General features: G+C 45.1%; 1 long non-coding RNA gene across 1 annotated transcript; it reads right to left on the reverse strand.

Moving 5' to 3' along the window:
• Window positions 1-55,936: 55,936 nt before the first annotated feature.
• Window positions 55,937-113,223, reverse strand: LOC122793202. Its single transcript, XR_006363451.1, has 2 exons — window positions 113,039-113,223; window positions 55,937-56,560 (listed from the first exon to the last, which is right to left on the reverse strand). It is a non-coding gene; the product is annotated as an uncharacterized LOC122793202 (long non-coding RNA).
• Between the last annotated feature and the right edge of the window lie 26,350 nt (window positions 113,224-139,573).

Genomic DNA, 139,573 nt, shown 5'->3' on the forward strand with positions numbered 1-139,573 from the left:
CTCATCGAATATGTAAGCCGCTTAGCAAGCCTACACATTAAGCAACACCTCTTCATGGCCAGTAAAAGATTGGTTGCATAAAATCTTACCATAACCATAGAAGTCTTTCTCTTCCATGTTGCAGTATTCTCACATGTGGGATCCTCTGCCTCAGGTGACCCGAACGTCCGGCTCATCTACCAAACCTTAAGTCTGGTTGCTGTCTGGTGAGTGGGACATCACACACAGGACCATAAACTGTGGGCCACAAATGTGACGTCCACATGCACAGTCCTCAGAACTTCTCTGCTGCAGACGGACGTTCAGGTCGCCTGAGGCGGAGGATCCCAAATGTGAGAATAGTGAACATGAGAATAGAAGAACATCCTGCTTGAAGTGCAGAGAGCCTCAAGCAAACAATATAAACAGCAGGTTGTAAATACACTAAACCTCAGTAAATGAGTATGCACAGACAGCACGACACAACACAAGGCAAGGTCATCCTGAAGTACATAATTATGAGGCAGGGGAAGCTTAATGAGTAATGTTTGTGCATATGCATATGTATATGTGCATATATGTATTAATGTTTAATCAGTGCTGTTTGTACATTAATATATATATATATATATATATATATATATATATATATATGTATTAATGTACAAACAGCACTGATTAAACATTATTGATAATACAAGTGATCCTGTTCCCTTACGGCCACATCTACATAATAAAAAGTAAATGTTGGCAAAAGGATGTGAAAGGGACACAGCTACAGTGTAACAAAGGCAGTAAATGTGATACATGCAAAAATTAATTTAAATTGCAGAGGTGAGAGAACAGTTGGCAAGGAAAATACATACGTAGGAGATACTGCTTGCAGTGCACATCAGTTGTGTCTCCAGAAAGTTCTGTGTTGTAACAAACATTATGATCTTGGCCCCACCCACCTAACATGTAAAAAAAAAAATGTACTCAACTCTCAAACTGTTACCCTATGCACTTCAGAAAGGGATGTTTTATTGTCAGTTGTTGGCATTTGTAACATAAAGTCTGTTTTAAAGTTAAAACTGTCTTAGCAAATCATGTGTTGTCTAGCAATGTACATCATTATACAATAGTTTAGACAGTTGTAAAAAATGATGCATTGTTTCCAGTATACATTTTCTGAGACATGCTCAGAAAAAAAATATAGTCACAGGAGTACATTGAGAATGCCTAGTTACACCAGTGTTGCAGATGTATGGAGCTACTCTGTCATTGTGATGTATACTGTGCAAATAATCAAAGGAAATAATTTACATCTGCATGATTGATGTTAGAACATACATGCAGGTTAAAGAACTGTAACCCTTTCATTGTCTTATGTGTATGCCAGAAAAAATAATGACATTCTAATGACAATGTGTACACTCCTGTAACAACTTGGATGTAAGGAGAAAAATCACAGACACCTGCAAAATCATTGCAATAATAGTATTAATCCCAGGAAAAAGCATTTGTGGTAGCAACTTGCATGTTGTGAATGACAGAAAGTGTGACTGTTCATGCATGCTGTGCATCTATGTAGTGCAATCCAGTAGTACATGACACATATACAGAACTGTCCCTTTGACTAGCATATCAACAGAATACTGTTCTGCTATCCATAATTACAATTGTCTAGCTATAGCAGATGCGAGATATACATAGCTGCAAAATGAGGGGTGTGGTCATGTGACATATACTAACATATGGAAACCTATCAGTTCCACAACAACACACTTAACCGACGACCGGATCACCAAGACAAGATCGCAGACAGAACACATCCCAGACAATGGTGAGTAGTGGGAAATGGGATGTATTCTCATTTCCGCAATGTGGTGTGATCTCGGAGTTGGTATATTTATGTAGGAGGGGTGTGGGGGGGTTATACACATTTATTTTTGTTTTTAACTGTATTGCGGACGTGGGAATACATTCCTTTCCATAATACATATACTTATCATTGGCGGGGATATGTTGTGTTGGCGATCTTGTCTCTGTGATCCAGTCATCGGTTATGTGTGTTTTCGTGGATCTGACATGGATCCACTAACATACACACATAAATCAAGGTAAAACTTGTGTGTACTCAGCCCCTTGAGAACAGGGTTGCGTGTGTAGGAATATCAGTATATTAGTATTCATAGGATGTGTGTGTGTGTGTGTGTGTGTGTGTATAATACAAATGGACAGGCAGCCCAGACAAGATTCAGGCCAAACTTATGTCATCATCATCAACCCCCTTGCTCACATGTTCTACATAGAGTTGGTGTGTTGTGTCAACTGTTGCCATCTCTCTGTCTATTCAATGCCACTCTCCTTCCTCCTTCGACACTCATGCCTGACTGCCGCAGGTCTTTTCTCACACAATCCATCCACCTCCTTCTGGATGCTCTTGTTTCCTCCTGCCTTCTTCCTGTCTGACCCAAGTCTTTTTCACTAGATTGTCTTCTGCTTTTCTGCACATATGCCACAACCACTGTAGTCTCTTCTCTCTGACCTTTTCTGCCATTGGAGCTACTTTGCCTTCTGCTCTTATGTCCCCATTTCTTTGTCTATTCCACAGTGTATATCCAAAACACCCATGTCAAATACTTCATCTTCATCACTTCTAGCTTCTTCAACTGCTCTGTCTTTACTGCCCAGGTTTCTGTATCATACAGTAGTATTGGTTGCACCACTGTGTTCAATACCTTATTTTTCAGCTTTTTGGCATTCTTCTGTCATACCTATAATATATCTCACACTCTGCGCCAGCTGGTTGAAACTGGTCTGATTTTAGCTTTGACCTCCTCATTCAGACTTCTCTTTTAAGCCACCCCTCTCAGATACTTGAAGCTGTTAACCTGTTCCACTATTTTCCCTGCTATCTCAATTCTCAGTTTCATCTGAACTCCATTTGCTGCCATTACAACTGTTTTATCTGCACTCAGTTTCATCCCATGTACCTTCAGTTTTGCATTCCGTTCCCCTATCCTTTGCTGAAATTCTTGTTCAGAGTCTGCCTGTAATGCCACATCATCTGCATACAGCAGCTTTGTTGTTCTGTCCCCTCTGACCTGTTTGCTTATGTAGTCCATCGCCAGTATGAACAGCATTTGGCTCAGAGATGAACCTTGCTGCTCACCCACTCCCACTGGGAACCCCTGTATAAGACCAAACATTGCTTGTACTTGAGTCACTGGGTTCTTGTACATAGCTTGCACTAATTCTACCGATGTTTCTAGGACTTCAAACCACCGCAGCAGTGCCCAAATCATCTTTCTTAGGACCTTGTCATATGCTTTCTCCAAGACTATATTTCCACATTTGTAGCCTATTCTCAACTATCTGCCTCACTACAAACATCGGGGCAGTTGTGCTCCATCCTGATCTGAATCCAAACTTCTCATCTCCCATCTTACCTTCTACTACTCTGCTACCCTTTCCAGAACTTTCATGCAAAGTGATTGAAGTTTAATGCCTCTGTATTGCCCACAGTTGTGAATGCCTCCTTTGTTCTTGAACACTATTATTGGTACTCTTATTTGCCAGTCATATAGGATACACTTTTCTCTCCATAGTAATAGGAGTATCCTCAGGAGCAATTTCTCCCCTATCTCACCAGCCTTTGCCATGTCTGCTGTGGCCTCATATGAGCCTGCTGCTTTCCCTGACTTCATTTCGTTAGTGCTGTTCTTACTTCTTCTATGGTGGGCTCCTCTTCTCTCATCATAGGCTGTGTTTGAGGTAGTACGTCTTCTGTGGGGTTTTCTTCTTTCATAAGCTGCTGAAAGTGCTCTTTCCATCTCCCTTTGATGTCCTGAGGACTGGTGAACAGGTTGTTGCTGGCATCCCCTATGAAGGGTGTCTGTTCCTTCTGCCTTTGTTTTGTAACCTGATATAGTTTCTTTGTGGCCTCTACTGACTTACTTTCCAGAAGCTGGTTGAGTGCCTCTGATGCCTTGTTCTTTGCTATTGCAACTCCTTCCTTAGCTTCTTTGTTAGCCAACGAGTATTCCTTCCTAGCCTGGTCCATCTTTTCTATTTCCCACTTTTTTCCTGCACTCCTTCTTTCTTTTGATGATTCCTTGGAATTCTTCTTCCTACCACCACCTTTCCTTATATTCCTTACTTCCATACTCAGCTCAGCCACATAACTGTTCTATAGTCCTCACACATGCTGTTTTGAGGCACTGCCGTTCTCCTTCATCTCCCCCTCTTTCCTCTTCTTCTTCTTAATGTGCTAGATTCCTGAGTAACTCCTTGAACTTTTGCACTTTCCAGTCAACTTCCAAGTCTTCAACCTGGTCTCTGTTGACCTTAGAGATTTTTCTGACCACTGTTAGCAGCTGATTGTTGCAACCAGTGGTTTATGCTGTAGGCCAGTGGGGATGGCTTTGCAATCTCTGATTCTACCCCAGAGCACTTTTCTTACTATGAGGAAGTTTACATGAGTTGCATGTTGGCCACTTTTGTATGTGATCTTGTGACTATCTCCCTTTCTGAACCATGTGTTGACTACTATCAAGCTATTTTTCAGACAGAAGTCTAGAATTGCCTCTCCTCCTTTTGCCTGTTGCTCCACCCACGTGGACCAAGGCAGTCCTCACATCCTATTCTGTCTGTCCTGATATGTGCATTCAGGTCAACCATAATTAACAGCACTTCATGTTGTCCTGCTTTATCTAGCAGGTCCTCTAACTGCTGTCTGAATACACTCTTTTCCTCATTATCACAACCCCGCTGAGGCTGAGATTATGAATTTTGTCCTATCATTAGGGCTGGAGTCTGATTGCCATGAGTCTGTCACAAATTCTGATGGTATCACTCACTATTTTCTGAAGCCTCTCCTTCACCACAATTCCCACACCATTACTAGTCTGCCCTCCTCCTCCTCCTCCTGAGTAACAGATTCTGGATCCCAAGCCAAGCAGCTTTGTTCACCTATACCCATATTTTTCACCACTGAGTGGCTAGCCCTGCCACAGTGCACAGTCTGTGATCAGTGTTCTCCTACCATGAGGATACTGCGCACCACAGTAGATGCCCAAAGAGGTTGGTCTATACAACTCCTCCCCCTATAGGGCACCATGTAGACTCTGTGCTGCAGTTCACATCTCCATTCTTTGATGAGTTTGAGATGGAAACGTATTTCAGAGGTGGAAGACACAGGGAGAACAGGCAAACTCCAAACAGACATTGCTCAGGATCGTACCATGTACATGAGAAATGAAGACCTTAATCATTACACCAACTGGTCTTACATATTAGCATTATTCTATAACATCAGCTGCATGAAAATGCATTAAATGTCAGGTTATAATTAACGGAGTATGGTGTACTTGTGGGACTGTAATCAGTTATATAACATATATCCTTCCTGTAACAACTGCCACACCATACATGTTGAAATACAAATGTCTATCAAAGTACACTTGCGAATGTAGTGTATCATCATGTACTTGACATTTAGTCCTGAACTGATCCTTATTAAACTCATTAGTAATACCTGTATGACAGTTCAGTAACATAAAATCACAACCAAGTGAAACATTAACATGTATTAGAAAGTGACCTGTTAAACATTTAACATTTCACATACACCATTTGTACACTGGCCTGTGACAAATGTTGTTATCCTCCCCATGTAGGGCAATAACTCGATTGTGTGTGTGGGCATTGGCAAAGCCAACCTTACGGAGGCTAATTCTATTTCTTTTTTTTTTTTTTTGACAAAGAACAAATTACAAAAACTATATCATAACACTGAGCACTTAATGTTCTTTGTGTATGAACTAAAAAAGGATTTTGATAATCATATACCCAATACAAATAATTCTTAGGGATCAAAAAGATGAAGCAATGTTACTGTTCACACAAGTGTGATTTAGCCACATATTTTTTGTTAGGTAAGCCACTTTTATCTACCCATATTGTTTTGCACATATACATTCCCAGGTTTCAACCAGTGCCTCTCTGGGTACCCATGCTACAGAAGTCAGTATTAACTGCATGTGCCACAGGACAGCTCACACCATAAGCATCACAGAACACCTCTTTTGATTGGCATGAAATCCTCAGTGTCGAAAGGTCTTTGTTAGAACTAAAAAGGACAGAAATAAGTTGATGCAATGTATGTATTGCTGTGTCATGTCACTACACTCACATTATGTTGTCCTTTTCTGGAGTTGAACAGCTGCCTATACAAGTCCACAGTCTACAGAACTGTGTGTGCCACAAAGTCTTACCACAACTTGTCAGACAAAACATTTTTGAAGGTATGACATCATAGTGGTGCAAATCATTTGTTTGGGCTAGAAGTAATGCAGCAGCCCTCTCCCATTGTAATTTCATATATTACAGCTGTGGTGGACATCACTCATCCCTAGCACTAGAGTCACACAAACTCATACTACTCAGTTACTGCGGGTTTTGAACACAAAAGATACAGGATATTGTACCAGCTGCATGCGCCATAGGCAAAACCTTATTACAACAGTGAGACAGAGTATCTGAAATCTTATCACAGTGCTGCAAAGCATGTGTGTGGCTTTAATCTGACAGAAAGTGTTGTGATTTGTTGGTTTGCCTCAAAATCTTGCACGACTGTATGTGTATTGGATAATCCAGTCATCCCTGTAACTGTAGAAGCACAAACATGAAAAATACTTAGAGAAAGTAAGGCATGAGTTTCAGTTTGGCAAAATTTAGTCTGAAGAACATTGTATCATTTCCTGAAACCACAGGAGAAGGCTTACTACAAGTGTGAGATAAATCACATTTCAGCAAATGGGTTCATCAGTGTTTAACAATGTCTGGGCTAAAAGGGACAGAAAGTAGTGAAAAAGCCTTCTCCAATATGCATCCACACATCAGATACATGAGTGACACCACTCCTACCTACAAGTACATTCACACACACACAGACATAACACAATCTATAGATTGATGTTTGGATTTGAACCAACTACGTACCTAAGATCACAAGCTAGAGAACATTGCATGAATCTCAATTGCCACACAAGACATTGGATTAAAGCTGTGACATAGTGCACATTTGACAGGATGACAACACCATTGTTTTGCTAAGGTGATGTGTGTGCTGAAAGGGAATGAAAATGGTGAGGAGCCTACTTCTACTGTAAAACTACACGTCAGCTCTATGGGTGAAGCCATTCCTAACTAGAACTAGAGAGAGACAAACACACAACCAGAGTAGTCAGTCACTGCTGGATTCAAACTTCATACCTATCTATTTAAACAAGCTAGAGAATATAGTATCAATTACAAGTGCCACAGGAGATTTCTTAATGCAAGTGTGAGACAGAGCACATTTGAAAGAATGACTTACTTCATCAGTGTGTAGCAGAACAATTACTTGTGTTAAAAGCAGTAGAAATTGATGGGAATCCCTATTCTAGTGCAAATGTCTCTCCTGTGTATACACATGAACTGTATTGCTGAAGCCATATCAACCTGACACTAAGTGCACGGATGGACACACACACCATAGTTCCTCATTGCTGGATTAGAACTACATACCTATCTAGTTACACAATCTAAAGTACAGAGTATAAACCACAAGCACCACAAAATTCATCTTATTTTAAGTGTGAGCTACAGCACATTTGAAAGGATGACCTCATTATTGTATAGCAGAACCATTGCTAGTATTAAAAGTATTAGAAATTGATGTGGGAGCATTCTCCCACTGTAAATGTTTCTCTTAAGTGGAAGTATCCCCATCAGATGTGTGGGTAAAGCAAGACCTACCTATCCCTACAGACACACACAGACTAATGCTAATTAGTCACTGCTGTATTCAAACACTTACCTAAGTAAACAATCTAAAGTATATTGTATCAACCCTAAGCGCCACAGGAGAAGTCCGACTTTAAATGTGAGATTTTAAGGATTAACAGATCAGTGTGTTGCACAGGGAAGATCGTGTGTATATGTTGTACCTTTAAGAAGCATTTCCAAGGACAGCACATGCATATAAATAACAAGCACCTGCTAGCTTCAGTGCCATTTTGAGTGAAGCTAGAGAGTGAGCATGTAAGAGTGTAATAGCTAGTTTGTTTATAAGTTTATCTAAGTTAAAGTTACTAAGCCTCAATCCTGATGTGTTTGTACATAATAAAGCTTCTTGAACATAACCCACGAATGCTCGTCTGTTTCATCCTGACTGAACGAGCAACAGTGTGCATTACAGATTTAGGTGAAAAAGAATGTTTTAACAAGCAGAAAAAAACAAAAATGTGATGATCACAAATAATTACATACTGCTCAGTTAACTTATCAATCCTATCATACATGTACATTGCAGTAGTGTGAGTGACATGTAGCTGTTTCACATTTCACAGTATGCTGAACTGATGGTCATACTTGTGAAACAGTGCATTGACTGACTGTTCAGCTCAGGATGATTGTATAAATTAATAATTATTTGGTGTGTAATTTTCAGTATTCCCTCATGACTGGACAATGTGCAGTGCAAATTAAAAACATGCCAGTCAAACATATGAAAGTACAGTACTTAATATCTCTCAGCAAGTGTGTGTGCAAATGTCCCACATCATTGTACATCACTTGTAAGTCTAATGTTCATAGGTGTGTACTAGGCTAACAACTACTACGGCCTTTTTAAGTCTAGACATGCATCCCAAATTAGTAAAAAAAATCTGTTACCCTTGATAAGTGTAATCAGGGACTTGAGAGATGAAACATTTACCAACAGGGACCTGGAAGACAAACCATTTGCAACCTGTGTGTGTCCATTAGAGACAGGTGCCAAACCAGGAATTACTTTGCTGTTCTCTATCCAATTGTCCAAGTTGCACGTGAATTGGGTTAGGGAGGAACTCTGCTTCACATGGATAAAGGGCCTATTCCAAAGAAGAGGAAGTCTCTAGAATACATACCTGTCTCTCCAGCAGGTCCAATTTATATCACAGGCAAGGTTTAATTCTTTAGAATGGGTAATTCTAGTGCTGTTTGTTTTGCGGTTATGCAGGAGGTCCATCAGAGTCTGTTCTGACAATGTCTTGTTTGCCAGGTGTAGATCACCCCTCAACAGCTTGCAGGAGACATAATACAGGGATAGGGCCTTGAAGTGATCTGCAAAGGATATGTTAATTACACCCTGTATTCACTTAGCGAGGAAAAGGGATGTGCCCTGTGTGGGACTTATACCCATAATCCTGAGAGCAAGAGTCTCATGCTCCACTGACTGAGACTCTTCCCAATTCTTTCTAAGCTCCTCTGATTGATTCTTATAGTTATCATGGAATATTGTATATGCTGCACTAATTATTCTTTTTTTAACAGCAGCTTCTGTTCTAGATTCTACTAAAAACTCTACCAGTGCTGGTCTTTCACTTAAGATCTCCCTATTTTTTCTCTTTGTCTATACTCTGATATCAATCCTTTGATAGGGGAGGCAATCTCTAGCCGGGAATCAAAATTAATTATTGGCCTCTTCCCATGCTATTACCTTTCCCTAATTATTTTCCAGTACCTTGTTTCCTTTGCCAAAAGATAATAAAACTGTCATCCAGGGAGTTAGTTGAAGATGAAGATGCGAGTGTATCAAACACCTTTCTTGTGCTAATAAGCCGATTCTGTGAGGAAGCTTGTGGTAATTGCTCTTGGCAACTTTCAAAAGAAGGGAGAACCACTTTTGTCTAGGCCAAAAGGGGATCACAACAATTATTCTGAGACCATTCTGAAGTTTAAGAACCAACACTGCTATTAGAGAAAAGGGTGAACAGGCATACAGAAACATTCACATCCATGGGATTGATAAGGTGTCTTCCAGGCTTTGTACAGAAAGCCTTTAAGCAGAATTTCTTTAACAGTCAGTTGCAAATGGAGGCACACAGAACTACTTTAGGAGTTCACCATAGTTGGATCAATTAACAGAAAACCTCCAGGTTCATCTTCAACTTGTGGGGGTCTGGCTGGTCCTGTTCAACTTGTCTGCATAATTTTGCTCTAATGGAATGTAAGTAGCCACTAGGAATAGATTGTACTAAGCTGCTAAATCTCAGGCTATCACAGCTAGTCTGTAAAGGGGGTAGAATCCGTTTCTCCTTTGCTTGTTTATGTATCACATTACTGTGCTGTTGTCTAATAGCCAGTAGAGGGCCTGGAACTCGAAGATGATTTAGAGTTGACATTTGTGTGGCTCAGACTGTCCTGCTTGTTCTATAGACCCTGAACTCTCTCTCCCCTTGAACACAGCTCACCAAGCAAAGCAAGGCATTTATGGTTACAGATTGAGTAAGGTCTAGAAAAGACCCGGGTTGAAAGATAACTGACTCGTCCACCAGAATAATTCTTACAAATCCCAGCACTGGAATCTAAAATTATATGGGCTAATTATACTGGGTTCGAACTGAATTGAACCACCACTGAATTTTTCTCATGATGAGTCTGGCCAAATGAATCAGGATAATTACAGAGGCCATGAAACCCAAATCCCTGAGATATTCTCTGGCAGATGGCCAAAGATTGGCTGGAGAATATCAAACTGTTTCTTGTAAAACTATACTTTATTGCAAGGTAGAAAAAAACATGAAGGATGGATCCAGGCAATATCTCAGGAACACTGCCCAATGAGACAGAAACTTGACTGAGAAAAAAGATTATGGCCTAAGTCAAAGATTCTGGACTAGTTGTAAAAGAACCTGCAAAAATTAAGCAGTCGCCCAAATATGGGAAAATGTGAACACCCTACTTGCAATGGGTTATCATCAGAGCAAAGTACTTTATATACAACCTTGGAGCTCTAGACAAATCAAAGGGTAAGGCAGAGAACTGATAATGTAAACCACAAACAGAACATTTAGGACTAAAATCTTTGTGAACTGAAATGTGATATCAGCCATCTTTTGAATCCAGAATCAATAAAAGGTGAAATAAGAGGTATGAGACTGTAGGGAGAGACATCATTCTGAATTTTGGAATGTTCATTTGAAGGTTTAGAAAAGAAAGATTTAGTACAGGTATCCAAATTCCTTCTTTAGCACCAGAAAAAATCTGGAATATAATCCTTTCACTGTTTGATTTGGAGTCAGAAATTCTATGACCCTCCAGAGAAAGCATTTACTCTAGGACAGGATGAAATGGAGGTTTGGTCAGATGGATGTGAGCAAATCCCCTAAAAGGATGATGGGAATTTGTCAATTGTAGCCTTTTTGAATGGTTCTCAGAATCCTTGAGTCTGAAATTATGTGGTGCTATAGAGAGAAGTGAAGACTTACACTTACTTTCAGTTTTACTGAAATGTCAGGCTGGAAAGGGGGAAAGACATGAAGGGGCATGCTTTTTTTAGATTGTCCTTGGTTTTGAGAGAATCCTGTATTTTTGAGCTTTCCTGTCATTGTTTTCTGACAGTTTAAAAACCTCAGCAAGGCACAGGCAACATTTTTTTTATACAAGGATCCTGAATTGGAATGAAAAATTCTATTTTTGGAATGGAGGGTAGAAAAAGCTGAGTGATACCCCCATCCCCTGAATTAACTTTCCTCTTTCATAAAATCTTAAAATGGACCTCAGCAGAGGATGAAATGAATTGTGCCTCTATCTGAGAAAGCATTCAGGATCTCAGCTCGGACATCCTCTCATAAACTTTGGGAATGCAGCCAGGTAAACCTTCTCATCACTGCTCCATAGTAGCAGCTGCTCTAGACACAGCATCAGCAGTATCATAAGAACATTTTAAAGAGTGGTTACATGAGAGACAGAGAATATTGAGTTCAAAGATGTCTTAGTCTTTGAGGAACAGATAAAATAAATTAATTTCACATTATCAAAGGAAGACAGCAGAAACTTGGCCATACAAACCTGACAATTCACTATTCTGAAGACTAAGGTGGAAGAATAAACTTACTTCTCAGATCTATCACAAGCTTTTCCACCTTTGTTAGAATGAATATGGTTAGCAGCCAAAAGTTTATGGTATAAGATCTGGGGTTAGAAAAGTGAAATTTGTGGGTCTGAGGAACCTAACATTAGTTATCAGATGTTTTGGGGATAGGAGGTTGACTATCAGGAAAACTACTGGCTGCCAAGAAAGCATCCTTAATACTAGCAAGACAAGAACAGATGTAGGAGGAGGAAAATCAACCTGTAATTTTGTTCTCACTGAAATGCTTCCTTCATTCTGACAACAGCATCCAAAAAGGTAACTCTTCCAAGGAACTTTCTTCAGAATCTGACTGCCCTCTTATGTGACATAGGCATCTGAGAAACGATCTTAACTCCTGTCCCTCAGAATTAGAATCAGATTCTGAGGGGGAAGAAAATGGTCTTTAAAATTCTGGGAAGGCTCAGACATTAAAGATTGAAAGGCTTGAATTAAGTCCTTAGTAAAACCCATCCAATTTCCCTGTCCATCCTCTAAAACAGAAGAGTGAACTTTTTTTTTCTCATCTTGGTAGACCCAAGAAAATGACAGACCTGTAGTCAAGTCCCTTCAATGGTAATCATGCTTTTCAGGGTAGCTTTGTCATAGATCATCATCCACTCCCTCCTCAGACACCAAGTGTGGTTTTCCTTTGCAACAAGACATCCAAGCAGCCACAAAGGAAGTCTCCCAGTCCCCAGTAGATTCTCAAGGGGCAATACCAGATGGATTAAGAGAAATCAATGAGGTACCTGAATTGGCCAAAGAGTCATCCATCTGTGGCTAAGGTAAAGGTGAATTTCCTGTTTCCCATCCAACTGTCCAAATTATATTTGAATTGGATTAGGCAAGAACTCTGCTTCACATGGATGGGTAGCCTGCTCCAGAGAAGGGTTAGTCTCTAGGATACATACCTATCTCTACAACAGGTCCTATTTACATCACAGGCAAGGCTTAAGTCCTTAGAACTGGTAATTCTGGTGCTGTTTGTTTTGCAGATATGCAAGAGGTCCATCACAGTTGGGTCTGACAATGTATTGTATGCCAGACATAGATATCCCCTCAACAGCCTGTAGGAGACATAATACAGGGAATGGGCTTTGAGGCAGTCTTCAAAGGACATATTACTTATTCCCTGCATTTTCTTTTGTGAGGAACCTCTGTGGACATTCCAATTGCTGGTTGTGCTTTTAGGTACATACCAAAGGGGGCACTGTACTCAATGACAGTCTGAATACACTGGAACAATTACCTCCTTGGACTCGGATGCCTTACCTTTAAGTTGCACAACATAGATTGACATCCTCACTAGTGTAGACACATGATGGTTAAAAGTTAGATTACTGCCTATGTGCGTTCCCATGTCTCCAACTACTGGGTTGGCTCTTAAGTGTGTGCTGTCAATATGATAGTTACCAGGGGTAGATGACTTCCTGATGGATACTATTATGCATTTCTTGGCATTTAGCTTTAGTCCATGGCTCTGAGACAAATTGTGTCAACCTTTCTTGCAGAATATCAGTGTCAGTGGGGGAATTCTATTACTTCTCCTAATTTGCAATCATCGGCAAATTTGGTGAGTCAGAAACCCATTGACCTTGACTTCATAGAAGTAGATATCAAAAAGGAGGGGCCCAAGGACCAATCCCTGAAGGACTTCACTTGTGACTAGTCTCCATGTAGTGGTGGACTCTACAATTCTAAATTCCTATGTCCTGTCTGTGAGCCAGCTGGCTACCCACTGGGTGATACAAGGGTTTATATCTAACCTCTTGAGACTGTCAACACTACCTTGGTGGGGTACTATGTCAAATGCCTTGACCGGGTCAAGATGTACAGTGTGAATCATTTTACCTTCATCGATTGCTTTGGAGACGGAAGTCCACCAGGTTGGATAGGAACAACCTGCCCTTGACAAAGCTGAATTGGGCTGGGTCCAGTGGCAAGAGGCACTTATGGGTCTGTAGTTTCCAGGGTCTGTAGATGGCCCACCTTTGTGCAGAGGGATGACTGTTGCTGTTCATTTGTTATGGATAAATCCTGTTTGGAGGTAACAGTTAAACAGAGATTTCAGAAGGCCTGATAGGTCATGTTTCATCCTATTGGCCTTAAGATAAAGTACTGAGAACCTGTTCCCCTTGTGGCTGTAGAAGGAGTTATATTTGCTAGTATTTCTTGAAAGGAGATTTAAGGGGAGAATAGAGTAAAGTTACAGCTGAATTTGTCTGCCAGCAGCTTTGCTACATCTTCTGGCTAGTATAGGTGGCTCCATTAACAATGAGCTCTGCACACAATTGTGTTCTACCTTTGAGGTTGCAGGCATAACTAAAGAATGCCTTGGGGCTGTTATTGGTCTGAGAGGCTACATTTCTCTCAAATTTGGCTTTGGTAGACTTTGTCCTCTGGATTGTTTATTTTGATGAAAGCACTTTTATCCTGCTGGCTGCTACACCACCTATTTTTTGCCATGATTTTCATTCTTCTGTTATACATCCTATGGATGATGTGATTCCACCAGGGTGGCTTTTTTTTTTTGAGTAAGTTCTGTATTTATTCCTGCTGAGTATTGCTGCCTCGAAGCAGCTATCAAAATGCATGTATAGGGCTTCTATGAAGAGTTGTACATTGGCAGTCATGATCACAGGGTTTATGAGGGCTTGAAATTTTGCCAGGTTATCACATAATAGTAGAGAGTTAGAATAGTTTTTGAAGATGCCACTGTTAGCTGGGCTTTTCTATTTCATGTTTACTTCAAAGGAGACCATTTTGTGGTCTGATCCTACCAGGGAGGTGTGCAGCACACTCTCATATTAGTAAGGACCAGATCCAGTTTGTTTGTACCCCTGGTCAGCATACTGACAATCTGGTCCTGGGAGACTGTTTACAAAGACCAGCAATCTCTATGCCTACAACTTTGGTCATACGATTCCCAGTTAATAATGGGGTAAAGTCACCCATAGATATTGTATTGTGTTGGATATGAAGGTTAAGATTAAATACATATTACAAGTTTCCTGGATCATGGTGAAGTTGATGTGCACAGTCCTGTATGACCAGGTATATTTATTTTTGATGTAAACAGACACATCCTCACCTGTTTGCATATAAATCCAAAAACAAATCGACCGATCCACAACAGATCTGAAGATAAAAAGTAGATTTAATGAAATTTCAACATGCACACACTTTCCGCTCTTCTATGTTTGGGACTTCATTAGAATCCCTGTCTGTGTAGTACCTAATCAATGTGTGAAAGGCACTACAGCCTTGCACTGCCAGTGTGCTCTGCATGGCTATAAACCATGTCTCATTGACAGCACAATGTTAGCATTCTCTAGGGTGAGGACAGCTTGTAAGGAGTGGAGTTTCTTGTTTAGACCCCTAGCATTGAGCAGCAACACCTTTAGACTTCCTTGCTTTTGATTTGCTATGTCAGAAGTACTATCAGTTTGGCATTGCCTAAAAGAGGCATTATTAGGGAGGACAAAGTTTTAGTTAATATTCAAAAGCCTAGAGAGGAGAGATGTAGACCATCCATGGCAAAGCAGTATGGTCTGTTGACTATCTCCATCCATGCTGACAAATACTGCAACCCCTTAGAAAGGCACCAGAAACTAAGACAAATTATTAAAGTCAGTCACCATCTGCTCATATTGCGCCATCATCCTTGGAGAAGGTAAAATGCTACTCGGAGCTAGGCTCATAAGGGCCTGGAACACACTGAGAGCTCCATGTAGTCCACGGAGGTACATCTCTGCTCATTTACACCCACATGGACTACGAGTTATATTGGTACTTATGCATGCATAATGTGGGAGACCCTGACCCCTGATAAGCAATTGACTGATATTCTCCTTACTCAGCCTGGTGAGTGGAACATCAGTGTCTCTCACAATGGAGTCTCTAATGACCAGAATATTGACTTGCCATATGAGCTTAGAAGTAGAAGCTCCAGAGATGAGGCTGCATATGTTGTTGTGGGCATTGTTTTGAAACAATATATTCAGGGCTGCCGAGTATTTGCTATGTGTACTTCATCTAGTTCATCTTATGGGTTTAGGAAGGTTACATTTAAGTGCCTCAGCATATGTGGGTCTATGTATCTACATTGAACTATGTGTTACGGGTGCAGTGTGTGTACTACTGATAAAAGCACTCCTAATGTCAATCAGGTTATGTGAGAGCTTTGCCCAACTGGGACACTTTAAATACATCTCACACATCTTCTCAGTTTGAGAATTAGCTGGTTGTCAGCAATGTGTACAACAAATCAGCCTATTTTACTGATGGAACAACTAGAGACAAGGACAATTACTCAGTATGAAGTTTAACAGTTAATGATACTGCCTGCACAGATGAAATAAACAACCCTCACTTCTTTAAATACAAACATTTATATTCAGACTACCTTGGATTTTTTTCTTCACTGTTCAAAGGAAAATATCCATACAGTCCATATTTGCATAGGTTAATGCTGTATTAAGGAAAATGTCTTACAATAACGTTCCATCTGTACTGTTGATCTTTGTTCATTCATTACTGATGGGTTATCGGTTCCGTCCTCGAAACAGAGCCGGCCAAAAACTCTCGAGCCACGGTCCTACCCAGAATGCTCTGCTCCGTTACCTCAGATCAAGTTTGCAAGTTGATAGATAAAAGTATAGGCTACCTCTGGTCATAACAGACCTAGAAGAAAGGAGTACATGAGATCAACCAAGAACTGCCGGATGGGGGATGGAGGGTGGGAAGCAATGAATGAACGAAGATCAACAACACAGATGGAACGTTATGGTAAGACATAACTTCTTTATCTGATGTTGTTAATCTTTTTTCATTCCTTACTGATGGGACAGAGTCCCCAGCTGCCTGTATCCCTGGGTGGCACTCATGGAAGGACATTCCTGAGCACCATGGAGCCAAAGGAAGCTCTACCTCTAGCGGCCAACTCCAATTTGTAATGAAGAATAAAGGTATAAGGTTTGGCCCAAGTTGCAGCTGAAAAAATATCATTGAGGGAAGCCTTAGCATGGAAAGCTGCTGAAGTTGACATAGATCTTGTAGAATGAGCTTTCACTCTATGAGGCAAGGTGAGATTGTTTTTGTTGTAGATAAAGGTAATACAATTTCTCAACCATGAAGCCAATGTAACTTTTGATACAGGATGATCCAGATAAAATCGTATTTGCCTATGAACATCCAAGGAGTGCAGGCAATAGTCTTCCCTTATTAGAATGGTTAGGAAAGAACACTGGGAGGTCAATAAATTGGTTGATAGATTGCTCTGACACCACTTTTGGCAAAAAGGTAGAATTAGTTCTCAGTGATACCCTGTTCTTATGGAAGGTAAGATAGGGAGGTTTGATGCACAAGGCCTGAAGTTCTGACAATCTCCTGGCCAATGTGATTGCAATCAAAAACAAGGTTTTCCAAGAGAGAGATTTTACATCACATGAGGATGCAGGTTCAAAGGGGGAGCTGTTAGAGCTTGCAGAACCAAAGCCAAATCCCAAGGTTCTACCGGTTCTCTAAAGGGAGGTTTTAGGTGGATAACCCCTTTTAAGAAAGTCTTACAGAGTCTGTGTGACATAAGTGAAGAATCTTGAAAACCAATATGGAAATTTGAGATGGCAGCTAAATGTACACGGATAGTAGAGGCAGACACCCTAGAGTGGAAAAGATATAAGTAATCCAATACCACAGAGACTGGGGCTAACAAGGGGTCTAATTGTTTATTTGCTGCCCATAGAGAGAACCTTTTCCATTTAAGATAGATTAGTCTGGTGGACGACTTATGAGATGCAAAAGAATACTGCGCACAGGGGACATGAGGTTTTTATGCCTGGCAATCATTGGAAGTGGAGAAACCTAGCTGTCAGTTTCAGGGCTGTTAGATTGGGGTGAATCAGACCCTGTGGATGGGAGATCAACGTCAGGGATGGATTGAGGATCCACAGTTGATATTAGCTGTTGAGGCCAGAGGAAGGAAAACCAGACCTGTCAAGGCCAATATGGAGCAATGAGGATCACTTTGCTCTTCAACTGTCATTCTTTCTTCAGAAATTGGGGGAAGAGGAGAATAAACATAAAGAAGACACAAGGGCCAAGCATAGACTAGAGCATCCCTTGGTGACTGTCCCCGAGGGGGGATTAGGGCAAAGTAGTTGCTGCACTTGTGGTTGGTTGGGGAGGCAAATAGGTTGCAGCAAGGCTGGCCCCAGCAGTTGAATTTTGCCGCTATCAGAAGATTGAGGGACCACTCGTGAGGTTGTAGAATGCACCTACTCAATTTGTCCACTATCATGTCGGAGCTCCCGGGAATGTGCATTGCAATTAGAAAGTGGTTGTAAGCTATCATCCATTGCAATATTCTCAAAGCCTCTCAGCCTAACGGGTAAGATCTGGTGCCCCCTTATTTGTTGATGTACTAGACCACTGACATGTTGTCTGATTGGATCGCAATAGTCCGTGATGGAAGGATGGAGTGAAATGTTGCAATGCTAGAAGCACCACCCTCAGTTCCAGGTGCATTGGACAGGGTTTCCCTGACATAGCCCCCACCCCATCAGGGAGGTGTCCATGGTCACCATGGCTATCGGTTGATGGGGTTGAAAGGGTGGGACCATTGTTGGGGGTTTTGAGACATCCACCAGAGTAAATCTTGCTTGCATCTCTGAGTTACACTTACCTGAAAGGACAAAGGATGTTGTAGAGGGTACCACTGAGTAAGAAGTAGCCACTGAAGGAGCCTCATGTGGAATCTGGCTAAAGGAACAATGGTAATCAAGGTTGCCACTGACCCCAATAGCTGGAGTACAGATCGAGTGGGAGATTTGTGGTGACAAAGCAGTGGTTGAACTTGTCTTATTCTTGAAGCCTATGCTCTGGAAGGGATGCTGTGAAATTTCTCATGTCCAACAGTACCCCTATAAATTCCAAAGACTGAGTTGAGGTTGTGTTGGATTTCTCCCAGTTTATAGCGATTCCCAGGCTTTGAGATGTTAAGATAGTATACTGCAGGGCTTCTTCCAGTAGACACTTGGTGGGGGTGGTAAGGAGCCAGTCGTATAGATATGGAAATGCCTGGAATCCTTGAAGTCGCAAGTGAGCGATAACCACTGCCATTTATTTTGTGAACACACTGGGGGGCTGTAGAGAGACCGAAGGGCAGGACTCGAAATTGGTAATGACTGGCTTCTATGCGGAAGCAGAGGTATCTTAAGTGTTTGCCCATTTTTATGTGGTAATACGCATCTTGAAGATCTACAGAGCACATCCAATCATCTTCTTCCAAGAGGAAGGATGGACTGAACCGTGACCATCCAGAATTTCTCTGTTTTTACAAATTTGTTTAGTGTACTGAGATCCAGAATTGGTCTCTAGTCCCCTGTCTTTTTTTGGCACTAAAAAGAACCTTGAGTAAAAACCAGATCCTATCTGGTCTGGTGGGACTGTCTGGATGACTCTTTTTTTTGTAGCAGCTTTTGGATTTCATGTACTGCTGCTTCCCTTTGACTGGGTGGAACATCGGGTAATACTTTTGATGAGATTGGGCAAAGATGGAAGGGAATGTGATACCCTCTGGATATTACCCATTGTACCCAAGAGTCTGTGGTTATATTTTGCCAGGCAGAGTGGTACAAAGAGAAACAACCCCCGACTGCTTCCAGAGGTGAGCACTCGGGCAACGCTTCAGGAGCGCTGATAGGGTTGGCCAGAGAAGGAATCTCTGGAACCTCAGTTTCGCGGACCTCCTCTGCCCCAAAAGGGGAGTCTTCCATTGGAATTTCCCCCTCTGCCTCAAGGGGAGAACTTTGTGCCACATCTTTCCACTCCTCTGATTTCTAAAGTAGAATCGATGAGGAGTGGAGTGTCTGACACCAACGGCAGACAGGGTCTTGCCATTCTGTTCGCACCTTGCCAGCATATCTGACTTTAGGGCCAAACAAAGAAGCGGCTTCTATGGGGACATTCATGAAGGAAGCCTTAAAGAAGTCTGCAAAGGCGCATCCAGGCATGTTGTCTGACGACTATATCCGCGCCTGCCACTCTAGCTGCCCCTTCCATTGCGTGAGAAATAAGACACATGGAAGAGTTGTAAATGGACTCTAGGGTGGCTATCTGAGAAGCCATGTTGTCACAGACCTCGTCAGAAACAGCTCCTGCCAAGGTTTCAGAGAGCTGGTTTATAAGATCTCACTGAAGCCTGGAAAATGTGCCAAATAATTCAAGACTTTATGGCGAAGGTCGAGAAGCAAACGCACACTCCCCTAATCTGTCAACCACCTGGGAACTCTGTTGGGCAAATGGACAGTTTGGCTCTCTTCTGCCAAATCCTTCTTAGTTGCAGCTGCCACCACCATAGCATCTACTGGAAGACCTCGTGACCAATGTGGGTGCTCAGCTGGGGGCGATATTTTATCTCGTCTCCTAGATATCGCTTCCAGGGTGTCAGGAGCCTTCCATGTGCACTGAACAATGAGCTGGACGAGCTCATTGGCAGGCGGGGTGACCCAGGAGGTAGGGAACCAGGCATGAAAAGTCTGCAGGAATATGGATTCCTCAGAGGAAGGATTAGAGGGTTTCCAGTCACCCCTCTAAGGATCTCGAGGATGTCACCAAAGGACACCTCAGAGGGTGACCATGGGGACCCTTCCCCATCATCAAAATCTGTATCTTCAGTCAATGACTCCTCAGTGGATTCCATGTGCTTTCTCTTACATGACACTTTGCGGGGTACTTCCTCAGTGGGAGGTTCTGGGGAAAACTGCAAAGAGGGGTTAATGTAGGTAAGTAGTTAATGTAATCCTTAAACACTCCAAGACCTCAGATAATTTATTCAAATTAATAAAAACTACAGCTTTACTCCACTCCCTTGTTAATTCAAAAATATGAGCTCCTGAACTCTCTGGAACAGAGGACTGATGACCTAAGTTTGATTTGTAGCTTGGGCCCTACAACAGCTGAGCAGAGGGTGAAAGGGAGTGGCTAACATTGCCTCACTGATCCATGGAGTTCCTCAATAGACATCACCCATAAAAGAAACTTTCATAATTCTGCCAGATGGCTTGTGGTTCAAACTGGTGGTGATATGCTCAGATGGCACAGATTTCCATGTCTTAATGATTCAAACTATGGTAGCCACCAGGAGACACAAGTTATGGACTTCATCACAATGGACCAGATTGCTCCTGAGGAAGGGAAAGTTGACTCATTAGCGGGCAACAGGAGAGAAACTAAAAACACAAAACTTTATGGAGTTAGACAAGGTTGTCCATCGTTACCTACAGTTTCACCCGTTCACAGCAAATCCTTTATTAGGTCAATAAATGCTTGATCTTGTTTACAAATATTTTGTATTTGTAGATGATCTTTTACTTAGTGCTAATCATCAAAATTCTATTTAGGCTTTTCTTATGTTGGATAAATATATGGCATCCATTACAAGATACATTAACCATGAAAACAAATTGTAATGGTTTTACAAATATTAAATATAACTTTATTGCTTTTAATAAGGCTCAACTTCTACATTAAGACACATTAGAAAGATATGTGCCAGTCAAGTGGACATCAAGTGGTTTAAACATACAAAAAAAACATTTAGTCAATCGCAACATTACCTTGTTTCTTTTGGGGTATTTTTAAAATAAGAAAAATTGTATTAGAGTCTCTTCTATAAAATACATTTTTTCCTCCCAAAAGTAGCTGGTAGTCTAAGCTTTGTAGTACTTGGAAAATTTTCTACAGTGGAGGAATAATTGTAGAATTCTACACAATATTCTCTTGGCAGGCTCTCATTGTATGCGTGTACATGTTCTGGTCCCAGAAGAATACATTAGCACAATTCTGGGTAAACAGCTTAGTCTCCCACTATTTGCCTTCTCCCAGTTATTATAGACTAAATGGTACACTCAACAGATGAATAATTTCATCAAAGCTGTGTAAAGAAACTCTCGTGTTAGTTATTGCTCTGGAGTAAATTAAAATATATTTAGGATATCAGTACTCCTGCTCAAAAGAGTGGTAATTCACTGGGTGTTAATGGGATGAGAAAGCAGAACTTGCAGCTCAAAGTCTGTTAACCTCAGAGGTTTGGATGTTTGTGCATTATTAGTTAAATATAAGACTTGCTTCCTGGCATACCAGACCAGGGTCATTGTCTAAATTTCATTAGTACTGCAAATCAGATAAGGAGTTAAGATGCTAGTTTTAAAGTGGAACCAAGGTTTTTTTTTTGTCCCTTTCAGGACAGTTTTCACCAGCCCAGACCCCAATGGCCCACATCCATGCCGGGTCTTCTATCTCATCTCCTACCCTCCCCAGACTTCCACCAGTATCACTGGGGCAGGTCATGGATCCTTAAGGGCATCTTGGGGGGCTGAGGCAGTGCTGCTTCCTTTCTGGGGGAGAAGTTTCTTTTTGATGCCCTACACACTCCCTTCCCCCAATTCCTACATTCTGATTCAGATGGCAACTTCCCTCTTTGGACCAAGCCTCCCATAAGGGAGCATCAAGGAACACCCTCCCACCTAGGTCAGGCACCTCCATCCCAGCCCTGACACTCCATCATTCACTAAAGCAGCTAACTCAACCAAATTCAACTGAACCATAGTTAGGGCTTTATCCTTCTATACCACTCCTAAACACATTCTTTTCAGGTAGATTCATACAGTTGTAGCGCTCTAATGAGAAAAGTGATAATTTGAAAATACTATCAAACAAATCTTTCTTACGGCTTGCCTGTATTCTGAAAAGATGAGAAGTGCTTACTCAGTCTTTTGTTGGGATAATTGTGAGCAAATGGGGACTTGGCTTGAAAACTTATTCATATTGGTTGAAACAATACGAAAAGTATTATGGGGCCACAGGTTCCATTGGATCACATAACTATTAGGAAAACTTATTCAGGACATATTTAAGCAAAATTAGTTCTCATGTATTAACTAATAAGGTCTTAAGAGGTGTAGGTCTTATTAAAATCAAGGCATTCTTGAAGAGTTTCCTTTGTGGTAGTTACTCTAATACGCAGATATAAAGACTAAATGCAGCAGTTTTTTTTTTCTTTTTTCAACTTGGTTCCATTCATTTAGTTTCAAATCCCTTCTCAAAAATCATAAAAACACATTGAAAAAATGATTGTCAGTAGATACATGAAGATAAAAGGATGATACTGCTAGATACATGAAGATAAGAGGATGATACTGCTGCCCAGTAATTAACTGTGTAGGTGACCAGCATAGCTTCCATTCTGGGAGTTAGCTTACTTACACAGATGAGTCTATGTGCATGCTTTTGGGAGTGCAGATGGTAAGATTGTACATACACTGAAGATAAATTATTGCAAGCCACTGATTGTTCTGTACTGTACAACTCTGGTTAAGTTATAGGACAATCTACAGATATCCTAAAATTGTGGTGGTGGGGGGACTGACAGACAAATCCTAAAGCCACTTCATTTCAAAGGATTTAGTTACTTAAGATTTTGCAAACTGAACTCCAATCAGTACATCATTCTACAGGTGACTACAGCTACTATGACAATCATACACCCCATCAAAGGAAATGCAACCTTTCTGACAGGTAACAATTGGGACACCTTGACAGCTAATGAGGACTACTTGTCCAGGTAACAGATCAAGTTCTTAACCATTACATCTGAGTGATGTGCATCTGCAGTTAACTCCTGACGCATCTAGGCATCAAATATTGCTTGTTTACATTTGCATCAATAATTCGAAAACCATGTTATGTACAAGGTTTTAAAAGATTTCATCTTAAAACTTACACAACAGCAAACTGTTAATATTTGACATCTGTCTAGTGCAGGTAAATAGATATTAACTGTTTTATATTTATCTAGATATAAATGTTCACATTTTTCTAAATATCTCAAGTGAAAGAACTCCCTAGCCTCATATGAAAGCTCTCAGCTAGGAGTAAAATGCTGCTGGCAGTGTAACTTGAATGGTTGCTGAGATATTGTAAGTGGTTTACAAAATATGACAACTGTAACAGTTAATGTGTTTACTGTGACTTATAAAATACAGTTCAAGACCTAGAACCTAAAGAATACTACCACTATAAAAATAGTGTGCGATGAAGAGTGCGCCATTTATACTTTCATAATCCCTATGATTCCAGAGATATGAACATTTCTTTGAAATGTGAGATTTGATTCTATAAAAAAGCTTAGGCTCCACCCATTGGAAATTACAGTGCAAATTTCCTGAGCTCCATTAGAGTGAATGAGTTAAAGCAAAAATGCAGATTAGAAAGTGTGCAGTTCAGCTCTGTAGGTGCAAGCGTATTCTGCAGCATCCCAACTCTTTTAATAATATGTTGAACTAGGTTATAAAATAACGGAAATGTGATGTTAATTTGCAGCAGCATGCACACACAGGAAAGCACAGTTGTGTACACTTACCATAAATGTAGATGGAATGTATTCACTGTTGCAGTCATCACACTTGGGTTATCTGCCTGCAAGTAGCCCTCAGTCGGCCTAAATAACAGTGCCTTGGGATTTGTGTCTGATGCTGTTGCCTCATCCACGATGTCAGGGGTATAAAACATGCAGCAGACGCCATTACATCAGTTTTTCTTGCCCCAGATGTCAGGAGCCCCCAAAATAGGAAGCAATCAAATGGTGTGGAACACCAGTAAAAAGTAAATACCACTTCCATAAGATATGGCTACAAAAGGATAGGTAGAAAGTAGAAAGACATGGGGCTGGAGGAAGGGTAACCAGGACTGTAACAGTGAATACACTCGAACATCTACATTTATGGCAAGTGTACACAACTGTACAATGTTCATGTTTCACTGTTGCAGTCATCACACACGGGTTGATTCCCAAAGCGGAGGAAGGGTGGAGGCAGTCAAGAAGTAGTAGGGCTGGCTAGCAGGCCTTGTAAGACTGCTGAGGCAAATCCAGCTCTGGATTTGGAAAAGATAGGTAAGTGGTATTGCTTGGTGAAGGTGTGTACAGAACTCCAGGTTGCAGCTTCCAGGATGTCCCTGGTAGGGACTCCTTGAGAAAACCTGTAGAGGTTGAGGTAGCCCTAGTGGAATGAGGACTGATCCCCTGTGGGGTAGGTTTTCCATGGTGTTTGTAGCAGAAATGGATGCAGTGTGCTATCTATTTAGAAATGGTTTGTTTCAAAATGGCCTTGCCCTCTGCTCCTGTAGCAAAGCTGACCAGCAGCTGGTCAGATTTTCTGAAAGGCTTAGTCCTGTCAAGGTAGAACCGAAGCTGTCTGCACGTCCAAGGAGTGCAGGATCCTTTCCCCTTTATTCAGAGGATTAGGAAAAAAGGTTGGCAAATGGATGGATTGGTTTAAAGCCACACTGGATACCACCTTGGGCATAAAAGATGGGTTAGTCCTGAGGGAAACCCTGTCCGTATGGAAGATACTGAAGGGTTCCACAGCCATAAGGGCCTGTAACTCAGACACTCTTCTTGCTGAAGTGATGCCTAGCAGTAAGACTGTTTTCCAAGAGTGGAATTTTAACTCTGGTGTAGCAGCAGGCTCAAAAGGGGGAAAGCGTGAGCTTCTCTAGTACAAAGTTAAGGTCCCAGGCAGGAGTGGGAGCTCTCCTTGGGGGGTCTTAAATTGTTAGCTCCTCTCAGGAACTGTTTGATCAGAGGGTGAGAGAAGAGGGATGGGCTCAGTGTTGTAATGAGCTGAGATAGTACAGACATGAATCTTAATTGATGAAAAGGAGAGGCCTTTGTGGAGCAGCTCTGCTAGGTAATTAGGATTTGAGGCAAAGAGGGCACAGCTGTGTCCTTCCCTTGAGACTGGCTCCAAGAACAGTCTACTCCACCTTTCTGAATAGGATTTCCTAGTACTGGACCTCCTGGCCTCAAGGATAACATCCAGCACCTGTTTGCTGAGGGTTGCTGGCGATGTATTCAGGGAATAAGCCATGCTGCCAGGTTCAGGGTTTGCAGTGGAGGATGCAAAATCTGTACCTCCTGCTGGGACAGCAGAGAAGGGGTCTACTGTAGGTGCCAGGGTGGCACTGCTGTCAGACTGCGTAGAAGTGGGTACCGGTGCTGACGTGGCCAGTCTGGTGCAATAAGGATTGTCCTTGGCCTGTCCCGTTTGATCTTTAGTACCTTTGGAAGAAAGGGCAGAGGGGGAAAAGGCATATATTGAGAGGTTTTCCCACGTGAAGGATAGGGCATCCACTTTCCAAGCTTGGCTGTGGGGAATTCTGGTGCAAAATACATTTAGTTGATGGTTTTGGGGGATGCAAAGAGGTTCACCTCTGATGTCCCCCACCTGTGTATTAAAAGTTTGAATGAGGTTTGGTTCAAGTTTCCACTCGTATGGGTCCATTAGATTTCTGCTCAAGTCTGCCAGTGAATTTTGTTTGCCTGCTAGGAATTGAGCTTGCATGTGCACTTGGTTGCTTAGGGCTGTGTTCCAGAGTCATGGCTAATCTGCAGAGTGGGTAGGAGTGAGTTCCTCCCTGCTTATGTACCACATTAACTGTGGTGTTGTCTGTCTATCAGGAGATGTCCTGGCAGGATAAGGTATTTATAGGCTGTCAGTGCATTCTGTACAGCTAACATTTCTTTTTGATTGATATGCAGGTGAATTTGTCCTGGGCTCCATTTGCCTTGAATGCATTTTCCTGCCATGTGAGCCCCCCATGCATAGTCTGATGCATCTGCTGTCAGAGTTTGGACGGCGAGGGGTTGTGAGAAAGGGAACCCTTGTTGTGGTTGCAAGCCTCTGCCCACCAAAGGAACTCTGTCCTTAGGTAAGGAATGATAGGAACCACTGCTTCCAGGTCCTAGGAATGTTGACACCAGAGACCAAGTACCATTGGAGTTTCCTCGTTTGCAGTCTTGCATATGGAATGAGTAGAATACATGAGGCCATGAACCCTAGGGCTTGCAGTATTTTTCTTGCAGATAGCTGGGTTTGGGTGGCCAGTAGTTTGAAATAAGTCAAATGAACCTGCTTTTCTGGAGTGAGGAATGCCATCTGGGAAGTTGTGTTCAAGCTTGCTCCCAGGAATACAATCTTTTGGCTGGGTACCAGATTTGATTTCTTTTCATTGATGGTATACCCCAGAAAAGTTAGAGGAGTCTCTTTACAAACGTCAGGTGCTGAAGTAGCAATTCCTGACTGTCCACCTGAATCAGGCAATCATCCAAATGTGGGTAAATTTAATATTTCTCTGCCTGCAGTAAGCAATGGCTGGAGCCAGGCACTTTGTGAATACCCTGGGTGCAGTAGATAAGCCAAAGGGAAGTGCAGAGAAAGTACAGTTTTGTACCTACCATAAATGTAGATGTCCGAACTGGATAGCATCTGCAGTCATAACAAATGGGTTGTCCTGTCGTCAGGCAGCCCTTCGGTCGGTCGGATTCCAAAGTCTGGGTCCAGCTTCGGCTGATGTCGCACTTCACCCGACGTCATCTCTGCTGGTCTTTGGGTATAAAGGCATCAGCCGACGCCATTTTCCTCAGTGTTTCTTGCCCCAGATGCCAGTTGGAAGGCTAAATTTTGGATAAATGCCAATGTTTCCAAAAGGATAGAAGGCAAACACAAAAAATAAGCATGTATGTACATATATACAAACAAATACACCATAAGAGACCCCCCCCCCCCAGCTAGCTATTAGGAGGGTACATACCCTAGGAGTACCACAGAGGGGAAGGAGGGAGGGTAATCCTGACTGCAGATGCTATCCAGTTCGGACATCTACATTTATGGTAGATACAAAACTGTACTATGTCCTTCATGGATGCATCTGCAGTCATAACAAATGGGTAGAATACCATAGCCAACTAGGGGAGGAGGAAGAAAAATTATGGTGTGGTTAGGATCCCTTGCAGTACAGCAGTGGCAAACCCTGCTCGGGATCTAGAATACAGAGGTAAATTATAATGCTTGGCAAATGTATGCACGGAGGTCCAAGTAGCCGCCTCAATAATGTCCTTGGTTGCCACTCCTCGTAAGAAAGCTGTGGTAGTGGCTGTAGCCCTTGTAGAATGAGGCCTTATGTTCTGTGGAATTGGTTTTCCATGGTAGGAGTAACAGAATCGTATGCAATTTCCTATCCATTTGGAGATTGTCTGTTTGGAAATTGCTTTTCCTTCCCTTCCTGTTGCATAGGCTACAAAAAGCTGGTCAGTTTTTCTGTTACTTTTGGTTCTGTCCAGGTAGTAGCGTAGCTGTCTATGTACATCCAAGGTATGCAGCATTCTTTCCCCTCTGTTTTGTGGATTGGGGAAGAAGGTAGGTAGGTGGATTGCCTGGTTTAAAGAGACTCTGGATACCACCTTAGGCATAAATGTAGGATTAGTTCTCATGGACACCCTATCTTGATGGAAGATTAGGAAGGGTTGTACTGCCATTAAGGCCTGAAGTTCAGAAACCCTCCTTGCTGAGGTAATTGCCAGTAGGAAAGCAGTTTTCCATGACAGGTGCTGTAGATCTGCTGTTGCTGCTGGTTCAAACAGAGGGAGTGTCAACTTTTCTAGCACAAAGTTCAAGTCCCATGCTGGTAATGGTGGTTTCTCCTAGGAGGTTTTACATTCTTGATCCCTCTGAGGAACTGCCTGAGTAGAGGATGTGAAAAGACAGGTGGATCAAAGCTGTATTCTGCTGAAATAGCTGATGCATGTATCTTGATGGAGGAATAGGACAGGCCTGTATGTAGAAGCTCTGCCAAATACTCCAGAATGTTAGCAATATCTATACTCGACACATCTTTTCCTCTTTCAGCACTCCAAATGACAAACCTTTTCCATTTTCCTGCATAGTTCCTTCTTGTTGAAGGTCTGCGGGCTTCAAGGATAATGTCTTTAACCCTTTGGGAAAGATCTGGATTAGTTGCAGCTATGTGATGTTCCAGGCAGTCAGTTGCAAAGTTTTTAGGTTTGGATGCATGATGCTGTAGTTGTTCTGAGTTAACATCAAAGGCATCAGGGGTATTGTCCACATTTTCTCCCAAGACATGCTCCTCAGCAATGGGTACCAGTGTTGTCTTGGCCAGTTCGGAGCTATCAGGATTATCCTTGGACGTTCCTCCTTGATTTTTAGTAATACCCTGTGTATCTAGGGAAGAGGTGGAAATGCATATGCTGTCAGACCTTTCCAGCTGAAGGAGAGCGAATCCACCTTCCATGCAAGTGGGTGGAATGTCCTTGTGCAGAATTTTTTGAGCTGGTGATTGAGAGGGGAAGTGAATAGATCTATTTGTGGCATTCCCCATTTCTTTATGATGGTCTTGAAGATGTCCGGGTGTAGCATCCATTCGTGAGCATCCGAGGTGGTTCTGCTTAACATGTCTGCTAGAGTGTTCTCCTTTCCGGTACAAATATTGCCTGTAACTGGATGTTGTAGCTGAGTGCCAGATTCCAAAGGTCCAAAGTCATTCTGCATAGGGGGTATGAATGAGTGCCTCCCTGCTTGTTGATGTACCACATGACTGTGGTGTTGTCTGTCCTTATCATCAAATGTCCTTCTTTGAGGAATGGTCTGAATTTTTGGATTGCCAGTTTTACTGCCAGCATTTCTTTTGGTTTATGTGCAGGTGCAGCTGGTCCTGAGTCCACAATCCTTGCACGCATTTGTCCAGCATGTGCCCCCATCCTAGGTCTGAGGCGCCTGTTGTGATGGTTTGGCTTGTTCGAAAGTTGTGGAAGGGTAGGCCTGGGTTTGACTGGCATGCTTGAGCCCACCATAGGAACTCCTGTTTTAGGCATGGGATTAGTGGTATTTCTGCTTCTAGACTGTGCCTGTGTTGGGACCATAAATTCTTTAGGTACCACTGTAGTTTTCTCATATGCAGTCTGGCATGTGGGACCAAGATTATGCATGATGCCATGAAGCCCAAGGCCTGCAGAACTTTTCTTGCTGTTAGTTTGTTCTGTTTTGTTAATGCCAAGAAGTAAAGAGGGAGTTCTTTTGTTTTTCTGCAGTTAGGAATGCCATTTGTTTTACTGTGTCCAATTCAGCCCAAGAATGTTCTTGTTTGGGATGGTATCAGCCTTGACTTTTGTAAATTGACTGTGTATCCCAGGGCTTGTAGCAAGTAAATGACCCTTTGTAAATCTGTTGTCAGCTTGCTTTTGTTGTCCGCTTGTAGCAGGCAGTCGTCCAGGTATGGATAAATTTGGATTCCCTGTAGTCTGCAGTGGGCGATTACTGATGCCAGGCATTTTGTGAATACTCTGGGCGCAGTAGATAAGCCAAAGGGCAATGCTGAGAATTGATAATGCTCTGATCCTGCAAGAAATCTGAGGTATCTTCTGCAATTTGGTCGAATGGGGACGTGCAGGTATGCCTCCTTGAGATCTAGAGTTACCAGCCAACACTCCTTGCCCAGCATGGGAAGAAGTTGCTGTAGGGTCAGCATTTTGAATTTTGGGACAATGATGTATGTGTTTAAGATGGACAGGTCGAGAATAGGTCTCCAGCTTTTTTCTTTTCTTGGTACTAGGAAGAGTCTGGAGTAGAATCCTTTGCCCTGTTCTGTTATTGGTACTCTTTCCACAGCTCTCATCTTTGTTAATTGCATTATCTGTTGTAGAGCTTCTATTTTTTGATTTGGAGGCAGGTTTGGCATTCCTCTTTTTGGTAAGGTGTGGAAGTGGAACCGGTAGCCTTGGTCTATGGTTTGCAAAATCCACTTGTCTTTTGTGATATAGTGCCAATTTGGCTAACTTTCCGCCTAATGGTGCTGCTATTTGCTCCCTGGTAGGCGGAGTTAGAGCCAAGTCACTGTGATTGTCCTGTTGCAGTGGTAGTGGTCGTGTCTGTGCCTCTGTTATTACCTTGCCACTGTCGTCCTCTGTAGGCACCTCCTCTGGATTGATTTCTGCCTCTGGAGCGTCTATTCCTGCCCCTTTGGGATCTTGTGGAGTCAGGAAAGGACCAATTTTTGGCAGGCCAGTTCCTGCTAAACCTTGGGGGCTGAACCTGTAAGAAATCTTTAACTGTTTGTACAGATTTTGCCTTTTCTTCCATTTTCTTCATTACCTCCTGGGCAGGTGTACCAAATAAACTGGCCTTATCCATAGGAGCATCTAATAGCTTAGCTTTAACATGATCCGGTAAGACCTGCTCTTTCAACCATGCATGTCTTCTTATCACTGTGCCAGTCATGGCTGATCTAAATGAAGCCTCCAGTGCATCATAGCCACATTTTAAGGAATGGTTACTAACCTGTTGTATGTTATTCACCATTTCTAATACATATTTCTTATCTATAGATTCATCAGAGGTAAGTTTTTTAGTTAACTGATCAAGCATAAACTCTTGGAATTGGATCATGTGAAACTGACAGTTTAAAGCTCTAGCTGAGAGAGTAGCAGAAGTGTAAACTTTTTTACCCCATCTGTCTAAAGACCTGGCTTCCCTTTCTGAAGGAATAGGGGTTTTTGCTGTGGTCGAGGCTACTGCCTTAGGCCCCAGGGAAATAGTTTCGGGGTCTGCCAGTGGGGCCTTGTATAGGTGGTGATGAGTGTCTGGTACCCTGTAAAATCTATCAGGTTTGGCAGGGGCTGGAGGTAAAGAATCAGGAGCAGTGCAGACATCATTAAATGCATCATCCACAACAGGCAAAACAGGAGGAATAGCTAAGGGCCTATGTTGTGGTAAGTGCAGAAAAGTCCTAAGCCTTTTTCTTGAATCTGAGAAATCTTGTCCCTGCCATTGGAATTGCTCTCTCATGGCATGTAAGGTTTCCCCAAAGGAAAATTCCTCTGGTGGAGAGGCAACTGGAATGGATTCTTCCGCATCAGAGTCTTCATAAGTAGAGAAAGGATCCTCTGGCTGTTCTGTAATGTCAGAGTCATCCGCAGAATCATCAGAGGACACTGGCTCGGGGGGCTCTGTTCTAGGTCTCTTTCTGGGGCTGAGAGGCCCTGTCTGGGTGAGATTGGGATCCCCTAATTAAGGATATTAAATCTTCTGCCAGAGTAAGCATTTGTGAACTGGAAGTGGGCCTGTGTGAGGGAGGTTTAACAGGCACTGACTTAGCAGATTTGGCTGCTTTAGCCCTGGCAAAGGCCTTGATAGACATGGCTGCAGGGGGTCTAGCAGCACCACGTGCTGGGGTAGAGACATCCAAAGGGATGGTGTCTGAACTCACTAGAAGCCACAGTTGTAGGCAAAATTTCTGAGGCCGATTCAGGTAAAGTAGCAGGAGCCTCAGTAGTAGTCATGGATTCGGCTGAAGATTGACCAGTTTTCTCGGTTTCGGCTGAAACAGAGACACTCGCGGCTTGCTTAACCGTGGTTTCGGCCGAAACCGCGGACCGCGAAAGTGTCAGTCTTTTCTTCGCTTTTTAACAATTTGGGTAGTCGGAGGATCCGACGGCATAATGTACGCAAAGTCTGAGCCGAAAAACTGTTCAGCAAACTCCGACCGGCCTTAGCGTTGCCGGTTGAAGGAAGCACAGGCGAACAGGCTGCTACGTCGTGGTCTGGGCCTAAGCAAGGCAGACAGTAAGAGTGGAAATCTTTATGAGGTATTTGTTTCCCACAAGTTAAACAGTTATTGACTTTTTCTGACATCGGCTGAGGCAAGAAAGAGTCCCCAACGGGGTACTTAGCTTTTTAGAAGTCTTCGAAGTAGTATTCGGTAGTAGTAATCTCTGGATCTGACCGACCGGCACTTGCGAACAGCTTCTGCTTTGGGCGCCACGCGGCAAGAAAGACTGAGGAAAATGGCGTCAGCTGATGCCTTTATACCCGAAGACCAGCAGAGATGACGTCGGGTGAAGTGCGACATCAGCCGAAGCCGGACCCAGACTTTGGAATCCGGCCGACCGAAGGGCTGCCTGACAACAGGGCAACCCATTTGTTATGACTGCAGATGCATCCATGAAGGACATCTGATAGTGCACACAGCCTGCCCTGAAACATAGATATTTCCTGCAAGATTCCCTTATGGGGATGTGCAGATAAGCTTCTTTTAAGTCTAGAGTGACTAGCCAAGAGTCCTTGGCTAGCATAGGAAGGAGCTACTGGAGTGTAAGCATTTTGAAATTTGGTACCACCAGGAAGGTGTTTAGGGTTGATGGATCCAGAATAGTTCTCTTTCCTGGGCACCAGGAACAGTCTGGAGTAGAAACCCTGTCCCCTTTGCTCTGTTGGCACAGGTTGAATAGCCCTGATACTGAGAAGAGAAAGTACTTGCTTTTAGCCCTCTGTCCACTGGTTTGGAGGAAGGTCTGGCAATCCGCTTGAGAGTGTGGAAATAAAACCTGCACCCCTGGGATACAATGTTTAAGACCCATCGGTCCTGGGTAGTATACTCCCAGTTTTTTGCATGCAGGGCGAGTTTTCCTCCTAGGGTTGCAAGTGCTTAGGCATGGCTGGGAAGGGTAAGGACAAGTTGTGAACTTTTTCCATACAGGGGTGGCTTACCACTCCCAGTTTTTGAGGAAGGAGCACTCCATTGTTTAGATCTGTACATACCCCGAAACTGTATGTGGTCTGTTGCCCCTGGGTTTGGGCTGAGAAGGGACTGGAAAGGACCAATTAGGCCAATGCCTACTGAATCTAGGTGGCTGTACCTGTAGGAAATCTAACAATTTTCATGGATTTAGCTTTTTCTTCAATCTTAAGAAATTCTTCTGCTTTAGAACCACTTTTGGTTTAATGCAGCATCAAGAAATTTGCCTTGACATGGTCTGGCAAGATTTGTTCCTTCAGCCAAGCATGCCTTCTCAGAACAGACCCAGTGACAGCAGCCTTGCAAGATGCTAAGGGCATCAAAACTACACTGCAAAGTATGTTTACCAACTTGGTTTGCAGAGTGCATAGTCTTCTAACTCCTGATTTTCTGCACAGTCAGGAATCAACAGCATTTTTTTGTTTAATTAGATCAATAATATGCGGCTGGTAAGTCAACATGTGAAACTGGCAATTTAAAGCCCTGATGGCAAGAGTTGCAGAGGTATATACCTTCTTACCCCATCTGTCTAGAGCCCAAGAATACCTGTCCGAAGGGGTAGGGTTTTTGGCTGTAGAAGCCTTAACACCTTTAGGTCCCTGTGAAATGGTCCCTGGATCCAGAGTGGGATTTTTAAAGAGAAATTTGTGAAAGTCAGGTACTCTGTAGTATCTGTCAGGCTTTCTAGGAGAGGGTGATAAAGTATCAGGGGTAAGGCTGGATTCCATGAAGACATCTACAATATCCAGGACAGGGGGGGGGGGGGGGAGAGCTAGAGGCCTATTCCGAGGCAAGTCAAAAATTCCCAGAGTCTCTTTTTGGACTGTGGGTAGTCCTGGAATTCCCAGCAGAAATGCTCTCTTAGGGTATATGCAAGGTTTCACTGAAAGAAAGGTCCACTGGGGGGAGGCTGAGGGAAATGACTCCAATGCATCTGAGTCCTCATAGGTAGAAAAGAGCATGTCCTGTAATCACAGGGGTCAGAGTCATCAGACTCACGGTCTGAAGAATCAGAAGGAAAATCAATTTTGTCTTTTTATAGGGGGAAGGCTGGCTTCCCCTAATTAAAGTAATAAGGTCTTCAGCCATTCTAAGCATTTGTTTCTGTGGCATGGGAGCTTGAGAATGTGCTTTGGTCATCTGTTTCCTAGGCGTAATGCGAACTCTGGGTCTGAGAAATTCGGTAGATTTAGTCATAAACAAAGCAGTCTGTTTACTACAATCAGAAGGTCTGACTATCTTCAGAAGCTGGTGCCTGCACAACGGCTCCGGACCCATCCAAAGTAGAGACATCTGCAGGTTCCATAATCGAAGCATCATCTCGTGGCACACCAGACTCCGAATGGGTCTCAGTAGAGGCCTGCGAATCTGTAGAAGTGGGTAATAGGGGCTGCGAAAGTGCCTCACTGAGTACCAGCGGACTGGCGACTAGCTTAACGGAAACGTAGTCAGCAGTTTTGGCCCTATGCGGTCTCTGTCTATCTTTGCGTTTTTTTCGAAAGGTTGGTAGTCGGATGGCTTACCGATGCAATTTCAGAATACAGAGAAAGTACAGTTGTGTACCTACCATAAATGTAGATGTTAGAGTGTATTCACTGTTGCAATCATTACAATTGCGTTATCCTGCTGGCAGGCTACCCGCAGTCGGCCTGAATTCCAAAGTCTAGGTCCGGCATCGGTTGCTGTCACCTCCTCCCCGACAGTGCGCCAGGGGTATAAAAGATGCAGCTGCCATTTTCTTCAGTTTTTCTTGGCCCAGATGTCAGGTGTCCCAAAAAGGGTAGGATAAAAATGTCTATAAAGCACACATGCATCAAGTAACAAGTTTCCTTCATCAACAAGCAAATACACCACATAGGATGTATAGAATAGAGAAGTACAGATATGGTCCAGCAAAGAAAAGGGGGATGGTGGGTGGGTAACCTGGACTGCAACAGTGAATACACTCCAACATCTGCATTTATGGTAGGTACACAACTGTACTATGTTCATAGTGTTTCACTGTTGCAGTCATTACAATTGGGTTGAATCCCAAAGCTAAGGTTGGGAGGCTGGAACTAAATCGAATTAGGAGCGGCTATGAGGACCTGCAGGACTGCAGTGGCAAAGCCTGCCCTGGATTTGGAGTAGAGTGGTAAGTGGTAGTGCTTCGTAAAAGTGTGCACTGAACTCCAGGTTGCAGCCTCTAAAATGTCTTTGGTTGGCACTCCTCTGAGGAAGGCTGCTGAAGTGGCTGCTGCTCTGGTTGAATGTGGTCTAATGCCCTTAGGCACTGATTTGCCATGTTGAGAATAGCATAAACGAATACAGTAACCTATCCACTTGGAAATAGTCTGCTTTAAGATGGCCTTTCCTTGTGATCCTGCAGCATATGCTACCAGTAATTGCTCAGTCTGTCTGAAAGCTTTGGTTCTGTCCAAGTAGAAGCGCAGTTGTCTGTGTATGTCCAAAGAACGCACCCTTATTCTGTGGGTTTGGATAAAAGGTAGGCAAATGAATAGCTTGGCTGAGGGCCACATTGGGCACTACCTTTAGCATAAATGTGGGGTTTGTCCTTAGAGAAACCCTATCTGGATGGAAAATGATAAAAGGTTCCACAGCCATGAGTGCCTGTAGCTCTGAGACTCGCCTTGCAGAGGTTATTGCTAGGAGCAGAGCTGTTTTCCATGATAAATTTTATATCAGCTGTAGCGGCTGGCTCAAATGGAGGCAGAGAGAGTTTTTCCAAGACATAATTGAGGTCCCATGCAGGTATTGGTGATGATCTTGGAGGCAAAGTTTTTTGGCTCCTCTGACGTACCTGCCTTAATAAAGGATGATAAAAAATAGGTGGCTCTGTATTGTAATGAGCTGAAATGGCAGAGGCATGAATCTTAATTGATGAAAAGGATAGGCCTTTGTCCAGCATCTCAGTTAAGTATTGTAAAATCTGAGGGATATTTGGAATAATCATGTTAATTCCTTGTGCCTGGTTCCAAGCACAGAATCTCTTCCATTTTTCTGCATAAGATTTTCTGGGCCTCCTGGCCTCCAAGATAACATCCATCACCGCTTTAGAGAGAGGTGTGTTTTGAAAAGCTACATTATCCGCCATGCTGCCAGATTTAAGGTCCTGAGTTGGCATTGCAGGATCTGATCATTTTGTTGGGTCAGCAAGTGAGGAATTTGAGGTAATGTCCATGCTGGGCATTGAGTCAAGTTCCTTAGGATTGGGTACCAGTGCTGGCGAGGCCAGTCTAGGGTAATCTGAATCCTTTTTTGCTTCTCTTGTCTGACGTTTAGGAGTACCTTGGGGAGGAGAGGCAGTGGGGGAAAGGCATATACTGTTAAAGTTTTTCCAGCTGAAAGATAGAGCATCCACTTTCCATGCTTGCTTGTGATAAGTCCTTGTAAAGAATCTCTGTAGTTGGCAGTTGAGAGTGGAGGCAAATAGATCTATGTCCAGTCATCCCCAATTCCTTGTCATCACGTTGAAGACTTGGGGATCCAATTTCCACTTGGGAGATCCATGAGGTTTCTGCTTAGTTCGTCTGACAGAGTATTTATCCTTCCTGGCAGGAATTGTGCATGCAGATGTACCTGGCAAGTCAATGCTGTGCCCCACAAAGTCATGGCTAGTCTGCAAAGGGGGTAGGAATGTGTGCCTCCCTGCTTATGTACCACATGACTGTAGTATTGTCCGTCCTTATCAGTAGTTGACCTGGATGAAGTAGGTCCTTAAAGGCTGTCAGGGCATTTTGAGCAGCTAGCATCTTTCTGATTGATATGTAGATGCATTTGGATTGCGGACCATGAGCCCTGAATACATCTTCCTGCCATGTGGGCCCCCCAGGCATAAGCCGATGCATCTGTTGTCAATGTCTATCTGGCTGGAGGTATGGTGAATGGCTGCCCCTTGTTGTGGTGACGGGCCTTTGCCCACCATCGAAACTCCTGTTGCAGGCAGGGAATGAGTGTAATTATTGTTTCCAGGCTGGGGCAATGTTGAGTCCAAACACTTTTTAGATACCATTTAGTTTCCTCATATGCAATCTTGCATATGGAATTAGCAGAATGCAGGACGCCATGAAGCCGAAAGCCTGCAGAATTATTCTTGCAGTTAACTGGGTGTTTGTTGCCAACTTTTTGAAATAAGTAGTCAGTTGCCTTTGTCTGGCGTGAGATAAGCCATCTGGGCAGTTGTATTTAAGCTTGCACCCAGGAATATTATCTCTTGAGAGGGTACAAGTTTTGATTTATTTTCGTTTACTGTGTAGCCTAGGCATGCTAATCTTTTTACAAACTCCAGATGCTGTAGTAGTATGTCCTTGTTCTCTGCTTGAATAAGGCAGTCATCCAAGTAAGGATATATTTGTATTACTCTGTCTGCAAAATGCAATTACTGGTGCCAGGCATTTTGTGAAGGGCAGTGCAGAGAATTGGTAGTGCATTGAGCCAGCTATGAATCTGAGGTATCTTCTGCATGATTGTCTGATTGGAACATGCAGGTATGCCAAGTTGCAAGCCAAGCCTTCTTGCCCAGCATGGGCAGAAGCTGCTGCAGTCTCAACATTTTGAATTTTGGAATATCCAGGTATGTGTTTAGAATAGATAGGTCCAGTATTGGCCTTCAGGCTTTGTCCTTTCTGGGCACCAAGAATAGTCTTGAGTAAAATCCTTGTCCCTGCTCTTGCTGTGGTACTTGCTGAATAGCCCTCATGTCCATGAGGGATGAAACTTGTTTTTGTGCCTCTGCCCATTGATGTTTTGGCAGGTCCAGCATACCGTTTGCCCTTGGCAGGGTGTGAAAGTGGAACCCGTAACCTTGTGACATTATGTTCAAAACCCATTTGTCCTGGGTGATTAGGTGCCAGTTTTGAGAAAAAAGTGCTAGTTTTCACCCTAAAGGAGCTGCCAGAAGATAAGTGCTTGGCACTGGCAGGGGGAAGTCATCGAGACTGCTTTCTGTATGGCTGTGATTTGTCTTCTCCGCTTTTGGAGGTAGAAGCACCCCATTGTTTAGACCTGTATGAGCCTTGGGGCTGGGATCTGCCTCTAGGGCATCTGTATCTGCCTCTTTGTGGCCTGACACTGGAAAGGACCAATTCTTTGTAGGCCAGTGTCTGCTAAATCTTGGAGGCTGTACCTGTACGAAATCCTTGACTGTTTGCATAGATTTAGCTTTGTCCTCCATTTTCTTCAACACCTCCTCTGCTTTAACACCAAACAAGGTATCGTGCTGTAATGGAGCATCTAATAATTTTGCTTTAACATGATCAGGCAGATTCTGTTCCTTTAACCAAGCATGCCTCCTAATGACAGAACCCATAACAGCGGCTCTGCAGGAGGCCTCCAAAGAATCAAAACCACATTGTAAAGTATGCTTTCCAACTTGTTCAGCTGCATGCAATAAATCCTGCATTTCTTTATTTTCTACACATTCAGAATGTCAACATTTTCTGTTTAAGCAGTGACAATGTATTGCTGATATTTAAGCATGTGAAACTGACAATTTAAAGCCCTTATAGCCAAGGTAGCAGAAGTGTAAATCTTTTCTCCCCATCTGTCCAGTGCCCTGGAATCCCTGTCAGAGGGGGTAGGGTTTTTTTTGCAGTGGAAGCCTTTACCCCCTTGGGACCCTGAGAGATGGTTTCTGGGTCAGCAGCAGGGTTTGTAAAAATATATTTGTGGGAGTCTGGAACCCTGTAGTATCTGTCTGGCTTAACAGGAGCTGGAAGTAAGGAGTCAGACTGGACTCAAAGTACATCTACAATGTCTAGCACAGGTGGAACAGCCAGGGGCCTGTGCTGAGGCAGTAAAAGAAAGTCTCTGAGCCTTTTCTTACATTCTGAATAATCTTGGCTCTCCAAGTGGAAATGCTCCCTCATGGTATGCAGCGTTTCCCCTAAAAGAATAATCCTCAGGAGGAGAAGCTGAGGGGATAGATTCTTCAGCATCAGAATCCTCATAAGGAGGAAGAGAGTATTCCTGATCAGAAGAGGAATCAGATGAAATGGAAACCTGATCTGAAGATTCATATTCTACCTCTTGCCTAGGCCTCTTGTCAGGAGGGGGATGAGAACCCCTGATCAAAGTAATTAGGTCTTCGGCCATTTTGAGCATCTGTTTTTTAGGCATGGAGGCATGTCCATGGGGCTGTTGTACTTGTCTTTAAAGCTGCTTTAGTCTTTGCCTTTGAAGCTGAAGTAGTTTCAACACAACTGTGTAGGCCTGAACACCCTCAGAAGCCGGTGCCTGCTCAGTGGCTCCGGACCCATCTGAGGGAATGTTTTCCGAAGGTCCAATACCTTGAGTTTCTGTAGGCCTGGTTGACTCCACGTGGGAGTCTGTATCAGCCTGTGGCTCTAAAGTAACAGTCGTCAGGGGCTGCAAAATCGCCTCACTGAGAACCGGCGACTGGCCTAGAAGAAGCCTCGTCGTTTTTGGACCTCGGATGCCTATCCTCTCCTTTTTCTTTGTGTTTTTTGTAAACTCCGGTAGTCGGCTGTTCCGACGGCATTATATAATTAAATCTTCTGCCAAAGTAATGAAATGCAAAATCGTACCGACACTTAATAGCGAGTTGGTTAAATCTAGCACAAAATCGACAACTAGCAATGTCGTGGTCGGCCTAGGAAAGGAATGCAGTAAGAATGAAAATCCTTATGAGGTATTTGCTTCCCACAAGAAATACAATTAACTTTTTCTGACATTGGTCTGGAGCTAGAAAAAGTTTCCCCAACAGGGTACTTAGCTTTTAATGAAGACTTCGGATCTGAAATTCGAACTTGAAAATCTCAGGAGTCGGCCAACTGGCACTTGCGAACTGCTTTTGCTTCGGGCACCACGCGGCAAGAAAGACTGAAGAAAATGGCGTCTGCTGCATCTTTCATACCCCTGGCGCACTGATGTCAGGGAGGAGGCGACAGCAACTGACGCCAGACCTAGACTTTGGAATTCAGGCTGACTGTGGATAGCCTGCCAGCAGGATAACCCAATTGTAATGACTGCACCGGTGAAACACTATGAACATAGAGAGCGAAAGAATTTAGAGACAAAGAAAGCCAGACGATGAATAGTTTGCGCGTTGAACAAGGCACAAAACCAACAGCAAGGGACATCGTGGTCTGGGCCTTAACAGGTGACCCAGTAAGAATGAAAATCTCGGGAGGTATTTGCTTTCCACAGGCAAGACGATTGTTAATTTTTCTGAGATCGGTTAGAGCAAGAAAAAAGGATCCTCAATGGGGTACTTAGCTTTAGAAGACTTTAGGTTTGAAACTCGAAAATTTCAGGTAGCTGCCGACCGGTACTTGCGAAAGTACAGTTGTGTACACTTACCATAAATGTAGATGTTAGAGTGTATTCACTGTTGCAGTCATTACATTTGGGTTATCTACTTGCAGGTAGCCCTCAGTCAGCCTGATTAACGAAGTCTTGGGTCCTGCGTCGGTTGCTGTCCCTTCTTCCATGGCAGCAGGTCGTCAGGGACATGCAGCAGACGCCATTACATTAGTTTTTCTTGACCCAGATGTCAGGTGCCCCCCCCAATGGGAAGCAATTAAATATAAAAGTACAAAGATGTACCTCCAACAAAAAAGCAAATACACCAGAAAGGCTTTTAAGCATAGTAAAGGAAAGTAGAGGTACAGTCAAAAGAAGTTAGGGGGCTGGAGGGAGGGTAACCAGGACTGCAACAGTGAATACACTAACATCTACATTTATGGTAAGTGTACACAACTGTATTATGTTCATGTTTCACTGTTGCAGTCATTACATTTGGGTAGATTCCCAAAGCTATGGTTGGGGAGGAGGAATTTAGATAGCATTAGGGCCAGCTATAAGGCCCTGCAAGACTGCAGTGGCAGCACCAGCTATGGATTTAGAGAAAATTAGCAAATGATAACGTTCGGTGAAAGTATGTACAAGAACTCCAGGTAGCTTCTAGGATGTCCCTGGTAGGGACGCCTCTGAGAAAGGCTGTGGAGGAAGATGCGGCCCTGGTGGAGTGAGGTCTGATCCCCCTGGGGACAGGATTTCCATGGTGCTTATAGCAGAAATGCATGCAATGGCTTATCCATTTAGAAATGGTTTGCTTTGAAATAGCCTTCCCCTCTGCCCCTGCAGCAAATGCCACCAGCAGTTGTTCAGATTTCCTTTGAGATTTAGTCCTGTCCAAGTAGAATCTAAATTGTCTATGCACATCTAAGGAATGCAGTATCTGTTCCCCTTTATTCTGTGGATGGGAAAGAAGGTCGGCAAATGAATGGACTGATTAAGAGCCACACTGGATACCACCTTCGGCATGAAAGATGGATTGGTTCTGAGGGACACCCTGTCCGCATTAAAGATGATGAAAGGCTCCACTACCATAAGGGCCTGTAATTCAGATACCCTTCTAGCTGAAGTGATTGCTAAAAGGAAAGCGGTTTTCCAAGAAAGAAAATTTAAGTCTGCAGTAGCAGCTGGCTCGAAAGGAGGTAGAGTGAGTTTCTCCAAGACAAAGTTAAGGTCTCAGGCTGGGGTTGGAGCTCTCCTGGATGGTCTCAAATATTTGGCCCCTCTGAGGAACTGCTTGAATAGTGGATGAGAGAAGAGGGGAGGTTCTGTATTATAGTGAGCTGAAATGGCTGAGGCGTGGATTTTAATGGAAGAAAAAGACAGGCCCTTGTGAAGCATCTCAGTTAGGTATTGTAAATTCTGAGGTAAATTGGGCACTGCTGTGCTCATCCCTTGAGATTGGTTCCAGGCACAGAATCTTTTCCATTTTTTAGCATAAGATTTTCTAGTACTAGGCCGCCTTGCCTCAAACTATATCCCTCACAGGTTTGCTGAGGGATGGTAAAGGAGAGATTAAGCAATTAGCCAGGCTGCAAGTTTCAGTGTTAGAAGCTGAGGATGCAGAATCTTTCTCCTGCTGAGACAGCAGGGATGGAGGCTGAGGCAGGTGCCATGGAGACAACAGTGACACACTGCGCAGGAGGGGGTACACCAGTGTTGGTGAGGCCAGTCTGGAACAATCAAAATCATCCTTGGTTTGTCCTGTTTGATTTTTAGTAGTACTTTGTAGAGCAGAGGCAGAGGGGAGAAGGCATAGACAGATAGGTTTTTCCATCTAAAGGACAGAGCATCCACTTTCCAGGCTTGTTTGTGTGGAGTCCTTGTGCAAAATTTGTCCAATCGGTGGTTTGGGGAGATGCAAACAGGTCTATATCTGGGCTCCCCCATTTGCTTGTCAACATGTTGAAAATTAGAAGTTATGTACCTACCATAATGTTCCATGTTAGTTGTCTTCTCTCGCCTTCTTTCTTGCTGGATGGGTTCGGAGCCGATCCTCGGCTCGACTTCACTTGCTTTAGCTTGAGAACTCCTTTTACCAGCTCGAGGCAACCCTATATCCCATGATGCAAGGCGGAACTACCTCGGATCTTGTTTGGTAGCTAACCTACCCTGCTAAAGACTATCCTAACAATTAGGAACACAAGTTCCTAATAGAAGTCCTCATATGAAGGCTCAGGAGGAAAACAACCTAATAGGAACTCTTCAAGATCTGTCCAGGCCAGGGGAAGGAGGGAGGGGCAAGAAAGAAGGCGAGAAGACAACTAACATGGAACGTTATGGTAGGTACATAACTTCTAAATGTTAAGTTGTCAATCTCGCTTCATTCTTGCTGGATGGGACAGCGTCCTAGCACCTGTATCCCGGGTGGCTCAATGGAGCAGACTCTTGAGAACTGTGGAACCAAAACTGGCCCTATCTCTGGAGGCCAAGTCCAACTTGTAATGAGACAAAGGTATGAGGCGTAGCCCAAGTAGCTGCTGCACAAATGGTATCAATGGGTAGTCTATCCTGAAAAGCTGCAGAAGTGGATAGACTCCTGGTTGAGTGTGCTTTTGGTTTAGAAGATAGCCGTTTGCCTCTGAGAGAGTACACATAGGAAATGGTGGAAGTCAACCATCTGGATAAGGTCACTTTAGAAACTGGAAGACCTATCCTGTTTTCTGCATAGGAGACAAATAATTGGTCCGATTTTCTGAATTGTTTAGTTCTATGCAAATAGTACCTGAGCTGACGATGGACATCCAAAAAATGCAGTTTCTGTTCAGCTCTGTCGGAATAGTTTGGGAAAAAGACTGGTAGAGCTATAGATTGGTTAATATTGGTTTGAGACACGACTTTGGGGAGAAAGGAAGGGTTAGTTCTTAATGATACCCTGTCCTTATGAAAACCAAATAAGGAACGAATGCAGAGAGCTTGAATCTCGAAACCCTTCTTGCAGAAGTGACAGCCAGTAAAAATATAGTTTTCCAGGTCAATAACTTCAAAGAACATGAAGCAGACGGTTCAAGGGAGGTAGTATCAAGGATGCCAACATTAAGTTTAGATCCCATTGCGGAGGAGGATGCTTTATAGGTGGTTTTAGGAGAAAAACTCCTCTCAGAAAGGCCTTGCATAATCTACTTAGACATAATGTTATTGTCATGCAAGCCAACATGATACTTGGAAATAGCAGCCAGTTGTACTTTGACTGTAGATGACGAGGATCCTGAATGAAAAACCTCCGCCAGGAAATCTAAAACAGAATGTACAGGAGCAGTAAAGGGATCAATATTTCTGGAATTTGCCCAAATAGAAAACGCCGCCACTTGCTAGCATAAACAGTCCTAGTGGACGACTTCAAAGAAGACACTAAAATGTCTCTGAGTCAGAAATCATCGGTAGCCTGGCTAGGAAGGAAGTGGAGCAACCAAGCAGTGAGGTTGAGAGAATGAATGGCCCGGTGCTGCTGACCCGACTGGTGGATCAAGAGATCCGAACTGGGTCCAGATGCCAGGGCTGCACCAGAAGGTGACGATGCAGAGACGGAAACCAAATTTGTCGAGGCCAATATGGGGCAATGAGGATCAACTTGGCTCTCAAACGGTGGCTTTCTGAATGACTTGTGGAATCAAGGGAAAGGGAGGAAAAGCGACAGAAGTCCCGGGCCAATCCTGGGTTAGAGAGTCTCTCAGGGGTTGGCCTGGAAGGAAAGAGAGTGAAAAATCGGGCACTTGTTGTTTTGAGGAGTAGCAAAAAGATCGCAACAAGGAGTGCCCCACTTCAGAAATATCTGATCCACTACAGATTGATTGAGAGACCACTCGTGAGGCATCAGAATGGATCTGCTCAGCCTGTCCGCCAATAGGTTGGACCTGCCGGGGATGTGCGTTGCTATCAGAAACCGCTGAGAAGAGATCGCCCATTGCCAAAGTCTGAGAGCTTCTTGACATAACGGATAGGACCTGGTCCCGCCCTGTTTGTTGATGTACCAGACCACGGACATGTTGTCCGTTTGTACTGCAATAGTCCCCGTGGGAAGAAAGTCGTTGAGGGCTTGCAACATTAAAAGCACTGCTCTCATCTCCAGGACATTTATGTGCAGATGGTATTCTATGGGTTGCCACGTCCCGTGGACCATCCTGCCCTGATAATGCCCCCCCACCCGATCAGAGAGCCATCCATAGTGACTGTGGCAACTGGAGGAGGGGGAATAAAGGGTCGGCCCTGATGAAGAAGAGGGGAAGATATCCACCAGTTCAGATGAGCTCTGCACGACTGTGTGACTAAGATTTCGTGCCTCATCGGAAGACTGTGGTACGACCACTGCGTGAATAGCATCCACTGCAGAAGACGCATGTGGAAGTGAGCCAGTGGTAGAAGAACAATGGCCGCAGCCATAAGACCTAGAACCTTCAGTATAAATCTGGCTTTGATCTTGTTGCTTTGCAATAGAATCCGAATGAATTTTTGGATGTCCAGAATTCTTTGATCTGTTAGTCTGGCTAACATTTTGATGGTGTTTAATTCTGCCTATAAAGGTGATAGATTGGCAAGGCAGCAGAGAAGATTTTTCGAAATTTACTGAAATTCCTAAACTCCTGCAAAGCTGTAGAGTGTAGTCTCTGGACTGAAGAAGCTGACACTTGGTGGTGGCGGAGAGGAGCCAGTCGTCCAAGTAGGGAAACACCTGGAATCCTTGACGTCCCAGATGAGCTGTGACCACTGCCATGCATTTGGTAAACACTCTGGGGGCTGAAGTGAGGCCAAAGGGCAGTGCTCTGAATTGGTAATGACTGGTCCCTAGCCGAAAGCGGAGAAACCTTCTGGAGCGTCTGTGAATCTATGTGATAGTACGCATCCTGAAGGTCTATAGAGCACATCCAGTTGTCCTTGCCCAGAAATGGCAGAATGGACTGAAGCGCATCCAGTTGTCCTTGCCCAGAAATGGCAGAATGGACTGAAGCGTGACCATCCGGAATCTTGCCTTCTTGACAAATCTGTTTAGATTGCTCAGGTCTAATATTGGTCTCCAATCTCCCGTCCTTTTGGGGACCAAAAAGAATCTCGAGTAGATGCCGGATCCTACCTGGTCTGCCGGCACCGTCTGGACGGCTCTTTTTTCTAGGAGTTTTGAAACCTCCTGTTCTGCCAAATCCCTCTGACCGGGTGAGATGTCTGGAAGGGATTGTAGAGGTCGGAAACCTTCAAGGGGAATTTTGTAACCCTCGGATATGATCGACTGTACCCACATCTCTTGTGATAGGGATTGCCAGGCTACTGGGTACAGTGAAATCCTTCCCCCGACTGCCTCCAAGGGTGGACAGTCGGGCAACACCTCAGGGATGCTGAAAGGGCTTCTCAGGAAGAGACTCCCTGTTGCCCTGGTTCTGAGGACCCCCCCTGCCTCTAGGGCGGCGTCTATTATTGTTACCCCTCTGCCTCTGGGGTAAACTGACCACGTGCGTCCGGTGTAGCTCCTTGGGCTTTATGGAACCACATCTCCCCCCCCCTTCTGACCCTTGGGATATGGTCTAGAAGGAGTGGAAAATTGGACTCCAACGGCAGAAAGAGTTTTACCGTCCTGCTCACACCTGGTCAAGGTATCCTTCACCTGAGGTCCGAACAAGGCCGAACCATCAAAGGGGGTATTAGTGAAGGACGCCTTAAAGGGGTCCGCAAAATTACAAAGCCGCATCCAGGCTTGGCGTCTAAGAGCAACTCCTGTGCCTGTGGCCCTGCTCGCTCCATCGGCCACATAGGATATGAGCCGCATGGAGGAGTTAGATATGGAATTCAGGATTGCAAGCTGCGAGGCAATCTTTCCTTGAGCCCCAGCAGCAGAAGGATCCTGGACTACTTCACCCAGTTCCTTGAGAATATCTCGTTGAAGCCTGGTGAAGTGACAAAGATAATTCAGCGAACGCATAGCAAAGGTCGCTGAAGAAAACATCCGCTTTCCATACCTGTCCATGATCCTAGAATCCTTGTTAGGAGGATGGACAGGTACTGAAGGATCCGCCAGTTCCTTCTTAGTGGCCGCCACCACCATAGCATCCACAGAGACACCCTTGGAAAGGAACTGTTTGTCCGAAGGGGCCGTGATGAATTTGGATGGTCTCCTGGGGACAGGTTCCACAGAATCTGGAGCCGCCCACGCCTTCCGAGCCACTACCTGCATAAGTGGGTCGAAAGGTGGAGACACCCAGGAGGTGGAGGGTCGGGATCCAAAAGCCTCCAGGTATACCGACTCATCCTCGGAGGGGTCAATGGAGGGCCAATTACCCCTCTGTTTGAGGAGCTCAAGGATGTCTGAAAAGGAGACCTCCTCAGAGGGGGACCCTGGGGAACCCTCCGACTCATCTAAGTCGGTATCAGATGTAGTAGACTCAGGGGAGTCTGTTTCCTCTTACACGTCCTCTTCCGAGGGGGTTCCCCTGCAGGATCAGGAGAAACCTCGGAAGAGGAGGAAATTCCCAGTGGGGAAACCTGGGGCGATGGATCCCTGGGCCTGAGAGCAAGAGGCGTCTGCAGGCACTGATGAGGGAGGAGCTAGAGGGATGGACCGTTGACCAGGCTCAGGGGCCAGGACACTCCTCATCACCTCAAAGGCTCCCCTCCCCGGGAGGCCGGAATATCCTCGCTCAGAGGAAACCGGAATTCCCGGCTCCAATGAGAGGGAAGGCTCCGAGGCCGATGTCGGCGCCAAGCTTACCAAAGCCGAAGCCCCGAGAGGGAGAGCGGGGTCGGACAAGGGTCCGATGCCACTAGCCACCTCGGAGCCGAGGACGACGGAGCCGAAGGATGTATCTGTTCTGGCATCGAAACAGTCGCTGTCCCGAGAAGCTCCGGCTCCGAACTCTGGTGTGGAGTTGGAGGAGGAAGTTCAAGGGGTGAGGCTATAGCCGAAGTCTGTTGAGACAGGCTATGGAGCATTTGGGCCAGTGCCTGAGACTTCAACAGCCTGCTTACCACCCTCTCTAAGTCGTGGTCGGACAGCCTGGAAGATCTCGAAGATCGGCTCCGATGGCTCCGCTCCGACAAAAGAGGAGACCCTGGAGCCGAGTGGATACTCAGTAACGAAGGGGACCGAGATCTCTTTCGGGACGAAGCCATCGGAGCCGAAGTCCCCTGAACTCCAGGGGGAGCCGAAGGTTCCCCGGCCCCGATGCTGGATAAGGTGTCGGCTCCAGCCGGAGCCGACAAGGCCACAGTAGACAAGGTATCGGAACCAGCCGGTGCCGAACCTACTTTTATGGTAGATACATCGGTTCCAGCCGGAGCCGATCTCGGCTCCGACGGAGCCGGAGCCACCGGAGGAGGCTTGGATACTGAAGCCTGAGCCTTTGGTGGCTTAGAAGGTTTCCCAGACCCTGCTTTAGAGGGAGAACCTTCTGGCTTAAGTAAGCCACGGAGGGTAAGCTTATTCCTCCTTTCCTGCAGGACTCTCTGGCTAAAAGAGTGACACAAAGCACAGGAGTCCTGCAGGTGCAAAGGCCCCAGGCAATAAACACGTGTGACCGTCTGTCAGAGACATTTTCTGACAGCACGAGTCACACTTCTTGAAGCCTGAGACCTTGCCTTCCCTAGACATAACCTAGGAGGAAGTAACACACACAAACCCCAACAAACACACAAAATTAATCCCCTACACACAACACACAGGAAGGGATTAATGGGGTTTTAGGCCTAACAAACTTTACACGAAAGATTATAAAAAGGTTATAAAAATTTGAAAAACAAGGGAATAGCGTGGGCTGTAACTGACTACAGACTATACTATGAATAAAAAGGGGAAATAAAACCCTAACTAAGCTTTTCTGATTTTACCAAGAAAATCACTTACCTCAGCTGGCAAGGGAGACCTCTTTCGCTAAGCGGCAAACGAGATCGGAGGTAGTTCCGCCTTGCATCATGGGATATAGGGTTGCCTCGAGCTGGTAAAAGGAGTTCTCAAGCTAAAGCAAGTGCCGAGTCGGAGCCGAGGATCGGCTCCGAACCCATCCAGCAAGAATGAAGGTGAGATTGACAACTTAACATTCCTTGGTTTCAGTTTCCACTCGTGTGGGTCCATGAGGTTTCTGCTTAGTCTGCCAGTGTAATTTTCTGGCAGGAATTGAGCTTGTAGGTGCACTTGGTAGCTCAAGACTGTGTTCCACAATGCCATGGCTAGTCTGCAGGAGGAGGTAGGAATGTGTACCCCCCTGCTTATTTATGTACCACATAACAGTGGTGTTGTCTGTCTTTACTATTAGTTGTCCTGGAAGAATGTGGTCCTTGAAGGCTGTCAGAGCATTTTGTACAGCTAACATTTCTTTTTGATTGATATGCAGGTGCATTTGACTTGGGTTCCATTTGCCTTGAATGCACTTCCCCACCAGGTGAGCCCCCCATGCATAGTCTGATGCATCTGTTAGGGTTTGGGCGGCAGGGGGTGGTGTGAAAGGTAGTCCCTTGTTTTGGTGGCAAGCCTCTACCCACAAAAGGAACTCTAGGCGTAGGCAAGGTACGATAGGAATCACTGTTTCTAGGTCTTGAGAAAATGTTGACACCATAGGCATTTTAGATACCACTGCAGTTTCCTTACATGCAGTCTTGCATATGGAATTAGAATGCAGGAGGCCATGAACCCCAAGGCTTGCAGTATTTGTCTTGCAGATGATAGCAGGGTTTTTGTGGTCACTTGTTTGAAGTAGGTTGTCAAATGAATTTGCTTTTCTGGCATAAGGTAAGCCATCTGGGAAGTTGTATTCAAGCTTGCTCCCAGGAATATAATTTGACAGGGTACCAGGTGTGATTTCATTGTTTACGGTGTATCCCAGACAAGTTAGAACTCTTTTTTACAAAGGCCAGATTAAAGTATGTCCTGGCTTTCTGCCTGAATTAGACAATCGTCCAGGTATGGGTATATTAGAATATTTCTTTGCCTGCAAAATGCAATAACTGGAGCTAGGCACTTTGTGAATACCCTGGGTGCAGTAGATAAGCCAAAGGGCAGTGCAGAGACCTGATAGTGCGTGTAGCCTGCTTTGAAGCATAGGTATCTTCTGCAAGATTCCCCGATTGGGATGTGCAGGTATGCTTCTTTTAAATCTAGTGTTGCCATCCAGGCATCTTTACCTACCATAGGAAGTAACTGGTGAAGAGTCAGCATCTTGAATTTTGGAATCTCCGAAAAGGTGTTTAGAGTAGACAGGTCCAGGATAGGTCGCCATGAATTTGTCTTTTCTGGGTACCAGGAAAAGTCTCGAGTAGAAACCTTGTCCCTTTTCCTCTTCTGGTACCAGATGAATAACCCCCATGCTTAAGAGAGGAAGTACTTTTTTGTGGGCCTCTGCCCATTGATTTGGGGGTAGGTCCGGCCACCCACTTGGTGTTGGCAATGTGTGGAAGTGAAATCTGTATCCGTGGGACACTATATATTTAAAACCCATTTGTCCTGGGTAATGAGTTCCCAATTCTTTGCATGAAGAACAATCTTTCCCCCCAAAGGGGCAGTCAGTTGATAAGTGCTTGGAAATTTTAAAAGGAAGTCATTGAGACAGTTTACCATAGGGGGGTGTCTTATTCCCAGATTTGGAAGTGGAGGCCCCCCACGGCTTAGTTCTGAGAGTCCCCTGGGACTGAAACCTGGGGTTTTTGCTGTGTCTGGGTTTGGCTTGAGAAGACCTGGCAGGGGCTGGAAAGGACCAATTCTTAGAGAGCCAGTGCCTACTAAATCTAGGAGGCTGAACTTGTAAAAAATCTTTAACAGTTTGCATAGATTCAGCTTTATATTCCATCTTTTTAAGAACTTCCTCAGCCTTGTTGCCAAACAGGCAGTCCTGATTTAAAGGAGCATCCAATAATTTAGCTTTAACATGATCAGGCAAAGATTGCTCCTTAAGCCAAGCATGCCTTCTGAGCACAGAACCAGTAACAGTAGCCCTGCAAGAGGCCTCTAATGAATCAAAAACACGTCAGAAAATGTGTTTTCCAACTTGTTTGGCAGAATGCATTAAATCCTGTAATTCTTTATTTTCCACAGAGTCAGGAATCATCATTTTATGTTTAAGCAGTCCAATAAAATGATGCTGATACTTTAACATATGAAACTGGCAGTTTAAAGCTCTTAATGGCCAAGGTTGCAGAAGTTTAAACCTTCTTACCCTATCTATCCAGTGCCCTGGAGTCTATCAGAAGGGGTAGGATATTTAGCAATAGAAGCCTTAACGCCCTTGGGCCCCTGTGAAATGGTCTCTGGATCTGCAATAGGATTTTTGAAAAGGTACTTGTGGGACTTGGGGACCCTGTAGTATATGTCAGGTTTTCTGGGAGCAGGAGGCAGGGAATCAGGGGCCAAACTAGATTCTGAAAAAGCAATGTCTAGTACAGGAGGAATAGCTAAAGGCCTATGCTGAGGTAGAAGGAAATCCCCAAGCCTCTTTTTTGAACCAGAAAAATCCTGGCATTCCCAGTGGAAATGCTTCCTTAGAGTATGTAAGGTTCCCCAAAAGAAAAACCCTCAGGAGGGGAAGCTGAGGGAAGAGAGACCTCTACAGCAGAATCTTCATAAGTAGGTAAGGGCAAATCCAGATCATCAGAAGAATCAGAAAAAACAGAATCCTGATCAGAAGATTCATAATCAACTTCAGTCCTAGACCTCTTAGTGGGGGTGGGGGTTGGCTACCCTTTATTAGAGTTATTAGATCCTCAGCCACTCAGGCATAGAGGCCACTCATTTGTTTTTTTAGGCATAGAGGCCTGAGCGTCAGTTGTTTTAGACATGGATCGAGATTTAGGCCCAAGTAAAGGAGGCGTCGATTTACTACGCAAGTCCGTAGGCCTGAATACACCCTCAGAAGCCGGTGCCTGCACAGCGGCTCCGGACCCATCCAAGGTAAAGACATCCGTGGGTTCCATAGTTGAAGCATCGCGCAGCATACTGGACTCCTAATGGGTCTCAGTAGAGGCCTGCGAATCAGAAGTGGCGGGTATCAGGGGCTGCGAAAGCGCCTCGAGTACCGGGGAACTGGTGACTGGCTTAGGAGAAGCATCATCGGCAGTTTTGGACCTCGGCGGCCTGCCGCTGTCTATCTTTGCATTTTTTCAGAATCCCGGTAGTCTGATGGCTTACCGACGACATTTCTGGATAATTAAACAGAGAACAGAAATATTTAGAGGTGGAAATATACCGATGGACAGTGTGCTGATTAAATAAAGCACAAAACAGACAGCAAGGTATGTCGTGGTCGGGGCCTAGGCAAGGAATACGGTACAAATGGAAATCTTTATGAGGTATTTGCTTTCCACAAGCAATGCAATTATTAACTTTTACTGACATCGGTAAGGAGCAAGAAAAAGTTTCCCCAACAGAGTACTTCGCTTTAGTTAAAGACTTCGGTTCTGAAACTCAAAAATGAAAATTTCAGGAGTCGGCCGACCGGCACTTGTGAACTGCTTCTGCTTCTGGCACTGCACGGCAAGAAAGATTGATGTAATGGCATCAGCTGCATGTTTTATACCCCTGACGACCTGACGTCATGGAAGAAGGGACAGCAACTGATGCAGGACCCAAAACTTTGTTAATCAGGTTGACTGAGGGCTACCTGCAAGCAGATAACTCAAATGTAATGACTGCAACAGTGAAACACTAAGAACATCTGCTTCGGGTTCCCACATGGCAAGACAAGCTAATGTAACAGGGTTGTCTGCATGTTTTATACCCCTGACGTCATGGATGAGGCGACAGCATCAGACGCAGAAATCCCAAGACTCTGGCATTCGGGCTAAGGGCTACCTGCAGGCAGATAATCCAAGTGTGATAACTGCAACAGTGAAAAATGAAGTACATCTACACAGGATCTGAACCCTCAGCTTTCTGACCTTCAGTTTGCCCAGCTCTGGTTTTCCAAATTGCTCACTTTAGGGCAAAGGGTTGTGACCCACAAGCTTCATGGACAGCTCCTTATGTTGACTGCAAGAAGCTGTTAAGAGTGGTTTAAGGTTGGAAAAGGCTTACTTTACACAAGACTCTTGAATATATGGAAACATTTCCCATTGGCAAACTTCCTGAATATCTTTAACAGTGCATACTGACTTTTGAGGAAAGTTGCAGATCTAAACTTAATGCCAATTATGCTGCAGGTAGCACTGCACTTATGAATCATTAAAGACTTTAGTCAGAAACTGCTACTGGCTGGAAGAAACTGCTGGGGCCAAGCTGGGAATGGGTATGCATTAGTATGTACCCCTCACCCTCCTATATGTACGATCCAGCACACAATGTATCAAATTTGCAGAATTACCTAAAAATACAATGATTTCATCCCACACCTAAAGGCCATTTCACAGATCTGCTTTTCTATTATGCAGGTAATTGCAACAGGATAAGAGTCTATGATCATGGGTAAACAGCTTTATTTCAGGACATGTTTCAGGAGTCCTGGGTGAACGTAAATACATTGACAGTACAGCAGCAGGTACTGAATGACTGAATTTGGACAGAAAAGACCGATGTGCTCCTTGTCCTTGGGATATGCAGCTATGCTTCACAGAGCAGAGTCAGCGGGTGTTGGGCTGGGATAGATATGGTTAACCAATAAAAAGAACCGCGTCTATAAGAGGCAGTAACATTAGTTAATCAGGATGGTCCATCAGCCGCAGTGGATAGCTTTGTTACCGCATAGCAAGAGGTTCTCTGGTTCAATTCTCGGCTGGAGTGCCTTCTGTGTGGAATCTGCATGTCCTCCCTGCAATTGAGTGAGTTTTAAAGACATGCAGGTCAGTGAAGGTTGGATGCCGGGTTGGCAACTTGACACCGTAAAAACTCCACTGCCAATCTGTGGATCTGTGATCCGCTGTGGCGACCCCTAACAGAAGTTGAAAGACATTGCTTTTATGGTCTGTAGGTGAGCATCTGTTTTCAGCAGAGTCCCAGAGTAGAAAAGCACCAGAAGAGAGAATTGGAACAGTTAAGCAAAATAGTAATTTAATTAACACTACATTATTTGTTCTGAAACATTTTATAATTTTCAATTACAATCTTCAATTACAAGATTAAAAAAGCAAATAGTGCTATTTAGTATGCAAAGAAGTAGAGATGGGAGATATGAGGAGCAGTATTGAAGGGAAGAGTTAACAGTAGTAGAGAAGAGGAATATTAAGAAAAACAAAAGCATTTGAATTTGGTAGAAAGGATGTAGCAGGGTAGAAATGTTTGATGTGTGGAGGGAGGAGTTTGAAAGGGAGCTATGTTTAGGTATTGTAAGCGTTACAAAGTTCAGCAGATTTGTACATAAAAAAAACAGCACATTTTCAATTACATGCATGGTTGCTAGAGAAAAGGGGAGCTGAATCAGTTTATGGCAACTAAACGTAAACTGCAGTACCACATGAGTTTTATAGTGTTTTACTTCTAGAAGAATTGTCATGCACGGTATGAGTTTATCTAGTTTTAATGTGTTTTACGTTGCAGAAAATAATTCAGCCGTTGAATGACCATCACTTGTCTTTTCTAAGGAGCTGCTTTCCCATTTCTTTTCCAGGCTGCTGCTGTGCATCTATTTAAAACAGAGAAAGACGCACACAACAGACATACTATACTAAACATACACAAATACATACACACACTACAGTGTAATGCATTGTGTAAATGTCAGACAACAGCCCAAGATATTAATAGTTGTCCTGGTGTGATTATGGAGTTAAATCTATCCTCATGAATAATTAAATGGATGTATTATTGCAGTGTGAATTTTTAGATGCAGTAAGTTGTCTGGTGAATGTTTAAAAGGAGAAAATTTGTGCTGAACACTGTACATCCATAAAAAAAGTACAAATGGGCAGGAGAGAACACTACATTTTATTTTCCAGTAAGCAGCTGGTTCTCAAAAGTAAAAATAGCTCTAACTGGCATACAAAGCAAACAAGTTCCTCCAGAAGTGCATTCCTTGGCTTCCTGCACATATACTAAACACACAAAATGTAGAGAGGCAGCATAATCACCACATTTTAGTATAGGATAATTGAAGTACCATAAAGTCATACATCTATCTGCACAAGTTTTTATACTTAATTTTTAGTGCGTTTCCTTGCTGCTCTAGACTTGGTATACTTAATACATGAAGCTGTATACCCAGTCATGTTACAAACAAGAAAAATTAGTCTGCATTCAGCTCATCAAATCCATTTGTGCATTACTTACAGATTCCCAACTTTTGAAACTGGGATGCAGCATGCTTTTACAATTAACACTGGTGCTCAGAAACTAATACCAGTCAAACAATCCAGAATAAAGGCCCTTACGGTCTCTTTCTCCTCCATTCTTTTGTACATTATCCAGTTATTTTACTCTTCATTTTTCTTGTTTACTTTTGGCTTTGATATAAAAGCCTGCTATAGGATTATAGGAAGTTACTAGGCTATTGGCCCAGAATCCCTTACAAGCCTAACCAAGAATTTAGCCCATATTCCAACAAGTCAGCACCCTATGCCACTGCCCAGCAGGGACAGAGGTGGAATCCCAGGGGTATAGTTTCTGTTCCCCATCCAGTTATCCAGTTTGCGCTTAAAAAGGTTTAATGAGGTACTCTGCTTTACGTGGACAGGGAGTCTATTCCACAAAAGGGGGAGTCTCTGGGACACAAATCTTTCCCGCCAACAACTACATCTTATTCAACTTTTGTCACATTATGTTTACCACTTGTCTCAGAAATTGTAACCCAAGCAGCATCACAGCAAAATGTCTAAAACAAATCGGTAGACATTACAAGTATCAAATGGTGTCACTCAATGTACTTCTCTTACAAAGGCCATGGATCTGCTCTTCAAGTGTAGCACCAAATACATTTTTACAATACAGACAAGCAGTTCAATTTTATATAGCAGAATCACACCATCCAGAAGTTATATTTAATCAGTGCTTAACATCTCCAAGACTAACTTCTCTACTTGTTAAAGTGTAAGCTAATAAGCTTAACTGGTTGAGTCACCACTCAATGCTACCACTTGCCTGATCTTTCTTCCCACTGTTTCAGTACGAAGACTAATAGTACTGATCCCCTACCATCACCAACAGGTGCTTCCCCCCATAGTTTTGTAGCTGCAAAATTACCACATACATATCAAGAGAGTGAAGTTCCCCACATGGATGCTGCAGGGGACCCCCCCCCAAAAAAAAACTTTTTTGTTTTAATAAAATAGATTATGACTGGTTTGTATATTTTGAAGCTGGGGAGCATGAACAAACTACTTCTGAAATAACGAGGGATACACACTGCACCAAGTAAAAAAAAAAAAAAAACAAAAAACAAGACACCACAATGTGACTGATTTATAAAAATATAATTTTCCTTGTTTTATTAACAAAATATAACAGAACATAGAAAATTAACTAAAAAGGATAGTTAATTCTGCCACAGCATAAAAATGAAATACAGTAATGTAATAGAAAACTAGTCCTCAATGAGTGGAGATTAAACTGATGAAAAATTAAATATGTGGCTTTGATTTTCCACAAAATAAATATGGAAATATATTTACAGTTTTGGTGGCTATAAAAAAATTATTTTTTAGTGACCTGAAATTGGGGATTTAGAGCAGGTGGCGTGCAAGGAGCAACACTTAGAGTACATATGGAAGAACTAAAACCAGATGACTGTACGGGTGTTAGTTGTAAAGTGGAAGGACCTGCTGCTGATTTTGAGGAAGCTGGTGAGTCTTGTGGTGAGGAGTCCTGAGTAGAATTGGTCTTCTCAAAAGCCTGACGGAGATGAACAAGTTCACATTTTAATTCTTGTTTCATTTCTGCCATGCTACTAGCCACAGTTCCTACTTCTGTCACAATGGTCTTCATGTGCGTTGCAATGTCCTTCATAAGCTGGGTAAGTTCCTCTTGGTGACGATTTAACCTCTGTAGCTGAATCACCTGCCTTCGCATCAAGTCTGTTGTACCTGGGACAAAAAAAAAAAAAAAAATTATTCCTACCATGTGTTATGAGTTTCACACTAAATAACCAAAGGAAGTTGCCCCAAAGTCACCAAAACACAACCAAGAAACAAGAAAAAGGGCAACTGTATTGTGTATAGCTACATTACAAACAACGGACTCAGTGCAAGAAAACACGAATGCCACTCACTTTCGTCCTGTAGTATCTAGGACTTCATCAGAGTAAAATCAATACAGGTGTAACTATTACTTATATAATTTTACATAAAACAATTATCAATAAAAAATTTTTATTAACTAAACCCTTCTCAAAGAGGCAACAAACATATCTGGTCCTAGAGTAGGATTTAAAACATCCCTAAAAACACTCAAACAATACTCACAATTGAATGAAATAAAATAAACACATTGTTTTATAAACCCTTTTAAAAAACAAAGATCTTTGAATATATTAAACTCTTTCATAGGGCACTTTTATAATTTAGCTGTACGTAGTAACACCGGTTTAATAGTAACACTATCATTCATATCCGGAAGTGTGAAAGCGTTTAGCCTTAATTGCCACAGGTGTGCTCTGCACTCCCAACCCAGGTTTCCACACTGCACAGAGTGTGAATGTATATGGCATTATTTACATTTTTACTCTTTATACTGTATAAACGCTTGTCTATTCTCTTCAATGTCCTCAGTTTTTCTCACGTAACAATTGTTACTTTTACATACTGCTAAAGATACTATACCCTTACTTTCACAATTTCTTTTAAAAAACAATTTTTAAAGTGTTACCAAGAAGCATGTTATCACACTCAAGATTGTTCACATTGACTACATGTCCCACATTTCTTTTTTTTCCTTGCCCACCTTTGGTGATAGGATGTGTACCCCTCTTGTACATACTTTTAAGTTCTGTCCTGTCATACAAATTAATACTGGACTAAAGTCTACCATGCCAACTATTTTGGTGATTACTTGAACATGTTCCAATTCCTATTAATTTTTAAGACAGGAGGGAAAGTACGTATGAGAGGTACACATCCTAACACCAAAGATAGGCAAGGAACCAAGAAACGTGGGACATGCAATCAATGTGCATACACTGAGTGTGATAAACACGGTTCTTACTAACACTTCAAAGTGTTGTTTAAAAGAAATTGGGGGGCGTAATGTTATTTAGCCGTATGTAAAAAAATTAATTTATACATGGGAAAAACTGAGGCGCCATTGAAAAAGCAAATACACAAGCATTTACACAGTAACTGAGAAAAATGTAAATAATGTCCTACAAAATTTGTTCGATAAGACTGGAGCATTGCTCCCCAGGCCTCCGCTGAAAATAGGCTCTGGCCTAGTTGGACTTTCCTGGTAAACAAATGTTACACAAATAAAGGACCACAATGTATTTAAATTTGGTATACTAGAGCAAGTAGATCTTGACCCTAGGGGAGGGAATTGGGAGAACCGGGTTGGAGTAAACGCTTTCACCCCACTAGGTTTGAATGATCATGTTACTATTAAACCTGTGTTAAAACTATGTACAGCTAAATAATAAAAGGGCACTATGAAAGCATATAATTATATTAATACAGTCAAATATCTGAATTTTTTAAAAAAGCTAAAACTTAATGTGCTATTTATTTCATTCAATTTTAAAAAGCTTTACAAAATTTAATGTGCTATTTATTTCATTCAGTTATGAGTATTACTTGCATTACTTAAGTATGACTATTTTAGGGATGTTTTTAAATTCTAAGACCAAATGTGTTTACGCTTAGAGTTGTTGCCTCTAACAGGAGGGTTTAGTTAATGGAATAAAATTTTTACTGATAATTGTTTTGAGCAACAGTATTAAAGAGTTCAACGATTTTCTTGCATTCAGTCTGTTCTTTATACGGTTTCTTCTGTACAGTAGCTTTACACAACACAGTAGTCTGTGCTGAATTTGCTAACCATAAAAACTGTACAGGAGAAAAAAATGCTTCAACATGAATCCAAGTGGGCACCCCCCCCCTTTTTTTTTCCAGTTCAGCACATCAAGCGGTAAAAGTGTGCATTACTACAAAACTAACTATAATCTAGCAAAGGTAGACCGGTGCAAAACCATGTAAACAGGTTAACAACATAGTTGAAGTAATATCGACATCCCTCTCTACATATTAACCATATTAAAACACAAACAGCTTCACTTTTCAACCTGTACAAATCTCTATTAGAAAACGTGTACACTATTTAAAAACAGCAGCCTTAGCTGCTGATAACCTGCCAATTAAGTACTTAAAACTAGCAGAAGATGCTGTGGTACACCCCATCTCCATATTAATAGCCAATCAATTAACAGAAAATTAGGTTTCAGACAAATGGAAAATGTCACATTATTTCACTGCACAAAAAGAACCTCTACAGATTTCTCAGATCTGAGACTAACCGCAATCTTAACACCACTATAAAAAATCTTGGAAAGGAGTCCACAGCCAGCAAACGAACTCCTCAAACTGTCCAGATTGCTTCATCTTACTTTTGATCTCTTGCACAAAATTTGTGCTTTTCTAGAAAATCAGTGAGGACCGAAGTCACTAAATGACAGACATTGAGTTTCAGACTTCATATCATTCAACCTATTATTCTAGCAACTTTACAAGTTTAAAAATCTGTCCCTATTTTGGGCCTTTGTACCCCCATTATTTTTGCCTTTGTCCAGATTTCTTTTGCTAACAGGTTGTGAGGTATGCCAGCATATCAACCACCTCACTAACAAAAGTTCCGATTCAAAATACACGGCTTCTGTCCCAGTCATAGTACAGCCACTGCCCTCCTTAGATTCACTAATATCACACAATCACAATAGAAATGAATGTAAACTAATCTCATCACTCTTCATTCATCTCAAAAGCCTTTGATACACTTTACCATCAAAAGCTCCTCCTTGAACTCTCATCATTTGCACAATCTTCTTTGTTCTGGTGACATATCTAACAGACAAGCTGTGAAATGGTACCAAGAACTTTATCCATTTTTTCTAGTCACAGGTAGAGTCCCACAAGGGACAATACTGGGTCCATTCTTAGTAAATCTTCATTCTGCAAAGCAAACTTTCCACCAGGTGTACAATATGCAGACAACTGTACACTTGTGTGCTCTGCCCCAACTCTCCCAAAACTTCAAGAAATCATCCAACTCTCGTCTGCTACAGACCCTTGGCTAAGTAACTCACACTTACTTAACCTAAACAGTCAGTGCTGGTTACCCCCACAGAAATGCAACCAAAGCCATATCTTTCAGATATCCTCAGCCCACAGCACTAAAATTGAAGCCGTTCCTCAGACTTAAGTTACTGGAAGTCCTAATTTTCGACCAACTAAAATTCGACCAGTACCACCATTAAGTTGGCTCTCTCTACAGGGTTAAGCTATATGTCAGAATTCCAGAAAATCCATTGCCAGATCATAAGTACTCCAATCTCTTCGGTATGCATCTCCTATTCATACTAATCTTAAAAACTGAAAAAAGAAATGAAATTGGAAACATATTATAAAAAAGTAAAATTTGCTGCGAAAACTTCATACAAAGCCTGTCATGGCATTGCCTGAAAAGAGCTTAGCTGTCAAGAATTACCCAATTACGTTATCACATTTCCTGTTGGTCAAAACACAGTTACTTATGACAAAAAATGCCCTGCACTCAAACATACTGCAATACTACTCTTGTACCAGAGACCTGCAATCTAACCACAAATGTTTTCTGCTTATCACCAAATCTATCAATGCAGTAGATTACTCCAAATACTTCTCAATTGTGGAATGCCATCTCTTCCTCACTCAAACTGACAGACAAATTAACAAGTTTCAAAACCTTAAAACAGTACCTAGCTACCACCTGGCTTTGTACATGTTCCACACCTGGATAAGCTAACCTAGGTAATTATCACAACTGCATGGCTACTTCACTCAGAACATTCATAAAAGATCCTTTATGAGGTCAATATTTGTCACTCGCGAAACCTCCAAGATTGCTACACAATGAGTAACAGCTTAACTCTAGCTCTCCCAATGTGAAAACAGAAACAAAGAATGCCAGTAGACTTGTGTTTATGGGTAAATTTCAGTAACTGGCTAGAAGGTATACTGCCTGGATGCTAGGAAAAAAGAAATACACAGCACCTAGAAAATAAATCAGCTACAAAAAAGTGAGGAAAAAACACTGACAGTGAAAAGTTCTGCACTTGTTCAGAAAAAAGCAATGCAACCTCCAGACATGACTTCCAGTAACTTACAGAAAGAATTAAGACAACTGCTCACAGACCTGGTTAAAATAAACCAAACACTGATGGAGTATATCAACACAAAAAAGCTGGAAAAAAAATGGAAGGAGCTTTAAACAGACATTCAGATGATGTGATAAAGCTGCAAAAATCAGAGGCTGAAATGAAGAAAAAGCTGGCTGAATAGGAGAATGCTCAGGAAGAGATGCTTCAAAAGAAATAGAGGACAGAGCACAAAGAAAACCTGATATTTTTAGCTATACCAAGTACAGTTGTGTACACTTACCAGTGTTATTTACTGTTGCAGTCATCACACAGGTTATCTGCCTGCAGGTAGCCCTCAATCAGCCCTAATACCAGAGTCTTGGGATTTCAGAGTCAGATGCTGTTGCCTCTTCCATGACATCAGGTTGTCAGGGGTATAAAACATGCAGCAGACGCTATTACATCAGTTTTTCTTGCCCCAGATTATCAGGAGCCCCCACAATAGGAAGCTATTACATGGTGTGGAGCACCTTCAGTAAAAGGTAAATACCCCTGCCATAAAGAGGATAGGTAGAAAGGATAGAGAAAGCCAGGGGGCTGGAGGGAGGGAAACCAGGACTGCAACAGTGAATACACTCACATCTACATTTATGTTGTGTACACAACTGTACTATGTTCTTCATGTTTCACTGTTGCAGTCATCACACTTGGGTTGATTCACAAAGCTGAGGAAGGGTGGATGCAGTCTAGAAGTGTTAGGGCTGGCTAGCAGGCCCTGTAAGACTGCTGTAGCAAAGCCAGCTCTGGATTTAGAAAAAATAGGTAAGTGGTAATGCTTGGTGAAGGTGTGTACAGAACTCCAGGATGCCCATGGTAGGGACTCCCCTGAGAAATGCTGTAGAGGTTGAAGTAGCCCTAGTGGAATGAGTTTTGATCCCCAGAGGGGTAGGTTTTCCATGGTGCTTGTAGGAGAAATGGATGCAGTGTGCTATCAATTTGGAAATGGCTTGCTTCGAAATGGCCTTGCCCTCTGCCCCTGTAGCAAAGCTGACTAGCAGCTGATCAGATTTTCTGAAAGGCTTAGTCATGTCAAGGTAGAACCTGAGCTGTCTGTGCACATCCAAGGAGTGCAGGATACTTTCCCCTTTATTCGGAGGATTAGGGAAAAAGGCTGGCAAATAGATGGATTGGTTTAAAGCCACACTGGATACCACACCTTGGGCATAAAGGAAGGGTTAGTTCTGAGGGAAACCCTGTCAGCATGGAAAATGAAGGACTCCACCGCCATTAGTGCCTGTAACTCAGACACTCTTCTTGCTGAAGTAATAGATAGAAGTAAAGCTGTTTTCCAAGAGGAATTTTAACTCTGCTGAAGCAACAGGTTCAAAGGGAAGTGTGAGCTTCTCCAATACAAAGCCAAGGTCCCAGGCCAGGGTGGGAGCTCTTCCAGGGGGCCTTAAACTGTTAGCTCCTCTCAGGAACTGTTTGATGAGAGGGCGAGAAGAGAGAGGTGGCTCAATATTACAATGAGCTGAGATGGCAGAGGCATAAATCTTAATAGATGAGAATAGGCCTCTGTGGAGCAGCTCTGCTAGGTAATCAAGCATTTGAGGTAAGGTGGGCACAGCTGTGTCCTTTCCTTGAGACAGACTCCAAGAACAATATCTTTTCCACTTTTCAGCATACAATTTCCTAGTACTAGGCCTTCTGGCCTCAAGGATGACGTCCAGCACCTGTTTGCTGAGGGACACTGGTGGTGTATTCAAGGGATAAGCCAGGCTGCAAGGTTTAGGGTTTGCAGCTATGGATGAAAAATCTGTCCCTCCTGCTGAGACAGCAGGGAAGGTGTCTGCATAGGAGTGGGTACCAGTGCTGGCCTGGCCAGTCTGGTGCAATAAGGACTGCCCTTGGCCTGTTCGGTTTGATCTTGAGTAGTACTTTTGAGAGTAGGGGCAGAGGAGGAAAGGCATAAATTGAGAGGTTTTCCCATGTAAAGGATAGGATGTCCACCTTCCAGGCTCTGCTGTAAGGGTTCCTGGTGCAAAATTTGCTGCAAAATTTGCTCAATTGGTGGTTTTGGGGGGAGGCAAAAGGGTCCATCTCCAGTGTTCCCCACCTCTGGGTTAGAAGTTTGAATGAGTTCCAGTTTCCACTCGTGAGGGTCCAGTAGATTTCTGCTCAAGTCATCTGCCAGTGACTTTTGCTTGCTTGGCAGAAACTGAGCTTGTAGGTGCACTTGGTTGCTCAAGGCTGTGTTCCACAGAGCCATGGCTAACCTGCAGAGTGGGTAAGAATGAGTTCCGCCCTGCTTGTTTATGTACCACATAAACATATGTCTGTATCAGGAGCTGTCCTAGAAGGATAAGGTATTTGGAGGCTGCTTGAGCATTCGATACAGCTAGCATCTCTTTTTGATTGATATGCAGGGGAATTTGTTCTGGGCTCCATTTGCCTTGAATGCATTTGCCTGCCATGTGAGCCCCCCCCCCCCATGCATAGCCTGATGAGTCTGTTGTCAGGGTTTGGGCGGCGAGGGGTTGAGTGAAAAGAAGTCCCTTGTCATGGCTGCATGCTTCTGCCCACCAAACTCTGCCCTTAGACAAGGTATCATAGGAATCAGCATTTCCAGGTCCTGAGAATGTTGACACCAGAGACTTTTAAATACCACTGAAGTTTCCTCATATGCAGTCTTGCATATGGAATTAGCAAAATGCATGAGAGGCCACGAACCCTAGGGCTTGCAGTATTTTCCTTGCAGATAGCTGGGTTTTGGTGACCATTAGTTGAAACAGTTGGTCAAATGGACCTGCTTTTCTGGAGTGAGGAATGCCATCTGGTAAGTTGTGTTCAAGCTTGCTCCCAGGAAAGCAATTTGTTGGCTGGGCACCAGTTGTGATTTCTTTTCATTGATGGTGCATCCCAGTGAAGTTAGAAGTCTTTTTACAAATGCCAGGTGCTGAAGTAGCAACTCCTGACTGTCATCCTGAATCAGGCAATCGTCCAAGTATGGGTAGATTTGAATATTTCTCTGCCTGCAGTATGCAACGGCTGGAGCCAGGCATTTTGTAAATACTCCGGGCGCAGTAGATAAGCCAAAGGGAAAAGCAGAGTAAGTACAGTTGTGTACCCTTACCATAAACGTAGATGTTAGAGTGTATTCACTGTTGCAGTCATCACATTTGGGTTATCTGCTTGCAGTAGCCCTCAGTCGGCCTGATTATCAAAGTCTTGGGTCCTGCGTCTGCTGCTGTCTCATCTTCCATGACGTCAGGTAGTCAGGGGTATAAAGCATGCAGCAGACGCCATTACATCAGTTTTTATAACCCCAGATGTCAAGTGCCCACATAATGGGAAGCAATTATATACAAGTTTACACCTCCAACGAAAAAGCAAATGCACCAAAAAGCTTTAAGCATAGTAAACAAGAATAGAGGTATACTCAATAGAAGTCAGGGGGCTGGAGGGAGGGTAACCAGGACCAGTGAATACACTTGAACATCTACATTTATAGTAAGTGTACACAACAGTACTATGTTCTTCCTGTTTCACTGTTGCAGTCACCACATTTGGGTAGATTCCCAAAGCTAAGGATGGGAGGAGGTACATCAGATGGCATTAGGACCAGCTATAAGGCCCTGCAAGACTGCAGTGGCAAATTCAGCTCTGGATTTAGAAGAAATTGGCAAGTGGTAATGCTTGGTATGTACAGAACTCCAGGTAGCAGCTTCTAGGATGTCCCTGGTAGGGACACCTCTGAGAAAGGCTGTAGAGGTAGATGCAGCCCTGGTTGAATGTGGTTTTATCACCTGTGGGGTAGGTTTTCCATGATGCTTATAGCAGAAATGAATGCAATGGCCTATCCACTTAGATATGGTTGGCTTTGAAATGGCCTTCCCCCTCTGCCCCTGCAGCAAATACAACCAGCAGCTGTTCAGATTTCCTGAGAGGCTTAGTCCTGTCCAAGTAAAATCGATGTTGTCTGTGCACGTCCAAGGAGTGCAGTATTCGTTCCCCTTTGTTCTGTGGATTAGAAAAGAAGATTGGCAGATGAATGGACTGATTTAAGGGTCACACTGGATACCACCCTTGGGCATGAAGGAGGAAATGGTACTAAGGGACACCCTGTCTGCATGAAAGATGATGAAAGGCTCCATTGCCACGAGGGCCTGTAATTCAGACACCCTTCTTGCTGAAGTGATGGCTAGAAGGAAGGCCATTTTCCAAGAAAGGAATTTCAACTCTGCATTTGCAGCTGGCTCAAAGGGAGGTAGAGTGAGCTTTTCCAATATAAAGTTAAGGTCCCAGGCTGGAGTAGAAGCTCTCCTGGGTGGTATTAAGTTTTTGGCCCCTCTGAGGAATTGCTACAGCAGTGGATGAGGGAAGAGGGGTGGTTCTGTATTGTAATGAGCTGAAATGGCTGAGGCATGAATTTTGATGGAGGAAAAGGAAAGGCCCTTGTGAAGCATCTCAGTTAAGCATTGAAGAATATGGGGTAAATTGGGCACTGCTGTGCCCATCCCCTGAGTTGTGCTCTAGGAACAGAATCTTTTCCATTTTTCAGCATAGGATTTCTAGTACTAGGCCTCCTTGCCTCCAGGATGACATCCATCACTTGCTTATTGAGGGGTGGTAATGGAGAGAGATCAGGTAATTAGCCAGGCTGCCAGGTTCAGGGTTTGAAGTTGTGGGTGCAGAATCTGCCCCCCCTACTGGGAAAGCAGGGCAGGGGTTTGAGGCAGGTGCCATGGTACCAGCAGTGATGCACTGCGCAAGAGGGGTTTGAAATTGTGGGTGCAGAATCTGCCCCCCCCCCCTACTGGGAAAGCAGGGCAGGGGTTTGAGGCAGGTGCCATGGTACCAGCAGTGATGCACTGCGCAAGAGGGGGTACCAGTGTTGGCGTGGCCAGTCTGGTGAAATCCTTGTCCTTGGTTTGTCCTGTTTGATCTTTAGTGGTACCTTGGAGAGGACAGGCAGAGGGGGAAAGGCATAAACTGATAGGTTTTTCCAAGTGAAGGACAGGGCGTCCACTTTCCAAGCTTGTTTGTGGGGAGTCCTTGGGCAGAATTTGTCCAATTGGTAGTTCAGGACAGGGTGTCCACTTTCCAAGCTTGTTTGTGGGGAGTTCATGTGCAGAATTTGTCCAATTGGTAGTTCTGGGGGGGAGGCAAACAGGTCCATCAATGCTCCCCTCCCATTTGTTTCTCAACATGCTGAATATCTTTGGTTCCAGTTTCCACTCAGGTGGATCCGTGAGATTTCTGCTTAGGTCTGCCAGTGTATTTAGCTTTCCTGGCAGGAATTGAGCCTGTAGGTGCACTTGGTAGCTCAAGGCTGTGTTCCACAGAGCCATGGCTAGTCTGCAGAGAGGGTATGAGTGGGTCCCCCCCTGCTTATGTACCACATAACAGTGGTGTTGCCCGTCTTTACTAATTGTCCTGGAAGAATGTGGTCCTTGAAGGCTGTCAGAGCATTCTGTACAGCTAACATCTCTTTTTGATTGATATGCAAGTGCATTTGATTTGGGTTCCATTTGCCTTGAATGCACTGCCCTGCCAAGTGAGCCCCCCATGCATAGTCTGATGCGTCTGTTAGGGTTTGGGCGGCAGGGGGTAGAGTGAATGTGAATGTTTTGGTGGCAGGCCTCTGCCCACCAAGGGACCTCTAACTGGAGACAAGGTATGATAGGAATCCTTGATTCTAGATCCTGAGAATGTTGACACCATAGGCTTTTTAGATACCATTGTAGTTTCCTCATATGCAGTCTTGCATATCGAATTAGTAGAATGCAATAGGCCATGAACCCCAGGGCTTGCAGTATTTTCCTTGCAGACAGCTGGGTCTTGGTGGCCAGTAGTCTGAAGTACACTGTCAATTGAATTTGTTTCTCTGGCGTGAGGTAGGCCATGTGGGAAGTTGTATTCAAGCTTGCTCCCAGGAATACAATCTGTTAGCAGGGTACAAGATGTGATTTCTTTTCTTTTATGGTGTAGCCCAGAGACGTTGGCAATTACTTTACAAATGCCAGATGATGTAATAGCATGTCCTGGCTTTCTGCCTGAATTAGAAAATCGTCCAGGTATGTGTATATTTGAATATTTCTTTGCCTGCAAAATGCAATGACTGGAGCTAGACAATTTGTGAATACCCTGGGCGCAGTAGATAAGCCAAAGGGCAGTGCAGAGAATGGATAGTGCATGTAGCCTGCTTTGAAGCGTAGGTATCTTCTGCAAGATTCCCTTATTGGGATGTGCAGGTAGGCTTCCTTTAAATCCAGTGTTGCCAACCAGGCATCTTTGCCTAGCATGGGAAGCAGCTGATGAAGAGTTAGCATCTTGAATTTGGGATTACCAAAAATGTGTTTAGGATAGACAGGTCCAGGATAGGACGCCAGGAATCGTCTTTTCTGGGTACCAGGAAAAGTCTTGAGTAGAAACCTTGTCCACACTTTTCTGGGACAGGCTGAATAGCCCTGATGCTTAAAAGAGAGAGAAAACTTGCTTTTGAGCCTCTGCCCACTGGTTTGGGGGTAGGTCTGGCCAACCGTTTGGGGTTGGTAAGGAGTGGAAGTGGAATCTGTACCCTTGGGAAACTACATTTAAAACCCATTTGTCCTGGGTAATGAGCTCCCAATTTTTTGCATGCAGGGAAATCCTTCCCCCTAAAGGAACAGTCAATTGAGCATGGCTTGGAAGGTTAAGTCATTGAGACAGTTTACCATAGGGGGGAGTCTTATTACTCTCTGCTTTGGAAGTGGGAGCCCCCCACTGCTTCGGCCTGTAAGTACCTTGGGACTGAAGCCTGGGTGTTCTGCTGGTTCTGGGTTTGTACTGAAGGCCTAGAAGAGGCAGGAACGGACCAATTCTTAGTGGTTCAATGCCTACTAAATCTGGGAGGCTGTACTTGCAGGAAATCTAACAGTTTACATAGATTTAGCTTTTTCCTCCATCTTTCTAAGTACTAATACTGCTTTGTTGCCAAACAGGCGGTCTTGGTTTAAGGAAGCATCCAGTAATTTAGCTTTAACATGACCTTGCAAAGATTGCTCCTTAGGCCAAGCATGCCTTCTAAGTACAGGCCCAGTGACAGCCCTGAAGATGTCTCTAATGAATCAAAACCACATTGCAAAGTAAATTTTCCAACTTGTTCAGCAGAATGCATTAAATCCTATAAATCTTTATTTTCAGCACAGTCGGGAATCAACATCATTTTATGTTTAAGCAATCCAATAATATGCTGCTGATACTTTTAACATATGAAACTGGCAGTTTAAGGCCCTAATGGCCAAGGTTGAAGCGTATACCTTCTTACCCCATCTATTCAGTGCCCTGGAATCTCTATCAGAGGGAGTAGGATTTTTGGCACTAGTAGCCTTAATGCCCTTGGGTCCCTGTGAAATGGTCTCAAGATCCGCAGTAGGATTTTTAAAGAAGAAATTGTGAGAGTCCAGTACCCTGTAACATCTATCAGGTTTTCTGGGAGCAGGAGGTAGAGAGTCAGGGGTCAGGCTAGATTCCAAGAAGGCATCATCTACAATGTCCAGTACAGGAGGGATATCTCCTGGTAATCAGAAGAGTCAAAGTCATCAGACTCCTGGTCTGTAAAATCAGAAGGAAATTCAATTCTTTACCTTTTAGCAAGGGAAGGCTGGCTTCCCCCTAATTACAATAAGGTCTTCAGCCATTTTAAGCATTTGTTTTTGTGGCATGTGAGTTTGAGCATGCTCTTTGGACATCTGTTTTCTAGGCGTAGTGCGAACTCTAGGCCTGAGAAACTCGGTAGTTTTAGTTGAAAATGAAGTTGTCTGTTTAATATGAATATCGGTAGGTCGGAATACACCCTCAGAAGCCGGTGCATGCACAGTGGCTTTGGACCCATCCAAGGTAGAGACATCCACAGGTTCCAGAGACAAAGCAGCATCTCGTGGCATACTGGACTCCGAATGGGTCTCAGCAGAGGCCATCGAATCTGTAGAAGCAGGCATCAGGGGCTGCAAATGTGCCTCACTGAGTACAAGCGGACTGGCAACTAGCTTAACGGAAACGTTGGCAGTTTTTTTACCTATGTGGTCTTTGTCTTTGCACTTTTTCTGAAGATCGGTAGTCGGATGGCTTACCGAAGCCATTTCGGAATACGGAGAACAAGAGCGAGAGCAAAAGAATTTATCTATAAAAATAGCTAGACGACAAATGGTTTGGGCATTAAACAAGGCACAAAAAGTACAGTTTTGTACCTACCATAAATGTCGATGTCCAATAGGAATGCATCTGCAGTCATTACAAATGGGTTGTCCTGTCGTCAGGCAGCCCTTCGGTCGGCCGGATTCCAAAGTCTGGGTCTGGCCTCGGCTGGTGTCGCACTTCACCCGACGTCATAGCTGCAGTTATTCGGGTATAAAGGCATCAGCAGACGCCATTTTCCTCTGTTTCTTGCCCCAGATGCCAGGTGCCCTCTTGGAAGGCTAAATTTGGATAAATGCCAATGATTCCAAATAGGAGAGAACAAACACAAAAAATAAGCATGTATGTACATATATACAAACAAATACACCATAATAGATCCCCCCCAAGCTAGCTGAAGACTGGCAAATACCCTAGGAGTACCTCAGAGGGGAAGGTGGGTGGGTAATCCTGACTGCAGATGCATTCCTATCGGACATCTACATTTATGGTAGGTACAAAACTGTACTATGTCCTTCAAGGATGCATCTGCAGTCATTACAAATGGGTAGAATACCATAGCTAAACAAGGGGAGGAGGAAAGAGTAGAGATTATGGTGTAGCTAGGATCCCTTGCAAAACAGCAGTGGCAAAACCTGCTCGGGATCTAGAGTATAAAGGTAAATTGTAATGCTTGGCAAATGTATGCACTGAGGTCCAAGTAGCAGCCTCTATAATGTCCTTGGTAGCCACTCCTCGTAAGAAAGCTGTGGTAGTGGCTGTAGCCCTTGCGGAGTGAGGCCTGATGTTCTCTGGGGTTTTCTTTCCATGGTAGGAGTAACAAAATCTAATGCAAGTTCCTATCCATTTGGAGATTGTCTGTTTTGAAATTGGTTTTCCTTCCTTTCCTGTGGCATATGCTACCAGAAGCTGGTCAGTTTTTCTATTGGACTTAGTCCTGTCCAGGTAGTAGCGTAACTGTCTGTGTACATCCAAGGTATGCAAAAGTCTTTCTCCCCTGTTCTGTGGGTTTGGGAAGAATGTAGATAGGTGGATAGCCTGATTTAATGACACTCTGGATACCACCTTAGGCATAAATGTAGGATTTGTTCTCATGGACACTATCTTGATGGAAGATCAGGAAGGGTTGCACTGCCATTAATGCCTGTAGTTCAGAGACCCTTCTTGCTGAAGTTATTGCCAGCAGGAAAGCAGTCTTCCAGGATAAGTATTGTAATTCTGCTGTTGCTGCTGGCTCGAAAGGAGGAAGTGTCAATTTTTCTAGCACAAAGTTCAAGTCCCATGCTGGCAATGGTGGTTTCCTGGGAGGTTTTACATTTTTAATTCCTCTCAGAAACTGTCTGAGCAGGGGATGAGAGAAGACAGGAGGATCCAAGCTGTATTGTGCTGAAATAGCTGATGCATGTATCTTGATGGAAGAATAGGACAGGCCTGTGTGGAAGAGCTCTGCCAAGTACTCTAGGATGTTGGCCATGTTTACCAGAGTCACATCTTCTCCCTTTGCAGTACTCCAAATGAGATATCTTTTCCATTTTGCTGCATAATTCTTTCTTGTTTAAGGTCTGCGAGCCTCCAGGATTATGTCTTTAACCCTTTGGGATAAATTTGGGTTATTTTCTGTTATGTAATGTTCCAGGCAGTTAGCTGCAGAGTTTTCAGGTTTGGATGCAGGATGTTGTAGTTGTTCTGTGTTAACAGTAATGGGATTAGGGGTAGTGTCCATATTTGTTCCCGAGACATGCTCCTCAGCAATGGGTACCAATGTTGTCTTGGCCAGTCTGGAGCTATCAGGATGATCCTTGGACGGTCCTCTTTGATCTTCAGAAGCACCTTGTGCATCAAAGGAAGTGGTGGAAATGCGTATGCTGTCAGGTTTTTCCAACTGAAAGATAGGGAGTCCCCCTTCCAAGCAAGTGGGTGGTACGTCCTTGTGCAGAATTTCTTTAGCTGGTGATTGAATGGGGATGCAAACAAGTCTATTTGTGGTAATCCCCATTCCCTTGTGATGGCTTTGAAGATGTCCGGATGAAGCATCCATTCGTGGGCATCTGTGGTTGTTCTGCTTAATATGTCTGCTAGAATGTTTTCTTTTCCCGGTACAAAAATTGCTTGTAACTGAAAGTTGTAGCTCAAGGCCACATCCCATAGGTCCATTGCCAGCCGGCATAGAGGATATGAATGGGTGCCTCCCTGTTTGTTGATGTACCACATAACTGTGGTGCTGTCTGTCCTTATCAACTGACCTTCTTGGAGAAATGGCCTGAATGACTGGATTGCCAATTTTACTGCCAGCATTTCCTTTAGATTTATGTGTAGGCGCAGTTGGTCTCGAGTCCATAAGCCTTGTATGCACTTGCCCAGCATGTGTGCCCCCCAACCGAGGTCTGAGGCATCTGTCGTGATGGTTTGGCTTGGTTGGCTTTTGCAGAAGGGCAATCCTGCGTTTGATTGACAGGCCTGAGCCCACCATAGGAACTCTTGTTTCAGGCATGGGATTATTGGGATTTTGGTTTCTAGGCTGTGCTTGTGTTGGGACCACAAATTCCTTAGGTACCACTGTAGTTTTCTCATATGCAGTCTGGCATGAGGGACCAGAATTATGCAGGATGCCATGAAGCCTAGAGCTTGCAGTACTTTTCTTGCAGTTAGGTTGTTCTGCTTTGTTAATGCCAAGAAGTAGAGAGGTAGTTGCTCTTTCTTTTCTGCAGTTAGGAATGCCATTTGTTTTGATGTGTTCAGCTCTGCACCCAGAAAGGTTATTCTTTGGGATGGAATCAGTCTTGACTTTTTTATATTGACTGTATATCCCAAGGCTTGCAGCAGGTAAATGACTCTTTGTAAGTCTTCTGCTAGCTTGCTTTTGTTGTCCGCTTGTATCAGGCAGTCGTCCAGGTAGGGATAAATTTGGATTCCCTGAAGTCTGCAATGAGCAATTACTGATGCCAGGCATTTCGTGAACACTCTGGGCGCAGTAGATAAGCCAAAGGGCAATGCTGAAAATTGATAATGCTCTGATCCTGCAAGAAATCTGAGGTATCTTCTGCAAATTGGTCTTATGGGGACGTGCAGGTATGCCTCCTTGAGATCTAGAGTTACCAGCCAAGACTCCTTGCCCAGCATGGGAAGAAGCTGCTGTAGGGTCAGCATTTTGAATTTTGGAACAATAAGGAATGTGTTTAAAGCGGACAGGTCTAGAATGGGTCTCCATTTGTTTTCTTTTCTTGGTACCAGGTAGAGTCTGGAGTAAAATCCCTTTCCTTGCTCCATAGATGGTACCTTTTCCACAGCTCTCATTCTTAATAGCTGAGATATTTCTTTTAGAGCTTCTGTCCTTTGAGTAGGTGGTAGGTTTGGCATTCCTCTCTTCCCTGGTAGAGTATGGAAATGGAACCTGTAACCTTGGTCTATAGTTTGCAAAATCCATTTTTCCCTTGTGATGCAATGTCAGTTTTTTGAAAATAAGGTTACTTTTCCGCCTAAGGGTGCTTCTAGTTGTTCCCTGGTAGGCGGTGCCACTGTCAAGTCACTGTGATTGAGGTGTTGTAGTGGTGGTGGCTGCGTCCGTGCCTCGCTGGTTGTTACCTTGCCATTGGCGTCCCCTGTAGGCACCCCTGGATTGGTTTCTGCCTCTTGAACGCCTATTCCTGCCTCTGAGCCTTTGAGGAGTCCGGAAAGGACCAATTCTTGGAGGGCCAGTTCCTGCTAAACCTTGGAGGTTGAACCTGTAAGAAATCTTTCACCGTTTGTACAGATTTCGCCTTCTCTTCCATCTTTAGTACCTGCTGAGCAGGGGAACCAAATAAATTGACCTTGTCCATGGGTGCATCCAAAAGCTTTGACTTGACATGGTCTGGTAATGCCTGTTCTTTCAACCATGCATGTCTCCTGATAACTGTGCCAGTCATGGCTGATCTAAAGGAAGCCTCCAGTGCATCATAGCCACATTTTAAAGAATGGTTACCAACCTGCTGTATGTTATGTACCATTTCCTGAACATATTTTTTATCTAAAGATTCTTCAGAGGAAAGCTTTTTAGTTAACTGGACAAGCATAAACTCTTGATATTGAATCATATGAAATTGGCAGTCCAAAGCCCTAGCTGACAAGGTAGCAGAAGTGTAAACTTTTTTACCCCATCTCTCTAAGGACCTGGATTCCCTTTCAGAGGGGAGGGGGTTTTTAGTAGAAGTAGCAGCTACAGCTTTAGGGCCCTGGGCGATAGTCTCTGGATCTGCAAAAGGAGCCTTGTATAAATGGTGATGAGTGTCCGGGACCCTGTAGAACCTATCGGGCTTAGCAGGAGCCAGAGGTAATGAATCAGGAGCAGTGCAAGCATCATTAAATGCATCATCTACAACAGAAAGAACTGGAGGTACAGCTAAAGGCCTATGTTGTGGCAAATGTAGAAAGGTTCTAAGCCTTTTTCTGGAGTCTGAGAAATCTTGGCCCTGCCACTGAAATTGTTCCCTCATAGCATGCAAGGTTTCCCCAAAGGAAAATTCCTCAGGTGGAGAGGCTGAAGGAATGGACTCTTCCGCATCAGAGTCTTCGTAAGGAGAATAAGAAGCCTCAGGAAGGTCTGTATGTTCTGATTCATCAGAGGAACCATCAGTGGATACTGGTTCAGGGGGCTCTGCTCTAGGTCTCTTTTCTGGAGGTGGAAGAGAGGACCTGTCTGGATGCGGCTGGGATCCACGAAATAAAGAAATTAAATCCTCAGCCAAAGAAAGCATATGAGAGCTAGTGCTGGGCCTGTGTGAGGGGGGCTTGGCAGGCACAGATTTTGAAGCTTTGGCTGCTTTAGCCCTGGCAAAGGCCTTAATAGACATGGCTGCAGGAGGCCTAGCAGCTCCACGTGCAGGAGTTGAAATATCCAGGGGAATTGTGTCTGATAATTCCTGAGAAACCGCAGCAGAAGGCTGGATTTCAGAAGCTGATTCTACCAGGTTAGAGGAGGCCTCGGTAGAAAGCATGGTTTCGGCTGGAGAAAAAAACGCTTGCTCGGTTTCGGCCGAAACCGAGAGACTCGCTGTTTGCTTAATAGCGGTTTCGGCCGAGACCGCGGACTGCAAGTGCCAGTCCTTTTCTTTTCGTTTTTTGGAAATTTGCATTGTCGGAGGATCCGACGGCATAATGTAGGCAAATTCAGAGCCGAAAATTTGTTCAGCAAACTCCGACCCGCCGTCTAGCCGTCCGTTTAAAGAAAGCGCAGGCTAGACAGCTGCTACGTCGTGGTCTGGGCCTAAACAATGTATACAGTAGGAGTGGAAATCTTTGAGGTATTTGTTTCCCACAAGATAAACAGTTATTCACTTTCTCTGACATCGGCTGAGGTAAGAAAGAGTCCCCAACGGGGTACTTAGCTTTTTAGAAGTCTTCGAAGTAGTATTCGGTAGTAGTAATCTCTGGATCTGACCGACCTGCACTTGCGAACAGCTTCTGCTTCGGGCGCCACGCGGCAAGAAAGACTGAGGAAAATGGCATCGGCTGATGCCTTTATACCCGAATAACTGCAGCTATGACGTCGGGTGAAGTGCGACACCAGCCGAGGTCAGACCCAGACTTTGGAATCCGGCCGACCGAAGGGCTGCCTGACGACAGGACAACCCATTTGTAATGACTGCAGATGCATCCTTGAAGGACATCTGACAGCGAATGACATTGTGGTCTGGGCCTAAACAGGTGACGCATTAAGAATGAAAATCTGTGAGGTATTTGCTTTCCACAGGCAAGACAATTGTTAATTTTTTTTTTACATCGGTTAGAGCAAGATAAAAGAATCCCCAACGGGAAACTCGAAAAACGAAAATTTCAGGTAGCGGCCGACCGGCACTTGTGAAAGTACAGTTTTGTACCTACCATAAATGTAGATGTTAGAGTGCTAATACAGCTGCAGTCATAACAGATGGGTTCTCCTGTAGTCAGGCGGGTCCTCGGTCGGCCGAATTCCAAAGTCTAGGTCCAGCGTCTGTTGTCGTCGCTTCTTCCCTGACGTCAGTGCGACAGGGGTATAAAGGAACCAGCCGACGCCATTTTCTTCAGTTTTTCTTGCCCCAGATGTCAGGTGCCCCCAGAAGGAAGGCAATACATAAATTTGTGTAATAAAGCAATGCAATATAATCAAAATACAGTAGTTGCAAGCAAATACACCATAAAAGAATACCCCAATCAGGTTGTATGAGGAGGTGTTAGCCAATAGGCATGTCCCAAGAGGGGAAGGAGGGAGGGAAACCTGGACTGCAGCTGTATTAGCACTCGAGCATCTACATTTATGGTAGGTACAAAACTGTACTATGTTCATCGTGCATACAGCTGCAGTCATAACAGATGGGTAGAATCCCAAAGCTAAGAAAGGGGTGGTAGGCACTAGATGGAACTAGGAGGAGCCAGGATGCCCTGCAAGACTGCAGTGGCAAAGCCTGCTCTAGTTTTGGAGTATAATGGTAGGTGGTAGTGCTTGGAGAAGGTATGCACAGAACTCCAAGTGACTGCTTCCAAATATTTTTGGTAGGAACTCCTCTGAGGAAGGCTGCTGAGGTAGCTGTGGCCCTTGTGGAGTGAGATCTGATGCCTGTAGGTACAGTTTTGCCATGAAAAGAATAGCAAAAGCGTATGCAGTGGGCTATCCATTTTGAGATTGTCTGTTTGGAAATTGGCTTTCCTTGAGCTCCTACAGCATAGGACACAGAGCTGTTCTGATTTTCTGAAAGGCTTTGTTCTGTCCAAATAATAACGCAGTTGTCTGTGGATGTCCAAGGAATGTAGTAATCTCTCCCCTTTGTTTTGAGGATTAGGATAAAAGGTAGGTAAGTGTATGGCCTGATTCAAAGCTACCCTGGATACCACTTTAGGCATAAAGGACGGGTTGGTTCGTAAGGAAACTCTGTCCTGATGGAAGATGATAAAAGGCTGCACAGCCATGAGAGCTTGTAGTTCTGAAACTCTACGAGCTGAGGTAATAGCCAGAAGGAAAGCTGTTTTCCAGGACAAATATTGCAAATCTGATGAGGCAGCTGGCTCAAAGGGAGGCAAGGTCAGTTTTCCAGAATGAAATTGAGATCCCAAGCAGGTATTGGTTGTTTCCTTGAGTCTCTTAGATTCTTAGCCCCTCTGAGGAACTGTCTTAAGAGAGGGTGAGAGAATAAGGGTGGATCAGTGTTGTATTCTGCAGAAATGGCTGAGGCATGGATTTTGATGGAGGAGAATGAAAGTCCACTGCTTAGCAGCTCAGCTAGATACTGTAGTATTTGAGGTAAATTCAGTTTTCCAGGATCCTGGCCCTTTTTCTCATTCCAGACACAAAACCGTTTACATTTTGCGGAGTAAGCTTTTCTAGTTGACGACCTTCTGGCCTCCAAAATGACATCCTGCACCTCCTTGGAGAGTAGGGTCTGTTGTGATGCTAAGGAATCTTCCATGCGGCTAGATTGAGTGTTTTTAGCTGGCTGTGAAGAGTTTTGAAGCTGTGCTGAGTCAGGAGAAGAGGCATTAGAGGCAGGGTCCATGGTGGGGAATGCGTCAGGCTCCTCAGGAGTGGGTACCAGTGTTGTCTTGGCCAGTCTGGAGCAATGAGAATCATCTTTGGTCTGTCTGCTCTTGTTTTCAATAGAACTTCGGGCAGCAGAGGAAGAGGTGGGAAGTCAAACTGTCATTGATGTCCAACTGAAAGAGAGAGCGTCCACTCTCCAGGCCTTTGGATGGAAAATCCTTGAGCAGAATTTTGTCAATTGGTGATTTTTGTGGGAGGCAAAGAGATTATGTCTGGCCTTCCCCATGCTTGGATTATTTCTGTAAAAACTTTTGGAAGAAACTTCCATTCGTGTGGATCTGTCATATTTCTGCTTAGGTTGTCTGCCAGCGTGTTTTCCTTGCCTGGCAAGTACTGTGCTTGTAGTTCGATTTGTAAGTCCATGGCCATGTCCCAAAGTGACATGGCCAGTCTGCACAGGGGGTATGAATGTGTTCCTCCCTGTTTGTTTATGTACCACATAACTGTGGTGTTGTCCGTCCTTATCAATAGTTGACCTGGTTGCAGAAGGTCTTTGAAAGCTATAATAGCATTTATTACTGCTAGCATTTCCTTTTGATTGATGTGAAGGTGCTTTTCTTTTTGGGACCATTTGCCCTGAATGCACCGATCTGTCATGTGCGCCCCCCAGGCGTAGTCCGAGGCGTCTGTTGTGATGACTTGATTTGCTTGAGGCTTGCTGAATGGAAGACCTGTGTTTGTTTGGCATGCTTGAGCCCACCACAGAAATTCCTTTTGTAGACATGGAATTAGTGGTATTAGTTTCCAAACTGTGGCTGTGTTGAGACCATAGGTTTTTCAGGTACCATTGAAGTTTCCTCATATGCAGCTTTGCACATGGGATTAGTAAGATGCAAGATGCCATGAATCCCAGAGCCTGCAGGATTTTCCTTGCAGTCAGCCTGGTGCAATTTGCTAGTTCTCTGAAGTATTGAGTTAGTTGTCCCTGCTTCTCTGGCGTGAGGTAGGCCATCTGGGTGTCTGTGTCCAAGTTGGCACCCAGGAAAATTATTGTTTGAGAGGGTATTAGCCTTGATTTCTTTTTGTTGACTGTGTATCCCAGAGAGTTCAACAACATTATTACATAAGCCAGATGTTTTAGAAGAATGTGCTTGCTGTCCGCTTGGATCAGGCAGTCGTCCAAATAGGGGTATATTTGTATCCCTTGAAGTCTGCAGTAGGCAATTACTGATGCCAGGCATTTCGTGAATACTCTGGGCGCAGTAGATAAGCCAAAGGGCAATGAAGAGAATTGATAATGGGTTGAACCTGCAAGAAATCTGAGGTATCTTCTGCAATTTTGTCTGACTGGGACATGCAGGTATGCCTCCTTGAGGTCCAATGTTACCAGCCAAGACTCCTTGCCCAGCATGGGAAGAAGCTGCTGTAGAGTGAGCATCTTGAATTTTGTGCAGTAGAAATGCGTTTAGGATGGATAGGTCCAAAATAGGTCTCCAATCTTTTCCCTTCCTTGGTACCAGGAATAGTCTGGAATAAAAACCTTGACCTTGTTCGTGCGTAGGTACCTCTTGAATAGCTTTCATGTCTATGAGATCCGTAATTTGCCTTTGTGCCTCTGCCCTTTGTGTGGCAGGTTTGGCATGCCTCTCATTTTTGGAAGGGTGTGAAAATGGAATCTGTAGCCTCTGTTTATAATGTCCAGGATCCATTTGTCTTGTGACAATATGCCAATTTTTTGAAAATAATGCCAGTTTTCCTCCTAAGGGGGCTGCCATTTGAGTCTTGCTTGGCATGCAAAGGGGAAAGTCATTGGGCTTGCTTTCTGAATGATTGCGAGTTATTCTCACCACCTCTGTGTAGGAGCTTGCCATTGTCTGCCTGTAAACTATCCTTGGGATTGTCCTCTGCCCCTCGGGCGCATGTATCTACCTCTTTGGGGTCTGTCCGTGGCTGGAAAGGACCAATTTTTGGAAGGCCAATTTCTACTGAAACGTGGGGGTTGTACCTGTAGAAAATCTTTCACAGTTAGCATTGATTTAGCCTTTTCCTCCATTTTCCTTAATACCTCCTCAGCATTAGCACCGAATAATACATCCTTTTGTAGAGGGGCATCTAGTAATTTAGCTTTGACATGATCAGGCAAGGTTTGTTCCTTGAGCCAGGCATGTCTACGTATGACTGATCCTGTAACAGCAGCTCTACATGAGGCCTCTAGAGCATCAAAACCACATTGTAAGGTATGCTTACCCACCTGTTCTGCACTATGCATCAAATCCTGCAACTCCTTCAAGTCTGGTTGTTCAGGTTGTGACATTTTACTTTTCAATTGTGATAACAAAAACTGTTGGTATTTTAGCATATGGAACTGACAGTTTAAGGCCCTCATGGTTAAGGTAGCAGAGGTATATACCTTTTTTCCCCACCTTTCTAAGGATCTGGAATGTCTCTCGGAAGGTAATGGATTTTTAGCAGTGGAGGCCTTAATTCCCTTGGGGCCCTGTGAGATGGTTTCTGGGTCAGCAGCATGGCTTTTGTATAGAAATTGGTGTGAGTCAGGAACCCTGTAGTACCTGTCAGGCTTGACTGGGGCTGGAGGCAGAGAATCCGGGTTAAGGCAGGCCTCTGAGTAAACAACATCTAGGATGTCCAAGACAGGAGGTATAGCCAGAGGCCTGTGCTGAGGTAGCAAGAGGAATTCCCTAAGCCTTTTCTTGGAATCTGAATAATCTTGGCCTTCCCAGTGGAAGTGTTCCCTTAAGGTATGCAAAGTTTCCCGAAATGAGTAATCCTCTGGGGGGATACAGAAGGAATGGACTCCTCTGCATCAGAGTCTTCAAAAGGGGAGTAAGAATGTTCCTGATCATCAGAGTGCTCTGAAATAATGGAGCCCTGATCAGAGGAGGGGGATTCTTCCTCCACTCTGGGCCTTTTGTCCGGTGGGGGTTGTGAACCCCTGATAAGAGTAATTAAATCCTCAGCCATTTTAAGCATCTGTTTTTTAGGCATGGGGCCTGGAGATGGGCCCTGTGTAGCTGGTCTCTTAGAATGCATGGCTGCTTTAGACTTAGTGAAAGCCTTGATGGAAAAAGAAGAGGAAGGTCTGAAGACACCTTGAGTGGAGGTAGACCTGTCCACATTTTGAGGTTCAACGCCATGAGTGGCTTCGGTATCTGTAGTCGGGGTGTGGGCCGAGGAGCCCGCGACCTCGGGCACAGGAGACACCGCCAATGAAGTGTCGTCGGTAGTCAGGGGCTGCGTAGGCGCCTCGCTGAGAACGGCTTTGGCGTGGTGTCGGTAGAGGCCACGGACCTCGTGTGTCGGTCCTTATCTTTGCGTTTTTAGACAAAACTGGAGTCGGAGTATCCGACGACATAATATAGTTAAATATTTTTCCAAAATAATGCTGGGCGAACTCCGCCCGATGCTTAATGGTGCGTTTGTTGAATGTAGCACAAAAACGACAGACCGAGACGTCGTGGTCTGGGCCTAAACAAGGTTTACAGAGGGAATGGAAATCCTTATGCGGTATTTGCTTCCCACATAAAATACAATTATTAACTTTGTCTGACATCGGTCTGAGGCAAGAAAAGTTTAGCTTTCAAGAAGACTTCGGTTTCAAAATTTTCGTAATTTCAGGAGCTGGCCGACTGCTTCTGCTTCGGGCACCGCGCGGCAAGAAAGACTGAAGAAAATGGCGTCGGCTGGTTCCTTTATACCCCTGTCGCACTGACGTCAGGGAAGAAGCGACGACAACCGACGCCGGACCTAGACTTTGGAATTCGGCCGACCGAGGACCCGCCTGACGGCAGGAGAACCCATCTGTTATGACTGCAGCTGTTATGACTGCAGCTGTATGCACGATGAACATCTGCTTCGGCTTTGGGCTTCTTCTTGCCAAGAAAGACTGATGTAATGCCGTCTGCTGCATGTTTTACACCCCTGACAACCTGACTTCATGGAACAGGCGACAACATCTGATGCAGAAATCTCAAGACTGGTATTTGGGCCGACTGAGGGCTACCTGCAGGCAGATAACCCAAGTGTGATGACTGCAACAGTGAAACACTAAGAACATCAGACTGCATTAATTTTATGAAAGCAGATAAGCAACTGGACTGGTATTCCACAGCAGGAGCGGTTAGTTGAAAGTCTTGCGTATGCTCCAAACTTCTCTCTGTGAAAGCAACACTGACCATTAACAGCAAAGATGCAATCCTACAAGCAGGAGTTGATTCTGACAAAACCGCAGCAGGATGACAAAATAAGTGGCAGACAGCAGAGTGTTTGTGGAGGAATAATTACTCATTGTACAACAGGCAGAAAAGGAGTAAATTCATTCCACTATTCAGAGAATGTTAAGATGCAGGTGAGATTCAAACTGCTGCACCCAGCTGCCTTCAAGTTATTCTTCCCTGGAGAGGCAAAAGCCATGTTTTTGACTAAGTACATGTTACAGAGGAAATACAAAAGTTTGCTCAACAAAAAATGAGCTGTGAAGGAGATTCTGCCTCTTCTTGTGCTGGTAATAAAGACCGGAGAGAGACTGTACCTGTGAAACCTACACTGTTACAACAGAAAACATTGGAGAGAAGAAAGGGACCATGAGAGCTGACTAGAAGAAGAGTACATTGGAAATGAAGCAGAGACAGGATTTGGTAGATAGAAATGAACAGCATAAAAACAGTTAATGCAGGAATACAATGCAATAATTATATTTGTGAAATATTACAGAAGAAAATCTGGAAATATTGGACATCATCAATTTGTTGGATTTATGGGAGACTAAGTATATGCCCTACTTCATGTCATTGATGTTTGGAAAAATGCTACGAGGAAGGGAAGACCGGGAAGAAAGTTAACTGTGAAAAAAAAACATTTCTTCCCCTTAATGGTACTATTTTTCTGGTGTATGGCTTTCTTTGCATGCTAAGTTTTCTCAGTTATTTTTAAGTGCAATGGGAATTGTAATAGGTGCTGCTGTTTTCCCTTGACCCTCCCAGTCAAGGTGAACCCTGGCCAAAAGTAATTGGAATGGGGTCCCTCCTAAAGCTTTAACTGGTGTGGACTGCCTTAGTACTGCCCCTCTAACTACTGCAGGCTTCATGATGGTTATGTCAGAAGCTCTCTTTCTCTCAGCAGTGGGCTGTCTTCTATCCACTAAGATAGGATATAAACTTTGGTGATAATTTGGTACCCCTGCTGCCTCCAGACAACTTGCCACTGGCATGCCATTCCCACTTGCTGGCTCCTTCACCTTTTGTTCCCACACACCTTGCCTCAGTGGACATTTGTATGCTACATGGCCCCTTTGGTTACATTTAAAACATCTAACCCTTGGTTTTGGCCATGTACCTGAACTAGTGGCTTCTCCGTTACTGGTGTACTCTGTTGAGATGGTTTAGACTGCCCACTGTGGGTTCCCCTATAACCATGTACGGCGGTGGGTATCCCCCTTCTTGTGCAGTGATGCCCTGTTTGCTAAGCAGAGATCTCCTTTTCTCTCCAGCTCATCTGCATCCAGTCTGCCAACCAGATTCTCATGTCCTCAGGAGAAAGTATAGCTGTGTACACTTACCATAAATGTAGATAGTGTGTATTCACTGTTGCAGTCATCACATTTGGGTTATCTGCCTGCAGGTAGCCCTCAGCCGGCCTGAATACCAGAGTCTTGGATTCCTGCATCGGATGCGGTCTCTTCTTCCATGACGTCAGGTCGTCAGGGGTATAAAACATGCAGCAAATGCCATTACATCAGTTTTTCTTGCCCCAGATATCAGGTGCCCCCTCAATGGGAAGCAATTATATGTTATGGTACACCTCCATCAAAAAGCAAATGCACCAGAAAACTTAAATACACTACACAAGAAGGAAAGGTAGAGCCAAGAGAAGTCAGGGGGCTGGAGGGAGAGTAACCAGGACTGCAACAGTGAATACACTAACATCTACATTTATGGTAAGTGTACACAACTGTACTATGTTCTTTGTGTTTCACTGTTGCAGTCATCACATTTGGGTTGATTCCCAAAGCTAAGGAAGGGAGGAGGAAGTTGAAGAGCATTAGGGCCAGCTATTAAGCCCTGCAAGACTGCAGTGGCAAAACCAGCTCTGGATTTAGAAAAAATAGGCATGTGGTAATACTTGGTGAAGGTATGTACATAGCTCCAGGTAGCAGCTTCTAGGATGTCCCTGGTACGGACTCCTCTGAAAAAGGCTGCAGAGGTAGATGCAGCCCTGGTGGAATGTGATCTTATCCCCTGTGGGGTAGGTTTTCCATGGTGCTTGCAGCAGAAATGAATGCAATGGGCTATTCATTTAGAAATGGTTTTCTTTGAAATGGCCTTCCCCTCTGCTCGTGCAGCAAAGCCAACTAGCTGCTGTTCAGATTTTCTGAGAGGCTTAGTCCTGTCCAAATAAAATCTAAGTTGTGCACGTCCAAAGAGTGCAGTATTCGTTCTCCTTTGTTTTGTGGATTAGGAAAAAAGGTAGGCAAATGAATGGACTGATTTGAGACCACACTAGACACCACCTTGGGCATAAAGGAAGGATTGGTCGAGGGAAACCCTGTCTGCATGGAAGATGATGGGTTCCACTGCCATGAGGGCCTGTAATTCAGACACTCTACTTGCTGAAGTGATGGCTAGGAAGGAAGGCTGTTTTCCAAGAAAGGAATTTCAACTCTGCAATTGCAGCTGGCTCAAAGGGAGGGAGAGTAAGCTTTTCCAATACAAAGTTAAGGTCCCAGGCTGGAGTAGGGGCTCTTCTGGGGGGTCTTAAGTTTTTAGTCCTTCTAAGGAATTACTTTAGCAGGTGGTGAGAGAAGAGGGGTGACTCAGTATTATAATGTGTTGAAATGGCAGAGGCATGAATTTTAATTGACTAGAAGGATAGGCCCTTGAGGAGCATTTCTGTTAAGTACTTAAGAATATGAGATAACTGTGACCCCCCCCCCCCGAGTCTGGCTCCAGGAACAGTATCTTTTCCACTTTTCAGCATAGGATTTTCTAGTACTAGGCCTCTTTGCCTCCAGAATGACATCTAACACGTGTTTACTGAGGGGTGCTATTGGAGAGCTCAAGGAATTAGCCAGGCTGCAAGGTTCAGGGTTTGAAGCGGAGGGTGCAGAATCTGGTCCGCCTGCTGTGACAGCAGGGAAGGGGTCTGAGGCAGGTGCCATGGTTCCAGCAGTGTCATACTGCGTAAGAGGCAGTACCAGTGCTGGCGTGGCCAGTCTGGTGCAATCAGTATAGTCCTTGGCTTGTCCTGTTTGATCTTTAGCAGAACCTTCAAGAGGAGAGGCATAAACAGAGGCTTTCCCAGGTATACGACAGGGCATCCACTTTCCAAGCTTAACTGTGGGAAGTCCTTGTGCACAATTTGTCCAATTGGTAGTTCTGAGGCGAGGTAAACAGGACTCTCTCTGGAGTCCCCCATTTGTTCCTCAAGAGGTTGAATATTTTTGGATCCAGTTTTCATTTGTGTGGGTCCATGAGATTTCTGCTTAGGTAGTCTGTCAGTGAATTTAGATTGCCTGGCAGGAATTGAGCTTGTAGGTGCACTTGGTATCTCAACGTTGTGTTCCAGAGAGCCATGGCTGATCTGCAGACAGGTTACGAGTGGGTTCCCCCCTGCTTGTTTATGTACCACATAACTGTGGTGTCGTCTCTCTCTACCAATAATTGCCCTGGAAGGATGCAGTCTTTGAAGGCTGTCAGGGAATTCTATACAGCTAACATTTCTTTTCGGTTGATATGCAGGTGCATCTGTCTCGGGTTCCATTTACCCTGAATGCACTGCCCTGCCAAGTGAGCCCCCCATGCATAGTCGGATGCATCTGTTAGGGTTTGGGTGGCAGGGGTAGAGTGAAAGGGAGCCCCTTGTTGTGGTAGCAGGCCTCTTCCCACCAAAGGAACTCTTTATACAAGGAATGATAGGAATCATTGATTCCAGGTCCCGAGAATGTTGACTCCATAGGCTTTTTAGATACCATTTTAGTTTCCTCATATGCAGTCTTGCATATGGAATTAGTAGAATGCAAGAGGGCCTGAACACCAGGCCTTGCAGAATTTTCCTTGCAGATAGCTGGGGCTTTGTGGCCAAAAGTTTGAAATAGGTTGTCAAACTTGTTTCTCTGGAGTGAGTAAAGCCATCTGGGAAGTTGTGTTCAAGCTTGCTCCCAGGAATACAATCTGTTGGCAGGGTACCAGGTGAGATTTCTTTTCGTTTATGGTGTACCCCAGTGAAGTTAGAAGTTTCTTTACGAATGCCAGATGTTTTAATAGCAAGTCCTGGCTTTCTGCTTGAATCAATCATCCAAGTATGGGTATATCTGAATATTTCTCTGCCTGCAAAATGCAATGGCTGGAGCTAGACAATGAACACCCTGGGCACAGTAGATAAGCCAAAGGGAAGGGCAGAGAACTGATACTGCATAGAGTCTGCCCTGAAGCATAGGTATTTCCTGCAAGATTCCCTTATTGGAATGTGCAGGTAAGCTTCCTTTAAGTCTAAGGTTGCCAACCAGGCATCTTTGCCTAGCATAGGAAGCAGCTGTTGAAGTGTTAGCATTTTGAAATTTGGGATTACCAGGAAGGTGTTTAAAAGAGAGGTCCAGGATAGGACGCCAGGAGCTGTCATTTCTGGGTACCAGGAAAAGTCTTTAATAAAACCCTTGTCCCCTTTGTTCTGCTGGCACAGGTTGAATAGCCCTGATACTTAGAAGAGAGAGAACCTGCTGTTGGGCCTCCGCCCACTGATTTGGGGTAGGTCTGGCCAACTGTTTGGGGTGGGTAAGGTGTGGAAGTGGAATCTGTATCCTTGGTAACTATATTTAAAACCCATTTGTCCTGGGTAATGAGTTCCCAGGTTTTTCCATGCAGGGCAAGTTTTCCTTCTAAGGGAGCAAGCAACTGAGCAGGGCTTGGAAGGGCTAAGGGTAAGTCATTGTGCCATTTTTCTGTAGGGGGTGGCTTACAACTCCCTGCTTTGGAAGTGGGAGCCCCCAACCGCTTAGGCCTGTGCGCAGCCTGAGACTGCAACCTGGGTGGTCTGCTGTTTCTGTGTTTGGACTGAAGGCCTGGAAGAGACTGGAAAGGACCAGTTCTTTGAAGGCCAATGCCTACTAAATCTGGGAGGCTGTACTTGTAGGAAATCTTTAACAGTTTGCATAGATTTAGCTTTTTCCTCCATCCTTTTGAGGACTTCTGCTTTGTTGCCAAACGAGCAGTCTTGGTTTAAGGGAGCATCCAGTAATTTAGCTTTAACATGATCTGGCAAGTTTTGCTCCTTAAACCACGCATGCCTTCTAAGTACAGACTCAGTGACAGCAGCCCTGCAAGATTCTTTTAGAGTCTCAAAACCACAATGTAAAGTATGTTTACCAACTTGTTCTGCAGAATGCATTAAATCCTGTAATTCTTTGTGTTCAGCACAGTCCGGAATCAACATCATTTTCTGTTTAAGTAGTCCCATAATATGCTGCTGGTACTTCAATACATGAAACTGGCAATTTAAAGCCATAATGGCCAAAGTAGCAGAAGTGTATACCTTCTTACACCATCTGTCCAAGGCTCTAGAATGTATCAGACGGGGTAGGATTTTTGACAGCAGTAGCCTTAATGCCTTTTGGTCCTTGAGAAATGGTCTCTGGATCCACAGTAGGATTCTTAAACAGGAACTTGAGAGTGACGTACTCTGTAGTACCGGTCAGGTTTTCTGGGAGCTGGAGATAAAGTGTCTGGGGAAAGGCTAGATTCCAAGAAAGCATCATCTACAATATCCAGAACAGGAGGGATAGCTAAAGGCCTGTGTTGAGGAAGGAGTAAAAACTCCCTAAGCCACTTTTTGGAGTCAGTAATCTTTGCTTTCCCAGCGGAAATGCTCTCTAAGAGTGTGCAAGGTTTCACCAAAAGAAAAATCTTCTGGAGGGGAAGCAGAGGGAATGGAATCCTCATCGGTAGATGAGGACAAATCCTGGTCATCAGAAAAAACAGAAATATCAGATTCCTGATCAGAAGGAAATTCAGTTCTAGGTCTCAGAGGGGGAAGGCTGGCTTCCCCTAATTAATGTAATAAGGTCTTCGGCCATTCTAAGCATTTGTTTTTTAGGCATATGGGCCTGAGCATGCGGTTTGGTTGTCTGTTTTCTAGGCGTGGATAGTGTGTTAGGCCTGGATGAAGAAGATGGCATCAGTTTAAAATGCAAGTCTGTAGGCCTAAATACACCCTCAGAAGCCGGTGCCTGCACAGCACTCCAGACCGAGACATCCGCAGGTTCCATAGTCGAAGCATCTCGCGACATACTGGACTCCGAATGGGTCTCAGTAGAGGCCTGTGAATCTGAGGTAGCGGGTACCAGGGGCTGTGAAAGCGCCTCATTGAGTACCGGCGGTCTGGCGACTAGCTTAACGGAAGCGTCGTCAGCAGTTTTGGACCTGTGCTGTCTTTCTTTATGTTTTTTTCAGATGATCAGTAGTCGGATGGCTTAAAGCCATTTTGGAGTACTGATACAGAGTAGCAAAATAATTTGCTGCAAAGATAGCCCAACGAATAGTTCGGAGGTTGAACAAGGCACAAAACGGACAGCGAGGGAAGTCGTGGTCTGGGCCTAAGCAAGGGATGCAGTAAGAATGAAAATCTTTGCGGTATTTGCTTTCCACAGGTAAGACAATTATTAACTTTTACTGATATCGGTTGGAGCAAGAAAAAAAAACCCCCAAAGGCGTACTTATCTTTTTTGAAGACTTCGGTTCTGAAACTCGAAAATGAAAATTTCAGGAGTCTGCTGACCGGCACTTGCGAACTGCTTCTGCTTCGGGCACCGCACAGCAAGAAAGACTGATGGTAATGGCGTTGGCTGCATGTTTTATACCACTGATTACCTGACATCATGGAAGAAGAGACAGCATCCGATGCAGGAATCCAAGACTCTGGTATTCAGGCCGGCTGAGGGCTACCTGCAGGCAGATAACCCAATGTGATGACTGCAACAGTGAAACACGAAGAACATATGTTAAGAGCTTGTTCCGCCACCAAAAAGTCTGTCAGCCCTTCTAAAGTGGTGACTTCGTTCACCTATGAAAGTGGGTGCTTAACTCAGCAATATAAATCACACACACATCTGCCTTGAGTCTATGCTCAACCTTTTTTCCGTAAGCTTCAAGTGTCAACTTAAAACATTCTAAGCACCGTTTCACTTTATTGTATTTCTAAATTGTCTGATGCGGATTAGTTACAGGTCAGGAACCGTACCCATAGCCCTTGGTCATTATACTGTTTACATACCCTTTCAAATACATAAGGCTATCAAAACCACCACCCTCTAAACTAGAAGAAATTTACTGACCTTTATCACTTCTGGGGTTCAGTTATTCCCTTCCCCATTACCTTCATGATCCTGCTGAAGACTTGGCATCTCCCTCTCATGTTGGTGCCATTCCTTCTTTTCTTCAGCCTCCAAACACCACAGTCTCGCTCTCTGACCTCCAAACGCCGCAATCTCTCTACTGATTCTAATTCTACTTGGCCTTCAGTTCAAGTAACTCCGGATGTATTTTTAAATCCTCTGAGAAAAGGTGAACTGTCCTGTTTCTGAAGGCTGCACATTCCTATCACCAGTCTGGTTCTCCTCGGGGTTGCTGGTCCATGCTGCGGCTGTGACCACAGCTGAAATGATTTCCTCTTTAGTCAGGTTGGCGTGCACCAGTCCTTTGGCTTCACACACCTTGGCCAACTGGTTCTTTTTCGGCTTGCTACAATCCTCTGTTGATATCCTTCCCTGCTTTCCCTGACTAGACTAAAACTAAAATAAATAAAACTGCTGTGAAAATGAAACTGTTTACCTTGTGGCTGCTGACAGTACACACACAAACCTACCTTCAATAGCAAAGTACAGTTGTGTTCCACCTTCAGTAACAACGTACAGTTGCATTATCTGCCAACAGGTAGCCCTCAGTCGGCCCAAATACCAGAGGATGTAGTATTTCTGCGTCATTTGCTGTCACTTCAGGACTGACGTCAGGTCGTCAGGGGTATAAAAACAGGCAGCCAACACAATTACATCAGTTTTTCTTGCCACAAATGTCAGGAGCCCCCAAATAGGGAGCCAAGTTATGGTGGAAAAAACATAAGTAAAAAGTAAATACCAATAGCCCTGTAAGGGGCAAGAGAAATAGAGAAAGGGGAGAGAGAAAGACAGAGAGACAAGGGGGTTGGAGGGTGGGAAACCAGGACTGCAACAGTGAATACACTTGAACATCTACATTTATGGCAAGTGTATACAACTGTACTATGTTCTTCGTGTTTCACTGTTGCAGTCATCACATTTGGGTTGATTCCTAAAGCTGAAGAATGGGTGGAGGCAGTCAAGAAGAGTTGGGGCTGGCTAGTATGCCCTGCAGGACTGCTGTTGCAAAACTCGCCTTGGATTTGGAAAAAGATAGGCAGGTGGTAATGCTTGGTGAATTTGTGAACATAACTCCAAATAGCAACTTCTAGAATGTCCATGGTAGGGACTCCCCTGAGGAATGCTGCAGAGGTTGAAGTTGCCCTAGTGGAATGTATTCTGACCCCCAGAGGGGGTGGTTTCCCATGGTGTTTGTAACAGAAATGGATACACTGTGCTATCCATTTGGAGATGGTTTGTTTTGATATGGCCTTGCCCTCTGCCCCTGGTGCAAAGCTGACTAGTAATTTGTCACATTTCCTGAGCAGCTTAGTCCTATCAAGGTAGAATCTGAACTGTGTGTGCACGTCTAAAGAGTGCAGATTCCTTTCCCCCTATTTTGAGGATTAGTGAAAAAGGTGGGTGAATGGATAGATTGGTTGAGAGCCACACTGGACACCACTTTAGGCATAAATGTAGGGTTAGTCCTAAGGGAGACCCTGTCAGCATGAAAAATAATTAAGGGTTCCACAGCCATAAGTGCTGGTAGCTCAGACACTCTTCTGGCTGAAGTGATGGCCAGAAGCAAAGCTGTTTTTCAAGAGAGGAATTTTAACTCTGCTGATGCTGTAAGCTCAAAGGGGGGGGGGGGGGGGGGTTAGCGTGAGCTTTTCCAGTACAAAGTTAAGGTCCCAAGCAGGGGTAGGGGGCTCTTCTTGGTGGCCTTAAGTTGTTAGCCCTTCTCGGGAACTGTTTGATGACGGGGTTTGAGAAGGGGGGGTTCAGTGCTGTAGTGAGCAGAGATGGCAGAGGCATGGATCTTAATGGAAGAGAAGGATATGCCTCTGTGGAGTAGGTCTGCTAGGTAATCCAAGTAAGGCTGTGCTGTGTCCGCTCCTTTAGAGTGAATCCAGGAAAAATACATTTTCCACTTAGCATAGGATTTCCTTGTACTGGGTGGTCTTCTGGCTTCACGAATGACGTCCAGCACCTGCTTGCTTAGGCTGGCTACTGGAGGAGAATTCAAGGAATAAGCCAGGCTGCAAGGTTCAGGGTTTGCAGTTGCGGACAAGATCTGTCCCTCCTGCTGCATGAGGAGGGTTGGGATCTGGGGTAGGTGCCATGGTGGCACCGGTGACAGACTATGCAGTAGTGGGTATCAGTGTTGGCGTGGCCAGTCTGGGTCAATCAGGATTGTCCTTGGTCCTTCCTGTCTTATCTTTAATAGTGCTCTTGTAACAGGCAGAGGGAGAAATGCATAGATTGAGCGGTTTACTCACTGGAAGAAAAGGGCATCCACTTTAATTTTTTGAGCTGGTAGTTGTAGGGGGAGGCAAATAGGTCCACCATCGGGGTACCCCATTTCTGGGTTAGAAGGCTGATGGTGTTGAGGTCTAATTGCCACTCATGTGGGTCTAGGAAATTCCTGCTTATGTCGTCTGCCAAAGAGTTTTGTATGCCTGGCATGAATTGAGCTTGCAGGTGAATGTGCATAACCAAGGCAGTGTCCTACAGGGTCATGGCTAGCCTGCAGAGTAAGAGTGGGTTCCCCCCTGCTTGATGTGCCAAATCACTGCGGTGGTGTCGGTTTTTATTAGAAGGGGCCCTGGTGAGAGTAGGGATCTGAAAGCGGTCAGCGTGTGCTGAACAGCTAGCATCTCTTTTTGGTTGACGTGCAGATGAATTTGGTTTGGGGTCCAGTGGCCCTGAATGCACCTGCCATCCAGATGTGCCCCCCAGGCACAGACGTGCATCTGTGGTTAGGGTCTGGGTGACATGGGGTTGTATAAAGGGAAGTCCCTTGTTGTGGTTGCATGCTGCTGCCCACTAAAGGAACTCTGTCCTGAGACAAGGTATGACAGTTTCCAGGTCTTGAGAATGCTGGCACCAATGAAGTTTCCACATATGCAGTCTGGCATATGGAATTAGCAGAATGCAGGAGGCCAAGAACCCTAGAGCCTGCAGGATTTTCCTTGCGGACAGTTGGGTTCTGATGGCCATTTGAGTGAAGTAGGCTGTCAGATAGGCTTGTTTTTCTGGAGTAAGGAATGCCATCTGGGATGCTGTGTACAAAGCTTGCTCCCAGAAATGCAATCTTTTGACTGGGGACCAGTTTTGACTTCTTTTCGTTGATAATATACCCCAGGAAGGTTAGAAGGTCCTTTACAAATGTCAGGTGCTGCAACAGCTTTTCCTGACCGTCTGCCTGAATCAGGCAATCGTCCAAGTAGGGGTATATTTGAATTTTTCTCTGTCTGCATTAGGCAATGGCTGGAGTCAGGCATTTTGTGAAAACTCTGGGAGCAGTGGATAAGCCAAAGGGAAGTGCAGAGAAAGAAAGATAAGCATGAAACCTCCACACAACAAGCACCCCCTAACAGGGAGGTAGGTACAAAACTGTACTATGTTCTTCGTTTCCATTGCTGCAGTCCCTACTATTGGTAGAATGCACTGAACTCCAAGTAGCTGCTTCCAAAATATCCTTAGTTGCCCACCCTTAGGGCTTGCCCTGCTAACTCAAAGCAAAAGAAACAAACAACTGCTGAGACCTGCAGCATGAATCTTAATTGGTGGTTTAGTGGAGAAGCTAACAGATCTATGTCTGGAGTTCCCCATGACACTGTCAATTTTTGAAATACATGAAGATCCAGTTTCCACTGTGGGGATCCCATTGTCTGCTTTAACACACTTGCCTGAAGAGTTAGTGCAAGCTTAGCGCAGTCTTTGCCTGCATAGAGGATAAGAAATGTCCCCCCCTTGTTGTTGATGTACCCATGACAGTCCTTCATGTTGATATGTAGATGCAGTAGTCTGGCAGGACACTTGTCTTGTATGCACTTTACATTTAGATGAGCTCCCCAAGCAATGTCGTGGGCATCTGTCAGGAAAATCAGGTGACATTCCTGAGCCCACCACAAAATCTTTTTTTGAAGGCAAGGTTGAATTTGAGTGACCAGTGTCCATCCTCTGTGCTGTGTGTGTCCATTTTTTTTTGAGATACCAGGCTTCCTCATATGCAGTTTTGCATTTGGAAGCACAGAATCTAAGAAAGATGCCATGAACCCTAAATACTGGAAGGTGTCCCTTGCAGTCAGTCGACTGATGAGATAGTTGATATGTGTAAGAAGTGATAGACTCTGTGTTTTGTCCGGGTTTAAAAAAGGCCTGGGCTGCTGCTGTTCAGTCTCACACCCAGAAAGCCTCCTGGTCTTGAGGACTACTCTACTTGGATTTTTCTACAGAACAGAGGCATCCAACTTAGCCTGATAGGCACATGAAGGTAGCTTTCCTGAGATCTAGAGTTACCATCCAGTGATCTTTGCCCAGCAGAGGTAAAAGTTGTTGTAACGTCAACATCTTGAACTTGAGATAAATCCAAATTGGTCTCCACGTGTTCCCTTTTTTGGTACTAATTAAATCCCAATTTTCTTTGAAAAAGACACAGTCTTCCTCAAAGGAGCTGCCAGACGGGGATAGCGCCAATTTCTACTAAATTTCGTGTGGCTGCACCTGCAAAAAAATCTTTTTGCATAGACTTAGCTTTGTCCTCCATTTTCTTTCTTTAAAACTCTTCCACACAAAGCATCAACACATCAGACTGTAGACTGTAAAAATCCTCCTCCAATCCTTTAGCAAACTTCTGATCCTTCAACATCAAAACCACATTGCAAAGAATGCTTACCACTTTGTTCAGACACATGAACCAATCCAGCAATGATATTTTAGCATGTGAAACTGACAATTCAATCTCATGGCTAGAGTGGAAGAAACATCTTCCACCACATTCAACACAGGAGAGATATAGCTAAGGGCCTATGGGGGTAAAAAAGAATTCCCTAAGCCTTTTTTGGAATCAGAAATGAGAAATCCTCAGGAGGAGTAGCTGTAGGAGTGGAATCATCCACATCAGAATCAGAATAAGTAGGATACTCCTGCAAGTCTTCATGAAAGAAGACCTGAAGCCTCTGAACACTGTTCAAAACAATCAAACTCTGGTTCCACCCCTAGCCTTATATCAGGCGGGGCATAGAACCTCTAATCATAGTAATCAAATCTTCTGCCATTTTAAGCATATGTTTCAAGTTTTGGCAACAGAAGGAGAGGCTCTAACTACCTTGGAAAGAGGAAGAACAGTCACCTGAGAAGCCCCTCGGCCTGGCCCTCCTGAGAAGGCACATCCTGAATCCCTATGAGGTATCTGTTTCCCACAAAATACAGTTATTCACTTTTCTGACATCCGGACCACGCTGGCAAAACTGAGGATATGATATGGCGCGGTCATGTTAGTAGTACCTGGCGTACTGCATGCAGTGCCATGCCCTGACCCGCATATCAGCCTTACTCTACTCTGGGGCCGACTGACCCACGCGGCAAAAAGATGAGGAGGATATGATCGGGTCATGCATTAGTACCCCTGTGACGCTGGCGCCAGGGGCTGCGCCGCCTGACCCGACGCCCCTATATATACTCTGGTCGCTGGGCCGACTTATAGAACATCTGATGATGCATAGATCCTGCCCTGAAACGTAGATATTTCTTGCAAGGGTTCCTGATATGGATGTGCAGATAGGCTTCCTTTAGGTCTAGGGTGGCTAACCAGGCATCTCTGGATGGCATAGGGAGAAGCTGCTGTAGAGTGAACATTTTGAATTTTGGTACCACCAAGAAGGTGTTTAGAATGGATATATCCAAGACTGGGCGCCAGGTGCCCCCTTTTCTGGGTACCAGGAATAGTCTGGAATAAAAACCTTGGCCCATCTGTTCTGCGGGAACAGGCTGAATTGCCCTTATGGAGAGCAGGGATTGAACTTGGTTTTGTGCCTCAGCCCACTGGTTTGGCAGAAGGTCTGGGAACCCTTTTGGGGCTGGCAGCATGTGGAAATAAAATTTGTACCCCTGGTTGAGAGCCCATCAATTGTTGGTGATGGAGCTCCAGTTTTTGCATAGTGGGCTAGTTTTCCTCCTAGGGGGCACGAGCAACTGGGCAGAGGTGAGGAGTGGAGTTGAGAAGTCATTGTGAATTATTTCCATAAGGGGGTGACTTAACACTCCCTGTTTTAGAAGTGGAGGTACTCCACTGCTTAAATCTCTGCATACCCTGAAACTGTAATCTTGGGGGGGGGGTCTATTTCTCCTGGGTGTAGGTTTGAGATAGCCTTGAGAGGGCTGGAAAGGACCAACGATTTGAGGGGCAATATCTACTGAAACTTGGAGGTTGCACTTGAAAAAAATCTTTGACCGTCTGCATAGACTTTGCCTTTTTTCCATCTTTTTTAAAAACTCTTCTGCTTTGGTGCCAAACAGACTGCCCTTGTTCAAAGGAGCATCCAGTAATTTTGATTTGACATGGTCTGGCAAGGTCTGCTCCTTAAGCCAAGTATGCCTTCCTGTGACTGCTGCCCTGCAAGATGCTTTTAGGATATCAAACCCACACTGCAGGGTATGCTTACTGACTTGGCTTGCAGAATCCATAAGCTTCTGGAATTCTTTATTTTCTGCAGTCAGGAAAGGTAGATAATTTGTTGCTTAATCAGTTCCATAGTATGTTGCTGGTATTTCAACATGTAGAACTGGCAATTCAAAAGCTCTAATGGTGAGAGTTGCAGAGGTGTATACTTTTTTTTATCCCATCTGTCTAAAGCTTGGGAGTGTCTGTCTGAAGGGGTGGGATTCCTAGCAGTAGTTGCTTTTATTCCTTTTGGCCCTTGGGAGATGACCTCTGGCTCAGCAGTAGGATTTCTGAAAAGAAATTTAAGAGAGTCAGGGACTCTATAGTACCTGTTTGGTTTCCTTGGAGCAGGGGGTAGGGTATCAGGAGTTAGACTGCATTCCATAAAGACATCATCCACAACATCCAGAACAGGAGGGATAGCCAAGGGTCTGTGCTGTGTCAAATCTAAAAACTCCCTGGGTCTCTTTTTGGGCTGCGGATAATCCTGGCATTCCCAGTGGAAATGCCCTCTCAGGGTATGCAGGGTTTCACCAAAAGAAAAATCCTCTGGAGGGGAAGCAGAAGGGTTGGGATTCCTCTGCATCTGAATCCTCATAGGCAGACAAAGGCATGTCTTCATATTCAGAAACCTGAGTCGGACTCTTGGTCGGTCCGAGCTGCTGGGGCAGGGCTTTTTCTTTTAGCAGGAGAAGGCTAGTTTCCCCTAATTAGCATAATCAGGCCTTCTGCCATTTTAAGAATTTGAGATTGCTGCAAGGAAGCAGGCGCTTGAGTTTGGGTCGTCTGTTTTTTAGGCACAGCTTGTACTCTTGGTAGTTTTAGAAAGAAATGAAGACACGAAAGAAGTCATCGGTTTGGGTCGAATATCGGTAATGCAAAGAACTTCCTTGGAAGCCGGTGCTGCACAGCGGCTCCGGACCCATCCAAGGTAGAGACATCTGCAGGTTTCGTAGTAAAAAAAAAAAAAAAAAAAAAAGTCCAAACGTCTCAGTAGCGGCCTGCAAATCCATCAAAGCAGGCATCAGGGGCTGCGAAAGCACCTCACTGAGTACCAGTGAACTGGCAACTAGCTTAACAGAAGTGTTGGCAGTTTTGGACCTGTGCGGTCTGCCTTTATCCTTACGTTTTTTTCGGAAGATGGACGGCTTACCGAAGCCATTTCAGAATACAGAGATAGAGAACGCAAGTATTTAGCTACAAGGGCCTGATGAATAGTTCGGGTGTTGAACAAAGCACAAAACCGACAGCGAGGTACATCGTGGTCTGGGCCTAAACAGGTGACGCAATGAGAATGGAAATCTTGGTGTGGTATTTGCTTTCCACAGGTGAGAATTGTTAACTTTTTCTGACATCGTTTAGTGCAAGAAAAAAGGATCCCCAACGGGGTACTTAGCTTTAGAAAACTTCAGGATGATTCAGTTCTTAAACGAAAACTCAGGTAGCGGCCGACTGGCACTTGCGAACTGCTTATGCTTAGGGCTCCTTGGCAAGAAAGACTGATGTAATGGCGTCGGCTGCCTGATTTTATACCACTGACAACCTAACGTCAGTCCTGGACGACAGCAACCGACTCGCAAAAACTAAGCCTCTGGTATTCGGGACGACTCAGGGATAGCTCTTTCAGGATAACCCAAGTGTGATGACTGCAACAGTGAAACATGAAGAAAATCCTATGAACCTGGACTAACAGTGTGGGCAATGAACAGTTGCAGAATGAGGGATTTTGTCATCAAGGGGTACTACATAGAAGTCTGCCTACAGCACAAACAATACGTCTGAGTACCTAGAGAGAAATACGAAAAGTACTTTTAGGTGTTTGGAGAAGGAAATTGGCTTGCCACACAAGGCAGAAGAAGCCATTATTACTGGGGCAGCATGCCAACTTGACATGTAGTGGCATAAAGCTTTGACTACGATCCAGATGACTAATTTTGATTAGCAATTCAGGCAATGAAAGAGGAAGGCAGGGAAGGGTAGGAGTTAAGAGCCTACTAATAGTCACCCATCCTGGGGTGGAAAAAAAAAAAAAAAAGATGGTGGTCCCAAACTGTCTGACAGTTCCCTTGCAAGTGGAGGCTTGCATAATCCCAATAGTGCAGGAGCACAGGATATGGGCTTGGTGATAAAGGTAGTGACACTAGCACCCATGGAGTGTTTTTTGCGTGTACGCGTGCTTGTGCGTTAACATGCAATAAATCATGGAAGAGTAAAGAATGACCCTGCAACCTCACAGATGCCAAGTCTGCCACCAGCAAGCCAGGTTATGGCCGCACCAGGAAAACTTTCATGGCTGCTGTATGACGGCAGTGCTAAAGACTACTCTCCTTCTGTATGTGAACAAATGGTAGTGACATTTTGATAGCTGGCAAAGATTAGTTGTATAAAAATCTTACCATAACCATACATGTAGTCTTCCATGTTGCAGTATGTTCACTTGTGGGATCCTCCACCTCAGGTGACCCAAACGTCCAGCTCCTATGCCAAAGCTTAAGCCTGGTTGCGGTCAGGTGCGTGGGATGTCACATGCAGGGCCATAAATGTGATATAGACCTCAGCACTGACTGCCAAGTTGGACAATAGTCTAAGGAAAGGATGCCATTCAGAAAGAGTAAAGGTCTTCTAAGGGGTAGGAGGGAGGGAATGAATATTGCAACATGGAAGAGGACATCTATGGTTAAGGTAAAATTTTACACTAATCTATGTTCTTCTATTAACATGTTGCAGTATTTTTAACTTGTGGAGGGAGTACGGCAGCTCAAGCAGGAGAAAGGGTGGAGGAAGAGGTAGCGGGGTCTCCAGGAAACCATGTGGCTGCCTCTAGGATAGTGGCAGTGTTCAGGCCTTTGAAAAAGGCCAATGAAGATGCCACTGCTCTGGTAGTGTGAGATTTACAAGTGTGGGTAACTCTCTACCATGGAAAGAGTAACAGAAAGTAACAGTTTTGCATATCCAGGAGGATATTTGTCTGTTTGGATACGGCTATCCCCAGGGTCCCGAGGTGAAAGGATGCAAAGAGCTGATTGATCTTGCCCAGATAAAACCTCAGTTGCCTGTGAACATCAAGGGAATGGAGTACTCTCTCACTATGTCATTCTGTGATGAATGGAAAAAGGTGGGGAAATGGATAGATTGGTTAAGGGACAGTTCATTGACCACTTTGGGCATGAAGGAAGGACTGGCACGCAGAGTAACCCTAATCTTTGTGGAAGTTAGTGCAGGGCGAGTGGCCAGTGGCCATGACTGCTTGCAGCTCAGACTCTCTCAGCTGAAGTAAGGGCTCCTAACAAGACATTCTTCCAGGTGCACATCTTTAAAGTGGCAGAAGCTGCTGGTTCAAAGGCGGCAGTGTTAAGTTTCTCCAGTACCAAGTTCAGGTCCCATGGAGGAGGGATAAGTTTCCTTGGTGGTCTGATATGGAAAACCCTCTCAAGAAAAAGTTTCACCTCTAATGTCGATAATATGGGTGGATCAATAGGTAAGCAGGCTGAAATTTCTGATTTTAGGAGCTCACACATACAGGCTAGGACTTCCATATGGAAGGGGTTTAGTTGCCTTTGAAGACACCAACTGGAGAACCTTTTCCATACTGATACACAAGATCTCCTGCTAGTGGGTTGCCTGGTTTCATGCAGGACAGAAAGCACTTCCTCAGAATAGTGGTGTCTGAAGGGGATTAGAAGTTTATCAACCACAGGGTTGGCTGAAGGTTTTCAGATGAGGATGAACGAGAGATCCCTTCTGTTGTGTGCGCAGGTTCACCTTGTGTGGCAACTTGCGGCGATTGCCTTTGGCCAGAAATAGAAGGGGGAACCAATGTTGCCTTGGCCAATAGGGAGTCACCAGCAAGATTTTTGGTTTGCCCTGAATTTCCAGGGGGGGTGAGGCAGAAAGGAACAGCCCCTTCCAAGAAACTGAAAAGGCATCCACTCTCCACATTAGTGAAGATGGGAGTCTGGAACAGAATATAAAGTTATGTACTCACCATACCGTTCCATCTGAGTAGGTAACTTCATTTGTCAGCAACCTGTGGGTATCGGATCTGAGCCGGCAGCTTTCCAAGCTAAAGATCTGAGCTCTCAGCTCCTCCCCCTTACCCATAATACCCTGCTACCTCCCTCCAGTCCTCAGATCGAGTTTGCCATATTATCTACCAACAGTCAGACATACTCGCAAGAAAATGTAACCTGATGCGTGACAGAAGGAAAAAATGTTCTGTTATGAAAAAGACCACGAAACAGGCTAGGGGAAGGAGGGGGGGGGGGGGGTCGGTTGCTGACAAATGAAGTTATCTACTCAGATGGAACGTTATGGTGAGTACATAACTTCTTTATCTGAAGTAGTTAACTTCATTTGATCAGCAACCTGTGGGACAGAGTTCCTAGCTACCAAAACCTGGGAGGTCCTCAAGGAAGGATATTCCGGAGCACTGCGGAGCCAAAGGCTGCCCTACCTCTGGATATCAGATCCAGCTTGTAATGAGAAATGAAGGTATGAGATGAGGCCCAAGTAGCCGCTGAGCAGATGTCATCTAAGGGAACCCTTGACCAAAAAGCAGCAGAGGTAGCCATAGAACGGGTAGAGTGAGCATGAACCTTCAAGGGTTCTGGCCGACCGGAAGCTGCATACGCATGAGAGATGCAGGAAGCTGCATATGCATGAGAGATGCAGTGGGATATCCATCTAGCTAAGGTAACTTTCGTAACAGGCTTGCCTAAGGACGGCTTAGCAAAAGACACGAAAAGCTGCTCCGATTTGTGAGAAGCAGCTGTCCTGTGCAAGTAAAATCGCAATTGTCTATGCACATCCAACAAGTGCAGTCTGTATTCCCCTTTGTTCTGAAAGTTGGGGAAGAAAACGGGCAAATTGATGGTCTGATTGATATTGCTCTCGGACGCTACCTTAGGCAAGAACGACGGATTAGTCCTGAGAGAAACTCTTGTCGTTATGGAAAACTAAGTACGGGGGTTTTGTACAAAGGGCTTGAAATTCAGATACTCTTCTAGCTGACGTAATTGCAACCAAGAAGGCAGTTTTCCAAGATAAAAATTTTTAAATCGACGTAAGCTACAGGTTCAAAGGATGGACCAGTTAGTGCCTGAAGAACTAAAGTTAAGTCCCATGGGGGAACCACATTCTTGACAGGAGGTATTAACAGGAAAGTGCCTTTCAAAAAGGTCTTTCATATCTTAGCGGAAGCTAAGGTACCAAGGTTGTCCCCGATGTGGAAATGAGAAATCACAGCCATCTGAACCTTAACAGTAGAAGCACTGGCCCGTTGGTGAAAAATCTGGGACAGAAATTCCAGAACTGTTGGAATGAGAGCTGTAAAAGGGTCCAACTGCCTATGTTTGGCCCAGATGGAAAAACACTTCCATTTACTCTTGTAGATCTTTCTGGTAGAAGGTTTATGCGTCGCAATCAGAACAGACTTTACGGAAGATGAGATACCAGGAGTCCTAGCCATTAGTGGAACTGGATCAACCAAGTTGTGAGCTTGAGGTCGTCCAGGTTTGGAGTTTGCAATCCTGAAGGATGAGAGATCAGATCCGGAATGGGATCTCAGACCCAAGGAGGGGCTATGATGTGAGACCGCAGGTACAAGAACCAGATCTGGCAAGGCCAGAATGGGGCTATGAGGATTATTTTGCTCCCCAACCGATGAGCTTTCTGCAGAAATTCCGTCATTAGCGGAAGAGGAGGATAAGCATAAAGAAGACCGGGTGGCCAAGCATGAACCAGAGCATCTCTGGGACTCTTCCCCGGTGGGGGATTTAGAGCGAAAAACCTGCTGCATTTCACGTTTGAAGGAGATGTGAAGAGATCGCAGCAAGGCTGACCCCCATCTGAGGAAGATCTGTTTCGCTACTAAGGTGTTTAGAGACCACTCGTATGGTGTGAGGATCTAACGACTCAGCTTGTCTGCTAGTATGTTGGACTGACCCGGAATGTGCGTTGCTATCAGAAAGTGGTTGGTGGCAACTGCCCATTCCCAAACTCTCATAGCCTCTTGACAAAGAGGGTAAGACCTAGTTCCTCCCTGTTTGTTGACGTACCAGACTACTGTCATGTCTGTCTGAATTGCAATGGTCCCTGGAGGAAGGTGGTCTTTAAGGGCTTGCAATGCTAAAAGCACCACCCTCGTCTCCAGAACACTGATATGCAGAACGGTCTCTCTAGGGGTCCACGTGCCTTGGACGGTTCTGCCCATGCAATGCCCCCCCCCCACCCAAGGCGAGAAGCATCCGTGGTCAACGTGGTTTGGGGTTGTGGCATTACGAATGGCCTCCTTCTCAGAGCTCCCGGGAATGGAGCCACCAAAGAAGGGAGTTTCTGCAAGCCTTGCTTAGGGGAATTGGTGCATCCATTGGGTGAAGGAGGAGGGACCATTGGACCTGAAGGGTCCATTGAACGACTCATGTGTAAACGAGCAAGAGGTGAAAGGCTGATGGCTGCCATGGATCCTAGGGCTCTCAGGACTAAATCCACTGTCGGGGCTGGGGACTGTAGAAGCACTATTATGTGGAGTGACAAGATGTGTAACCGGTCCATTGTCAGAAAGGCCCTGGATTGACGCGTGTTTATCCTGGCCCCTATGAAATCCAGAACTTGAACAGGACGAAGAGACGAATTCCTGAAATTTATGGTAATGCCTAGCTGATGGGCCACGAGTAAGGAATAATTCCTGGCAGAACAGAGTAGATGCCTGGTGGGGGCAGTGAGGAGCCAGTCATCTAGGTATGGGAAGACCTGAATTCCCTGAAGTCTCAGGTGGGCTGCCACAACTGCCATGACCTTGGTGAACACCCTGGGGGCTGTGGTGAGGCCGAACGGAAGAACCCTGAACTGATAATGACTGGCCCCTAGCCGAAAGCGGAGAAACCTTCTGGACAGTCTGTCCATGAGAATATGGTAGTACGCATCCTTGAGGTCTATGGAGCACATCCAGTTCTCCTGCAGAAGGGGGATAATAGACTGTAGAGTGACAATCCGGAATTTCTCTTTGGCAATGAACAGGTTCAGAGTAGACAGGTCGAGAATTGGCCTCAAGTCCCATGTCTTTTTTGGCACCAAAAAGAACCTGGAGTAATTGCCCAACCCGGACTGCTCTGGGGGGACGTGCTGGATGGCCCTTTTTTCCAGCAACTTCTTTATTTCTGAAGATGCAGCCTCCCTCTGATTGGGTGGAACATCGGGGAGGTGCTTCGTTAGCGGGGGAAGATTCAGAAAGGGAATAGAGTAACCTCTGGATATTATTTGGAGCACCCAGCAATTTGTAGTAATGGACTCTCAACTTGCTAGATGCTCCGAAAAACGCCCCCCGACTGCCTCCAGAGAGGGAGTCGGGCAACCCCTCAGGGCTGCTGCGCGAGTCTGTCGGAGAAGGGTTCTCTCGACCAGAAATTCTTCGGCCCCCCTCTGCCTCTGGGCCGGTGTCCACCTTGTCCTCCTCTGCCTCTGAAGGATGAAGGAACCGGAGCAGGACTGCTGAGACTTCCGGAACCACATCTTCTTCTGTCCTCTGGTTCCTAGAGAAGGACCTTTGAGAAGCGGATTCAGACGGCAGAGAGAGTCTTCCTGTCTTTTTCGCTCTGGAGTAGCATGTTGGACGGTTTTGCCGAATAGCGTATAACCGTCAAAAGGAGCAGACGCCTTGGAGGGTTCCGCAAAGTCACAAAGATGGAGCCAGGCGTGACGCTCAAGGCGGCCCCTGCTCCGCTGGCCCTAGCTGCCCCCTCCGTGGCATGGGAGAGAAGCCGCATAGAGGTGTTTGATATTGACTTGAGTGGCCATGCGAGTTGAGAAGGTCCATTTATCCTCGGCCGCCATGGACTCTGGGGGAGACCCAGCGTATTCCTTGATCAGATCCCGCTGAAGCCTAACTACGTGTGCCAGATAATTCAGCACCCTTATAGAAAAGGTGGCTGAAGCAAACATCCGCTTTCCAATGCGGTCCATCAGAGATTCCTTATCAGGAGGATGGACAGAGGAACTTTCTTGTACCAGTTCCTTCTTGGTGGCCGCCAACACCATGGCATCTACCGGGGAACCTTTATTCCACGCTGGCTTGTCAGAAGGGGGACTAAGAATTCTATCCGGACTCTTAGGGATTGGCTCCACAGTGTCCGGCTCCTTCCAAGCCCTGGTAGTAATCAAGTCTACCAGGGGATCAGCCGGAGTGGACACTCAAGAGGTAGACGGGACACGTCGAACGCCTCCAGAAACAGACTCATCCGAGGAAGGTTTCTGGGCTGACCACCCCCCCTCTTATGCACAGCATCTCCATAATGTCTCCAAATGAGACGTCCTTCTGGGGGTGAGCTGGGGGAACCTTCCCCTTCCTCTAAGTCCGTGTCCTCCGTCAGGGACTCGGGGAGTCCAAGTGCCTCCTCTTACACTTACATTTGTGAGGGGCCTCCTCGGCGGGGCTGTCCGAGGTGGGCTCACTAACGGGGTCCTGTTCCTCTACGGGAACCAACTGGGGCGTCGACACAGGCTGTCCCTGGGGCCAGACGATGGAAGACAGGCCCGTATGAGAGGAGTGAAGGGAGGATCCATAGTACGGGCCGGGGACTTCAAACTCGACAGCACCCTCTCCACCACGTCAAAGGCCGAAGGTGAACCACTCTCCCCTGGCTGAGAGTAGTCCCCTCGGCTCCGATGTGAGGACCGGTGTCGGAGCAGACGCGATCGGACCCGAAAGGGAAGTGTGCTCAGACAGCAATGGAGCCGAAGACACACTTACCCTGCAGATCTGAAGCTCGGCTCTCGGCCCCAAGAGCTTGGATCCAAAAGATGATCCGACAAACTCGAGGGTAAAGCCGGCGAAGTAGCAACTACTATCTGAGCAGACTCCCCGGCTCAGAGACGACTCGGATCGGACGGCTCCGAAACCAGATAGTGTTTCGGAGAAGGAGCAATGGGTGCAAAGAAAGGGGATGAGCTCCCTCCCGGAGGGGGGGGGGGGCAGGAGCACTCCCATCTTCCCATCTGCATCTGGGCCTGCAGGAATCTACGCATCATCTGGTCCATATCTGCATCAGACAAACTTCTGGTAGACCTGGAAGTCGAAGCGGGCCGGGAAGGCCACCTAGACAACCTCGAAGGTGACCAGGACTCCTCCTCTGGCTTGAGAGAAGCGTGGAGAACGGAGCAGAGAGGGGGAAGACCTGGAAACCCTCACAGGGGAGCAAGTCAATTTAGCTAGCGGCGCCGAAGGAACTGACTCGGCACGCCGCTTATGACTTGTGTTTGTCCCTCTCCTCCTCTCTATGCCGTTTCTCTTTGCTGGAAGAGTCCCCCTCTCCCTGGGAAGCAGCGGAAGGTTGAGTCCCAGCCAGGGGAGGCGGAGCTGAAGGTTGGACAGTCACAGCCGCGACTGGCGCCACTGAGGGAGAGAAGGAAGAGGAATCCGGGGGTAAGAGCCCCGCCAAGATTAGTTTGTTCCTCCTGTCCCTCAGAGCCCGGGGCTTAAAGGCTGCACAAATCCGGCAGCCCGATGTTAAGTGGGCTACCCCCAGGCAAAGAACGCACTGAGTGTGGCCATCTGCTGGGGACAGCTTATGACCACACTCAGCACATTTTGAAAAAATGGCCTTAGGGCCCTCAGCCATTACACACAAGAACACACCCTGACACACAGTAAGGTGAAGGGGAAAACACTAAATTACCACAAAAAATTAATAAAACACGGTTAAACTACAAAAGGGGCTTACTACACACACACCGAAAAAACTAATTATCTGAGAAAAATACACCAAAATTCCTCTCACCTAAAATGCTAAGAGCTCGTCCCTAATGCTTCAGAAGCCGCGGCACATGAGATATCTGGGGACTGGAGGGAGGTAGCAGGGTATTATGGGCAAGGGGGAGGAGCAGAGAGCTCTGATCTTTAGCTTGGAAAGCTGCCAGCTCGGATCAGAGGTCAGATCCGATAACTTCATTTGATCAGCAACCTGTGGGTAACTACTTCAGATCTGTAGTTGTCTGTTCTAAGGGGAGGCAAACGGATCTATCTGTGGGGTGCTCCATCGGTGGACAATGTAAGAAAATATCTGTGTAACATCCATTCGTGATGTTGAGAGAATGATCTGTTAAAGGCATCTGCCTGATGACTGTTCTGAGATGGGATGTAGACCACCTGTAGTGTGACATTGTACTGGGGGGCCAACTCCCGTGCCTATACTTCTAGCCTGCACAGTAAGTAGGGTGTGCCTGTCCCCCCCCCCCCCCCGATGTACCACATCACAGTGGTGCTGTCAGTGAAGACTTGATGGGGACCTGGTTGTATTAGAGGGAGAAAAATCTTTAGAGCTATGAGGAGAGTAGTCATTTCCCTCACATTGATATGTTTTCTCTGGAGGGAAGGTTCCCACTGAGCCTGTACCTTGAGACCTTTCATAGTGGGGCCCCTCCATCCCAGATCAGAGGAATGTGTGTGGATGAATTGCACTGGCTTGGTGGGTTGCATAGGAAGGTCTGGGTTCTGGCTTATTTGTTGGATTCATCACCTCAACTCTTTCTTCAGGCAGGGCATCTGGAATTCCAGGGGGTGATTATGTTGGGACCAGAAATTCTTCAAGTACCACTGGAACTTCCTCATGTGCAACCTGGCAAGAAGTAACATAGGAACAGTAGATGCCATGAAGCCTAGAAGATGGAGGAATTATCTGGCAGAGATGTGGTTGACGAAGTAACTCTTGGTAGCGGTTTAGAGAAGAGACCTTGTCTTTAGGAAGGAAGGCCTTCATCAGGTCTGTCCTAATTCTGCAGCCCAAGAAGGTTTGGTCTTGGGATGGAGTAAGGGAGGATTCCGTTAGACAGAGTAAACCCCAGACTTTGAAGTTGGGACATAGTGAATTGCAGGTGTCCTGAGAATACTTGCTTCTTCTGCTTGGATGAAGAGATCATCCAGATAAAGGTAAATTTTTATGCCTTTTGTTTGGCAGTAGGCTACTGCCGGGGCATGACACTTTGTGAAGACAGAACAGTTGTGTAAAATGTAACCATAACCACAGATGTCCTCTTCCATGTTGCAGTATTCTGTACATATGGGTTTTCTCCTCTTGCTACCCAAATTCCGGCTACTATACAAAAGATTTCAGTTACTGTATGGTGCGTGGGATGTCTGACATGGCTAGCAGAGCATTGTCCATAAAAGTGACGTCTGCACGCACCAGACCTCAGAACTGAGCACCCCAGTCGGAACCAGTCCTTATCAGGGTAATACAGGTCCTGTGCCATCCAAAAAGGGAAATGTCATATAACAGGAGAGATAGGTGGGTAGGAAGGAATACTGCAACATGGAAGAGGACATCTATGACTATGGTTAGATTTTACACAACTTTTCTATGTCCTATTCACATGTTGCAGCATTCTGTACATATGGGTGAGTGCCAACGCTCACTGTGAGGAAGGGGAAGGTGGCCTTGTAGAATTTTTCAGGAATCCATGGATGATAGCCCTGGCAAACCCAGCTCTGGCCCTAGAAACGTTGTCTAACTTGTAATGTTTGGTGAAGGTATGCACAGAAGATCAAGTGGTTGCTTCAAGTATAGTGGAAGTATCCAAACACCCTGAAGAAAGCCCCAGAAGAGGCCATTGCCCTGGTGGAGTGTGCTTCAATGGTACCTTGCAGGGATTTCCCGTGGTTTGTAGCAAAAGGTAATAGCTTTGGAAATCCATGTTTAAATTGTTTGTTTAGATGCTGCTTTTCCTAGGGCCCTGGGGTGGAATGAGATAAACAGCTGATCAGCCTAGCCTGTCTGGTGGACATGGTTTTGTGCAGATAGAATGAGTTGTTTGTTTGTGGACATCCAGGGAATGAAGTACTCTCTCACTGTCTTCCTGTGGATTGGGGAAGAAAGTGGATATGTGAATGACTTGGTTTAAAGAAAGGTCATTAACCACCTTGGCATGAAGGAAGGGTTAGTTCTAAGTTACCCTTTGTGGAATACGAGGAAGGGTGGAATAGCCATGAGGGCTTGCAACTTTGACACTCTTCTAGCTGAGGTCAAGACCAGAAGGAGGAGTCTTCCATGTGCAATGCTTTAGGGAAGCTTTGGCAGCTGTCTCGAATGGGAGCTTCACTAAAACATAGTTTAGGTCCCATGGAGGGGGAGGGGGTTTCCTTGGTGGCCTGAGATGAAGTACCCCCTTAAGGAAGAGCTTTGCAGGTAGTCTGGAATCTAAGGGATGATCTAAAGGAAGACGTGCAGAAATGGCAGACAAATGGGTCTTAACGGATGAGAATGCTAACCCTGTCTGCAATAGTTCACACATTTATGACAGTACTAGAGGAGTGTCAATTTGCAATGGGTCCAACTGCATTTTGATGCACCATATGGAGAATCTTTTCCACTTTGATAGGCAAGGTTTCCTGGTATTTGGTTTTCTGGCTTCCTGCAGGGCAGTGAACATGTCCTGATTGTAAACCATCTGAAAGGGATCATAATCCTATTGCCCACAGAGTGAGATGAAGAGACTGCCACTGTGGGTGGATTTGGGTTTCCTTGCGCTGTATGAGAAGGTCCACTGAGTGTTAACTTGTGGTGATTGCCCTTGGATAGTTGTAAGAGGAGGGTGAACCAATGCAGTCTTTGCCAATAGGGAGTCACTAGCAAGATTTTTGGTCTGTCCTGCTGGATCTTCAGCAGGACATTTTGAGCAAGGGGGGGAAGGGGGAAATGTATAGAGAAAGATCCCCTTCCAGAAAACTGAAAAGGCATCTGCTGCCATAGCCTGTAGTTCTGGTAGTCTAGGTTGCCCGTTGATGGAGGAGGCAAACAGGTTTGAGGTGTACCTCACATCAGTGGACCAGGTCCAGGAAGACATCCTTGTGTAGCATCTGTGCGCCTTCGTCATGGATCTGCTAAGGGAGTCTGCCCAAGAATTCTGTTGGGAGGGTATGTATACCACCTGTAAGGTCACTCCCTGTGAGGTGGCCAGTTCCCACACCAGGAGAGCTATTCTGCAAAGTAAATAAGATTTGGTCCCCCCTTTGCTTGTTGAGCTACCACAGCACTGTGGTATTCTGTAAAAAGCTTCAGGGGTGCTGGTTGAAGTTTGGCATGGAAAGCCTGCAGGGCCAGTAATATTGCACTCATTTCTTGGATACTGATGTGCTCTTTCCTGTGTGGTACTGGCCACACTCCCTGCACTTTCAGGTGCCCCAGAGTTGCTCCCCAGCCTAAATCTGTGTACACTGTCTACTTTGGTTGAGGTGACTAGAGGGGAAGACCCAGGTTGAAGCTCACCGGATTCAACCACCAATGTATCTCCTGTTTGAGGCAGGGCAGGAGTGGTACCCTATACTCGAGGGGGTTGGAATGCTGCATCCAAACTGACTTGAAGTACCATTGCAGTTTCCTCATGTGGAGTCGTGCTAAAGGTAGCATGGGTACAGTGGATGCCATGTAGTCCAAGAGCCTGAGGTACTACCTTACAGTCATTTCTCTAGTGTGAATAACCAAATGTAATGTGTCAAGCTTTCCACCTTCTGATGTGCGAGGTAGGCTTTCATGATGTCTGTTTCGATCCTGCATCCCAAGACGACTATGTCTTGCGTAGCACCAGCTGAGCTTTGGGGAAATTGATCTGAAACCCCAGGGCTGTAGAGTGCAATGGTAACTTATAAGTGTTGCAGGAGGGTCTGTTTGCAGTCTACCTGAATGAGCAGGTTGTCCAAATAAGGGAATATCTGGATTCCTTTTGTCCTGCAGAAGGCAAAAACTGGTGCCAGACATTTAGTGAAGACTCTGGGTGCAGTGGAAAGCCCAAAGGGCAAGGCAGAGAATTGAAAGTGAGAACAGCCCACAGAGAACTTCTGGTATTTTCCTGAAACTGGGCCTTATAGGGATGCGAAGGTAGGCATCCTTGATGTTCAAGGTGGCCTTGAACCCTTGAGGGAGGAGGAGCTGAGAGAGTTGGCAAGGTAAGCATCCTGAAGGTTGGCACCTGAAGGAAGAGGTTGAGAAATGAGAGGTCCAGAATTGGTCTCCAGGGACAGTCTTTTCTAGAACCAGGAAAATCACGGAGTAGAAGCCTCTTCCCATAGCAGACAGTGGTCCTGTTTGAATGGTTCAAAGGATGCTGCTGAGAAGGAATCCACAAAAGCAGAAAGAATGGGAGGAAGAGCAGTAGGGGGTGGGGAATCCATTTGGATGAGGTCATAATACCTTTTTTGTACCCTTGTCAATTCTGATGATTCCCTGATTCCCACTTAAATTGTTCCTTCATTTTAGCTAGTTTCCCAGAAGGTTAGATCTTCTGCTGGGGAGTCTGGATAAACAGATTCTTCCTCTGGGGAACCATATCCCAGGGGAGAAGGGACCCGAGAGGCATAGGACAGGGATTCTTCAAAAGTAGAATCAAGAGTACTCTTCCTCTTCCATCTGAGAGGGATCTGAGGCCTGAGGCTCAGGATTGAAGGAGGAATTTTGGAAGTCCCAGGTGTAACACGCTGTAAACCCATAAAGGCATCAAATAGGCTTTGACTGAAAACTTGCCAATCTGGAGTACTTTCTGTAGCAGGGGACATGTGCTTGCTCTTCTCCTCCTTTTTGAGGGACGGCCTAGTGGGTGTCTGAATAGAGGAAGGCCTAGTGTCAATGATTGCAAAGGGATGGAGGGATCCAACGGTCCTACTGAAAGCACAGGTTCTCCCTCGGTGTCAAAAACAGACATCTGAAAAGCCTCCATGGAAGTGGCTTCCACACAGGACTGTGAGGCTTCCGTAGTGGTACCCGCTGTATCAGAGGTGGCAGAGCCCGAGCATTCAATCAGGCCAGCCACAGGCTGAGAGTTGGACGGAGGTGGCACAGTGGCAACAGCAGGCCTGATGGTCTTGGCCTTCTTTTTGGCAGTTCGGTAGGCAAGTCAGCGAAACCCTCCATACCTCACGTTGTTTCAGATGTTGGTTTTCTAAATACAAGTTAAGCACGTAGAGTCAGCTATGGAAAGTTTTGGGAACAAAAACCTGGCAGATGGGGCAGGCCTTGTAGTCGTGCGACCTACTTAAACAAAACAAGCAGTGATTGTGGGTGCCCTTGTGTGGTATTTGATGGACACTTACACTTGCCCTTTCTGGATGACATGAGCAAGCATTAGAAAACAATGACAAGGTTTCTCAACGGGGCATTTATCTGATTTCTCAAGAATCAGATGTCTGGAAAGCAGAAACACCTGACGTTCAACTGGCGGCTGAGTAGTTCTGAGGTCTGGTGTGTGCAGACGTCACTTTTATGGATCTGCTAGTCATGTCAGATGTCCCATGCAACATACAGTGACTGAAATATTTTGCACACTGGTTGGATGTAAGGGTAGGAAGAGGAGAAAAACCCATACATACAGAATACTGCAACTTGTGAACAGGAGGACATCCTTTGTGCTGCAGATAAACCAAAGGGCAAGGCAGTAAATTGAAAGTGCGACCATGGCACAGCAAAGCTTAAAAATCTCCTGTAGCGTGGGTGAATGGGGATATGGAGGTATGCCTCATTCAGGTCCAAAGTGGGCATGAAAGCACTGGGTGTCAGTAGTGGAAAAAGGGTTTGAAGGGATAGCATTCGGAAGGAAGGTACCTGCAGGAAAGGGTTTAAGAGGCAGGTCGAGTACAGGCCTCCAAGGGACCTCCTTTTTTGGGACCAGGAAGAGCCTGGAGTAAAACCCCTCAACAGTCTTGGCCTGTGGGAGCCCTTTCTGTGGTCCATGTGATAGTAAATCTTGGATGATCTGAGGAATCAGGTGGAGTTGGTTGTTTGGAGGGAGGGGCATGCCTTTTGGGACGTGTTTTTCCTGCCAGGTCATAAAGTACCCTTTTTCCACTACTGATAAGACCCAGTGGTCTGAAGTGACATGTTGCCAAAGAGGTCGACAGTGAGAGAGAGTCTGGTAGACAGGGGGAGGTGGTTTATATAGTCACGCATTGTTTGGTCTGTCTGGAAAGGGCTGCCTGGAGGTGGATAGGGAAGAGGTAGTTCTGGGACATATTTTTCTAGACCCATTCCTGTGTTTAGAAGAGGAAGGAGTAGGTGTTCTAAGGTGGGGTTTAGCAGGGTAGTTCCTATAGAATTTTTGAACCTGTGAGACCAATAAGTGTTTGAGGTCCTGAAGTTCCTTGCTTTTTTCTTGCAAGCTTTTGAATAGTTCTGCAGATTGCTTGCGAAAGAGGAATTTATTGTCCAGGGAGCATCTAAGATCTTGTTTTGGAAATTATCAGGGTGTGGCTGTAGTCCGAGCCTGGAGTACTTGGGCAGTACAGAGGATGAGGCAACTGATCTGGCTGAAGCCTCAGCAGCATCATAGCTACATTTTATAGAATAACTGGCAACTTGTGGTGCTAAAGAAAGCTTTGAGATAACCTGTGGTTTAGTAGGGGAATCTGCAAGGAAAACAGTAAAGTAACCTGAGAGACTAGGTCCAAGGCATATTTAACCATGTGTCTGGTAATTAATGGCCCTAAAGGCCAGGGTGGATGAAGTATAATTTTTTCCCAGTCTGTCCATCACTTTGCTATCTTTGTCTGATGGCAGAATGGGAGGTGGGAATCTGCCCGCACTGCTTATCTGGAGCCACTGCAATGACAGCTGGGGCTGCCACAGGTGGCTTAAGGAGGTATTTGGTCATCAGGGACTTTGTACAACCTACCCGGTCTTTTAGGGGCAGGAGGCAGAGATTCAGGGGTCTTAGAGGCTGAAACAAAACATTCAGGTAAGCTGGAATCACAGGGGGAATAGCAGAGGGAGATTCCATCTGTAAGAGTTCAAAATATTCCTTTTGCACCTCAGTCATTTGAGTGGCATCCCACTTTAAGTACTCCCTCATTTTGCAGATAGTTTCCCCAGAGGTAATATCTTCAGGTGGGGAGTTTTCTTCCAGGGATTTGTTGCCTGGAGAGAGTACTCCAGGGGAGATGCCAGCTGAGGGGTGTATGAGTGATTCATCCGAGGAAGAGGAATTTGCTGAGTGTGAGTTACAGGGATAGAAGCAGCTGAGGCTGGCCTAGGGCTAAGGGTAGGAAAGGCTGGAGCATGAGAGGCAATAGGCCTGAGGGCCATGAAGGCTTAAACTAAAGACTGGGAAAAAGTTTGTCAGTCTAACTGGTCTTCTGTTGTGGTAAACAGATGTTTAGTTTTCTGTTTTCTCTTCAAAGGGGGTTGAATTTGAAGGTGTGTGGGAAGGAGAAGTCCTAGATTCAGGCATCAGGCCTGTAGTTCAGGAGACCAGGTCTGAAACCGTAGGCAACTGTCTGGTCAAGCCCAGTTCCCCCCTAGACATCTGCAATTTCCAACATCGCAGCAACCTCCACAGACATGCCAACTGGAGATTCTAGGGCAGCTTCTGACAAGGTACCCGGCAAAGTCACCAGTTCTACTGGATGTCACTCAGCTGCAAAAACAATAGCTGGCAGAACGTCCGGAGGCACAGCAATAGAAGGCCTTGAAACCTTGGCTGCCTTTCTAGGCGGCTCCACCTTGATGGCTGATTCAATCTTCATACCTAGAGCTAAACGTTTGAGTCTTTCGTTTTCAGCAAACAATTTAAGGGCTGCTAGATGACTATGCAGGTTTTAGGGATAAATGAATGACAAATATTATAGGTCATATGGTCGTGGGATTCGCTTAAGCAGAAAAGACCAAGCTCATGGGAATCCTTGTGCAGAATTTGCTGACTGCACTTGCATTTCTCCCTTCATAGATGACATTGGCTATAAAAGAGCAACAGCAACCTAAGCCTAAGTGAAAACATAAGATTTTCCAATGGGGTACTTACCTGTATAGTCTTCTGATGCACGGAGCAGAATGAGCAAGCGGACGTCAGATGGTGGCAGAGAAGTTCTGAGGTCTGTATGTGCGGACATCACATTTACAGCCTACGGTTTACAGCCCTGCGTGTGATGTCCCATGCACCTGACAGCAAACAGGCTTAAGCTTTGGAATAAAAGCCGATCGTTTGGGTCGCCTGAAGCGGAGGATGCCACAAGTGAGAATACTGCAACATGTGAATAGGAGAACACTGGACACACACACACACAATGGAAAATACTGCTACAGCAGGGAAGATAAAAGGAAAATTAGATACCTGAAAGAGAAATTAAGTAAAATTTTAAACGTTTTCATTCTAAGTATCCTGGAACACTGTGTGCCAAAATGCCGCAAAAGAAAGAACTGGTGTAACTACAGCAATGCACTGTGGGGACTGGGATTAAACAGCCAAAAAAGTTCTGGAGTGGACCGCATCCCTAACGTCTGTTACTGCAGCCAGAGTGCAATGATGTATTGTTTATGTTAATCTATATGGGGGTGAACCTTATCTCCCCATTTCAAGATTTCTGTATAATGTGTACACTTCAGTTAAATGCATCGATCAACCCGAAAAACATTTATGACCTCGATTCCAAATTTTCAAAACCAACAGATAAAATATGACCCTCTTAGGAAGCAGAGAGTCAACATGTGCTTAAAATTTTACCTTTATGCTGGCTTGCATCCTGAGAATGGTCTACAGTGCAAAGTTTTGAAAAAATACACAATTACAAAGGGCCTTAAACAATGCCAAACTACAGTAGACAGAGAAAGCATGTTCCTCAAACTAAAATGGCTCAACCATCAATCAGCTCTCACTGTTCACCTGAAGGGAAGTTACCAAGTATACAGCCTGACCTCACTTTTTCATGACAATCAGCACAGCACGATTACAGCAGCATTTCCTTTATTAATATTACCAATACTAATACTACAACACTTACTTAGTGCAGAACCATTATCCCCTAGAAGAGGAAGTATAGGCGGTTGTTGTGGTACATGGTACAAAGAAGAAAATTCATGATGCAGCTGGATTCGTGCTGTAACATAATGCAATAATTAGTCCACTTGCATAACTTAAGGGAGACTTGTGTACAAAAAAACTCAGTACATAGGTTTTGCATTTTACAGTGGAACAGGGAATTCCAAGTATACCAGAATCTATTAAACTTTACAATAGGATACTCATATGCATTGTACTGGCTTTACAAAGTTCTACCACACTGCTAAGTCACATTTCCTGTCTAATGCTAACCACTCAAGAGTGAAAAATCCCCAAACTGCGTTATTCTTTACTGCATGACTATGAGATGTACACATCCCCCACCCTTTTTTGGGGTGGGGGGTGCTACCTCCTTTAATCAAGATTATAGCCCTTCTACTTATAACAAATATTCCATCAATCCATACCTTCCTCCATGCCCATTTTACAGGTTTGAAGAGACACAAAGCAGCACAGAAAAGGCATTTTTATCTTAAAACTATTTCTCAATGGGCCCTCAATAAAGAGTCTCATTATAGTAGTTAGTCCAATGGGACCAAAGAAGACTAAATGAAGGTGGGTGGCTAGGTGGAAGACCTACTCTATTATTCCCAGTGGAGCATTTCTTGGTCAAGTGTAAGTGATTAGCATGGATGAACATTTTTATATACATTGATTAATTCAGGGTAATCTATTTCTGCACAATATATTTATGACTGAACACACAATTGTCAAAACATACTTGTGCTAAAAGCTTACTTTTATAAAAATTAATGACAAACTGAAGCAAAACATACTTGTGCTAAAAGCTTACTTTTATAAAAATTAATGACAAACTGAAGCAAAAGTTATGTACTCACCATAAAGTTAGACCTGTGTTGTCGTACTCAGTCCATTTCTCTACATGAGTCTTGGATCAGATGCCTGATCAGACTTTGGACACTTCAAAGCTAAGGAGCTCGTACTAAGGCTTCCCCTACCTATGATACCTGTGCACATAGCAAATTACTTCAGACTGAGTTTGCCCACTTATAATAATAAAAGGTAGAGAAGGCAACCCTATTAAGAAATATACACCTAAGAAAACATGGTGAAGGATTTTCTGCTAAGGAAAGGAATAAGTGGAGAGACAGATTAAGGCTTTGGAGCCAAGGAAAGGTCATTCAAGAACCATCTCAGAAGAGAAATATGACGAAAAATGATTTGTAAAGAAATTAGGAGAGGGATGCAGGGAGGGTAGAAAAGGAATGGACAGAAAACAACACAGATACACAAGTTGTGTAAAAGCTTACCATAACATTAGATGTCTTCTCTACTGCAGTATTCTTTATATGATGGGAGATTGCCTGCCAAGCGACCATACATTGGCCAGTCTACAAAAGTGTTTAGTGCCTAGGGTGCATGGTACATCGCACAAAGTATGCTATCAGACGTAGGCTATAAAAGTGATGTACGCATGCACCATCCTCAGAACAGAGTTCCCCGGGGAGAACGCCTGAGAAATAGGAATGTAGCATAGATGCATCCAAGAAACAACAAATGCAAGGGGACGGAAGATGGGACAGAATACTACAACTCAGAAGAGAAGAGCATCCAACATTATGGTAAGATTTTACACAACTTATCTATGTCCTCCTATTCTGCTGAAGTATTCTTTACATGAGGGAAGAGTGCAAAAGCTCATGAGGAGGACAGGGAGGAAGTAGGGACAGAGGAGCTTTCCAGGAAGCCGTGGAGAACTGCCCTAGTGAACCCTGCCCTGGATCTGGAATTGTCATCCACTTTGTAATGGTTGGTGAAAGTCTAAACTGAAGACCAAGTAGCAACCTCCAAAACTGAGTTTGTGTCCAATCCTTTGAAAAAGGTGCCAGATGAAACCATGGCTCTGGTGGAATGAGCCCTTAGTAAGAAGGGGAGGCTCTTTCCATGGTGTTTGTAACAAAGCGATAGCTTTAGAGATCCAAGAATAAACAGTCTGCTTAGAAACTGGGAGCCCTAGGGCTTTAAGGTGGAAGGATACGAACAGCTGGTCAGTTTCCTGATATTCTTGGTTTTATCCAGGTAAAACCTAAGCTGTGCATGTCAAAAGTATGCAGTACTCTTTCTACTGAGGTCTGGTGGGGGAAGGGAAAAAGGTGGAAAGGGGTTGGTGAAGAGGGAAACCCTGTTCCTATGGAACACTAGAAAGGAAGGAGAGGCCATAAGGGCTTGTAATTCTGAAACCCTTCTAGCAGAGGTGATTGCCAGAAGCAAAATAGTTTTCCAGGAGCAGAATTTTATAGAGGCAGTAGCTGCTGGCTCAAAGGGGGCCAGGGTCACCTCTGCCAAAATAAAGTTGAGATCCCAGGGAGGAGGCACTGCCCTCCTGGGAGGTCTCATGTGAAGGACGCCCTTCAGAAACTGTTCTGGCCTCAACCCTAGAGGTCAAGGGGGGTGAGAGGCAGAGATGGCTAACGGACGTACTTTCACTGAGGAATAAGTTAGTCCAGCCTCATGCAACTCACACAGGTATGATAGGACTGTGGGGATCATCCACTGTTAGTAGGTCTTTAGGCGAGACAAACTAGATTGAAAATCTTTTCCATTTGGACAAGTACGATTTCCTTGTGTTGGGTTTCCTGGCCTCCTGCAGTACCCTTAACACATCCTCTGAGAAAAGGTGTCTAAAAGGAAACGGGGCCCTATCATCCACAGTGTCATTTGTAGGGCTGATAAGTGGGGATGAATGAAGGTGCCCTTGTGTTGTGAGAGTAGGTCCATTCTGTGGGGTAACTTGTGACTGCCCTTGTCTAAATGCAGCAGTAAGGGGAACCAATACTGTCTTGGCCAAAAGGATGCGGGTCTTTGGCACAAAAGAGAAAGTTCTGTTCACGGGAGAGGCAAAGTGATCCACTTATGGAATACCCCATTGGTGGACAATGTCCAGAATAACGCCCCGGTGAAGCATCCATTCGTGGGATTGTGTTCTGGACCTGCTAAGAGTGTCTGTCAACATATTCAAGTTGGATGGAATGTATACTGCCAGAAGTGGAGTCTGTAACATGACCGCTAGCTCCCATACCTGTAGAGCTAATCTGCAAAGTATGTATGAATAACCCCCCCCCCCCCATCTGTTTATATACCAGAGCATTGTTATGTTGCCTGTTAAGACTGAGAGGCCCTGGGATAAGGACAGGCTGAAAAGACCTGGACTGCTAGTAGTAGTAGTACTCATTTATTTTATATTGATGTACTCTTTTTTGCAGGGGTGACCAGGTGCCTTGAGTTTTCATGGCACCCAAGGCTGCTCCCCAGCCAGAGTCTGAAGCATCTGTGTACATTTCCTGTACTGGTGGCAGAGGATGGAGTGGGAGTCCTGGTTTGGTAGAGTTGTTGAATCCACCAACTTATTTCTCAGACAGGGAAGAAAAGGGATTTGACCTCCAGGGGGTGAGCATACAGAGTCCACAATGACTTTAGGTACCACTGCAATTTCCTCATGTGCATCTTTGCCAGAGGAAGCGTGATAATGGTTGAGGCCATACCGCCCAGGGTCTTGAGGTAGGTCCTGTCTGAAATATGGGACTGGGGAATGAGACTTTGAAAGAACACAGAGTTCCTGGGGCTTCTGTTAGGGGAGGGAGCCTTCATGAGGTCGGTTTGAACCCTGCATCCCAGGAAAATCTGGTCCTGTGCTGGGGTGAGGGCTGATTTCTTGTAATTTATGGTGAATCCCAAGGAAAGGAGGATGTTGACTGCATGGCCAAGGTCTCGCTGTAGCAACACTGGACTGTCCGCTCAGAGCAGATTGTCCAGATATGGGAAGATTTGGATGCCCTGCAATCTGCAGAATGCCACCACTGCTGTTTGGCACTTTGTGAAGACCCTTGGGGTAGCAGAAAGGCCAAAAAAGCAAGGCAAAAAATTTGAAAGTGTCCAGAAGCTACAGAGAATGAGACATTCCTGCATCTTGGGTGGAATGGAATATGAAGACGGGCATCCTTTATGTCTATGTAGTCCACAAAGGCTTGAGGTAGGATCAGGGGGAAGTACAGTTGTGTACACTTACCATAAATGTAGGCGCTCAAGTGTATTCACTGTTGCAGTCATCACATTTGGGTTATCCCTGTCAGGGTAGCCCTCGGCCGGCCTGAATACCAGAGACTTATTTCTGCGTTGGTTGCTGTCGCTTCAGGACTGATGTCAGGTCGTCAGCAATATAAAGTAAGGCAGCAGACACCATTACATCAGCTTTTCTTGCTCTAACCAGTCAGGAGCCCCCAAGTAGGAGCTAGGTTCTGGTGTAAGAACCCCACCAGTGGAAAATAAATACCAATATGTCCCTTGTAAGGAAAGAGAATAAAAAGGGGATGGAGTAAGGGAAACCAGGACTGCAACAGTAAATACACTAACATCTACATTTATGGTAAGTGTACACAACTGTACTATGTTCTTCGTGTTTCACTCTTGCGGTCATAACATTTGGGTTGATTCCCAAAGCTGAGGAAATGGGTGGAGGATGTCAAGGAAACTAGGGGCTGGCTAGGATACCTTGCAAGACTGCAGAGGCAAACCCTGCCCTGGATGTGGAGAAGAGAGGCAGGTGGTAATGCTTGGTAAGAGAGTGAACAAAAGTCCAGGTGGCAGCCTCCAAGATGTCCCTGGTGGGGACTCCTCAAGGAAAGCTTGAGATGGAGGCTGCTCTGGTGGAGTGTGTCTTGACCCCCCTGGGTGGGGGTGGGGGGCTTTCCATGTTGTTTGTAACAGAAGTGGATGCAGTGTGCTATCCATTTGGAGATGGCTTTGCCTTCTGCCCCTGTAGCAAAGCTAACCAGCAACTGATCAGACTTTCTGAAGGATTTAGTCCTGTCTAGTTAGAATCTGAACTGTCCGTGCACATCTAGAGTGCAGGATCCTTTCCCCCTTGTTCTGTGGATTATGGAAAAAGGTGGGCAAATAAATGGATTGGTTGAGAGCCACACTGGACACCACCTTGGGCATGAAGGAAAGGTTAGTTCTGAGGGATAACCCATCAGCATGGAAGATGATGTAGGGTTCCACAGCCATGAGCGCTTGTAGCTCAGACTTCTGGCTGAAGAGATGGCCAGAAGGAATGTTTTCCAGGAGATACATTTTAGCTCTGCAGAAGAAGCTGGTTCTAAAGCGAGCAGGGTGAGTTTTTCCAGTACAAAGTTAAGGTCCCAAGCTAGTGTTGGTGTGAGAAGAGAGTTTGCTCAGTGGGAAAATCAGCAGAAATGGCAGAGGCATGAATTTTTATAGAGGAGAAAGAGGCCACTGTGTAGTAGGTCAGCTAAGTAATCCAGGATGAGAGGGAGGGAGGGCTGTGTCATACTGGCTCCCTTAGCCTGGATCCAGGTGCAAAACCTTTCCATTTGTTAGCATAAGACTTTCTGGTGCTAGGGCATCTGGCCTCATGGATAACATCTAGTACCGGTTTACTCAGGTTGGCAGATTGGTTGGGGGTTAGGGAATAAGTCAAGCTGCCAAACTGAGTCTGCAATTGGGGGAAGAAGGAATTCTCCTTCGCTCTGGGTCAGGAGGCTTGGAATCTGAGGAAGATGTAATGGGAGAAGTGGGGACAGGCTGCGCAGCAAGGGGTACCAGTGCTGCTGGGGCCAGTTTGGAGCTATAAGAACGATACTTGGTTTTCCTCCTTTATTTTGATCAGTACACTGGGGATGAGAGGTAGTGGAGGAAAGGCATAGACTGAAGAACTGACCCAGGGGAAGGACAAGGCATACACTTTCCAAGCCATGCAGGTGCAGAATTTGCTGAGCTGATGGTTGGTGTGGGAGGCAAAGAGGTAGACCTTCGGTGTGCCCCATTTCTGAGTTATTAGGGTGAAGGTTCTTCTGTTGAGGTGCCACTCGTGTGGGTCCAGATGATTTCTGCTTAATTGGTCTGCCAGAGAGTTGAGAGTGCCTGGTAGGAATTGTGCTAACAGGTGTAGTTGCATGGCAGAGGGTGCGTGCCAAAAGTTCATGGCCAGCCTGCATAGAGAGTAGGAGTGAACTCCTCTCTGCTTGTTGATATACCACATCACAGTGTCTATTTTGATCAGGAGAGCCCCTGGAGAGAGAAAGGGTTTGAAGGCTATCAAGGTGTGCTGCACAGCCATCTCTTTTTGACTGATGTGCAAAAGGATTTGCTGCGGGCCCCATTGGCACTGTATGCACCCGTCATCCAGGTGTGCACCCCAAGCATAGTTTGCAGAGTCTGTGGTGCGGGTCTGGGCAGCAGAGGGTGGTGAGAAAGGCAGCCCTTGTGGTGGGGGCATGCTGTTGCCCACCAAAGAAAATCTTTTCTGAGGCAAGGAATTATAGGTGGAAGAGTTTCCAGGTCTTGAGTGTTGACACCAAAGGCTTTTTAGGTACCACTAAAGTTTCCTCATATGCAGTCTGGCATATGGAATGAGTAGTATGCAAGATGCCATGAACCCCAGAGCTTGCAGGATTCTTCCTTGCAGACAGCTGGGGCCTGGTGGCTAGTTGAGAAAAGTAGGTTGTCAGGAAAATTTGTTTCTCTGGTGTAAAGTATGCCATCTAGGACGCTGTGTCCAGGCTTGCTCCCAGGAAGATAATTCTTTGGGTGGGCACCTGTTAGGATTTCTTTTTGTTGATTGTGTACACTAGGGAGGTTAGTAGTGTCTTTACAAAAGCTAGGTGTAGCTTTTCCTGGCTGTCTGCCTGGATAAGGCAGTCGTCCAAGTATAGGTAAATCTGAATATTTGTCTGCAAAAGGCAATGGCTGGAGCCAGACATTTTGTGAAAACTCTGGGAGCAGTAGATAAGCCAAAGGGAAGTGCAGAGAACTGAAAGTGTTGAGATCCTGCCGTGAAACGGCGATATCTCCTGCACAATTCCCTGATAGGAATGGAGGTAGGCCTCTTAGATCTAGGGTGGCTAGCCAAGCATTCTTGGAGAGCATGGGAAGCAGCTGTTGGAGGGCGAGCATAGTGAATTTTGGGATCATCAGGAAGGTGTTTAGAATGGATAGAGGATGGGGCGCCAGGTGCCCTCTTTTCTGGGCACCAGAAAAAGTCTGGAGTAGAAACCTTGGCCTATCTGTTCTGCATGAACGTGCTCTACTGCCCTCATAGAAAGCAGGTGAAGGATTCGCTTTTAAGCCTCTGCCCACTGGTTTGGTGGTAGATCTGGAAACCTTTTTGGGGTTGGAAGGGTGTGGAAGGAAAATTTGTATCCCTGAGACACTATGTTCAGAACCCAGTGGTCGTTGGTAATGGTGGCCCAGGTGCTTGCGTGGAAGGAGAGTTTTCCTCCTAGGAGTCAGAGAAGGTGGGCATAGGTGGTGGTGGTGAGTCATTGTGAGTTTTTACCATAAGGGGGTGGCTTAGAACTCCCTGGTTTTGAAGTGGAGGAAGTCCACTGCTTAGATCTTTGCATTCCCTGTAGCGGCTGTCTGGGGGGTCTGGTTCCTTGGGGTCTAGGCTGGACTGGCTTACTGGGAGCAGGAAAGGACCAATGTTTGGTGGGACAATGCCTGCTAAACCTAGGTGGTTGGACCTGCAAGAAATCCTTAACTGTCTGCATAGATTTTGCTTTTTCTTCCATCTTTAAGACCTCTTCTGCCTTCGTGCCAAATAAGTTATCTTTGTACAAGGGGGCATCCAACAATTTAGATCTGATATCGTCTGGCAGGGGCTGTTCCTTAAGCCATGCATGCCTTCTAATTACAGTTCCAATGACTGCTGCCCTGCAAGAAGCTTCTAGGGCATCAAAACCACAATGCAAGGTGTGTTTAGTTACTTGACTTGCAGAATGTATTAACTCTTGTAATTTTGATTCTGCCCAAGCAGGAAAGGAAGACATTTAAGGTGTTACGAGTATGTTGCTGAAATTTCAGCATATGGAATTGACAATTTAGTGCTCTGATAGCAAGAGTAGCTGAGGTGTATACTTTTATACCCAATCTGTCCAGTGATCGGGAATCCCTATCTGAGGGGGTGGGATTCTTAGCAGAGGTTGCTTTAATTCCTTTAGGCCTTTGAGAAATTACTGCCGAGACAGCAGTATAATTTTAAAAAATAAATCTGTGCGAGGCAGGGATATAGTACCCATCTGGTTTTCTGGGTGCAGGAGGGAGTGTGTCAGGAGTCAAGTTGGATTCCAGGAAAACATCCTCCACAAGATTCAGTACTGGGGGGGGGGGGGGGGGGATAGTCAAGGGTCTGTGCTGTGGAAGATCTTGTAATTCCCAGTCTCTTTTTAGACTGAGGGTAGTCTTGACTCTCCCATTGAAAATGCTCCCTTAAAGTATGCAGGGTCCCCCAAAGGAAATATCGTCTGGGGGAGAGACTGAAGGAATGGAGTCCTCTGCATCAGAATCCTCATAAGTAGAGAGGGGTTGTATCTCTTGATATTCAGATGCATCAGAGTCATCTGACTTCAGACAAAACTACAGGAGACGGATCTCTTCCTTTTGGAGGGGGTAGCTTGGCTTCCCCTGATCAGCATAAGGTCTTCTGCCATTTTAAGCATTTGAGACCGAGACAAGGAAGCAGGCGCCTGAGAGTGGGTCTGTTTCTTGGGTGTGGTTCGTACCCTGGGCCTTAGAAACTCTTGTCACTTTAGAAAGAATGGTAATCGCGAAAGAAGATGTTTTGTCTGTCGAGAATTGGTAGTGCGAAGGACTTCCTCGGAAGCTGGTGCCTGCTCAGCAGCTCCGAACCCATCCAAGGTAGAGACTACCGCAGGTTCCTTAGTTGAAGAGTTTTGCGGCATACCAGACTCCGAAAGGGTCTCGGTAGCGGCCTGTGAATCCACAGAAGCGGGCAGCAGGAGCTGCGAAAGCGCCTCACTGAGAACTGATGAACTTAACAGAAGGGTCGTCGGTAGGTTTGGACCTGTGTGGTCTGTCTACTTTTTTCAGTAGACCTGCTGTCGGACGGCTTACCGAAGCCATATCGGAATTCAAGGACTGTAAGCAAAAATAGCTGGCTACAATAAGGGCCCGACGACAGACAGTTCTAGCGTTGAACAGAAGTGACAAGGGGGACATTGTAGTCTGGGCCTAAACAAGTGACACAGTAAGAATGGAAGTCTCTGTGTGGTATTTAACTTTCCACAGGCGAGAAAATTAACTTTCCAACATCGGTTAGTGCAAGAAAAAAGGATTCCCAATGGGGTACTTAGCTTTAGAAGCCTTCAACTTCAGTTTGGAAGACGAAAACTCGGAGCCAACGGCAAGAAAGCCTGATGTAATGGTATTGGCTGCCTTACTTTATACTACTGATGACCTGACGTCAGTCCTGCAGCGACAGCAACAGATGCAGAAATACTAAGTCTCTGTATTCGGGCCAGCTGAGGGCTACCCTGGCAGGGATAACCCAAATGTGATGACTGCAACAGTGAAACACTAAGAACATCAAGGCTTGTAAGGGGCGCATCCTGAAAGAAAGTACCTTTTGGCAGGTGTTTAAGGAGAGATCTAAGATGGGTCTCCAGGGTCCTTCTTTCCTTGGGATGAGGTATAGCCTGGAATAGAATCCCTTTCCTCTTCAACGGACTGGTACATGTTGGATGGTGCCTTTAGCCATTAGCTGCTGAAACACTGGAAGCAACAGTAGTAGATGTTCTTTGGGTGGTTGGGGGATGCCCCTGAACAGTGGTTGAGTTTTATCCATTATTTATTATGGACAGAACCCAAGAATCTTGGGTAATGGTTTCCCAAACTGGACTTGAAAGGAATGGGTGGGTAGGGTCTTAGGGACCCAGGTAGTCAGATGGACCCTAGTTTGTCAGGAAAGGTTTGCTTTGGAAGGGAGGTCTGTTGTGGAGTATGAGAGGATTGTTGCCTCTTTCTTGTTCTCTTGGACTTGGGTTGAAAAGTCTGGATTGCCTCCTGACAAAGGCTGGTTTAGAGGGGTAATTTCTCTGGAATTTAGGGACCTGAGAACCAAGAGGTGTTTTACGTCTTTCATCATCTTGCCCTTCTCTTGCAAAGTTTTGAAGAGTTCAGCAGCTGCAGAGCTAAACAAGGCTTCATTGTCCAGGGGAGCATCCATCAATTTGGATTTGATATCCTCTAGTAAGAGCTGTAGCCCGAGCCATGCAAGCCTCCTTAGCACAGACCCAGATGCAGCTGCCCTAGCAGAAGCCTCTACAGCATCACAGTTACATTTGACAGAATGCCTGGTCACCTGGGAGGTGGCAGCTAACAGGGATGTAGCTAGGTTTCTGCTCCCAGATTCAGGCTAATTCAGTAATTAGACAACTAAGACAATGAGTTCTAATGAACATTTAGTCGTACGGGTTTATAGATCTATATGCAAGAGTGGCGGATGTATAAACTTTTAGTCTTTCTAAATGCCTGCTGTCCTTCTCTGAAGGAAACAGGGTAGAGGAGGGAAGAAGCCTAAAGGATTTGTCAGAGGACAGAGTGATAACTGATGGATCAGCTGCTTTTGCTCTGAATAAATACTTAAACTACAGGCAACTTACAAAACCTGTTTTTGGTGCTGGTGGTTGAGTCAGTTGCTAGAGGTTGCAAAGGTATGTAAGAAGTCCAGAAGGATGGGGGTATAGCAGAGGGACTAGGGGTGTCCACTTGCAAGAGATAACGTTTTTGAATATCTGTCATTTCAGTGGTTTCCCACTTGAAATGTTCTTGCATTCTAGTCAGTGTGTCACTGAAGGAACCTCTTCAGCAGGGGAATCAGTCCCATTAGTCTCTTCCTCAGGGGAAGCACAGATTAATGGAGAGAGTATCTGGGTACAGTAGCTAGGGATGCATCAGAGGAGAGCTTCTCCTCAGATGATTCTTCTCCGACCCTCTTTTGTGAAGGAGCAGGCCATAGGGATGTAGGAATAGTAACACCTGGGAGGGTGTTTTAGAGACATTAGGGCCTTGCAGATTCTCTGGGAAAAGGCCTGCCAATCCTCTTGTGGGTCAGAGGTAGGAGAAACATGTTCAGTTTTCTGTTTTTTTTTGCTGGGCATGTCCATTCTATGGAGAGAAGGCAGGCTGGACATAGGCCCGCATTCTATAATGTCTGTATCCACTTCCTCATGAACAAGGGTGGTCAGAATCCCTTGCAGCCCTTCAGAAATAAGAAGTCATGGTACACTTTGGACATCCACAACGGACGCCTGCTGTGGCTGAGGAGTTGTTCTACCCTTTTCCAAGGCGACCTCTGCTACAAGGTTCAGCCTGTGGTTTGGACAACGGCCTAGAGCGAATCTCCGGATTGGTGGTAATCTCGGGAGATGTTAGCCCCCCCGGAGGTGCAGCAGAGGCTTCTGGCCTAGGTTTCTTAGCCTATTTACTGCAGACTCTTGCTTCTGAGGCTGAGAAACCCTCCATCTTTTTGGTGAGGAGTTTGAGACGCTGACTTTCAAGATATATGGAAAGTGAGTTTAGCCTACTCCGTAGATTTTCAGGACAAACAACTGGCAGAGCAGACCTTATGGTTGTAGGAAGGCCCAAGACTAAACAGGCACTGCTGATGGCTGTCCTTATGTGGAATCTTACGCCCACATTCACATTTGTCCTTCTTGGATGACATTAAACTTAAAACTATCAAAAGAAAAGGATTTTTCATCGGGGCACTTATCAGAGCATAAGTTTCTTCGGCAGTCAGACTGTACGTACGGGAAGCGTGTTCTGTCTGGTAGCAAAGTAGTTCATAGGATGGTGCGTACGTACGTCCCTTTTATAGCCAATGTCCGACTATGTGCATCCTACCATGCACCCTAGGCACTAAAGACCTTTGTAGACTGGCCAACATTGGGTCACTTAGGCAATCTCCCACATGTAAAGAATGCAATAGCTGTATAGGACACGTAAATGTTATGGGGAGTACATATCTTTCATATCTGATATTGGGTTTTCCATCCATTCTTCTATATATGGGACAGAGTCCTCAACTACTTTAACCTTTGGAAGGTCTCATGGAAGGACACTAGCACAGCTGAACCAAAGGACACCCTGGACCTCGACTGGATTTCCCATTTATAATGAGACATGAAGGTATGTACTTTTGACTAGGTGGCAGCAGCACAATTGTCAACTGGAACCCTAGAGAAAAAGGCTACAGAGGCGGGCAAAGATAGTGTCGAATATGCTTTAGGGTTTGAAGGAAGTGATAACCCCCCTTCTCTTAGCCAAAGGAAATGCAGACAGCAAGATAAAGGTAAAGCACTGAGCGAGCCAGCCAGATAAGATGACTCTGGATACCACCTGTCCCAATTTGGATTTTGAAATGGAGACAAACAGCTGATCAGACTTCCTGAAAGGTCTAGTGCGGTATAAATGAAAATGCAGCTGGTGAAGAATAAATGCAAGGTATATTCATCCTTAGGAGAAATTTGGGAAAGATTTATGGACCGACTGGTAGAGAATTCAGTAGCTACCTTGGGAAGGATGAATGAATTGGTCCTCAGACATACTCTGACCTTGTAAAAAAATTAAATAGGGAAGTTTGGAAGATGATCCATGCAATTCTGAAACCCTCCAGGGTGAAGTAATAGCCACCAGAAAAAAAAAAAAAAGTCTTCCATGATAGAAACTTCAATTTGACATTAACTGCAGGTTCAAAGAGGGAACCTGTCAAACCACACAACAGTGATATCCCAAGGCGGAATCTGATCTCTAAGCGGGGAAAGAAGGAAAGTGCCATACCTGGAAAAAGGCCTTAGATAACCTAACAGCAGCAATAGGAGCATGAGTTTCCCCAACATGGAACAAACAACTGTAGTCAACTGAACTTGTGACAGTGGAGTAGTTAGCTCCACCATGAAAAAGACGTGCAAAAAAGTTGAAAATTGAAGTAATGGGGCTGAAAAAGTATTTTTCTCCATAGCCAAACAATTTTTTTCGCTCTTGTAAATTTTTCTAGAGGAAGCTTTCTGTGATAAAGATAAAATATGAATGGAACAGGAGAACATGGACTGCTGGGCCATCAAAGGAATTTGGCGAAACCATGTGGGTAGTCAAAGCTTTCAAGCTTGGGTGATGCAAACCGACGGAAAAGACAGCAAGTCTGGGTCTGAGCCCTGGAGAACTAGAGGCCATAGGCAGGGAAATTATACCAGACGAGGCTAATGAGGGTCTACGATGATTACTTTCAATGCTGAGGCTTTCTGAAGAAACTATGGGATCAACAGTTCTGGGGGAAAGCATTAAGTCATCCCAGGGGCCATGTGTGTGCCAGAACATCCCTGGGTGACTCCTCCTTGTGGGAAATAAAAGGAAAGAACTTGTTGCATTTAGTGTTGATGTGGTTAAGTGAAGAGATCACAAGGATGGCCTCAATGACTGAAAACCTTCTCTGCTACTTAAGTATCAAAGGACCATTTGTGAGGGAGAAAGGACATGGCTCACCCTGTCTACAAGAACGTTGGCTCGTCTCAGGATATGCATTGCTGCCATAAAGTGGCAATAAAATATTACCCACTGCTATACTCTCATGGCCTCTAGACACAAGGGTATGATCTGGTTCCTCCCAGTTTGTTGATGTACCAAACAGCTATGTTGTTTAATTGCATCAAGCTCACATCCAAGGGAAGAGTCCCCTGAAAGGCCTGCAACACTAGAGGGACTCATCTCCGTAACACCGATGTGAAGGCTGGCCTCTACACAAGACCAAATGCCTTGGATCATCCTTCGCAAATGCCACCCCCCAACCCAGTAGGAAGGAGTTGGTCACTATGGCCTGTGGAGACTGTAGGATAAAGGGACAGCCCTGAAGAAGGGGAGAGGTTACCCACCACCAAATGTGGCCCTTGTAAAATGTTTGTCAGAATGAATGGATAAAACATGGGGTGTTTCCTGACATACTACTGGACTGCCAATGTCCACTGAAGAATCCTCAAAATATGGCAAGAGTTACCAAGGTTATGGAGACTGCCATGGAACCCAAGAGGCACAGAACTGTCTTGGCAGATGGCTTCTTGTAGGACATAACTTGCTGAGCTTGCAAATTGATGCTATTCATGACGTTCGACAATCTTTTATAGAGAAGTGCTCTTATAAATTCCAGACGTAGTACTGGCTGCAGTTGAGATTTCTACAAGTTTAGTTATCTCTAGGTGTTTGCACAACTGCAGAAAGTCATTCTTGGCATGAATGAGTGGATTCCTGGAAGGTGTAGCTTATCAGCCAGTCATCCAAATAAGGAAACGCATCATCCCTGCAGTAGTAGCAGTTGAGCTGCTACTACTGCCACACATTTGTAAACATCCAGGGGATTGTGATGAGTCCAAAGGGCAGAGCTCTGAATTTAAGGGTCTGGCTCCCAACCAGAAGCTGAGGATACTTCCTGGAGTATCTGCCCATCTTTATAAAGTAGCATGCATCCTGAAGATCTATAGAGCACATCCAGTCATTCTCCCTCAGTAACGAAGAATGGACTGAACCATGGCCATCCGGAATTTGGCTTCTTTTACATATTTGTTCAAGTGGCTTAGATCCAAAATAGATCTTAGGAGCCTGTGTTTTTTGACACACAGACCCTTGAGTAAAATTCCAGATCCTCTCCTGTCTGTTGGGACCTCGAATGACTCTACTTTTCAGAACCTTCACCAATTTCTGCAGCCACACATTCCCTTTGCGAGGGTGAAACATCAGGAATTCTCTTTTTGAAATGATGGTGGGATGTGAAAGGGGATGACATAGCCTCTAGTAATAATTCTCTCCACTCATCTGTCTTGAGTAATGGATGTCTAGGCTGCTGGGTACAGAGATAAGTGACCCCAGACTGCCTCAAGTGTGACAGGTGGGTAATCCTTCAGGGCACTGGAAAGGCTTCTCCAAGAAAGAACCTGTGAAACCTTGAACACCTGTGCCCCTGGGGTGACATCTCTGCAAGGGGAGATCTCTCCAAAAGTATCAGATGAAAACCTTTGAGGATTTCAGGAACCAAATCCTCTTCCTAGACTTTTGGATCCTGGAGAATATACTCCCTACAGCAGGACAGGAATTTACCATCCTGCTCACTTCTGGAAAGCATTTCTTTCACTTTGGGGCCAAACAGGGTTGATCCGTCATAAAGGGCATTGCAGAAGGATGTCGAAGTTCTCCGCAATGTCACATAGCTGCATCCAGGCATGCCTTCTGAATACCTGTGTCGGTAGCTCTAGATGCTCCCTGTCTAGCATCTGAAATGAGGCAGATAGAGGAATTAGAAAGACTGACCCAGATCAGAAAAAGATGCTCTATTTTCAGCTGGCAACTCTTCACTGTCCTTGTACGAAAACTGGAGAACTCTAACCAAATCTCTTTGAAAGTGAGTGAAGTGTGCCAGGCAATTAAGGACAAATCAAAAAGGCTGATGAGGCCGACCTGCTTCCCAAAGTGTGGTTCTCCATTAGTAGGGAGCCTTCCATGGAGAGCTCCATTTTAGTAGCTACTGTCACAACCAGAATCTACTGCCAGGCCCAATATAAACTTATTTGGCTTCTCAGGAATGGCTTCAACTGTATCAGGTTCTTTAATAGGAAGGTATGAGATCAGATCAACCATCTCAACCAAGGGGGGGGGGGGGGATTGACTACTCAAATAGATGGGCCAGAACCAAAAACCTTGAGGAAGATTAATTCCTCAGAAGTCATCTGGGAAGACCGACCCCTTTTCCCTCCAAGTAGTTCAAGGATATCGCCTACGGAAATGTCCTCGGGAGGGGGGGGGGGTCTGGGGGAACCTTCTCCCTCAATGAAATTAGAAACAGTGGTGGGAAATTTTTCAGGAGAATTTAAGTACCTCTTGTACTTCTGTTTTCTAGGAATAATCTCCTCTATGGGATGCGCAAATGAGAACAAAGATATAAAGGTCTCACTAGGGAGAGCAGGTTCAAGGCTTTTGAAAACTGGCTGCCCTGACAGGACAATGACAGCAGGCTCTGGACCCTGGCAGACCTATGGGGGAAGGCTGGATCAGACTTTAAAAGGGAAAAAGAAGTTATGTACTCACCATAACGTTCCATCTGAGTAGGTAACGTCATTTGTCTGCAACCTGTGGGTATCGGATCCGACTCGGATCAGAGCCGGCAGCTTTCCAAGCTAATAGATCCGAGCTCCAAGCTCCTCCCCCTACCCATAATGCCCTGCCATCTTCCCTCTAACCCTCAGATCGAGTTTGCCAAAGGACAATAAGAAACTCCATAACGTAGGAGTGGTTCCAAACTGTTACAATGACGTCCATGAAAGGAAGCCATATCCTGAGTCTTAAATAATGAACTAAGGGTGCGGGGGATGGAGGGTGGGACGGTTGCAGACAAATGAAGTTACCTACTCAGATGGAACATTATGGTGAGTACATAACTTCTTTATCTGAAGTAGTTAACTTCATTTGCTCTGCAACCTGTGGGACAGAGTCCCCAGCTACCAACAACTTGGAAGGCCCTTATGGAAGGATATTCTGGAGCACTGCTGAGCCAAACGATGCACGTCCTCTGGAGATCAAATCCAATTTGTAGTGTGGAATAAAGGTATGAGAGGAAGCCCAAGTAGCTGCCGAGCAAATGTCATCCAAGGAAACCTTTGACCAGAAGGCAGCAGAAGAGGCCATGGATAGGGTAGAATGAGCTCGTACTCTCAGGGGCTCAGTACGACCAGAGCTTTTGTAAGCTGGGAGAATGCATTGTGAAATCCATCCAGCTAAGGTTACCTTAGTAACTGTCTTGCCCAGACAAGATTTTGCAAAGGAAAACAAAAAGTTGGTCAGATTTTTGAAGATCTGCTGTTCTATTTAAGTAAAAGCGTAACTGTCTGTGAACATCCAGACAATGAAGTCTGTATTCTCCTTTATTTTGGAAATTAGGAAAGAAAACAGGGAGATTAATGGTCTGGTTGATGTTGACTTCCGAAGCCACCTTGGGGAGAAAGGAGGGATTAGTCCTGAGGGAGACCCTGTCTTTATGAAAAATGATATAGGGAGGTTTACTGCAAAGAGCATGAAGCTCTGATATTCTTCTCGCAGAAGTAATGGCAATCAGAAAAGCAGTTTTCCATGACGCATTTCAAATTGACTGAAGCTGCGGGCTCAAAGGGGGCCCAGTCAGAGCTTGAAGAACTAGGGTAAGATCCCATGGGGGAACTGGATCTTTAACGGGTGGTCTTAAAAGGTTCCTTTCAAGAAAGCCTTGCATATTTTGGAGGATGCTAGCGGCCCTGAGTTGTTACCAACATGGTAGTGTGAGATAGCTGCCAAATGAATTTTAATAGTAGAAGCACTGGCTCCTTGATCAAAGGTATGTGAAAGAAAGTCTGGGACTGCTGGAATCGGAGCCGTAAAGGGATCCAAGTTCCTGTGCTCCGCCCAGATTGAGAAACTTTTCCATTTACTGTTGTAGATCTTCCTGGTGGATGGTTTATGGGCGGCCACCAGGATGGCTTTAACCGAAGATGATATACCGGGAGTCCTAGCTCTCAAAGGAACTGGATCAACCAAGCTGACAGCTTCAGGTAGCCCAGATTGGGGGTCTGCAATCCTAACGGGTGAGAGATTAGATCCGGTTTGGGATCCAAAATCCAAGGAGGATGTACTTGAGACCATAGGTAAGGGAACCAGGTTTGGCGAGGCCAGAATGGGGCTATGAGGATAATTCTGCTCCCCAACTGACGAGCCTTCTGCAAGAATTTTGTCATCAAGGGAAGAGGAGAATAAGCATACAGAAGACCGGATGGCCAAGCATGAACTAGAGAGTCTCTGGGGGTTTCCCCTGGTGGGGGAATCAGAGCGAAGAATTCGCTGCACTTTGTGTTCGAAGGTGAGGCGAAGAGATCATAGCAAGGTTGACCCCATTAGAGAAAGATTTGTTTCGCTACAACAAGGTTCAGAGACCACTCGTAAGGCGAGAGGATCGTCCGACTCAACCTGTCCACTAAGATGTTTGACCGACCCGGTATGTGCGTTGCTATGAGAAAGCGGTTGGTGGATATCGCCCATTCCCATACTCTCATTGCCTCCCTGCAAAGTGGATAGGATCTGGTTCCCCCCTGTTTATGTACCAGACTACCGCCATGTTGTCTGAAGTGCAATAGTTCCTGGAGGGAGAAGGGGATGGAGAGCTTGCAACGCTAGAAGCACCACCCTCATCTCCAGGATGTTGATATGCAGTGAGGACTCTGTGACGTGCCTTGGACGGATCTGCCCATGCAATGCCCCCCCACCCAAGGAGAGAAGCGTCCGTGGTCACCGTGACTTGGGGAGGGGGTATAACAAAGGGGCGGCCTTCTCGAAGGTCTCTAGAATGGAGCCACCAAAGAAGCGATTCCCTGCAAATCCTGGTGAGAATAGGTGTGGTCAGGGGTTGACAGAGGATGGACCACTGTACTTGTAACGTCCACTGAAGGATCCTCATCTTGAGGCGAGCAAAGGGGGATAGATTGATGGCCACTGCCATAGATCCAAGGGCCCTCAGGACTAGTTCCGCTGGTGGGGCTGAGGATCGCAAGAGATCTAGAATGTGAAGGCTCAGACTGCGAAGCCTGTCTGTGGTCAGAAAGACTCTGGATTGAGAAGTGTCTATCCTGGCCCCTATGAATTCCAAAATCTGAGTGGGTTGAAGAGAGGATTTCTGGAGATTTATCGTGATCCTTAGGTGGCGGGCAAGGTGTAAGTAGTAGTCCCTGCCTGAGCAGAGTTGATGCCTGGTGGGGGCGGTTAGAAGCCAGTCCAGGTACGGAAAGACCTCTATTCCCTGAAGCCTCAGGTGGGCCCCTACAACTGCCATGACCTTGGTGAACACCCTGGGGGCTGTGGTGAGGCCGAAGGGTAGGACCCTGAATTGAGAATGGGTGGCTCCCAGCCAAAAGCGGAGGAACCTCCTGGATTGTCTGTCCATCAAAATGTGGTAGTATGCATCCTTGAGGTCTACTGAGCACATCCAGTCGTTCTCCTGTAGAAGTGGGAGAATGGACTGAATAGTGACCATCCAAACTGTTCCTTGGCAGTTGACAGGTTGAGGATGGGTCGCAAGTCCCCCGTCTTTTTTGGCACCAGAAAGAACCTGGAGTAAAAGCCTGATCCGGATTGTTCGGGGGGGGGGGCACGCTGGATGGCTCTTTCTTAGCAGCCCTAAGATTTCTGATGCTGCTGCCTCCCTCTGATCGGGTGTGACATCGGGGAGTTTTGTTGCTCGGGGAGGGTGAGATAGGAAGGGGATTGAATATCCTCTGGATATGATTCGGAGCACCCAGCGATCTGTTGTGATGGACTCACATTTCGCCAGGTGTTCTGAGAAGTGCCACCCTCGACTGCCTTCAGAGAGGAGCAGTCTGGCAACCCCTCAGGGCTGTTGCGTGGGTCGATCCGAAAAAGGTCCTCACAACCCAAATTTTTTTGGGCCCCCTCTGCCCCTGGGCCGGCATCCACCCTGTCGTCCTCTGCCTCTGAAGGACGAGGTATCCAGAGTGAAATGGGATTGTTGAGCTTTCCGGAACCACATCTTCTTTTGTCCTCTCTGGTTCCTGGAGTAGGACCTCTGAGGAGCCGAGAAGCGGATCCCGATGGCAGACAACATCTTCCAGTCTTTCTCGCTCTGGAGAAGTGTATCGCGGATGGTTTTGCCAAAGAGTGTGGAACTGAAGGGGGCATTTGCAAAGGACGCCTTGAAGGGCTCCGCAAAGTCGCAGAGAGAGCCAGGCTGGTCTACGTAAGATGACACCTGTTCCGCTAGCTCTAGCCGCTCCCTCTGTAGCATGGGAAAGGAGCCGCATACACGTGTTGGCGATTGACTTGAGAGTGGCCATTCGAGCCTTGAGAGTGGCCATTCGAGCCAAGAAGGTACGCTTGTCCTCGGCCGACACGGACTCTGGGGGTGATGCAGCGTACTCTAGGTCTCACTGCAGTCTAATCACATGTGCCACATAATTCAGTGATCCACTTTCCCAAACGGTCCATCATCCGAGACTTCTTGTCTGGAGGATGCACCGAGGAACTCTCCGGTGCTAATTCCTTTTTAGTGGCAGCCGCCACCACCATGGCATACACTGGGGCACCCTTGCTCCAAACTGTCCTGTCCGTGGGAGGGCTGAGAATCCTGTCCGGTCTCTTAGGAATTGGTTCAACAGTGTCCGGTTCCTTCCATGCCCTGGTAGTAATGAGGTCTACCAGAGGATCGGCGGGAGGGGACACCCAAGAGGTAGATGGGGCTGCGTCAAATGCCTCCAGACCACCCCTCTTTAATGCGTAACATTTCCATGATGTCTCCGAAGGAGACGCCTTCGGGGGGTGACCTTGGGGAACCTTCCCCTTCCTCCAAGTCAGTGTCCTCTGTGAGGGACTCGGGTGAGTCAAGCGCCTCCTCTTGCGCTTTCGTTTGTGAGGGACCTCCTCGGGGGGGCTGCCCGAAGAGGCCTCACCAACGATGTCCTGTTGCCCTATGGGAACAATCTGGGACGTAGGCACAGGCTGTCCCTAGGGCCGGATGATGGAGGACAGGCCCGTACGAGTGGGAATGGCGGGTGGATCCGAAGCAAGAGCCTGGGGCCTAGAATACCTCGAGAGAACCCTCTCCACGATGTCGAATGCCAAGGGGGAACTGCTTTCCCTTGGATCCGAAAGCATTCCCCTCGGATCCGACGTGCGGATCAGCGCCGAAGGTAAGCCGACCGGATCCGAAAGGGTAGTGTGCCTCGACCTTGACTGAGCCGAAAGTCCACTGGCCCTCTCGGATCCGACATTCAGCTCACGGCCCAGAGAGCTCGGATCCAAAAATGGATCGACAGACTCAAGGGTAAAGTCGGCACCGAAGTAGGAAGCAATGTCGGCACCGACCCTACCCTGGCTCTGAAGCTAGTCTGATCTGAAAGCGGGTCAGAGAAGGAGCGATGGGGGCAAAAAAAAGGTGTGGAGCTCCCCCCTTAGCGGTGGGGGGAGGCAAGAGCACTCCCATCTGCATCTGGGCCTGAAGAAATCGACGCATCATCCGGTCCATATCAGCGTCTGACAAGCTTCTGGTGGATCTAGATGAGGCCACCCAAAGCTGGCTGGGAAGGCCGCCTGGATGACCTCGAAGGCAACTGGGTCTCCACCTCCAGGGAGAAGAGTGGAGAACAGAGCAGAGAGGGGGAAGGCCCAGAGACCTTAAGGGGAGAGGGGGAGCTTCTTAGACGGCAGTGCCAAAGAGGTGGATTCGGACCACCTTTGATGGCTCCGGTGTCTCTCCTCTCTTTCTCTATCTTTCCTCTGTTTTTTTCTACCTTCCCTTTCCTCCTGGGCCAAGGTGGGAGGGTGAGTCCCAGCCAGGGGATCAGGAGCGACAGGTGGGGCAGCCATGGCCGGCACCACCGAGGTGGAAGAAGCAGAGTCTGGGGGCAAAAGGCCCGCCAGAATGAGCTTCGACCTCCTATCCTTCAAAGCCCTGGGGTTGAAGGCTGCACAGATGGTACAGCCCGAAGAAAGGTGGTCAACCCCCAGGCAAAGGACACAGAGTGTGACCATCTGCTGGAGACCGCTTATGGCCACACTCAGTACATTTTGAGAAAATGGCTTTAGGGCCTTCAGCCATTGTAAAAGGATATAGAAAAGTAGGCCCACAAGCACACACCTTCGGGGGGGCATAGGGGAATAAAACTAACAATCAAAATACAAGAGAACTACCCAACAAAGACTACAAAATATAGGGGGAGTTCACACACACCAAGAAAGGGAAAATCTGACAGAAAAGAAGTTTTTAAAGATTAACTTACAGTAATAATGCTCGGAGCTCATTCTAGAGAAGCTTATGGAAGCCACGGCAAACGAGATCTGAGGATTAGAGGGAGATGGCAGGGCATTATGGGTAGGGGAAGGAGCTTGGGGCTCGGATCTATTAGCTTGGAAAGCTGCCGGCTCGAATCCGATTCCCACAGGTTGGCAGAGCAAATGAAGTTAAACTACTTCAGATGATCTCTCTCTAGATTTAGAGAGCACTCCATCGAATGTTGAGCCTGCAATGGATCCAGGGAGCTTGTCCTCTGGAACCAAAACTCTCAGGGAAGCTCGACCATGGTAGCCATTCGGCTAGGATCATACAGGGAGGAAAGGCACAGACCAATAAATTGACCCAGGGGAAGGACAGGGCATCCACTTTCCAAACCATGCAGTGATGCTCCCTGGTGCAGAATTTGCTGAGCTGATGGCTGGTGTGGGAGGCAAAGAGGTTGACCTTCGGGGTTCCCCATTTCTGTGTTATAAGGGTGAAGGGTACTTCTGTTCAGTTGCCACTCATGTGGGTCCAGAAGATTTCTGCTTAAATGGTCTGCCAGAGACTTGAGAGCGCCTGGTAGGAATTGTGCCAACAGGTGTAGTGGCACGGCAGAGGCTGTGTCAAAGGGTCATGGCCAGTCTACACAGAGGGTAGGAGCGAGTCCCTCCCTGCTTGTTGATGTACCACATCACAATAGTGGTGTTTGTTTTGATCAGGAGAGCCCTGGAGAAAGAAGGAGCTTGAAAGCTATCAAGGCTTGCTGCACAGCTATCATCTCTTTTTGAATGAAGTGCAGGGGAATCTACTGTGGGCTCCACTGGCCGTGAATGCACCTGCCATCCAGGTGTGCAGCCCAAGCGTAGTCTGATGCTTCTGTGGTGAGGATCTGGGCAGCGTGGGGTGGGGACAAAGGCATCCCCTTGTTGTGGGAGCATGCTGCTGCCCACCAAAGAAAATCTTTTCTGAGGTAAGGAATTATAGGTAGAAGAGTTTCCAGGTCTTGAGAGTGTTGGCACCAAAGGCTCTTTAGGTACCACTGAAATTTCCCCATATGCAGTCTGGCATATGGAATGAGTAGTATGCAAGATGCCATGAACCCCAGAGCTTGCAGGATTTTCCTTGCAGTTAGCTGGGGCTTGGTGGCTAGTTGAGAGAAGTAGGTTGTCAGGTAAATTTGTTTCTCTGGAGTAAGGTATGCCATCTGGGAAGCTGCGTCTAGAATTGTTCCCAGGAAAATCATCCTTTGTGTGGACACCAGTTTGGATTTTTTTTTCATTGACTGTGTACCCTAGGGAGGTTAGTAGGGTCTTGACAAAGGCCAGGTGCTTGAGGAGCTTCTCCTGGCTGGCTGATTGAATAAGGCAGTCATCTAAGTATGGGTAAATCTGAATATTTGTCTGCAAAATGCAATGGCTGGAGCCATACAATTTGTGAAAACTCTGGGAGCAGTAGATAAGCCAAAGGAAAGCACAGAGAACTGAAAGTGTTGAGATCCTGCACTGAAGCGAAAGTATTACCTGCATGACTCCCTGATAGGAATGTGGAGGTAGGCCTCTTTTAGATCTAATGTGGCTAAGCCAAGCATCCTTGGACAGCATGGGTAGCAGCTGGAGTGAGGGCATTTTGAAATTTGGTATCACCAGGAAGGTGTTTAGAATGGCTAGAGCGAAAATGGGACACCAAGTGCCCTCTCTTCTGGGCACCCGAAAAAGTATGGAGTAGAAACCTTAGCCTATTTGTTCTGCATGAATGTGGTCTACTGCCCTCAGAAAGCAGGGAAAAGATTTGCTTTTGAGCCTCTGCCCACTAATTTGGTGGCAGATCTGAGAACCCTTCTGGGGTTGGAAGTGTGCGGAAGGAAAGTTTGTATCCCTGAGACACTATGTTTAGAACCCAGTGGTCCTTGGTAATGGTGACCCAGGTGCTTGAGTGGAAGGATGGTTTTAAGGAGAGTTTTCCTAAGGGTAAGTGAAGGTGGGTAGAGGAGAAGAGTCAGTGTCAGTTTTTACCATAAGGGGTGGCTTAGAACTCCATGGCTTTTAAGTGGAGGTGATGACTGCAACAGTGAAACATGAAGAACATCTGTCTAGCACCAAGACCACTAAAGGAAGCAAAGGATGCAAAGACCTCTGATCCAATCCTAACTTGTCAGAGTTGACACCAACATTAAGGCTCCAACAGGGTTGGAGCTGACCTCCACTGAGAACAGAAGAGACATGAAGTTCTGCCTCCAATACAGACCTACCACAGGTTAGAGTAAGATGCACAGCCTCCAATCTGAGGGGTCAGATCAGAGGAGATGACATAACAGGATGGCTACGAGAAACAGCCCTATCAGATCTAACTGTGGCTGGGGCTGGAAATACCCACAAATGAATCTGGGTCCACAGGAAAAGCTGCATCATTTAGTCCATGTCTGCTTAACTGACACTCCTAGATCTAACTGACCAATGTGACGAAACAGAGGAAGAAGGCCTAGATGTGCAAGGGTGGTGTCATGGGGGCCTGTCATGATAGGATTAGAGAGACATTGGCTCAGAAGGCTTAGCTTTGGGCACTGGAGCCAAAGAAGCTGTCTGACCTAGGGAACGTTTCGAGGATTTGGACTTCTCAGAAGGAGTCAAAGTCTTTTTTTCAGTCTTGGTTGAGAAAGAAAGACAAGGAGAAAATATCCCTGACTTCAATGTTTACTGATCTGTACATGTGTACAGCAGACAGACAGTTCTTTTACCATGTTATAAGGAGTAATACTGTCTTCAAAATGAGATATTACTTAGCACACTGCCATGTTCCATTTCAAGGTCATTTACCAATATATGAAAAAAAATAATTTCCATAACGTAAGCCTTAAACAAACTGATATGTACACGTGTACAGCGCACGCCCACAGTTCTTTTACCACATAAGGACTAAATGCCTTCAAAATGAGGTATTACTTGGCATGTTGACATCTCTCCTTAGCTAAGCCATTCACTAAAATATGAAAAATATCATAATTTTCATAACCTTAGTCCTAAAAAAACTGTGATATCTGTATATGCATACAGACAGTTCTTTTATCATGTTGTAAGGACCAACACGGTCTTTAAAATGCACTACAACCTGGCACAATTACATGCTCCCTAACAATGTTATTTACCAAAATATGAAAAAAAATCAACTTCCATAAGCAGAGTCCTAAACAAACTGATATCTGTACCTGTGTAGAGCATACAAACTCCGTTTTACCATGTTGTATATACTGATAGTCTTCAAAATGAGGTATTACTTAGCACGTTGACATCTTTCCTTAGCTAAGTCATTCACTAAAATATGAAAAATATAATAATTTTCATAAACTTAGCCCTAAGAACTCAGGCACAATTCTTTAACCATGTTGTAAGGACTAACAGTCTTCAAAATTAGGCATTACTTAGCACACTCATGCTCCCTAGCAAAGTTACTTATCAAAATATGAGAAAAATCATACCACATAGAAACCCAAATTTACCCTGTGCATTTATTGATGTGATAATGACCTACTTATGTGAATAAAAGTGGCAGCTGCTGAGAGTTTTACATGACAAGTGAGAATGACTGAGGATTGCACTGTAACTGCATTCATTGTTAAATGTGATGATTACCCACATTTCATTACTTTAAGGTTCTGCATGCTCAGACACAGGTGACAATTGCCACACACAACCTGTTGAGTAGGCAGTCATTATATTACCTGGTGCAGGTGTTACGTAACAATGACTCATGACCATCTGTTAGAAGACCTGAGTAATTCAGTAAAAGTAGCATAACATATATATTACTGAGCCCTTCCTCCCACCAGAATTCAATGTCAGAATTACTCCAAAAGTAGTAAATCATTTATGTCACCTAACCATCCTTCTGGGAAGAAAACACAGCAGTGAAAAATGCAGTAATATTGTCCTAAATATATGGCTGAGCAATGTTAAATCTCAACAACATAATACACTTCACTAAGCCTTTCATCCCACCCAAATATGTTTTGACTACAGGCTAAATACTGTTTCTTGACCTATATGCTATAGCATGGCCTTGTGTCTGTAATATGTACTTTTTTTTTTGTTTATCATATCCTCGTACCTGAAAATGTTTCGTCATATGTTGTGAACATCTTTTATGTGATCCTATTCAGCTGGGCTATGCCTGCAAATGGTCCATTGAGATCACTGCACTACCCCAGTAAACGTAAAGTAAATATATAAATAAAATGGCCAAATGGATTGTCTAATTATACAAAAGGTTTTCTGTGACACCAATGAATTATATTGCTGAGAGATCACTTAAGCAGTCTGACCATGTATGCACAAGCACTTCCCTGATACACAATGAATTCTCACACAGCAACATCTTCATTAGCATGTCCAGGTGGTACACATGCACCAAATGAAACATTCACCCAAGTGACACCTTCAGTAAAACATTGAGATATGCACAATCACCAAAATTAAACATTTTCCCAGATGACCGTTCAGTAACATTTCATAGTATGTGCAATCACCAAAATGCAGCATTCACCGAGTGACCCATTCAGAAAAAAGTGGATGTATGCACAAACCATAAATTAAACCCTGGAGTTGCACCTCTGTCCCTCTGGTGAAAGTTGTCAAGCCAAACAATATCAGAATATAAACTGATATTTTTAAAAATAGTTTGGCTAACAGTATGTATTAAAACAGAATTCTAAAAAAAAAAAAAAATTTGCTGAGATAGTATGCAGAAAAAACTGACATGGGTAAAACACACTTTGGTATCAAAGGTTTTATCATGGCAAGTATATTAAAGAAAAATTAGGTTCACAGATTAGTACTAGGCTAACTGTCCTTGTGGGCC

The sequence above is a fragment of the Protopterus annectens genome, chromosome 2.part0 (assembly GCF_019279795.1).
Source record: "Protopterus annectens isolate FY-2018-M chromosome 2.part0, PAN1.0, whole genome shotgun sequence".
NCBI classification, from domain to species: domain Eukaryota; kingdom Metazoa; phylum Chordata; order Ceratodontiformes; family Protopteridae; genus Protopterus; species Protopterus annectens.